Raw genomic sequence first — 134,952 nt, 5'->3', positions numbered from 1 at the left:
AAGCTGGATTAATGAAGATCCTAAAATTAAAATATTTAGGATTTTAGTGGCTGAGGCAGCCAGTCTTCACGAAGTCCTCAACAATTCCTGTCATTTCTTATATTTACATCTTATTACTATCTCCTCGTACAGTGAATACGGTTGACCTGTGTAGCTAATAGGATATTGTGGAAATGATGTGTGGCTCCCAAGACTAGCACATAAAAGATATAGCAGCTTCCACTTTACTTTCCTTTGAATCTCTCTCTCTGGAGGTCACTCAGGCAGCCCTATGAAGAGGTCCACATGGTGAAGAGCTGAGGTTGCTGGCCAGCAGTCAGCGTGCACTTTCTATGTGGAAGAGCATTTCTGTAGCAGACCATATCATTTCACTCAAACTCTTAGATGACTACAATCTCAGCCACTGTCTTGAATCCAACTTCCTGAAAAACCCTGAACCAGATCAATTAGCTAAGCTGTTCCCAAATTCTTGACTCACAGAAACTGAAATAGTAAAAGTTTATTTTTTTTGAGCCACTACTTTATGCAGTAACTTACTACACATTAATAGATAATATATGTAGAAATGTGTTGCTGCCATAACAAATCTGAAGAATATGGGAGAGGCACTGGAATTAGGCAGTGGCAGAAACCAAAGAACATCGAAGAGAGTGTTGGTGGCAGTTGAAAAGTCTTGAAAACACTGTTACCATAAGCCTGATGGTCTTTCAGGAGGTTGGTGATGAGAAAAATGTTAATGGAAACTTAAGGAAAGGAGGATCATTTTAATATAGTGACAGAAATTGAATAACATTCTCACCTGAAGTGATGTGGAGACTAGAAAATGTATCTAATGAAATAGATGATCTTATCAAGACATTTTCTGTCAGAGTGTTAAAGGTGCTGCTTGGTTTCTTCTTGGTGTTTATAGTAAAGTGTAAGAGGGAGGAAGAGTAGCTAAAGAACTAATTGTTAATCCAAAAGGAGCCAAGACTTGTGAGTCCTGAAAATTGATTGCCTCTCAAGATGGGGGGGGGGGGGGGGACACACGTTAAAACAAAGAAATGGCTTCTAGGCAAAGATCTAATCCAGACACTACCTGGTGACCATGACATAAAAATGAAGCTGAGAGCATGGTTGTAAAATCCTTTGCTAAAACCTTAGAAAGATCTAATGCTTTGACTCAGAAAGCCCTTCAGTCAGACACTAAGGCTTCTGGGAAGCTTTAGGGTACTGTCCTTCAGTAATCTCAGCAGAAACCCTAAGTAGCAAAAGGTTTATCTCAAACAGATTTGTAGGCGTGTCCTTTTCATAGTGTAGCAAACCCCAGTAAGATTTACAGTTAATCCACATACTTTTAAGAGTATTTAACTGTTAGAAACATTTGCAACGTGGACTGAAAAGAACGTAGATAGAACAAAATGGAAAGGGGCCTTTAGACCTGAAAATAGCTACAGGCAGGAACCACACCAAGAAAACTACAGGTTGCAAACCTACTTCTAGGCTAATTCTCATAAAAAAAAAATTGGTTGACTCAGAAGACAGAACCAAGAGCCTAAATGTAAGAGCTAAGACACATGGAAAATCATTCCCAAGAAGTAGCAGGAATAAGTTCTAGTGAAAGCACTTTCAATATTTACATAGCTGGATTATAGAATTACTGTAGACAGGTGACTCCTGTACTACTCTTGTCTTACACCCATTGAATAGGAATATCTATAATGGTTATTCTATTTTTACCCCACTATTGTATGTTTGGTATGGGAGTGAGAGGGCATATTATTGTATCTCTTTAGTTCACAGAGACTCTTTAGTCTTCAGCTCACAAAACTGTTCTAAGGAGCTGCAATCAAGAAACCACACCCCAAAAAATCTCATCCACATCTGAGCCTAATTGAGATGACAAAATTATAGGCTTTGAGATAATATTTTATAGAATGAGGCTTTTGGTGGCCTTAAAAAGATGAGTATACTTTACAAGTGAGAGAAATTACTTATAACTTCTCTCATTTAGGAATAGAGAATGTACTCTAGTACTGACCTCCAACGTTCCCTTAAATATCCCTGATTTCTGGAATTCACGTTCCTGTATAGTCTCTTCCCATGCTAGATAGGACTAACCTGTGTAACCAATAGCATTATAGTAGGGGAATGACAATGCTTGGTTTCCAAGACTAGGACACAAAAGATATTATGTCTTCTACCTTGCTCTCTCTTGGACCACTAATTCTAGGAGATGTCAGATTTCACGTCATGTTATAGGAATACTCAAGCAGCCTTCACAAATGTTCTATATGGTAAGGAACTGAGCCAGCATGAACCTGATGGCCATGTAAGTGAGCCTTCATAGAAACAGATTGTTCTGCCTGAGCCAAGCTTTTAGAGGACTATAGCCCTACTTGTGATTTAAAATTTTTTTTAAATTTATTCATTTTTAGAGAGGAGAGAGAGACAGAGAGAGAGAAGAGGGGAGGAGCTGGAAGCATCAACTCCCGTATGTGCCTTGACCAGGCAAGCCCAGGGCTTTGAACTGGCAACCTCAGCGTTTCCAGGTCGACGCTTTACCCACTGCGCCACCACAGGTCAGGCCCTACTTGTGATTTTAACTGTAACCTCATGAGCCACACTGAACTAAAATTACCCAGCTAAGCTGTTCTCGAACTTTTGAATCACAGAAATTGTATAAAATAATAAATGTTTGTTGTTTTCGGCCACTGTTTGGGGGGGGGGTAATTTTTTATGCAGCAACAGATAACTAATACAGTGAATTACAACTTAAGCATGAGGCAACAGTATGAAATGATTACTTAAAAGTGTTATGTGCTTTCGGACTGCGTCGTTGAATAAAGGTTCTATAAATATGGTAAAAGTCTACTTCTAAACATCAGTTTAAGATAGTGTATGTTGTGTGAGTCATATACTTTGAAAGACATTGGCAAAGACATTGAGAGCACTAAAGGACTATCAGGATAATGAAGTTCGACAAAATATAACAGGAAGAGTACATCAGAACAACTGGTGATGTTTAAGCTTGAGTAGACTTAGGGGTGATGTGGCATTTGTACATGTGTTTAAAGAACAGTGCAAGACAGATATAATAAATACATTCTGCATATCTTATGTTTCTTCAAAGGTGAGAAAAAGAACAAAAGGTGAATAAAATTATTAAAAGTATATATAATATAAGATTTAAAGTCAACTTGCATTATCACAAAGAAAAAAGAAGGTGAGCATAAATCATTTTCTCCACTGGAAATCATTTCCTTATCTATTGTTTGAGGTCAATCAAGAGGGTTCATTATGTTCCATAAATGTAAGTGCTAAGCTTTCAATCAGCCAAGCAAAGTCATATAATTCTTGATGACAAAGTTGGAAAAAGAACTGACAATTACTAACTCTTAATTCTCAAGGAATACTCATAATTTTGGGGTCTTTTAGAGATATATATATTTTTATAAATAATAAAGATAAAACTACATGGAAGATGAATTGATGTCCTTGTCCTCAAAAATAATTTAGGAATTATTGTTAGGATAGTATTTTGCAATTATAAAAACAATAATACATCTACAACGCCTTATTTATTAGAAAATTTTGTCTATGGAAATAATATTTCTTTAAATAGAAATAGAAAAAAACCATAGTCTTTTACAAATTGTCTCTGAAGTTATAAAATAATCTTTTCTCAGTTTTACCATCTATGAATTAATATTTATGTAAAGCACATATGAATGTTATACACACATTGATTTGTTATCTACTGTACTTTGAAAATTAAGCATAATCATATTTTTAAAATATTTTTACTTTTCAAATGAGGACAGTAATTATATTTTCACTAGAATAATGTATATTAAAATGCCAACCCTAAATCTGAAGTAAACAGGGTTTTTTTGACATTACACAGGTGTCTTCTGAGCTCTTCCCCAAGAATGCAAAACCATTCTTAAATTACTTTCTTAGAAAAATCTTATGTTTAAGAATCTTCCCTATCATTGCTCCTCTGGGCTAAGCCTCCCAAGTTATTTTTCTATCATCATTATTTTTATTTTATATTACCAATGTAGATTAAGTAGAAAAAAATATAAGGCAAAGTATTCATAAATACATCAACATTCAAACAAGGATACTTGCCTTTCAAAACCTTAGTTAACATGCAAAGATTTTCAGATTGTAGTTCAAAGTTCTTAAATTCATTGCTTTCTAACTAAGGAAGAATGTCTGCTTTTTTTCACATCTTACAAAATACAGTATGTTCCCGGCCTCTTGAGTCTCCAGCAGTCCCTGGGATCCACCAGGATTAACAGTTATAAACTGCAAACACACACACAAAAACAAGTGCCAAGGCTTTCCAAATAGGTATAAATTTGTTTTCCTTGTGGTGGTAAATAAGGCAACCTAATTATCATTCAGAGTAATGGAGAACACTCATTTTCAATGTATATTGCAATTAAATTCCATTTCTTTAAAAACTGAGTTGTTCTGGGTTTAGAACAACTGATTATGATGGAAGTACCCACATTTCACATTGGATGGCTATTTATGTGTGACAATGTTAAATATGTAAAAAACTGAAAAATTAATGTACCGTATTTCACTCCAGAAGACGCACCTGACCATAAGACACACTTAGTTTTAAGGAGGAAAATAAGAAAAAAGAATATTCTGAACCAAGTGGTGTGTTAAAATATTTTATAAAATATTGTATTTTTTGCTCCATAAGATATACGAGCATTTTCCCCTCCACTTTTGCGGGGGAAAAAAGTGCGTCTTATAGAGCGAAAAATATGGTATTTAGTTCCCTTATTAAAAAGGCTGAGGACCTGACCTGTGGTGGCACAGTGGATAAAAGCACCAACCTGGAACACTGAGGTCGCTGGTGTAAAGCCCTGGGCTTCCCTGGTCAAGGCACATATGGGAGTTGATGCTTCCTGCTCTTCCCCCCTTTTCTCTCTCTGTCTCTTTCCCTCCTCTTTCTAAAATGAATAAATAAAATCTTTAAAAATTTTAAAAATATAAAATTATATATAAAGAAAAAGGCTGAGGGTTTTTAATCCTAAAGCCACTGTTAAACTAACCATGTTTGAAGAGTTAGCTTTCAGGACATTATAGCATAAACCAAGTAAAAGATTGCCAGAATGACTTTTATTACTGAGTATAATTTTTATTGCCATGTACTTATTTTCTACAATGAGAGGTAACTATTGATACATATAATTTAAAAGAAAAATTACATTTTAAATGTAGAATGAATGAATTTCTATTTTCTCAACTGTCTCTATAAATTAAATGCCAGTACCAGAATATCTCGTTATTTGGTATGTAGAATATTTATGAAAATTCAATTTTCTTTTTAAGTCATAGTTTAACATGAGTTTTCACAGTGTTTGACCTCAAAAAACAATTAATCCATCATCATCTTTTGTAATTCTCAGTCCTAACATATTTCAGTTAGAGTTTTTCCTTGTAGCTCTGATATTTACACTTAAATTCATAGGATAGCATTTCAATGACACTAATAGTGCAACAAAGGATATATAGCTTCATATTTTAGAATATAATTTCATAGACACGTCGATACATTATTATGGTTTATAAAATATTATGGTTATAAGAACCCAAAACACTAATTCAAAAGAAGATATGCATCCCATGTTCAGTGCAGCATTGTTCACAATAGCCAAGATCTGGAAACAGCCCAAATGTCCGTCAGTGGAAAAAAAGCTGTGGTACATTTACTCAATGCAATACTATGGGGCCATAAAAGAAAAGAAATCTTACCTTTTGCAACATCATAGATGGACCTGGAGATTATTATGCTAAGTGAAATAAGCCAGGCAGAGAAAGACAAATACTATATGATCTCACTTATATGTGGGAATCTAATGAACAAAGTGAACTGAGGAACAAAATAGAAACAGAGGTAGGGTCACAGGTGTCAGAGGGAAAAGGGGAAGAAGGGATGGGATCACAGAAGGTGAAAGGATTAGCCAAATTATATATACATAACACATAGATACAGACAACAGGGTAGCCATTTCCAGAGGGAAAGGGACGATTATAGGTAGGAGGAGGAGGCAAAGGGGTGAAACAGGTGGAAAGACATTTCATGGGCATGGGGGTGGCACAATGCAGTGGGTAGAGGGTGTTAATATTGAGTGGGACACTTGAAACCATGTCAACACAATAAATTAAAAATAAAAATTTAAATATATATAAATACAAAAAAAAGACTGGTTAATTCAGCACATTATAACACTGTAGAAATATTTATATATACTATTTTAGTTGATGTAATAGGAAAGAAGAAAAATTCAATGTGGAATACCCCAACCATTACTAGGGATTCATAAATCACCTATGCTCTTTGTTTATTCTTAAGTGAAAACAAGATCAAAATAATTAATTCAATAGCACAAATATTCAGATTGCATTCTTCTGGGAAGTGTTGTAGGGAAACGAGTTTGAAGAATGCAGTTTGAAGAACATCTGGCCCATCTACATACAAATAAATAGTAATAAATACTTGACTTAGAGCTTCCAGAATTGACAATTTATATTTTAAACATGTATCATATATTGGAAGACTCTAAAACTTTTCTTAAACTCTGAGCTCCTATGATGGTTTCCCAGTGATTAAAAAAAAAAAAGAACTGTCATTTATTTCAGTCAAAGATTTGAGAAAGCTTTTTAAATACAGTTAAAAATATAAATGTAATTAAATTATTAGGGAACTTTTTATTTTAAAAATCACTAAATTATGAGTTAAAATAGGTCTTATTTTTATCTTTATATACTCAGACACTAACAGTATCAAGCATTAGGTAAAAATTTTTTGAATATGTATTGAATAAATTATTTCATAAAGAAAATAAAACTATCAATTAAAAATGTAGCATCGTTGGTATTATTAAATTTGAGATTAATTCAATGATAATGATACAAAGTTATTTTTGTCTTCAAAGGCCAAATCTATATCATTAAACATTAACATTTAAAAGGTGATCAACACAATACAATTAGGCACAATTGTATAAATATTATTTATTAATTCCATATTAATTTTTGCTTAAAAATATTTTTTGACTAGCCCTACTGGATATTTTGTTTGGTTAGAGCATCGTCATGAAACACGAAGGTTGCCGGTTTGATCCCTGGTCAGGGCACAGACAGGAACAGATCAGTATTTCTGTGTGTGTGTCTTTCTCCCTTGCTCTCTCTAAAAATCAATAAGTAAATAATTTAAAAAATATATATCTTTGGCTAAATCCCAAGTATTAAATATATCAAATAGAATCCAAATCTAAATGAATTGTTGAGATTAAGTCACCAAAAGCTAAAAACCAGAAATATATAGCAGAAATATAAATAGGTCTGAACATTTGTCACATATGTTACTAACTAGAATAAGTGTCTTCATTCAATTCAATCTGGAGTTTCTTTGCGTTTATATCACTTGGAATCTAGCGATTTGTTACTGTGACTGTTGTTGAACTTTTAATGGATGAGATGCTATGCCAGTAATTTCTTGTGGACAGTAATTTTTTGTTTAAAAGTACAAATGTGTGAAAATTACAATAAAATGAAAATGCTGATAGATGTTCAGCTTGAGTATTACTGTATAACCTTGGATTTAATCTATTTTGTGTTTTCAAGCTCTTTTTTCTTCTCAGATGCTTTAAAGAAAACCTATAAACAAACCTTGAAATGACAGTACATCTTCACTGAGATCTCTCTCATGAATTTTGCATATTTTAACTTTCAAATTATGTTAAATGTCCAGATGTAGTCTAGGACTACTAAACATACAGAGCTAAGTAAATAGTAATGTACCCAAAAGAATTGCTCCCTCTAGTGAATTCACAATATTACTTCACTTTTTGGTACTGCTGCACTGGGTAATTTAATAAATGATATAAATGATGATGACTATTAGGTTGATGATAGTGGTCTGGCCTACTATTGTGATATTACATTTGAATGTTTTCTGTGCTTGAATATAGGGAAATTTCACAATGATTGATTAGAGCCACTTGCTGGATATGTTAGAACACTACATTAAAAAAAAAAACTGCAATGAAAAAATAATCTATTTCTAAAACTCTTCACATTACTTTTGAGACCCATCTGGAGCAATCTGAGGGCTATGGTCATGTTGACATTAGCAAAACAAAGTGGGAGAATTAATGCAATTGTCCTAATAATTAAGTGGGAATAAATTTAGCTGGAAATCTAATACTAGATACAATGGCTGTCTTTGCTGTAGTTACCATACACCTCAGAAAAATTAGACATTATCAATCATGCTCCTCTTTCCTAGTCAGAAATGCTGTGCAACCAAAGATGCGGATATAAAAATATTTCAAATTCTATGGAGTTTTATTTAAATTTAAATTACTATACCTGAATATAAAGTAAAACACTGAGGCTGCTGTTAAAGGAAGACCATTATTTAGTTCAATTTGTTAATGCAGACCCGGCTTTACAATAATGTATTTCAAATCACAGAAAGAAGAAGTTAAAATTGAGAAGCTGCACCGGTGATTACAATGATACAACTGATTAAATCAAATATAGCAATAATAATGAGGCAAAACAAAACAAAATCAATCAGGAGACTCACTCTTCTTCAAAGCAGGATTTCATTTTCTGTGAAATTTAAATTACCTGGATAATTATTTTTATACTCAACCACAATGTAATCTTTTTACAATGTAATCTCAGTTAACATAGCAGATGGCCTGGGTTACCAATCCCATCAAGTTATTGTTTTTCTCTATCAATAATAATAGAGTAACTCCACCTTCCAAGTGCTCAGCAAATATTAATTCATGCACTCCTAGGAGGAGGTTGGAAATTTTAATAAATAAAATATAATAAAGTACAGTCTAGATTAATTTACTTGAAAGCACCTGTGAAAGACAAGCAGAGAAACTCAAAAAAATTAAATGACTATATTAATTATGTGAAAGAAGGTAGTTTCGTTTTATGAGTCTCTCTCCCTTGAAGTAATTTCAAGAGGAACTCATGGGAGTGAGGCGCCTGCCAAGGTTTTAAAATGTTTGTTTCCACTCTCTTTTCTCAAGGGAAGGAACAATTAGCAGTATTTCAATGGAGACGAGACCAAGTCCAGGAAAGGGACGAGCCTGGGGCAGGTCCCGGGCTGCCCGCCTCCCGGGCCCCTGGGCCCCGCCCCTGGCCGCCCCGAGGTCGGCGTCGCGGGGATCGCGGCGGGAGCCCGCCTGGGTCCCCGTCGGGGTCCTGTCACCTCTGCGCCTGTCCCGAGGTTTCCAACTTCCCCTCCAAGACGGTGCGCGCCGTCTGCGGAGCGGCCTGAAGCTCTGCTCTCAGCTCGGGGTCGCTCCGGCTCCCGGTCCTGACTTGGAGGGGGGCCGACCGGAGCGCGAGGCTGCGCCCGGCGGCGGGGGTGGTCCCTGCGGACGGCGGCGCCACCCGCCCGCGGCCGAGGGAAGAGCGGAGGCCAGCGTCGGGCTCCCGAGAACCGGGAAGGGGCTCCCACTGCGGGAGGGCCGGCCCCGTCTTTCCACGCCGTTCCGAATGCGGGAGCCTGATTGAAAGTGGGAGAGGACATGCGGAACTCCGTGCACTGCCTCTCTCACCCAGTGACTCGGGTCTTGCTCTGAGTCCCCAATTTGTGTCAGAGCTCTCAGCGACGCGCCCCGACTCTCTAGCACTTTCCTGTGGAGAAACAAACAAACAAACAAAATGTCTGCCCCAGGATGCTCAGAGGGCCTCCTCATTGTTCCTGCGGCCCGCGGGTCCTGTGAGCGTCGACTGTGCCACAGCAACAGAGCTGGCACTGGGCAGCCAGACGCCCCAGTAGCACCCCTGAATTTTATTTACAGGTAACATTGGTGAGAAAGGGCATTTTATTTATTCATCTTTAATTCCATTAATTCATTAGAAACCAAGGGTTTTAGATGAGTACATTGGAGTTCAGAGGAAGGAGAAACACATAAAGTAAGAAAATATTTATTTGGTATATTTCTAGCCTTTCTCTTGTCCTGTTGGAGAAAAGGACCCCTTTTGAAAAGATGCAACGAGATTCAGGTAAACTCACTGCTTCTCAAATGGAGGAGATATTTCTATTTTCCTCAAAGTATTTCTACTTTTGCTCATTTCTTACTCAGAGAGAGAGAAAAAAGCCAAAGTGAGAAGGACCTAGTTCAGCAAACCTGTCTGTCTTTATTGAGGTTTCTGTCAGTTGGTTTATTCCTTATAGTAAAATACACACCCCCTCCCCATGATTCAGATAATAGCACATTCTGTTGATAGCCTAACTCTGTCTACAAAGAATTTGAGGTGGTTTTAAAAACTACACATATAAAAAAATACAAATAGAATATAAGAATTAAGAACACTCAGCATGTATGAACTTACGCATAATTGCTAAAGTTGATTAGCAAATTTGGCTCTGAGCTTCCTCAGGTTCTTGGATGAAATGTACTTTCTGCTCAGAGCAAATACAGTCAAGAGCTACAGTTAAGGACAGGGATCTGTTCTGAGGAATGTATCGTTAGGCGATTTCATCATTGTGCAAGCATCACAGAGTGCATTTACATCACCTAGATGGTATAGCCCACTATACATTTAGGCTATATGATATAGCCTGTTGCTCCTAGGCTACAAATTGGTACAGAATATTACTGTACTGAATACTGTAGGCAATTGTAACACCATGGTAAGTACTTTTGTATCTAACATAGATATAGAAAAGGTACAATAAATATATGGTGTAGAAGATAAATGGTTCACCTGTATGGGACACTTTCCATGGACAGAAGTGAAATAGGACTAGAAATTGCTCTGGGTGAATCAATGAGTGATAAGTGCATGTGAAAACCTAAGACATTACTGTACACTACGGTACACTTTATAAACACTGTATACTTAGGCTACACTAAATTTATAAAAACAATGTGAGATTAAATCAAGCGCAAGAGAAAATGATGCAATAAAGAGACATGGTAAACAAGAGATATATGAGGCTACATAAATATGCATAACACTGCTTTACTGTTATACAGCAAGCTTTTATTTTTATAAGTGGAAAGAGTACACTCTAAAATAACAATAAAAAGTGTAGTAAATGAATGGTGGTTACCAGAGAGAAAGGGGGGGGGGAGGGTGAATTGGGTCAAGTGGGTCAAATATATTATACAGCAGGGGTCCCCAAACTACGGGCCTGCGGGCCACATGCGGCCCCCTGAGGCCATTTATCCGCCCCCGCCGCACTTCCGGAAGGGGCACCTCTTTCATTGGTGGTCAGTGAGAGGAGCATAGTTCCCATTGAAATACTGGTCAGTTTGTTGATTTAAATTTACTTGTTCTTTATTTTAAATATTGTATTTGTTCTTGTTTTGTTTTTTTACTTTAAAATAAGATATGTGCAGTGTGCATAGGGATTTGTTCATAGTTTTTTTTTTATAGTCCGGCCCTCCAACAGTCTGAGGGACAGTGAACTGGCCCTCTGTGTAAAAAGTTTGGGGACCCTTGTTATACAGGAAGGAAACTAAGCTTTGGTTGGTGAGCCACAATAGAGTAAACAAATGTCAAATTATAATCTTGTATACTTGAAAAGTATATTATTATTAACTGTATTTCCCCAATAAATTTAATTAACTTTTTTCTTTAAATGTAGTATAGTTAATATATAAACCTATAGATAGTCACTATCAAATATCATGTATGGCACATAATTGTATGTGCTATATTTTTATATGACGGGCAACACAGAAGGTTTGTTAACACCAGCATCATCACAAACTTGTGAGCAATGTGTTGCATTTAAGACAGCTCTGACATCATTAGGCAATAGGAACTATTTAGCTCCATTATAATCTTATGGGATCACCATTGTATACGCGGTCATTATGGGGTGCATGACCGTAGTAAAAATATAAAAGGCATTTTGGTTTCTGCAAGGCCACTTTGTAAAATCCTTAACCTGCCACTAGAGGCTGCTCTTAATACTTTATATGTGAGGACTAATCTAGTGAAAAGAGCTTTTTTCCAGTTAGTAAGGAACTGAAAATTACTTTGGAAATTGCTTTGCTTTGCTGTTCACATTTTGATATTTTTTCCCCTTCCATTAACAGTCCTTTCCGTTTTCAATTTTATTGAAAATTTTAAATTTCATTTATTTTTTAAATTTTTATTATTTTTTTGGTTCTTAGTTGTTTCATGTTTTGTTGATGGTATCTAAATAGAAAATGAAAGCACACTTTTCAACTTATACTTTTGTATTTCAGTACTGTAAGGCTGGGGTGTTTTGAGTTGTTGTTACTGAATTTCCTCTTTTTTTTTTTTTTTGCAATTAGAAAAAAAACCTTTTTTTGTTTATTAAGGAACAATTCATGACCCAAATGCATTGTTTATCATTTTTCTTATTAATCATTATAGTGAATTAAATATTCTTTTCTCTTATACTCTCTATATTTTTAATAAAATAAGGGATATTCAAAACACATTTTAATCAGGAAAGATAGAATTAAATTTCAAATAAGCAAATACTGAGTGAGTAAAGGGGGAAGCTGTGCTCTACCTCCTTGAAGGTATAGTATCTACATCAATTATAGGGGCTTCTACACAGGAGATTTTTGGAGTCATCTCATCTATTAATTTATTTAATCATGTATGTAGATCAGTGTGACTCATGGATATTTATTTTATACTTTGGGTTATAATTCAGTACTATTTCATTTACCAAAGTAGTCCAGCTTTGACCATTGGAGCTCTTTAAGTTGGCTCTTATGTCTCTCTGACTCACCTCCATAATTGTGAAGTTTTTGTTTTGGACTTGTTTTCAGCACTTCTTGCTCTCTGGTACTATAAGATGCTCATCTTGCATATTTCCAGCTCCAAGCCTTGAATCAGTCATTTCCCTGAGGATTCCTGGTTTAGTTTATTAGAGAATGGTTTTAGAAACCAAAATATGGGTGCTAAATGTGCTCAATGCTACTGGAATGTCATTCCTTCTAGTTTTTGTCAGTTGATAGAGCAAGGAAATAATGTGTGTATACTGATCTCTTCTATATACACATATCTATAAATATCTCTATATGTGACCATCTGTGACTATATTAAAATAAACATGAGTTCATACTGATGCCTCAAACTGTAATCTGTTACCACATGGATTATTTTAGCCTCCTCCCCTTGCTAATCTCTAACCTTCCATTCCATTAGTGAAAAACCTGGTTCCATCTGCCATTCATTTGCTTAACTGTTTGATTCTATTACATGTGTGTAGCAAAATTAGAATTGTTAACCAGAACTTTTTTGGGAAACAACTATATCAACTTAAGTACAGTGTTTATGCATTGTTTTTTCTGCCCTTCAACTTATAAACTCTACTAATTTTCACAGTTACAGAGGTCAGCTCCTTTTCCTCCACCACATTCAGTGAAGTTGTAAATAGATTTGTAATAAATTGTTTTAGTCACATTCTGGATTCTGGATCCTCTGACCACTTAAATGAAAAAAATTTTCACATATTAATATTTATTCTTTTTGCTGTAAAATGCTATGAGTTTTGACAAATGCAAAAGCTTGGACTTTAGATATAGAATTTGGATGTACCCCAATGTACAGGATAGTTAAAGTCATGCAGGTATGAAACCTTAGGGGTAGCAGGTGGAAAGAAAAACAGGAAGAAGGAGCATAAAATTCTGGCAAACATCAATATTTAAGCATCAGGTGAAGGAAGAGAAACCAGAAAGAGAGAATGAGAAAGTAGTCATAAATGTATGAGAGAGAGCTCTAAAGAAGCCATAGGAGGAAAATGTCTAGAAAGAGAGTGTTAAAGGTTGAATCATGTTCCCCCTCCCCAAGTTCATGTATTGAAGTCCTACCCCCACACCTCCATTTCTGAAATAGAGTCTTTTTTTTTTTTTTAACAGAGACAGAGAGAGAGAGAGTCAGAGAGAGAAATAGATGGGGACAGACAGAAACAGAGAGAGATGAGAAGCATCAATCATCAGTTTTTAGTTGTGACACCTTAGTTCATTGATTGCTTTCTCATATGTGCCTTGACCGTGGGCCTTCAGCAGACCGAGTAACCCCTTGCTCAAGCCAGAGACCTTGGGTCCAAGTTGGTGAGCTTTGCTCAAATCAGATGAGTCCACACTCAAGCTAGCGAGCTTGGGGTCTCGAACCTGGGCCTTCCTCATCCCAATCTGATGCTCTATCCACTGCACCACTGCCTGGTCAGGCTGGAGATAGATTACAGAGATAATCAAGTTACAGTGAGATCATTAGGGTAGGCCTGATCTAATGTGGCTAGCGTTCTCATAACAAGGAAAATTTGGACACAGAGATACAGGGAGAGTGTCATGTCAATATGAAGAAAGCTGTCTCCATCAGAGAATTGGAACAGACCTTTCTTCTTTAGCCCTCAGAAATAAACAACTCTGCAGATACTGCGATTTAGCTGTCTAACCTTCAGAACTGTGAGACAACACATTCCCATTGTGTAAGCCACTCAGTTTGTGATACTTTGTTAGGACAGTGTTAGCAAACTAATACAGAAGTAGTGGTCAGTTGTCCTCATAAATGATTGTAAAGTTAAGAGAAAAAATGAAAAATTGCCCATTGACTTAGTGATCAATAATAGGTCAATGATATTTTAGCAAGAATGTTTTCAGAAGCAAAAATCATATTGTGCTGAACTGAGTGAATACGAGGTGACCCAATGAAGACTAATTACATATTTTGCTTTAAGTAAAGTTGGTGGTGCTGAGAAGAAAGGCAGTTTATTTGGTTTCTCATCACTTGAGATTTCCTGCATAGTTGTACCTGCTCCTGTTGCTACTTTAGTCACTTTGCATTAAAAAATAAATAAAATTAGTATCTCTAAGTCTTTATTTTCAGTATATTATTTATCTATTCAAATATTTTAGTAGTTCTGTTACGACTCTGTTCAATGAACATTTGCTAAGTGGAGTATGGGTGCCAGATAGTGAGTTGCAGTTCAACAACACCAGAATTTCAGATAGAGCCAAAGTAAAACCAATGAACCACTGAAGGAGTAATTAGTAACAATTTATTGTGCGCACACTAAAAAGGTAGTTCATGGGAACACTCAAACCAAAACATGGAGTGAGGCTCAAGGGTATATTGTTATAAAGTCGTTTATATAGTGAGAAAGCAGTGTCTGTTTATTTATCTGAGTGATTGGTTATAGTATTAGAATTTTCTTATGTGATAGGGTATTGGTTAGTGGTTACACCATATCAACCTTTGGAAACACTTTGTTTAGTTTATGATTTCCAGAGGTATAAACAAGAAATGACCCAGGTCAAGTTAGTGTTGAAAACGAAGGTAAATTAAGTTTTGCTTATATGACTAACCTGGTTTTGTCTGCTCAGGGAATTTTCAAGGCTGGTTTCCTTTTTAAATTTTTTATTTTATTTTAACATATCTAATGTTTATTGTATGGTTGTTTCCCGTACATGCATCACTTACATGCATTTTTGCATTTAATTCTCACAACAACCCATTAGGGTAGTTATAATTTTATCCCCATTTTATAGACAAGGAAACTGAACAATTAAGAGGTGAAGGGCACTGGACTACCATGTAGCTGAAATTCAAATCCTGATCACTCTAATTTTAGTGTGTGTGTTTCTACTCTCATATAGTGGTTAAGAACACGGGTTCTGGTGATAATCTCCCTAGGTTCAAATGTTGGCTGGTGCCAGATCCTACTTTTATGGCTGGGGCAAGTTCTGTAACTTCTGTTAGTTTCTACATCTGTAAAATAGGGGTATTAACAGTACCACTTCATGGGTTTTTTGTAAAGTTTAAATATATATAAAATGTAATGCATGTGGAGTACTAGTGCTGAGAACAGTGCCTGGTAAATAAAAAGTACTTGCTATCATTATTATTATTGTTAGTTAGCAATGTTTTGGAAAGCTCCATCGGTAATTTTACTCCCCATTCTCTTGTTCCCTCCTTTTCCCTGGTCTCCTTTGAGAATAACTGTCCGAGATTTTTGTTCCCACCTCATATTTATCTGATTTTGGACTTATACTTCACCAGCATGAAGAAACTGTAGGAATTCTATTGCCTTCAACCCAGCTGTGTATCTCCACTTCCCAGACCTTCCTCTCCTGTTACATTTATATTCGTGTTTTATGATTTAAACTACTGGTTTAATTTATGAGAGTGCATAACAATGATCTGAAACACGGGAGTAAGCTGCCTAGAGGAAAGGCAGTAACTGGCCCTCCTCCTTCCTACGTGACATTTCTGATCATTTTTTTCCAGTTATATTTTTAAAGTTGATGGTTTTACTGTGGTTTAATTTTGGAAACAATACACTAATTTTTCTCTTGTGAAAACTGTGACCAAACCAAGTCAGTACAGTGGTAAGTTGTGCTTGGCACAGATCTATTTACTGGTCATCAACCTAATTTTAAAAGCCAGACACTGCTTTTTTTTTTTTTTTTTTTTTTTTTTTTACAGAGATAGAGAGTGAGTCAGAGAGAGGGATAGACAGGGACAGAAAGACAGGAACGGAGAGAGATGAGAAGCATCAATCATTAGTTTTTCATTGCGCGTTGCAACACCTTAGTTGTTCATTGATTGCTTTCTCATATGTGCCTGGACTGCGGGCCTTCAGCAGATTGAGTAACCCCTTGCTGGAGCCAGCAACCTTGGGTTCAAGCTGGTGGGCTTTTTGCTCAAACCAGATGAGCCCGTGCTCAAGCTGGCGACCTCGAGGTCTCGAACCTGGGTTCTCTGCATCCCAGTCTGATGCTCTATCCACTGCACCACCGCCTGGTCAGGCAAAAGCCAGACACTGTTTGAGAAAGGCCTGATGGGAGTAATTACAGCAAAGTGCGCACAGATCTTCTTCACATGGGCTAAAGAGAACTAACCAACTCATTCTTAATTTTAGTGCTTAAAACAGAATAAAACAGAATGACTTGTAGACAAGTTGAAATCTGTTTTACTTACCATCTTATATTATTTTATAAAAAATTCACATATTACATAAAGCAGAAGGATAAACCATCCTACTTCCTTCTTTGTATACTTGAAACAATACATAGACTTCAAGTGCTGGTTTTGATTATGGTTAATTTGAAGTTAGGGTGTAAATCCCCATGAGCATAGTGTAGTGTTCCTGGTGATTTATGGTGTCAATGTGCTTTTTCTTCTGAAGTAATTTAAAATAATATTTTTACAGTTTTGGCCTGGAAAATGCTTCTTTTAATCTTTTTATTTCTTCCAAGTCTACATTTGAATTTGTTAGTTTAGCTGTGTGGATTAGGAAAAGATCATTGAGAGATAGCAGTTAGAAAGTTTACAAAGTTAGAGAGAACTTGATTAGGGCACATTATTATGTAAATAAAGTCAAAAGCTAGGATTCTGATTGTTTTCATCTGCCTCAGTAACCATCCAGCCAATCTTAAATTATAACATACTTCTGAAGTTTTCAAATACATTTAGATTTTCTAGAGATAAAGATGGGAACATAGTAATTTACCATCTTTTCTCCTAAATTGTGGATCTACTAGGCATCAACCCATATTAAACATAACTGATGTCTTTAATCAAGTCATGAATATAAATTTGATGTGCGCTATTCTGTATGGATTAGGATAGGGGTTTATACATAAAAGTTACTATAAGAGGATACATCCTCAGATATGCAGAGTCATGCTGGAGACATCCATGTGTTCCCTCGTTTTCACACTTAGATTGTTAGGTTAGGCTGAAGCTAAATTCTAATGCCATTTAGTTTTATAGAATAATCAGGCTTTGCTTCTTCCTGACCAGTTTCCAATTATTTAGCCTTTTTCTTCTAAAATCCATGGAGCAGAGTTAAGCACTATCTTCCCTCTAATTTCATAGCATATTGGAGGGGGCTTTGCAGTGAATGGAACAAGTTAATAGAGTACCAAGCATGAAAAAGGCTCGGTTCTTGAATCATAGTTGCATTGTGCTTAATTGTTTAAGGGACACTGCACTTGTTATTTATTCAAGAGTCAAGTGACACTAAGAAACAATATATATTTTTAAGGTAATCATTCAGATTTATTTTTAAAAAGAAATGAGAGTTCTCGTGTTGATTTTATAAAAGCAGCCCTTTCTTTGGTTAATTCATGCAATCCTTGAGTAAAATTTAAGTCCAGTTACTTTGGTAGGATTAAAGGAATAAGACATATATGAATAAAATGATATTAGATCTATATAATTCTGAATAATAGCATAAAGATTAAGATGATAGTTTGGACCCTCAAGTACTAGTATTCAAACTTTAAATATCAATCAAGAGAAAAGATTACTGGTGTTTCTTTGGTGCTAAAATGTAAAGCTAAGACCAAATTGTTCTATGTTCACAGGTTTAAAATATAAAGAGTTATATTTAAAGACATTAAAGTGGCTATTAAATTTTTTTCAGTTTGTAATGAATCTCCTATAACGTACACTTAGATGAAATCCCTGAGTACATTAACTACCCTATTAGTATCTTCCTTCATAAACAGATGAACAATATTAAAGGTTTGTAAAACATCATAAACATAAAACGTAATAGTTAACAAGACAGTATCTCTCTCTGTATAAGGTTCCCTCCACAGTGCTTATTAGGTCATGAAATGCTTAATAGTAGAAACAACAGATTCACAAAATTAAAACATGATATTTGAGCACATTAACCATTCCTGGGTAAATCAGAAAACCATTCGCTTATACTCTGTCTGTTTTGTTTCAGCCATTCAATATTGTTTTTCACTGTTTCCAGCACTTGCTCCCGAGGTTTTTCTCCTGCTCCAGCCTCGGGATATTTTTTGAAAAAAGTCTCCATCTATAAAAGAGAGGGAAATGATTAAGAAAGTCACTTTAAGCCCAATTATTCTTCAAGAATTTCATTTACAAAACTGGATTTGTTAACTTCTTACCTAGAAACTCAGTATCCCTGCACAACATTGAGATACACCTTTTGGTCTATCATTTAGATTGATCCCATCTCTCAGGACAGCCATGAGCACTCATGGCTTTTGAACGCCTGGCAGCGTTTTAAGTCACAAGAGATGCTAACATATTTGGAAAGAGGGCAGCACACTAGCAGCTGTTTGTTCCTGCTTCTGCCGGTTGCTCTGTTTTCTGTGCGTGCCTCAGGGCAGTCCCTGGAACACTAGTGTGTAGAATGATGGCTTTGCTTAGTCTTTCATTTCAGGGTCAAGAGCGTTTTAATATACTTAGAGTTCACTTCTTAAGACCTCATAAATAAATCTTTGTTAAACTTCATTCTATCCTCTTAATTTCCTCCAAAACTCTCCCCCAAACTCAACCATAGTATTATTTGTTATTTACAAAAATCAGAATTATTTTGTTTCTTAACACACAGAAGAACGTTAATATTCCAATATCTACTACACAGATAATGAAAATCCATACAATGTGTCCAACATTAATCTATATTTTTCCCCTCTGGGAATTGAGATGTTTGGAACCTAAAATATTTGGGTTAAGTTTTGAAATTCCAAAACTATAAATTCTGAAAGGAGTCATATCTTGGTCAATTTATTTCAAGGTAACATTTATAAGCAAAGAAGAGACATACAGTTCATATGTTGGTAAGCTGAATGGTCTCATGCAGACTTCTAAAGCTCATTTTCTCAGATTTTAGTTTGTGTTTTTCTTGCTTATTTGATTTTTTCCTTCAGTTTAGAAAAATATAGGTGTACATTTAATTAGATATAAGAATTATTTCTTTCCTTGCCTTCTCTGATCTTAATAGAGAAAACATCATCTCTGTTTTTTGGAAAAGTTTGATTTTGTCCCTTCTAAGACAAGTATAGAAGAATTTGTCTCCATACCTCCCAGAGCTGCAGTTCAGTGTTGAATGACCCTGCTATGTTGACAATTCGGCCAAGGTTTCTGTCATTGAGTGTATATCTGAAGAGAAATTTAGGAGAGTAAAAGAGAATGTAACTTCACAGAATTTTAAGTCCTTTTTCTAGATGAAAACATTTCCTTTTTATTTTATGGTATTTTTTAAAAGTGCTTTTCAAAGTGAGCAAAACATTTAATTTAAAATAATTCTATTTGGGAGAAATTCTTGGTAAACTCTGTACTTCCTTTTGTAGACAGAGTCACACCAACTTTCGCAGAGGTGGTAGACTGCTTGTTGTATTACCCAGATCAGTTCTCCTTTTTTTCTGCACACCAGGGAAGCCAACTACAGACTATATTTTGCAGCTTCCCTCCTTGCAAGATGTAAACAGGTGACCCAATTCTTGTCAATGAAACATGAGAGAAGTGTCATGTTCAACTTTCGTCTCCTTGATTAAGTGAAAGAAATTGCTTGCTTTAGACTTCTTGTTTTTTCCTTCCCCTTTTCCATGTTTCAACCACACAGCTAGAATAAGGTCCGAGGCTTCAAAGAGCAAAACCATCCAACAACTTGGAATTGCTCACTTCTGGAGACGATGACTTATATCTTTCCAGGTGCTAAATTTCTATGTTTCTGTTACAGCAGAAAAAATTCTATTACCTTTATATTAACTAATACTCATCCATCTTCCAGAAGATACAGTAATTTGAAAATCGGCTTTTATTTTTTCTTTCAGAAAGCTTTATTAGCTACTTGCATATTTTGGTTATGATCTGTCTCAGCCTGGCTAAAGAAAGACACTTGAAGTTAAGCGCAAAAATAGAATATCATCTCTATTTTTGTACCTTTCATATTTTCTTTCTTAAAGAACAAGAATCAGATATCCTTACAGACCATAACACCAATGAGTGTGATACAGGTTAACATCTCATCACAACTAGTCACTGTGCAAGAAAAAAATCCCATAAAAATGCATTTAAAATTTTGAAATGTTGGGGAAGGATAAGATAAATTATGTAATAGATAAAGTATATAGCGGTAGGAGAAAATTTACATTTAAAAAATATTACACAGCAAAAGCAGAAGCCAAAAGATAAAAACTAATAGTTTGTTTCATACACATTGTTAAAAGTTTTATACTAAAAATGCTTAAAATCAAAATTTATTACTTTGTTGTAAAAAGAGCAAATATTTTCACTATATAAAGACCCTTAAATTAGCGAGAGGGAGAAACGTGCAGACATGTCATTAGCAAAAGAATGAATCAGTAGTTGCAGAAGAAATAGAAAAAGAAAATATACCAAAAAGATAAAAGGTTCTAATTATTAACCATGATCTTCAGTGTACTAAGTCCAATGTTGACTCCTATCACAGACACCACTGAATTTAAATCCACCATGTCTTTCATCTTTTGTCTTAGAAGTCTAAGGCAAGCAATTTCCCTTTACTTAACATAATTAGTCATTATCCAAAATCTAAGACCCCGAGGCATCTATTCCCAACACTGTCCCTAATAATGTGTGTACCTCCTTGCTTCTCTGACTTAGACTACTAGATTTCCAGTCTCTTCAACCCTTCAACCTATTTCTCTGGAACTATTTTTTTTTTTTTTACAAGAAACACCAGTTCTCATTTGGGGACTCTTTATTTTCCCACACCCTTTGTTACACCAAGTCAAAAATGGAATAGTTGTGCTGTGCTCCCTATTCCTGCTGCCAGACCGTTATTTCTCTAAAAAGCTATGTCTCTTAAGGTTATTTCTCTTCAAATCACTTATGGAACACTTTGGCACCTAACTCCAAGCCATTCTATTGTACTGAGTAATTTCAGGGTCCACATGAATAATCACTATAACATCTTAGCTCCTTAGCTTCTTGACCTCCATATTTCTAGTGACATTTTCCTCACTCTACTTGACCCACCAATTTGCATCATCATACATTGTGATCATCCATAAGTACTCTTCCTCGAAAATGACTTGTTTATGCACCCTCCATGACATAATTTACCTTTCAGTTTCCACTATGATTGTTTTTTTCCTTTACCTGCATTCCTGGCCCATTTGGCCATCCCTACCCCTCCTTTCTCCTGAACCATCACTACTTCTTTTTATTTTGCTTATTTCCTTATATAGTTTAAATTTCACAGTCTATCATTTTCAGTAACATTTCTACCTGTGTTCCCTTATAATTTACTTGTATCTAGCAAAACTCCAGCTTTGGATGACATCAACAGCCAATTACTCTGTATTTGCACCAAGTGGCCAAGTTTTATCAAGGGAGGCCGCTCAGTTTTCTCCATAATGTCTCACTATAAATTCATGGATATCTAGCTTAAATAAGTTCTCCACCTTGAGAATCCTCCTATATTGCCTTGGCCAACTCATTTTCTTCCTCTTTCAATTGCCTTTTTCAAATGTTTTTACTCTCTTCCAACCTCTAAACACTCCCCCTCTTTCTTTCCTTCCCTCAAAGATGGACTTGTGTCTATTTCACAGAGAAAATACATAGTAACTCCTATGCCATTCTATACCATTCAGCTTACAAATATACTTATTTTCCACCTATCAATTGTGCTGTAGTTTTTATCTTCCCCCACTTTTTTTCTTTCTATATTTTTTTGACAGAGACAGAGAGAGGGATAGATAGGGACAGAAAGACAAGAAGAAAGAGAGATGAGAAGCATCAATTCTTCGTTGCGGCACCTTAGTTGATCATTGATTGCTTTTTCATATGTGCCTTGACTGAGGGGTTACCGCAGACCTTGCTCAAGCCAGCGACCTTAGGCTCAAGCTGGTGAGCCTTGCTCAAACCAGATGAGCACATGCTCAAACTGGTGACCTTGGGGGTTTCAAACCTCAGTCTTCTGCGTCCCAGTCCTATGCTCTATCCACTGCGCTGCTTGGTCAGGCCCACTTTCTTAAAAACTATATTTTAAAAAATATTTGTTTCTGTCTTACAAAATTAAATCACTCATTCTTCACTGGATCTTATCAGCTTTTATATATATTAAACATACTAAAAGTACATTTCATCTAAAAAGCCCTTTCCCTTGAGCTAGTATCTCTCTCAATTTTCTTTATCTCACCTCCTTATTTGTAGTCAAACCTTTCAAGGTATTTTTCTACAGTTCTTGTTTCTACCTCTTTATCACTGACTCATTCATTTATTTTAGTTTGGGTTCTGCTCCTAACACTCCACTGGAAAGCTCTTTCTAGAGTTATAATAACTTTTATACCAATAAATCTAATGGGCATTTTTTAGTCTTCAGTTTACTCAAAACTTAAGTAGCATTTGATGAGGAATTATAATTTCCTCGAAACACTTTTCACTTTAGCATCTCAAAAGAGAATCAGAAACATCATATATAAAAAGCTGCACATATCAGTCTTCTGCAAATTTTATCTTTTCTCGAAATCTAGGCATTATCTTTGACACTGCGCCTTTGTCTTCCATTTCTTCCACCACCCAATTCTAAATGTTCTTTTGTTTTCATCTTCACCATTATATCCATAGTCAAATCTACCATTATCTTTTGCCAAAACTACTGCAATTTTTCTCTAACTGCTTTTCCTAAATTTACTCTGGCTTCATTCTAGGTCTGTACTTTACCTCAGCACCAGAACTTTCTTTTCAAAGTAAAATCGAACAATCCATTTTTTATTTATAATCTTTTAGTGACTTCTTGCTCTTAGAACAAAAGCCTATATTTTAACATGGCCCTGCAAAGCTTGGCCCTTATCTTTCCTTGTTTCTCATAGTAAGTATTCAGCCAACAGTGCTTCACCTCCTGTTCACCTAATTAACTTCTGCCCTTTCTTCAGAATTCAACACAATCGTCACTTCCTTAGAGAAACCCTTAACCTCTAATTTTTTTGATTTGACTGCTTTTCCCTTTATATTCTTTCAGTGTGCCCTAAACCTCTTCTGTTTGTTATTACAATTATAAATATATATGGTTGTTTTTTTTTGTATTTTTCTGAAGCTGGAAATGGGGACAGACGGTCAGACAGACTCCCGCATGCGCCCGACCAGGATCCACCCGGCACGCCCACCAGGGGTGATGCTCTGCCCCTCCGGGGCGTTGCTCTGCCGCGACCAGAGCCACTCTAGCGCCTGGGGCAGAGGCCAAGGAGCCATCCCCAGCGCCCGGGCCATCTTTGCTCCAATGGAGCCTTGGCTGCGGGAGGGGAAGAGAGAGACAGAGAGGAAGGAGGGGGTGGGGGTGGAGAAGCAAATGGGCGCTTCTCCTATGTGCCCTGGCCGTGAATCGAACCCGGGTCCCCCGCACGCCAGGCCGACGATCTACCGCTGAGCCAACCGGCCAGGGCAATATATATGTTTTTCTATGATTCTTTACGTAGTATTGGTCTCCATCACTAGATTCTAAGATCCATGAAAACAAGGAACTTATTTTTTTCTCTTTACCACTATATCTTCAATGCCAAGCACAGTGCCTAGAATATAGTTGATGCTAATAAAACTTACTGAATGAAAGAATTATAATTTAAAATGAGATATGAAGTTTCACCTATTCAGTTAGCAAGAATATTTAAAAATGGCAGAACTGGTTATTGGCAAGGGTTAGAAAAATAGGCAGAGTTATTAGTAAAATTTTTGTCTGGGTAACAATTCTGCTGCCTTCATCAGAAACCCTAAAAATGAACACATCCTTTAATACAGAAGTATTGCTTCTAGTATTATTTGTATCCTAAGGAAATTGTCAAGAACATTGAAAAAGAATAAAGAAATTTAGTTTTTCAAAGATGTTTATGAATACATTATTTATATACCGGAAAGTTTAGGACAAGCCTATTATCCAACAGATGGAGACTACCTAAATAAACTAATGTGTATCTACACATTAAAATACAATTGAACATTAAAAATAACAATATAGGATGATGTGAAAAAGTTTAAAAAACTTTATGTAGTATAATGTGATTTCATTTCTGTAAATAAATAAACAGCCATAAAAAATGACAGGAAAAACAATAATGTGACAATGGGTGCTATTTCTAGGTGGTGGAATTATGGGCGATTTTTATGTCCTTATTTTTGCTTATTTTTATTTTGTGCAAAACAACACATGCTAATATTGTAATAAGAAAATGGAGATTTAAGAAAGGAAACCACACTAAGTTACTATCATGATATTCTATATATTAAAAGAAAGTCTGCTATATTTTTTATCAGTAACCTTCTATAATTTCTGTAATATTTCTTTTCTGTTTTGTGTCTTAAAGGATATATATGGAAACTAACAATGAACAGATTGAAAAAAAACTACAATGACCTGTATAAATATTAAAAGTATAAGAACTAAAACCAGTGTCACATAAATTTGGCACTTAAGAAGAAATATGCAATATATTGATTATATTGATTACTTTTAAAACTAAAATAAACATTTAACTATATCTTAAATATTTTGAAATTTAATTATATGAAAATAATCTTTTTGGACTTAATAGTTATAAAAGTATTATTATGTTTCCTAAAAACAAGTGATTTTGATGCACACAAAAGTTTTGTTTATTAAATTATTTGGTTTATGAATAGTGTTTAAATGATTTTAATTATATTGTATTGATTTAATTTTTCAGTTATAGTCACAAATTAAAACCAAACTGTATCATACCACACTATTAATTTACTGGGTTCATACAACTTCACAGTTTCATCTAAGAGTTTAGAGGAGTAAATAAAAGCAAAGAATCAATTCTGAAGTGCGGTATCTTTGGAACTTCATGGTTAAGTCTGAAACTAGAAAGAACGTTAGTGGTGTGGCCATCAGTTGTTGTAAAAGTCACATGACAAAAACTTTATTAAAAAGCATTTACTTATTTAAAAATGACAATAAATTCCTCAGAAATGGAGATAGTAAAACCATTAATTTTGAAGTCTGGAAAATGTTCAAAAATTTGGAAATATTTGGATAAAGCTTGGTTCGTTTCTGTTTAATTTGTCTTATCCAATTTTAATGGGAAAATTCTATTTATTCAAACTAGCCATAATTAATATTAGGCAGTTTGTGTGTGTCTGACATATGGTTATTACATAACTTTATGTTTGAGATTATTTGAAATCATACCTCATGAGAATTAAATCACTAGATTTTGAAGAAATATTAAAAGCCTTGGGTGAGGATTTTGGAACCAACAATGTAAATGGTTTCTCAATTTATTATTTTTTGAAAAAAATTCAGTATTATGTCTGATAGATTTATTTTAAGGCCAGATTTTTTTTACTTTTATGACAAGGTACTACCTGTTTGTTTGTTTTTTTATTTCTTAATTTTTTAAAAAAAGAATAACAATGAACTAATTTTTAAAAATAAAAAATGTATTATTTTAAATATATTATGCCAGAGCTTTTTAAATAGATCTTGAGAAATATTCTATTTAATAAACAATTTGAAAAATGAACATTTTAATTATCTTTTCATAATAATTCAAAAGTAAGCATTGTTTTTCATCTACATAAGTTTCTTGAAGCATATACCAATATAAGTTTTATAGTTTTTCAATTAAAACAAAATAGACAGTAATTGTCATGAGGCATGTATCTTTCAACATGGAAGGTATTATCTTGCATAATATAAACTATTACCTCAAGATAATAAAATGTTCTGAGTAGGTAGATTTATAACTTCTAAACCAAGCATTTTACTGAAACAATTACAAACAGATGGACAAAGCATCACATGCACATGGGCACATTATCAGTCAACCTTCATAAAGATGGATGAGCAATTACAACCAATCATTGCAAGAATAGAAAAGGCAAACATTTATCACAAACACGCAAAAAGCAAAGGAGGATATCTTGGTTGAGAGCTAGAGATTGTATCTGGATCTCAGAAGGATGAGAAATGTGAATCAACATAATGGCACCCTGATGAACAGTAGGGTAGAAAAAATAATAGAAATAAAAGTTATCATAGTTAATGTTTTTTTTTTGTTTTGTTTTGTTTTTTAAAGTAGGAAGCGGGAAGGCAGAGAGACAGACTCCCATATGTGCCCAGACTGGGATCCAGCTGACAAGCCCTCTACTGGGGGATGCTCTGCCCATTTGGAGGCGTTGCTCCGTTGCTCAGCAACTGAGCTATTTTAGCACCTGAGGTGAGACCATAGAGCCATCCTCAGCACCTGGGACCAACCTGCTCCAACTGAGCCATGGCTGCAGGAGAGGAAGAGAGAACTAGAGAGAGGGGGGGAGGGGTGAAAAAGCAGATGGTTGCTTCTCCTGGGTGCTCTGACTGGGAATCAAACCCAGGGTGTCCATACACTGGGACGATGTTCTACCACTGAGCCAACTGGTCAAGGCCCATAGTTAATATTTTTGATAAGGCAGTCAATTAGACAGTGCTGATGGGAAGACAGAAGAGATTGATGACAGAGGTTATTTCCTGGTGTGGAGATTACAGATGGCAAAGTGCTTTTAGTCAATGTTTTCACATTTTTTTGGAATATATAATCTATGTTCTATTTTATACTCTGTCAGAGAAATATCTTTTTAATGGAAATAAGCATTGCCATTTAGAGGATGAGGACCAAGAACAGCAATATTTCCTTTGTATAGGACTGAAGAAATAAACCATTTGGGAAAGCATTTTTTTAGTTAATTTGCTATTTTCCACTTTAAAGCTATTATTGCCTGGGAAGTACAGTTTCTTTTTTTTTTTTTAATTTATTTTTATTTTATTTATTCATTTTAGAGAGGAGAGAGAGAGAGAGACAGAGAGAGAGGAGAGAGAGACAGGGGGGAGGAGCTGGAAACATCAACTCCCATATGTGCCTTGACCAGGCAAGCCCAGGGTTTTGAACCGGCGACCTCAGCATTTCCAGGTCGACGCTTTATCCACTGTGCCACCACAGGTCAGGCAAGTACAGTTTCTTTTTAAGGACTTTTCAAAATACCCAAAGTTTAATTATCTAGTCAAAGGAAATAAAATTTATCATTCATATAAGATCAGTAAGTTCAGGGCTCTAATTTGAATCCATGTCCAGGAATTCTCACTTAGTTTTCATTAAATAATTAGAGAGCTAAATATGTGTCTGGCATTATACTAAGTGCTGTCACAACAGTAAGAATTATATTAACTTGTTATGACCAAACTAAAACTAATGTGATTTAGGCATCTCTCTAGATCTCAGAATTCTATAGATCAGATAGAAACAATACTTACTTCCCCCAAAATTATGATGACAATTAATTAGTGTATTGCTTCTCTAGAAAGAAAACACCATAATCCTTTGCCTCTGATAAATTGCCATTTCAGATATTGTATATATGTCAGAGAAAGTACAGTAAAGATGAAAAGAAAGAATTGTAGATAGTATCCAATCAAGAGAACAAACCATTGTCTGGTCATCCCACCTGTTGACTAGATATTCCCAGTTGAGCTGTATCCAATTCCAGGCCATCCTTTTCCCATAGCTATTGTATGAGATATATCGTATGACTGTAAATACATCCTGAGTTTTAATAAGGTTTGAGTCCTTGAGCAAATCCAAATACCTAAGAGAAGCCAAAAGTTCAAAATGAACTTTAATGTTCACCCTTAACTAAATTCCAATAGAACATAGTTTCATTTCTATAATCCAATTCCTGAGGCAACAACCAAACAAGTTAAGTAAATATGACAAATAATAAAACACAATAAAAAATTTTAACTCTTTTTTAAAAACAATCTATGATTTTGAGGACTAGTGAATTATAAAGTACAGAAACACTAAAACTCAAATTATTTTGAAAGTACTAAAAACAGTTTTTAAAACAATTTTAACTATTAATTATTTGTGACAACATGGTTGGATCTTGAGAATATCATGCTAAGTGAAATAAATCAGACAGAAAAAGTCGAGAACCATATGATTTCACTTATATGTGAAATATAAAACTGAAAGCAACAAATAAAATGACAAAAACCCCAAAAACTCATAGACATAGACAATAGCATAGTAGTTACCATAGGGATGGGGGCTGGGGTAAGGGGATCAAATATATGGCAAGGGAAGAAGATTTGACTCTGGGTGGTGGGAACAGAATTCAATAGATCATGTATCATAGAATTGTACACTTGAAACCTATATAATTTATTAATCAATGTCACCTCAATAAATAAAGAACAAAAAATTTTTTTAATTGTGTCTATTAAATAAACCATTCAGCCCACTTGCTTATTATCTCACTGAACTATAAAAAAGGAGCCAGTAAGTTAAGAAAAAGTATTTATATTCTAATTTTCTGTGGGATAACAGTTAAGTCTTATTTGTTCTTTCACAGATTGTAAGAAACAACATCCTAATGTAACTTATGTGGTAAGATTAGTTGGCTATAATCATAGTATTATTTCAAAGTCAAAATCAATAGATTAAGTAACCAAACCAATAAATTATTATTAAATTTATGCTATGGCTGTATCTAGAGGGAATATTTCAACATGCTCTAGACCAGTGGTCCCCAACCCCCGGGCTGTGGACTAGTACCAGTCCGTGGGCCATTTGGTACCGGTCCACAGAGAAAGAATAAATAACTTACATTATTTCCGTTTTATTTATATTTAAGTCTGAACGATGTTTTATTTTTTAAAAATGACCAGATTCCCTCTGTTACATCTGTCTAAGACTCACTCTTGACTCTTGTCTCGGTCATGTGATACATTTATCCGTCCCACCCTAAAGGCTGGTTCGTGAAAATATTTTCTGACATTAAACCAGTCCATGGCCCATAAAAGGTTGGGGACCACTGCTCTAGACCACTGAACTTCCAGAAATTGCATTAGGATGATGGGCCTCTGAATTTCTGTGTAATTTATATTTTACCCTGTTGTTCACAATAGTCTTAGTAAGACATCTGACTCCTTGAATTTTCTCATCAGATACATTCAGCACAATGCCATCATCCAAGTAATGGGTCACCGTGATATTCTGTGAACTATCAAGATGATCAATTTCTTGGTAGACTATCTTAGAGTAGTGAGCAGCAGAATTGACATATAGCCTTGAGGCAAGATGGTAAAGATTTATTGTTGGTCCTGCCAGGTAAAAACAGTTTCTGGTAGTCTTTGCAAATTGGTTATTGCACGGTAATTTATAATTTACTTTCGGCTTTTCCCATTCACTCCTGTTTCTCAAGGGTAGATATCAAGTCTTATTCATTTTTAGTCCCACATCTATAAAGCTATATGTGGAAAGGAGATAATAATATTTGGCTAAATGAATAAAGTATATAAATCAGAAACTAAAAGCAAAAAAAATGAATTACAGCATAAGTTAGTTTGACTTGTGGCATAGTGTGGAATAGGAGAAAATTATGATAATAGATGAGCTTCAGGAAGTCCGCACCTTTTGAGTGAAATGTAAATAAATTTTATTTGTATGTGTATGTATATTTTGACAGATATTCCTCCTTTGCTTACAGAAACGAGTTTTGTTCTGGGCTTGAATCAAAGTGTCCTTGATCCTAGGAAAGCTAGTGCTCCTATCCCAGACCCAGAGTATCGTGAGTGACCCAAATCAGTCAAAGGAATTCAAGTTCATCTTAGTCCTTAAATGATCATGTGGTATGACCTAGAATGATCAAGGGTGATTAGGATGGCAGGCCACTGAATCACAGTTGAACTGTGGGAAGACTAAATTCATAACCCAGGTCTGGATTATGAAGGGAAGTGGCAATAACTGAACTCTTAACATAAAATATCCTTGTGAGGAGGGGTTCTTTTGCTCCCGTCCTTCTGCCATTGAACGTATATGTATAAAGACAAAATGTTTGGAACTCTGGAAGTCACGAGACACGCAGCATGTGGAGGATGACAAAACAGAAAGAGAAAGAACCTAGGTCCTGCATGAAAATATTGAACCACTGCACACAGCTAAAACTGTCTACCTCTAGAATTTTTTCATATGAGATTACATTTTCTTGATTGTTTAAGCCACTATTACAGTGTTAGTTTGTTTTTGGACTAGAAAATAATTTTTAATAAATTTTCTTAGAAAGATGGTATACTTTATTAATATCTATAGGAGATTGTGACACTGAAACCATCAAATACCATTCATAGAAGTAGGAAAAAAAAAGCTCAAACCTACCGTGACAAAAGAGTAACATCCTTCACTGATGCTAATGCATACAACAGTTTTTCTTTTTCTTGAGCTAATGAAGTTTTCTGGTATTGAGCAAGAGTGTAGTTCCATGAAGCCTCATTGCCAGAGTTCTGCATTCCATACCGATAGACCAGAAGCCTGAGATTTGCAGGAATCCTAGAACAATAAACAGTGTCTCAGCGATTTTAATTTTTTGTGTTGCAGTTTAAAGTCTTCTAGAAATGCAAACAAATGGAACAGTCACCTTACAGTACCAGTCAGCCACTGCTGAAATAGCTGGGAAGCATTGTTCAAGGCCTCTTTGTCTCCCATCTTGCAGGCAAGCCCTAGCACAGAGGCACGGAGTAACCTTAGAAAGCAAACACACACAGAGCTGGACTTTAAGCACTTTTAAACTGATTTTAAAACACACAAACAGATGTTAAATAGATATTAGTTTTAAAAATGCAAAAAAATAACTTTGTAAGGTGGTTTCCATTATCACTCCATGTCAGAATATCTGCAGTCGGCTTCACTTGATCTTGGAAGTATTCCTGAAATAAAAGCACCAGGTACAATTAGTAATGATTCATCATTTCAATTATTCAGTCTTTCAATTATTATATTATACAGTCTCCCAGTTGTAACCTTTTTTCCTACTAGTTCAGAGAACTTTGTGTCTATCATTAGAAAAGGGATGTATTCAGTGCTTATCACATTGCAATATTGCTTCAATCCTAAAGATAAGAACATCCTGAACATTCTCTAATGTTTTATAAAATATTGGGTAAGAAATAAAATAATATCTTTTTTGAGAGGAGGGGAAATAGTGAGATAGACTGCTGCATGCACTCCAACCAGGATCCACCTGGAGTCACTCATCTGGGACCAATGCTTGAGTACCGAGCTATTTTTAGTGCCTGAGGCTGACCTCCTCAAAGTAACCAAGCTATTCTCAGCACCTGGGGCTACACTCAAACCAATTGAGCCACTGGCTGCCAGAAGAGAAGAGGGAGTTCTAGAAGCAAATGGTCTCTTGTGTGCCCTGACCAGAATCGAACCTGAGATGTCCATACACAAGGCCAACACTCTTATCTACAGAGACAACCGGCTAGGGCTAGACTAACACTTGACATACTTGCTGCACTAAAAATAATACTATTATTTCAATATTTGTATATTGCCTTTGGATTTACAAAGGATGTTTATATTATATAATCTTAACTATCCATTACCATAAGCCACCAAGTGCTGACAATCTTATTGTACAAAGGAAATTAAGACTTACAAATAGAATTAAACTATTTGTACAAGTTTTTTCATTTACTAAGTGAAAAAGTCAGAGATTTGAATCCAGAATTTGCTTATACTACAAGTGTTTTGCCAAAGTACCATAGAAATCACAGAGCAAATTATTTAGAATGACTATCTTATAATAAAATCTCATGTGGAAATAACAGCAGTAAGAATAAAGAAATATGATGTTATATTTTGAGAAGAATAAATTCATTTTGATGAAATGAATCCATTAAAAATGAGATCTAGTTAGTATCTATGATTTCAAATGTTGCCTATTTTAAATAAAATATTAATTATAAAATATAGCTTTAAGTGGTATACTGAACCAAAAATATTGATACATTTCAAGTTGAAAAAATAAATAGCATTTCTGCTTTGACTAGTCAAGTCACTGTACTTTCCTTTGATTTCACTTGGCAAATGAGACACGTTTTTGTCTTCCAGAAGCTCATTCTCTCAGAAATTTTCCCATTCTGCTAATGACTAAATATTTACTTTCATAAAATATGTCAATAACATCACCTCAATCATTGGGTATAGCTCTTTATCATCTTCAAACATGTCAATGATATAGGTTACAGCTGAAATGACTCTCTGCCATGGTAAAAAGTCCTTTTCCATTTTGAGATACTTGGTCAAGTTCAGAGCCACCTTATAATCTAGAAGTTGAGCTCTAAGAAACGAAAAACAAATCACAATTAATTAAAACGATAAATTAGTTTCCATTTAACTGAAAGAACTAATATGAGGATTATAGAATTCAATGTTAATGAGATTCAATGTTAATGTTGTATTATACAATTAAGAAAATGCATGTATTGTTGAAACTTAATTAAAGTTATGTTCACAATGGTATATTATGTTTTTAAAAATTAAATTGTAAAGGGAATTACAGGCCACTAAGAAGTACATTTGAAAAATCCCTGTGGCAAAATTTTAGATACAACAAAAACCATTTAGCTATGTGTTTAATATTGATGAATAGAAACTTTTAAATTTTAAGTTCATAAGTTAATTGAAATAGACAAATACACCATTATAAATGTATCTTATTGAAATTTGCATTTAGAATAAAGAGAAAGCAAAAATAACATAGCTCACAAATCATGAATGCCTGAAACATTCCAACTGAACTAATATTTCTCATAAAACATCTTTTTGTACATTTCCCAATAGCATGCTAAATAAAAATAGATTTTTTTCCTCCAGAAAATTTAAAGTTACTATTGACCATTTCAAAGTTTATAAGATCCAGTTTCTTCCCCATTAGAAGGGATTCTAGAACCTTTTGAAATTGTGTTCTTAGAAATCTGTCATGCTTCAACTTTTAGCCTATCTTTCTGCTTTTGGAAATAATTTTATGGGAATCTTATTTTTCCAAATTACATTTTGAAAGTTTAAATTAAAGAATACATTTTAAATTATTGAATTGCCAATATTGAGGCATTGAGATTAATTATGTTCAATGTCATTTTGTGAATAAAGAATAGTGTAATTGTATCTTGGCTTCTCTCTAAAAATTTGATTAGAGGACAAACTAGTATTGGAGAGATAAATAAGAATAAAAATTTTTGGCATTGTGTGATTTTACTAATGAGCTATGATACAGAGTTTTCTTTTCAGTTCAAAGAGCTGATTTCTCTTATTTTCTCAGTGCCTGATCTGATTTAGAAAAGTTATATTTTGGAGAATTCAGCCTCCCTTAGTAAAAGTAAAAATGATGAGCTCTAAGAAAGGAAAATGGAGTGATGAGCTCTAAAAAAGGAAAATTGAGAAATGGAATGTTTTATTGAGAATGTTTTTTGTTAAGTAAAAAAATATGGAGCATTGGGTTGATATTTGAAACTTTATAATTTTCTAATTTAAATGATTCTCTATTTTCCTGGGAGGATGAAACAATTATGTCCTATCAGTGCTTTTTGAAAATATTTCAGAAGAACAGTGTTGCTTTGAGGATTAAATTAGCAAAGATGTTTTAAAAAATTTTAGGAAAAAATGACAGATAATTTGGTTAGAAATCAAGTAGACTGCACATTTCTGGCAGGTGAAAAGATTAGAAGGGTCTTGGTTACAAGGACCAGAAGAATTGACTAATTATGTGCCATAAATAGAAAGAGGAAATGTGATGATCCAAAGGTTAGAGGCCCCAACTAAGTACTATGTATTTAAAAGTTAAAAAGTCAATTATCTTGTCTTAGCATCTTATTTTTCCAGAACACTTGATAGTTATGCAATAGTTACACATTGGTATCACTGCTTTCTTTAGGCCTGTGTCATATGGTCAGAATATTGGACTGGGAATAAATTTTTGATGTTTGATACCATAGAAGACAATATTTTGAGAATTAAGATGATACAGTTTTCAGGCCCTAGCCTAGTTGCTCAGTGGCTGGTATTGATCTGGAGTGCCAGAGGTCATGGGTTTGACCCCCAGGTCAGGGTACATATGAGAAGCAATGAGTGCACAACTAAAAGGAACAAAGAAGTGAAACGAGTGATTCTTCTCTCTCTCTCTCTCTCTCTCTCTCTCTCTGTCTCCCTTCTACCCCCTTTCTCTCTCTTCCTGTCTCTGTCTCTCTCTCTCTCTCAAATCAATAGGAAAAAAAAATGATGTACTTTTCATTGCCTACAAATCATGTTACTCCGCAGCTCCATCCATGGACTTGGTGGTATTTGATACTTCAGAGGAAAAGCAATACCATTTACAACCACGATTCTCAAATTTGAGCTATATTAGCAACACTGGAAAGTTGGTTAAATAACACATTCTTGGGCCCCACTCCCAGAATTTCTGATTCCATGGGTCTGGAGCAGGGCCTAAGTATATATTTGCATTGCTCTCAAGTTGCTAGGCAATGCTGATATTGCTGGGACTACATGTGAAGAACTGTTTTTTTGGAACAAAGACATCTAGAATGCCACACCCAGATTTCTTTACAGTGCTGTGTTAGCTCACAGCTACCACCTTCTTCAGGCAATAGCCTTTGGCCAAATACATCTATCTTGCCTAAGAGGTTATAAAACCCTTACTCCTGACCGTTAATCACTTATCTGATTCAGGAATGCAACAAGCCAGCCTGGGTCCCTCTCGTTGGTCCCATTCTGTGGTAGAGTTCATAGCTTTCTAGTAGAAGCTGGTTAAACAAGACTCCTAATGAGACTAAATCTTTGCTAATTTTCTCCCTTACCCCATCCTGCTTCTTGCACTGTCTGCTTTGAGAGTACTCTGTCAATAACCACAGGCACAACCAAAGTAGTTCGCCCACATAGTCCATAAGTACGATGCTAACAGCATAAGCAGAAACACTCATGTCTCATTTTTTTAAAGTTTTTATGGGAGTGAGCATTGTAAACTCGAAATGTCATATGTTGAGACTGTCGTAATCCATGGACCTTTGTATACAGTAAGGCTCCAGCCTGAAACATTCAAATCAATTTTTCTATAATTCATAGTTTAAAGAGAATGGAGGCTATAACTTCACATTCTCATCAAACATGATGGAGACGAAGAGAACAGAAAGGCCCTCTAAGGGAATTAATTCTTGTTCTTTCTTGGCCTGAGGCATGCAGGAAGTTTGGAGATTCTTTTGTTTCTGCTTCTCTGGGTGTGACCTGGAAAGCCTGCACAGTCCTCTCAGAGAAGCCAGGTTAAGCATATTGTCTCGTTCCTTAGACACGGCTCTTGAATGGGACAGTAAACAATTGAGAGGTGCCTAGGTGGATGGAACTGATCCCACATACTCAAGTTCAGCAAAACTTTCAGACAGTGGCCTGACCTGTGGTCACACAGTGGATACAGCATCAACCCCAGAATGCTGAGGTCGCCAGTTTGAAACCCCAGGTTTGCCCAGTCAAGGCACATATAAGAAGTAACTACTACAAGTTGATACTTACTTCTTCCTGCTTTTCTCTCTCTCTCTCTCTCTCTCTCTCTCTCTCTCCTCTCTCTAAAACCAATAAATAAAATCTTGAAAAAGAAAAAAAGCCTTCAGGTGGTGTGGAGACTTTTAGAAAGTTCCTATGTATCTGGTCTCTCAACATTAACTTGTCTGTTAAATTCAGATTTCTGACTTAAAACAGCCTCTTTGCCATCAATTAGGCCTCTTTTTCTCTTTCCCCATTGTCCTAATTCTCCCTTAATAAAATTGTCTACGGGGAGGTAGGAAAGTCATTTATCTAGTTCTATGTTGTCCTCTGGTAAAACTGGTCATCTTGGCATGGCCAGTGTTTACCTGGCAGTCTTTGTTTGCTAACCTGGCCCTCACCTTGCATATCACTGGAGCTACTGGTACTTAAAACCAGGCTGGAATTCCGTTTGTATCATTAGCTTAGGTGATCTTTCAAATTATCCTCTGTGCCATTCTTCCTTCATCCAGAAACTCCTGTTCTCACACAGGTAGCTAGTTCTCTGCTTTCCTTTATGTTAGTCTTTACCCCCTCTCCTGGCTTTAGCACACAGTGGGCTGCAGAGCACAACATAAGCTATTAGAAAGGATGATACCTACTGTGACAGATTTACAACAAAGAATTGTTTCTGCCTCAGTTCTGTCAATGCCCCGAAACTAGGCCCTTTGGCCTACACTCCAAAGTAAGACGGGGGCCCACCAAATCGGAGCTAACACGACCAGGAACAGGTTTTGTGACCCTTAGCTAATAACCGACCACTGTCCTAATAAAGAGGTTGGAGGAGATAATCTTAGAAGAGGGCTTTTGGGAGTGCTGTCAGTGTACTGTGAGATTGTCCCTTAAATCAAGCCTAGGAAAGGATCCTTTGATGGGACCCTGTGAAGAATTTTACATGTGTATCCTGGAGTTTGGAGGCATAGCCTCTGGTGTTTGAAACACTGAGAAATCTAAAGGATAAGAGGCCATGAGCTAGAGCTCTGAACTCAAAGTGAAGAGATGGGGCTGCATGGAGTGGCCTGTCCTTTGAGACATTTTTGGGGGCAAAGGATACATAAATACTTGCTATGGACCAGAAGTGGGTCAGAGGTGTTCACTTGCCCCTCAAGGGAAGTGCAGGAGAAACACTCTTGGCCATGAAATGAGTGTGAGCAGAAAAAACAAAAAACAAAAAAAAAACCCACCATGAAAACACCTCACAAGGAGAAAAGTCAATGTTAAATAACTTCAAAGTTTGGAGACAACACAAGTAAACAGCATGCTGGGGGTTTTTCTCCCTCCACCTTCTCTCCTTGCTTTAATGCTGGAGGGACCAGAGGCAGTGTAACACACGAGAAGTACAAGTTCCACGCAGGGAAATGGAGAGCAAATAAAACGTGTTGTTCCCAATGCAGGTTTCTAACCTGAGCTATTCTGAGTTGGGGGCTGGGAGAAACTTTACACGAAGTTGAAAACTTTGATGGTTTCACTGGACAGGGAATATAATCAAACTATCTGTTTGGGAGACTCTGAATGACTGGATGAAGTTTCACTCTATATCTTGACAAATGTGTCTAGCTGCATTGTCCACCCAGAGCAGGAAGAGCACTACCTCTTCAAATTTGGGGACAGGGGAATCAAAAATACAGTTATTTTAGGTGCCCCCTTTTAATCTTGCTTTGAAACATGATGGTTACATTTCTTCTTGAACACCTGAGTAGAACTGCATAAATTCTATTCCTTCCACAAGCACTTACCTATTTAACTCTACATTTCTCCTTTTTTTGCTCCTAAAGTTTCAGGTCTAGACTCCTCTATCACTGACACTGGTGGAGTTTGTTCCTCTGAGTGAGTCTTCTTTGCTCATTTGTTGCAGAAGGAAATTGGATGAAGCTCAATATCTCAGGTTATATCTCAGGTATTTTCTGGATTAGTTGCTGTGTGATTCTTTATATTTTTTTGGTTTTCAAATTTGTTTCACTTTCTTTCTTTCTCTAGTTCTTCACAGTTTTATGGGGCTATGGCTAAGGAGCTGGGCAAATGTGAGAGAGTTTTTCACTTCTGGGAGCTATTGGCTTTATACACAGTTCTTCAGACAGAACTGTTCAAGTGGCTTTCACGTCTTAAAGCAAAAGGGATTGTGTGCATCATGTTATGATGAGAATAAAGTTATAAAGGTATTACAGTTCTTTGCCATTTCTAACAGCAAAGATGCTAAGCTTTGGAAAGGGTCGTTATGTATGCACAGGAGAGTTTTCTTGAAAAAAAAAGTTCTAAGTAATTCTGTTTTAAAATATTGATCATCTTTTTTCACCATTTAATTTCCCAGGTCCATGCAGTGCCTAGTACAGAGTAGGTACTCAATAAATATTTACTAAATAAGTAACTAACATACTCTAATATAATAAATATACAATATAGTTCCCCTTTTTCCATAGGGAATATGTTCCAAGATTCCCCAGTGGATACCTGAAATTGTGGAGAGTATCAAACCCTACATATACTATGTTTTTTCCTATACATACATACCTGTGATAAAGTTTAATTTAGAAATTAGGCACAGTAAGAGATTAATGACAATAACTAATAATAAAATAGACCAATTATAACAACATGCTGTAATAAAAGTTATGTGTCAGATTTTAGTTGACCATAACCGGAAGCAACTGAAACTGAAAAGCAAAACCATGAATAAGGGGCAACCACTATAATTAATTTATTACATAGCCAGGAGATTAAACTTGGAAATTCACTAAAGGGGATCATAATGTCTATTACTTACAAAAGGAACCTATATTACAAATTTAGAAGAGCTTTTCTAAGTGCTTCTTTGTTGCTACTAATCAATGGGGACGCATTTTTACAATTTATTGAGCACTTGTTTCAGGCCAGCAGTGTTCTAGGTGCTTTATGTACATTACCTCACTTATTATTCAAGAGTCCTATATGGTCATCTCCACCTCACTAATAAGGAAATTGATCCAGACAGAGGTTAAGAAACTTACTCTAGGTTATACAAAACCGAGATTTTAATCTGGTTTAAGAACCTGTCCTTTAAATCTTTAATTTTCCTTCTTAAAAAATGTCAAGAATGTTTTCTGACTTCCAATAGTTTACTTAGAAAGTCTGTGTAAAATAGTTCTCCTAGTGTTTAGTGTTATTATGCTATTATTCCAGACATTGTAGTCAGCTCATATTTAATGAGCATTTACTATGGCCAGTCAGCAGTCAGGAGAGGGGGATAAAATGATTAGGACCATAATCTGGGTGCTTAATAAAATAATACCCACAGTTTGGTGGGCAAGATAGACAGTTAATAAGCAATGGCAATATAATATTGTGTGCAATACAATGTAGGGGCCCATCAAAGGGACACCCAGTCCCAACCAAGGGCCATTGGAGGCTTTCTTAGGAAGTATGTAACATGAGATCACTACATAGCCAGCAAAACAACTCAGCTGTGCCTATAGCTCCTACAAAAGGACTACAAATTCAACAAATATCTGTTGAATTACTGGTGTTAGACTATCTGGAAACAAAAACACAAACCAACCCTCAGAGTTACTATGCCCCTAAACTATGTTGATTTTTTTTAAGTGTAGAATACTCTCAGATCATGAAGAAAGAGGGCAAATTTTCTAATGGTATCTTAATTCTGATCAATCTCAGAGCACAATGTCTCATTTTTCTTACCCTATTAACTTGAACAAGATTTGATGATTCTACCTATAAAAATCTTGCAATAGGCTTTGGCTCACAGAATTGAGTTGATGAATACATTATTTGTCCTTTTACTAAATCAAATTATGAAAGTGCACTGTTAAGCATTTGCAAGTTTCATTTCTAATTAGCTCAAGGACTCTAACATAGACAATCCCTGCTCAAAGTTAACAGGGTAAGTAATTGTGTGTGTGTTAAGAGCTAATATCAATATTTTGGCTATAATGTTCAGATGAACTTAGAAAAAAAAAGAGTTAAAGAAAACAATAATGTTATAAATAGTAGCTTTGAATTTTTAACTAAAATTAATTCTTAAATTTTGTTGTAATTGATTTTTTAAATTATAATAAAATCCATGATATTTTTAATGATCTAAGTCTCATTCCAAAACCCACCTTGCCAAGGCAAAAGCATCATCAATAAGGCTTGCACGATCAGCAGAAGAAAAGTACTGGGGAGAGGAAAAAAAGGAGGTAAGAAATATGATTACTGAAGCAAAGTGTTAACTTGATGCTCTTAGAACTGAAGTAAAACAATTCATAGTCATTGCTACTCTTACCATGTGGTTGGAGGAAAGATTGGTAGCTATCAAGTCCCAAGTTTGTACTTCATAATTTACACGATAAAACCCAATATGATCTGGGTTTATTTTGAGAAAAACATTTCCACCAGGATTAGACGGGTTCAAAGTGATTCCTGTGGTAGTAAATAAACACTAATGAGAAACATATTTGAATATAATGTAAACACAGAAATTAGTCCCAAAGGGTAAAGAGAAAAAAATATATTAGCTCTAAGAGTTGAAGTTGAGTTGAGTCCCAAACCCCAAATCCTAATTCTTATTCAGCTGCCCAACTTTAGAATGTTACTATAGTGTGTGAGCTGAAAAAACAAAAATAAAGTAAATAAATGCCCTAAAATTTATAACGTATCCCTTTTACTGGCATAAGCTTGACAAATGGGTAATATATCATAATTTTATACTTATCAATCCTTCAATAAAAGAAAACAATGCCTAAAAACAGAAAAGTTCTGATGGATTAATTATACAAATAATATTCACTGGAATAGCTTGGAGAGTTGACAAAAATGTGAACATTAAAAAGAATAGTTTGTTTATTAAAATCAACATTCAAATTGATGAAAATGACTATTGTTAAGCAGAATAATGATTTGAAAATCAGTAATTCTTTTAAAATGTCAAGAAGGCTTGAAATAGAACTGATCCAAACATGACATTCTTAATTTTATAATCCATTTTATAGTTGCTCTTCTAATTTTATTTATCTTTGTAAAGTCTTCTACTTCCTTATTTCAGTTGATTACATCAATGCTTTTTCATCAATGGATTTTCTGAATTAACTTTCTAAAGAAACATCCAATATTTACATAAGGCTCTAGTAAATAGATTTTAGAAACTCAACATTGAAGGAATAGAGACTTATGTTTTAGGTAAAATATACCCCTAAAATAATAGCTATGATCTGCATGAGCAGATTCATTAGGATTACTCATATACTTTTTATCATATTCATATTTGTTTGTATGGACAATGTATAATTTAAATAATGGTGTGGGGATACTTAGTATATTTGAGGAATTACAAAGAGTTTGATGTAGTGACAGAGTAGAATATAATATTGGAAAATAGAAGATAAGACTGGAAATAAGGGCTGGACCTTCAGTGTGAAACCATATTAAGGAATCCATCTTGTGAGGATGGTAAGATGGTAAATTTTTAGCAGGAAAAAAACAAACTTAAGTCTGTTTTTTAGAAAAATAATTTTGATAGTAGTATCAGAGACATGTTGGAATGAGATTCTAGAGTCCATTGTAATAATCTAGGGTAATAGAGAATGAAGGTGTACACTAAGGTAGAGATGGTGAAAATAGAAAGGAGGTGATGTATCCAAGAAACACACTACAGGAAAAGTAACACAATTCTTTTTCTGACTTGATGTAGATAGTTAGTGGGGGGGGGGGGGGGGAGGGAGAATGGCTTGCATGATTGGATGAATAATGATGTCGCCATTAGAGAATAGAGGAAAATAAGTCAGCTTGGGACAAAAGATGATTTAAATTTTGGAATTGTTTGCAACGTTTGGAAGATATCCAGGACACAGAAATTTTTCCTAATGTATTTTGTACCCTCTTCAACAAGACAATAAGTTTCTTTAGGATCTCTCAGAGTAGGCACTTAAAAAATTATAAACTTTTACATCAGTCAAGTAGTATTTATCTTTCTTTGTCATTCTCCCATAGACAACTTGCTAAAAGGAAGCTAATCTCTTGGCAACCATACACTTTGAATGTTTGTTTCAGGAGGAGAGCCTCTTGTTAAGCACAGAGCCATGTTACAGGAAAAAGAGCATGGACTTTTGAGTCTGACAGGACAAGGATAAAATCCTTGCTCTGTGACTTACTAGCTGTTTGATCTTGGCCAATCACTTGACTTCTTTGTATCCTAGTTCACCATGAAGCAAATAGGGATAGAATTCCCTCACAGGGTTGTTGTGAAGATTAAATAAGATAACATAGTAAAGTGCAGGTCATATAGTTATGCGTCCAACAGATGGTAGCTATTCCCTTATTATGAAAGGGGATATGCCACCAGTTCTATAAATAGCGAAGCAAATATAAATAACATTGAGAAGTGCCAGGCAATCCATCTAAATGCTGCAGTATTTTAGTGTGCTTTATATATACCTAGTTAAGCCTGTCTAACATTACTGTGATTTTTCTCACTTTATAGATGAGGAAGCTGAGATCTAGGAAATTAGTAGTTAGAGCCTTTCCAAGTTCACGCTACTTTCAGAACAGTTGTCAACCAAAAAATACTGTTGGGCTGTTTAGTTACATAACAAAGGAATTAGCACTAAAATACCGTTGCTTATTTCAGATGGTTTAAAGAAGTAACATTGTATTTTTAATCTTTGTGCGTGTCTGTGTTCTTGCGCACATGTTGTTTATCTTCTACTTGCATATACATACAAACACACAATACACATAATGAAATGTTGCTGTTTTTATGATTAGTAATCTTTTCATTTGAAATTATATTATACACATCTGAAATTTTGTTTTATATATATGAAAATATAAATTTAATAGTCATAATACTCTAGCACTTTTGTTAATTATTTTGTTTTGTTTCTTGCTAACTTTATGCACAAAGTATTGAATGTTGAATGGATTAATTCTCAGTAGGTGTTCTTTCTAGAAAATTGTTATATTTTACTCCTATTATTTTTCTAGATGGTATAAAACACAAATAATTACTTTCTCAAAATTTTATGCAGAGGCTGTTTAATTTCAACCCAAATAGATCTCAGTAACAGATAACACATAACGGTTCTTTAATGTACTATTTTATATGAATAATTATATCAAACTGTAGACCACTAGACAGCTTGTGATAACCAAAGATTCCTAAGAAAAGAAACATTTTTTTGGTGATAAAAATGCTATACTGAATTAACCCTTATATAAATTATTTTTCAGTGTAAAACAACAGCATATATCTTATCAAATTTTATGTATCACTATAGTAAAACATCTGAAAGATACAAAGGGCAGTACTTTTTACTAATGACATACAAATTGTACTGGAGAGCTAAAAATTTCAAATCGGATGCACTATCAGGATTTGGGATCAAGATGAAAATTTCAAGTTCTGGAACTAAGACTAACATAAAACATTATTATATCAATTGCTTATTCATTTGTGGTAATGTTTTCAACAAGTTACTTATTCAGGAATTATTAATGGTTGTGTTTTTCTCAATCTCAGCATATGATCTAGAGTATCTCTCACAAAAAAAGGTATGGCATTAACATGTAATATATAATAACAGGAATTTGGAAAAATGCAATCTGACTATCATGATTAAGGATTACCATTGACAGTGATTTTGGTGATAGGAAGACATAATTGCAAAGAAGAGTTGGATAATGAAGATTTGTCAGTGTGTTTACAATCTGCCCAGGGAAGCAGGTGTCCAAGTGAGCTATATATACTCCAGATCTTTTGACATATCTTTCCTTATAAAGAATGATGTATGTGCCAGAAACCTGTTAGTTATTTAGTACACTGTTCCTATTTGCTTCTGGATACACAGCTATACTATATTATTAGCCTCCTTTGCAGTTAGGTGGAAATATATGATAGAAAACTGGCTATAAATGAAAAGTGGGCAAAAATAATAAATGCTTTTCTAGGTCTGGTCCCTCCATCATCTTCCTCTGTCATCTGATCAAATGCAAAATATCCAGCAGGAGATTCCAAGATCGGAGTGGAGGGATGAAAGTGAAGTCATAAGAAGAAAGAAAACAGAATTTCTGAGCCATTATTTCGCAGAACGCCACCCAGGAGAGATGGCAGGTTAAGAACACTTTTATTGGAAGAATGAATAAAATATTATTTACTTATTTATTTATTTTTGTATTTTTCTGAAGTTGGAAACGGGGAGGCAGTCAGACAGACTCCTGCATGCACCCGACCGGGATCCACCTGGCATGCCCACCAGGGGGCGATGCTCTGCCCATCTGGGGCATTGCTCTATTGCAACCAGGGCCATTCTAGAGCTTGAGGCAGAGGTCATGGAGCCATCCTCAGCACCCGGGCCAACTTTGCTCCAATGGAGCCTTGGCTGTGGGAGGGGAAGAGAGAGACAAAGAGGAAGGAGAGGGGAGGGGTGGAGAAGCAGATGGGCGCTTCTCTTGTGTGCCCTGGCTGGGAATCGGACCCAGGACTCCTGCACGCCAGGCCGACGCTCTACCACTGAGCCAACTGGCCAGGGCTGAATAAGAAATTTTTATTGCATGAAGTCACTACTGATAGCCTTTAAATGCAAAAATTAGTCTCTCCTAGTTAATGGAATATACAAGGTTATCACAACTTGATGACTTCTCTAAAATAATTGGTCCACCTTGGTTCTCTCTTTACCTTTATTAAGTAAACTTTCCTCCTGGGAAGTGAATTCTGGTTCACCTTGGCCAGTATATTTTTATTTGTGTAAATTAACAAATTAGCAATCTCATATGTTTGACTTATGCAAATAAATTGTTCAAGATTTGGTTGACCAAGGCTGAATTGATAAAACAGATTCTGAACCTGCAAAACTATATCATTAAGGATTAATCAAAATTCAAATATTCCATGAGGCTCAACTTGGAGAGAATGAAGGTAGTCTTTTGCTCTTTCTGTTATTAAATTTAAAACTATATTCTCATCATTATTTTTATATAAAATATTTAAATATAACTACTATCAAATTTTAGTAATATCTTATTTATATGATAGTCAGAATGGATTTTTAAAATTAAAAGAATTATAAAAACAGTATTCACAAAATCATGATAAAATATTATGCCCTTGATGTTCTCCTAGACCCTATGTGTTTAGAAATGCCTATTTAAAAATATTACATTTTAAGCAAAATTGGTTATCTGATATCATGTGATATCATTCAACTCCTCTAAATGTTAGAAAGCAGCTGATTAGAAACAAAAAAGGTGTCATACTGCTAAATGTAGATGCACTGACAATAGCCAAAATAGTAGCTAATGTTAAAAATAGAGGCATAAAGTATACACAGGTCATCTCTAAAAGCACAGCAGTGTGGGGCAAACAAGGCTTCATAAAGCAATAGTTTGCTAAACTCTTAGTGTTAGGATGTGTACAGCACCTTCTTGGGAATAGGGTGGGCAGGGGATGGACTAGGAGTATGATGCATAGTTTATATCTTCAAGGATCTTATAATTTACTTAAAAAATAAAAGACAGAGCATATAAAACTTAAGCAACAATGATGCTGTTTAAAATATAATGTGATAATACTAGGAATAAGGGTTAATAAAACTGACAGTGTATAATACATTATAGAAGGCAAGAAGAGAGATTTTTCAGGGCAAGTTAGAATAGCCAGAGAAGCTTCTGTGATAGAAGTTCTTTTCTTTTGTTACATATTTAATTTTTTTAATATTTAAAATGTTATATAAAACACAAATATAAATAAAAGACCTTGGGAGAAGTCCCATCATTGCCTAGGAAATTTCTAACAAATGAATCATCAAGAAAACCAAGAGGGAGGTCAGGCTGGTAATCTGAGCTGACTGCCCAGTCAGTACACCCAGGACTTGATGTCATCTGTGATCTGAGCTGAGAGCTGAAGATGTCCCCAAACAGGAAACAGGAATTTAGTGCATAGCTTAAGAATGGAGCGGGCACTTTGAAGTAAGAAGAGATGTCTAGTTTGCTTCTGGCTAAGTGACCAGTCATGATTCTGAAGTTTCAGATAAAAATAGGTCTTGTCATCAAAGCTTTATTAATTCGTCCATTGACTCACTGATTCATTCATTCATCCATTCATTTAATACACAATTACTAGGTACCTGCAGGAGATATAGAACCACCACCACAACAAAAAATAAGCTCCATTTCTTCAAAAAGAATTCTACGGAAGGAGAGAGGCAGATAACTGAATAGCTATAGCAGAAAAAAAAAGTGTTAACTGTACTGACAGAAGGATAGAGAGTTGCTGTGAGAGCCCTCTGCTCTCTCACTTTAATATTAGCATTCACCATTTTGAGCAAAATTTCTGTCTACACTTGGTCAATATTATCAGCCATTTAAATGCTACATGTAAGACCCCTAACTCTAAGCCTAGATGTCTTTTTCTTTAGTAATCTTTTCTGAACCTCCAAATCTGGACCAGTGTTTCTCTAGTGAGCACCCTTGGCTAATACTACATGAGACACTTACAACACAGTATTATATTTGCCTGCTGACCTGTCCACACCCTCCCTAAACAGTAAGTACCACAGGATTAGGATTGTACTTTATTCCCCCTCAGTGTTGTCTCCATGTCTATCGCTGTGTCTGGCACATGTTAGTCCTCAATAAACAGTTGTTTTTTGAACTAACAAATTATTTAATTAATTAAAGATGAAATTCATTATTCAAATATTCTGTCTAATATGTATATAATACATATAAAAATGTTTATTTGCTTATTCCTGAAATTTATTTTTATTTATTTATTTATTATTTGTGTTTTTTTTATTTTTTTATTTTTCTGAAGCTGGAAACGGGGAGAGACAGTCAGATAGACTCCTGCATGCGCCCGACCAGGATCCACCTGGCACGCCCACCAGGGGCGGTGCTCTGCCCACCAGGGGGCGATGCTCTGCCCCTCTGGGGGGTCGCTCTGCCGTGACCAGAGCCACTCTAGTGCCTGGGGCAGAGGCCAAGGAGCCATCCCCAGCACCCGGGCCATCTTTGCTCCAATGGAGCCTCGGCTGCGGGAGGGGAAGAGAGAGACAGAGAGGAAGGAGGGGGTGGGGGTGGAGAAGCAAATGGGCGCTTCTCCTATGTGCCCTGGCCGGGAATCGAACCCGGGTCCCCCGCACACCAGGCCAACGCTCTACCGCTGAGCCAACCGGCCAGGGCCCTGAAATTTATTTTATGAAGCACTTGAGTAAGCTTTAGGTATTGGGAAAAATCACGTATGTGAAAACCTCATTCCATAAAAATGATGGACACATAAAAAAATATGTCAGTGTAGATGAATTGTTCATGCTTTGAGATTTTTAAACATCAAATCAAGCAGCTACCAGGACATTTCACCAACCCTCATTTAACCAATGGTGACCAATGGGGAAAAGATGTAGTAATAGTTAAGCCAAATTCACTGAAAACCTCTCAATTGAATCCTAACCTCATCACACTTTTAATCAGTGCTATTACACCTTTTTAAAGGTGGTCCCCCCCCATTCTCTATTTTCCTTTGGCAAATGTGTTTATGAGTAAGAAAATGTTTAGAGAAAACAGAGCTTGGTACTCAAACACAGCATAATCATAAAATTCCAAGACAAAATGGCATTGATCTGGGAATTCTGGAAAAATTCAGAAGAATTGCTGACCAACAACAATTAAAGTAATTGTTCACATAAATAACCAAGAGAAAGTTTTGTTGTAAAAGTAACAGACAGGGGTCTTAGCTCAAAAATTGCAAAGCTGGTACAGATTATAGTAACAGTAAAAATCACAATAGAATTTATAATAAAAGTAAAAGAAAAAAGTGAAATAACCAACTATATCCACACAAAAACTTGTATCCAAGCGTTTATAGCAGCATTATCCATAATAGCCCCAAAGTAGAAACAATCCAAATGCCCATGAGCTGATGTATATAAAGGATATATTGATAAGACATAAATATAATTTGGCAATAAAATGGAATGAAATACTAATACTTGCTATGAGACGAATGGACCTTGGAAACATTATGCTAAGTGAGAGATCAATCATAAAATACTCTTTCCTTTCATATGAAATTTCCAAAATAGGCTAAAAAGGCCAGGTGTATGGAAGGATAGAGGGGTTAACAGCAAAAAAGTATGGAGTTTCTTTTTGAGGTGATCAAAATGTTCTAAAATTGACTGTGGTGATGGTTACATATATATATATGAATATAATAAACACCATCAGACTATATACTCTAAATGTATGAATTGCATAGCATGTGAATCATGTCTCAATAAAGCTGTTTTTATGAATAATATACTGGAAATGGGATAAAATTTTACTTGCCAAGAGAAGTAATACCTAATTAATATTTTTAAATACTTTGCAGGAGCAAATAGGCATATACAAATAAAGGATAGGTGGTCTACTTTTATTCTTAAGAAGCCACAGGTGAAATTTCATGCTAAATGTTATTCTGAAACCAAAACGTAGTGAGATGGGGTAAAAAAGAGTCTCATTTGCTTTAGATAAATAATTAAACAAAAACAAGTACAATGGTAAAAATATAAAAAGCAGGATTTGGGGGATGAGTGCTAAAACCGGCCTTATTTATTATCTTTTTTCAGCAATAATGTCTCCTTGTTTTTACATAACTAAAAATTTTCAAGAAAAAAAAGGCAAATCAATGGATGCAGAAATATATTTCAATTTATATAATCCAAATTAATTTAAGTGAGCATGACATTCACAACTGAATTTTAACACAGGAAAGTGCCAAATAATTCATTTAGGGAGATAGATGGATGAATGATGGACAAATGAGGTTGGATGAATGAATGGACAAATGAATGTATAAAATAGATATATAAAGTACCTTGAGCTATTGATGACAATTTACAGCTCAAAAAAGATAATCTAAAGTAATTAGAGATTCTAATATGTTGATTTGGGGAAATGATAGGTCTAATTTAATGACAGCACTTTATTTTATTATTTATTTATTTATTTTGTGACAGATACAGAGAGAGAGAGAGACAGGGACAGATAAGGACAGACAGGCAGAAAGGGAAAGAGATGAAGGGCATCAATTCTTCACTGTGGCACCTTAGTTCATTGATTGCTTTCTCATATGTGCCTTGATGCAGGGGTTACAGTAGAGCAAGTGATCCCTTGCTCAAGCCAGCGACCTTGAACTTCAAGCCAGTGACCTTTGCTCTCAAGCCAGCGACAATTGGGTCATTTCTATAATCCCATGCTTAAGCCAGTGACCCTGCACTCAAGCTGGATGAGCCCATACTCAAGCTGGTACCTCGGGGTTTCAAATCTGGGTCGTCTGCATCCCAGTTCAATGCTCTACCCACTGTGTAACCGCCTTGTCAGGCTAATGACAACATTTTAATAACCAATCTCATCACATAACAGTTTCAAAAATTTAATGGCTTACTAAACTGATATAAAGAAAAATAATGAAAGAAATAAAAAAGGAAGGAAGAGAGAGAGAGAGAAAAGAAACAGAGAAAATTTATAGATTGATCTTCAAATTGTTAGATGAAAAAAATCTAAACAAAATAATAGCAAATTGAATACAATAATACATGAAAAAATAATACATCACGATCAAGTAGGATTTCTTCCAGGAGCATAAGGATGGTTCAACATACATAAATTGATCAGTGTAATACATAATATCAACAACAGAAAAAGCCATATGAATCTATCTAGTAGATGCAGAAAAGGCATTTGTTAAGATACAACATCCATTTATGTTTAAAACATTCAATAAAATGTGTATAGAAGGAAAGTACCTCAACATAATAAAGGCCAGATATGATAAATCCTCAGCCAATACATCCTAAATGATGAAAACTGAAGGCTTTTCCTCTGAAATCAGGAACAAGATAAGGCTGCCCACTCTCTATACTCTTATTCAACATAGTACTGGAAGTTTTAGCTAGAGCAATTAAACAAGAGAAAGAAAAGAAGGTATCTATTTCAGAAAAGCAAAAGTAAAAATATCACTTTTTGCAGATAACATGATCCTGTATGTTGAAAATCCCAAGACTCCACCAAAAGTCTATTAGAAACAATAAACAAATACAGTAAAGTCACAGGATACAAAATTAATATACAAAAGTCTTTTGCTTACCTATGTACAATGAAACTTTAGAAAATGAACTGCAAAAATACAATTACTTTTACAATTGCAACAACAAAAAATATACCTAAGAATAAACTTAACAAAGATGTGAAGGACTTATATACTGAAAACTACAAAGCATTACTGAAAGAAAATGAAAAAAACATCAACATAGTTAAAAATTGAAAAAAAAAACCAACATAGTTAAAATGGCCACATTATCTAAAGCAATATACAAATTTAAAGAAATTCCCATTAAAATCCCAATGTCATTTAAAAAAGAAATAGGACACAAAAATCACCAGATTTGTATGGAAACAGAAAAAAACTGAATAGCCAAAGCAATCCTGAAAAAAAAAGAATGAAGTCAGAGATATCACACTTCCTGACTTCAAATTATACTACAGAGCCATGATAATCAAAACAGCATAGTATTGGCAGAAATACAGACATACAGACTAATGGAGCAGAATCAAGAGCCCAGAAATAAAACCAATATATATGGACAAATCATCTTTGACAAAGGAGCCAAAAACATGCAATGGAGAAAAGAAAACCTCTTCAATAAATGGTGCTGGGAATATTGTAAAGCCACATACAAAAGAATGAAACTTGACTACACCTTGTCTCCTTGCAGAAAAATTAATCCAAAGTGGGTGAAAGACCTAAATATAAGATTTGAAACAATAAACTACATAGAAGAAAACATATTAAACCTATGGACCTTGGTCATAGAGATCATTTTATGAATTTGATTCCAAAGGCAAAAGAAGTAAAGGCAAAAATAAATAAATGGGACTAAAAAAACTAAAAAGCTTCAGCACAGCAAAAAACAAAAACAAAAAAACAAACTACCTACAACGAAACAAAGAGGCAGCCAATCAAATGGGAGTTGATATTGACAAACAACAGCTCTGATAAGGAGTTAATAGCCAAAATATTTAAAGAACTCACAAAGCTCAGCAACAAACAAACAAACAATCCAATTTAAAAAATAAGGAGAGGACCTGAACTTCTCCTATGAAGACATATAAACAACAAATATATATATGCAAAAAATGTGCCTCTTTGCTAGCTATTAAAGAAATGCAAATCAAAAATGACAATGAGATACCACGTCACACCTGTTAGATTGGCTGTCATCAGCATAACAGGTAATATCAAGTGCTGGAGAGGCTGTGGAGAAAAAGGAACCCTCATTCACTGCTGGTGGGAATATAAATTAGTACAACTATTATGGAAGCAAAGTATGGTGGTTCCACAAAAATTAAGAATAGAACTACCATATCATCCAACAATTCCTTTACTGGGTATCTACCCCCAAAACTCAAAAACACTGGTATATAAAGAAACATACACCGTCATGTTCCTTGCAGCATTATTCACAGTGGCCAAGACATGGAAACAACTCTTATTGATCAATGTCACTCGTTAAGTTTAATTTACAAATTTTAGAAAATGTTGAGCATGTGACCCTTCCCCTTTGGATATGGGTATTTATTATTGTGTCAGTCATGGTAAATCATTAAAAAGAATGTCTCAAATTAGAAAAGTTCTCATTGTTGTAGATAAGAATTTGTACTCATCAATAAATTATTTAATAGATCTCATTTAGCTGAAATTTGCATCATAAGTTCCAGTTTTACTTTTATTTTTAAAATATTTATATTACTTTAATGTGGCTTATTAATCCAAACAAAAAATAATATTTAATATAATCAATCGATAATATTTACCTCCTGTTTTGGACCTATTGTAGAATGTAATTCTTGACACATCATCTTTAGTCCATTTAACTGGAATATTCCATGTGTAACTAGAATTTTTCAAAAAGAAAGATTTAACTTTTATTATAAAAACATCCAAAATAAATATAATTAAAAAGAAATAGACAAGCATATTTTACTCAAAAGTGATCATCCAGTATATAGAATATAGAATACAATTAATATTATTAATACAACACTCTTCAGTGATGAAGATAGGCTACATAATTGCTTTCAATTTCTATAAATATCTAAAATTTGGAATGCTGGATTAAAAAAATAGCTGAAGACGAAGATCATTTCAATAAAATGTCTGAGGCTTTAAAAAATATTGCAAAATATAATACATAATATAATAATATTGAGCATTCATACACATACTTGCACAACTCTAATACGCTGTAGTTTCTGTCATAGGACACAAAACATTTTTAGAATTGAAAAGATAATCTTAAAGAGCTGTAAAGAAAATCACACATTTTAGAAACTACATTGAAATTATACAACCACCATCATCTCTTAAAATTTCTTGTTTTAAATATATCCTATTTAGAATCATGTGAATCAGTGCACTGCAAAAAGAAATATCATCAGGTAAGCATGTTTCAGTTTTTCCTTAGCTACTTAGTATTTTCTCATAGTTCAGGGGGAGGATGTTAGCTTTGTATTTTGATACAATATATATTTAACATGTTAGTCTTGAAAACTCATAAAATGAGATCTTAAATGATGTATGCATCCTTATGTTCATTGCAACATTATTTACAATAGCCAAGATATGAAAGCAACCCATCAATAGATGTGAAGATAAAAACGCTGTGGTATATTTACACAATAGAATATTACTTAGCCATAAAAAGGATTAAAATCTTATCTTTTGCAACAGCATGGATGGACCTACAGAGTATTATGCTAAGTGAAATAAACCAGTCAGACAAAGATAAATAGCATTTGAGTTCACTTACATTTGTAATCTAAAGAACAAAATAAACGAACAGAATAGAAACAGACTCATAGAGAACAGACTGACAGTTGTCAAGGGGAGGGGAGTTTGGGGGCCAAATATAAAAATAAAAGAGATTAAGCAGAACAAATTGGTAGTTATAGAATGGTCACTGAGATGTAAATTACAGCATAGGTAGGGAATATAGTCAATAATACCATGATAACTATGTATGGGGTCATGTGGGTACTTGAAGTATGGAGTGTGGGGTAGAGAACCACCCTAAAGTCCATGATTTTCTAACCACTTTGCTGTACATCTGAAACTAATACAAAATAATATTCAATGTTAACTGTAATTGAAAAATAAAGTAAATAAAAATAAAAGAAATGAGATCTTAAATGTCCTTTGGATAATTTGTTTTCATATCATTTCCTATCAGTCAGAAAATACAGGAAATTTAGAGAGAAGAATTTGTGTTTGTGTTTGGATTTCAGCTCAAAGTTGGCCTTGGTTTTCTTCATCTGTTTAAACCCCTCATTCAGAATGGATTTCCCATTTTCAATATATAACAAAATTTATGTAATTCAAGGTGAATATATCTTGCTATCTACTTGAAAGAAATTATCTTTTGTTTCATAACTATTCAAATGTTTTATAGGATTGAGTTTTTACTAGCTCTCTTAGAGGATTTTATTGCAATGAATGTTTTTGGTCATGAGTTTCATAGAACCAATTTATAACTTGTTTCTTGGGTCCTGCAGAAGACCTTGTCTGTGCTTCACTCCTATCCCCTTGAGTCTCTTTGTCATTTTTGTGGACCTTTGCCAACAGCCAGCACCTGGGTCTCTCTGTCAGAGGACTGACCTCTGGCTGCCTGAGCAAGGAAAGCCAGAAGTTCCAGGGAATTTGCATTCTCAGATGCAGCCCTTAGCTACTTGAGAATGGTCCTTGCCTCACCTGTCAAGACCAGTCTGAAGCACTGTCTCCAGACACCTTTGGAAGACCTGCTTCATAGTGTACCTTTTCCTGCTTTATCTCCCTCTTCCAGTCCCCTACCCCTCTTTTCTAGAAATACTTCTTAATGAGTGACTTTCACTTGAATGATCGCCTCAGGGTCTGCTTTTTGGCAAGCCAACCTAAGAATGATTGATTCCCTGTAGCTTCTGAATAGATAGACAAAGAAGCATTTTAAAAAGTCACATCCTACCTACACATTTCACTCTTTCTTCGCTCTGCTGACTTGGTGCTACATGTGAACAACTAACATTCCATTCCTCATGCCATTCGCTAATGACGACCTGATTGAAACAACAGAGCATACAGTGTCTGGATGCCCCATGTGCACACTTAGAATCTCCCATTCCAACCATTCCCTCTAAAACATGGTGTCTGGACCACACTGTGCCTAAAAGTGAGCATAAATTATACTACTAAAGTCATGTTAAAAAAGGTCTGTAAAAGTATCATTAAGACAAAAAAAATAGAGAGTTGAGGTTATTTAATTTTATAGTTTTAGAATCACTCACAAGATCTAATCTAATTGAAGCTGAGTAAAATAATAAATGTCAAGCAATAGAAATTACATAAATGAAATAATGGAGTTGCCTATATGTTACCTAAAATTCAGTAGCATCAGATTTCATTTTTAAAAGGAATAATTCATTTTGTCTTTATATCTAACCATGTAACAGGCTCTGGCAGTATTAAATATGACCAATTTAATTTTCACTAAGGAAACTGACTTTATTTGACTTAAGGAAACACACCTACTCTCATCTTTTCACATTGAGTTGACTGTCAAAAGCATGAGTTTTCCCAATGAAGAATTCCCCTGATGTAGGCATGAAACTGGCCCATTTCTCCTTCCTTCCTTCCTTCCTTCCTTCCTTCCTTCCTTCCTTCTTTCCTTCCTTCCTTCCTTCCTTCCTTCCTTCCTTCCTTCCTTCCTTCCTTCCTTCCTTCCTTCCTTCCTTCCTCCCTCCCTCCCTCCCTCCCTCCCTCCCTTCCTTATTTTTTTTTTGTTTAAAGATTTTATTTATTGATTTTGGAGAGAGGAGAGAGAGAGAGAGAGCGAGAAATGTGGGGGGTGCAGAGCAGGGAGCATCAACTCATAGCTGTTTTGCATATGTACCTTGACTGGGCAAGCCTGGGGTTTTCAACTGGCAACCTCAGCATTCCAGGTCAATAATTTATCCAATGTGCCAATACAGGTCAGGCAAAACTGTCCCATTTCTAAGAGATGGTTGAGACCATGGTGTTAAAACCATAACTGACACATGTATGGGCCATCTGGATTATAAAACGTCTCTGGTAAGTAAGAGTTCTTTAATCTCAGTTTATTTAAGCAGTGAGAAAAAGGATGATGCCATTCAGTTTATAGTACAACCTAACTGCCCATTTTGTCTACCAGACATAAATATAGCTGAACAGAGAGCAAGTAGACACCAGTTGGAGAAAGAATTCATCACCTTCTGGGAGTATGAAAAAATATATTACAATCCAAGTTTTCAATCAAATGGAAATAAGGAAGACTGACTTTTGATATGTCTTTTTCTCACTTATATGCTCATGAGCTACTATTGATGTTTTCAATGGGGAATTATCTGTTTTCTAGATTTGTTTTTCTATGCATATATAACTTTATGTTTTTTAAAAATGAAACAAGTGGGTTAACTGTTGGGCAAACAAGTATGTTAAGCTTGACTGCTTGCACATTGCCTGATTGGTGCATGAGCACAAGGCAGCCCTCATGAGTATAGTTTATGTAAGGCTGCAGGTGCTTGCCCTCAAGGTGGCAGACTGTAGATTGTGGATTGCGAGCCGCCATTGGGATGGGCCATTTGTTGCTATTTTTTGCCTGAGAAGGTTTTTTTTCCCCCCCCCTGGTCTGTTTGCTCATTAGCTGAGAGAGAGAGAGAGAGAGAGAGAGAGAGAGAAAAGCCGTTTGCCCTGCCTGCTTGCTTGTCTGCAGTTGTGAGACTCTAATAAATGGAATGGCCCACCATTCTCTAGCTCCACAGTTCCTTTACCATCTGCTTGAATCCAATATAAACCTGCATGGCCAAGGCCATCAGCCTTACAGTTGACTTTATGATAAATGGTCACTAAAAGTCATGCATATATGAATCTAAATAAAATATAAACAGTATCTAAACATAGATACTAAAATATTTTAAAAAGTATAAAATGTTAATAACGTAGTTTTATGTTCTAAACCTTGAATGCAATTTAAAGATTTATTATGACTTAAAAAAGTAATTTTAGACCTGATGTTACATTTAGTTCACTTGGAAATAATTTTTTTGTTTGTGTGGAGAGGAATCCATAACTACAGAACAGTTTTTTTTAAAAAAAAATCCAATTCCCTTTGTTCAAAAATAGTGCTGACATGTCTTTGGCTCAAGGAATCAAAACAGAGCAATTACTGTGATGCTCTCCCACTAGAAGTTTGTTTCTCAAGAGAGAAATATATATATTTTAATGTTAATATCCAAAGGCTATTAAATAATAGTGTTAAGCATGGCAATCTAATGTGCTAGGACATAAAACAGTAAGTATAAAATAAACAGTTTATATTTAACAGGATAATCACAGATTTTATTATGTTGATTTTTGTCACTGAATTATCACCTGATAACAAGTCACCTCTATATTTCATTTCATTCATATTTATGAAGACGGATGAGTGAAAAGAGAAGACTTTGCCATTATAATTTTTGCTTTCCAAAATAAATAAAAGATAAAGAGGTATATACAGACACTCCCTGTTGGATCTCATTTGGTCTAGAAACTCAAATTTCCCTTTGTTTTGACAATAGCTATTCATTTTCAGGACCTGGATTATATAGTAAGATACCTAGTTTCTCTGAATTTCCTTTTCTCTGAGAGAGATGACTGAGATTTCCAGGAGGAGCAGCAGGGAACGGGCCTCCACAGCCGAGCACCACTGGCTTTCTCACTGTTTCTCCAGTTCAGGGGCCAACCAGTACCTTGGAAGTAGCTAATTTAATAATTCTCAATGCTCTTCATCCTCTGAGGCCTTGAATAGATAGTATTTTGGCAATTTGAATGTTTTAAAATACTTGTTCTATATATTTTTAAGTTTTATTTTTTGTTTTAATTAATTTTAGAGATAGAGAGAAAGAGAGGGAGACACGGAAACATCCATCTATTGCTATCTGTGCCCTGATTGGGGATCAAACCAGCAACTTTTGCATATAGGGATGATGCTCTAACCAACTGAGTTGTCAGGCCAAGGAAGGTAATTTGAATTTCAGTAAATACCTGAGTGAGCTGTTAGTGTAACTGAATTCCCAAAGCTCTGAATTGGAAGCCTGAACACAGGTTCTATTACTTACCACTTAGAGCACATCTCACAAAGTGGGTCTAGAAAGATCTTTCATTTCTCTAGAAGTATGGCTATGAACACTATAGAACAGTGTTCTAAAAGGGGATTTTTCTTTGAAAATTCATCTGAATCAATTCCCTGAGCATTGTTCACTCTTTAATTAGGAATTTTAGCTCAGCCTAATCTTTGGAACATCAGCCACACCCCTCCAGATATGGCCACCTGCCAGTGTGGCCGATCATTCCATTGTCTCCCCATCTCCCTACAGTAATTTCCTAACCGATCTCCTTATCCCACTCTGGCTCCTCTGATCTGCCCTCCACAGTGCAGTCAGAGGGGAACTTGGCAAAATGCAAATGTGATCTGCCAATTCTCTCCTTAAAGTCCTTGAATTTGCACATAGTTGTTCAAAATGTTTATCATTGCCTGCATGCCAGGCATCAACCTTCCTCTCTGGCTTCATCTCCCACCGCTTTCCCCAGCCTCTCTGCTGCCCAGTTTCTTGGAGCCAGACGACTTGCATTCAAATCAAGGCTCTCTAACTTATATGCTATATAACCTTGCATAAATTATTTAATCATTTTCTGTTATAATAAAGTGTTCACAATAGTGCCAGCTACTTAGGAAATCCTCAGTGAGTGTAGCATATTTTATGTATAGTGCTCATTTATAACTTCAGAGTCTTCCTACATATAGTTTCTGTTTTAAACATCCTAGGTTAAATATCACTTCCTCAAGAAAGAAAGTCCTCTGCTGCCCTCATCTCACCCCACCGCAGTACTGACCGCCCATTCAGGCTCAGCCTATCAGTGAATACACACGACAGGAGAGAATAACTACTGTGAAACTTCTAAATGGAAGCTTGTTCACAAGAGAGAAATACTTTTAAATTTTAATATCTAAAAACTCCAGCAGTTTAAATTTGGCCAATCTAATTTGCTACAACATAAAACTGCAACTATAAAGAATGTTATAGTTATTAAATGACACATTTTCTGAGACATCTTCTTTACATCCTATAATTCTCTTTCCTCATGTAATCCTAACTGATACTGAATAATTGATCTGTGCTGATTTATATATGTGATTATAAAATAAGGCCAATAACCCTATTTAAAATAGAAATAAAGGGGTGAAAGTTTCTTTCACTGGAAACCAAGCAGTGGAGATTAAAGGCTGCCTGCATGGGGGTTGATGCAAAATTCTTTCTACCCAAACTGTGTTAAAAAGTTGAAAGATGGGACCGTGAAAATTAGTGTGGATAAAAATGGAATAATGTTCAAGGGGACAAGTGCCACAATATGTTGTTCTCATGTAGCCAGTATCCAGTCTAGGAAGAAGCTCAGCTGGGCAGTAGTGTTCTAGAGTGAGCACCCCAAAGGGTCCACCTAGGGGGTGGAGCCCTGAGCTCCTGATTCTGTTCTCTTCAGCTGGGAGTGATTGGCACTCCAGAAATGTATATGAAAATAACCACTCAGTTCTACAGAAATAGACATAATATTAAAACTTTTGTGCAAGTAGCATTTATACGAACATGATAAATTTTGAAAATCATCAGCTGTGTTGCACACTGCTGTGGCAGCTTAAGCATATTTGAAAAAAATTTAATCTGGTAAATTGGAGGAAATGACATATTGATTTGAAATTTTAACTGAAATTCTTAGACTACCTTAATTCAGTCATGTTTGTCTAGAAATATCAACTTTTGTAGTGAAAGGTTTGTTTCTCAATATATTAAAAATGCCTGGCCCTGGCTGGGTGGCACAGTGCATGGAATGTCATCCTGGTGCACCAAGGTTGTGGGGAGGATGATCCGGTCGGGGCACATATGAGAAACAGCCAATGAGTGCACAAGTAAATGGAACAACTAAGTGGAACAAGTTGATGCTTCTCTCTCTGTCTCCCTCGCTACTTTTTTCTTCTTTATCTCTCAAATCAATGAAAAATATTTTTTTTTAAGAAAAAAAAGGGGGATTCCAAGTTGGTGATGGAGTAGGTGGACATTGCAACTGCCTCCTCCCAGGACCAAAGTGGATTACAACTAAACCTAAGAACAGTCATTTTGAAAACCCAACATTGGACCAAATGAAGAGGAGTTCATAACCAAAGATCACAGAAGAAGCCACGCCAAGACTGATAGGAAAGTAAGAGACATGGAAAGGGCTGCCCTGTTCCCAGGAGCAAGCCGTGGCAGAGGGTCTGGATAGACTTCTACTGTCAGGAGGGTCACATTGAGAGGTGAGGGTCTCAGCCTAGAGCCCCAGAGCCTAGAAGAGGCACCCACAGAATTTGGTGGTGAAAATAACTGAGGTTTCTGTTTGCGAGAAAGAGAGGGGAGTTCTTGGAGACGCAGACACAACCTTAAAGGGCCAGCACAGAATATCTCATTCATAGCCACTTACCAGGGGCTCCGGTGGGGGAGGGCTGAGAGGACTAGAGTCATATGAGGACAGTGTGGATTTGGTGGCCTTGAAAAGAGACACTCAACATATGTAAAACGGTTAACATAATACACCATATCAACAAAACAAAGAACAAAAACCACATGATCTTATCAATAGATGCAGAAAAGGCTTTCGATAAAATACAACACAATTTTATGTTTAAGACTCTCAACAAAATGGGTATAGAAGGAAAATATCTCAACATAATAAAGGCCATATATGATAAACCATCAGCCAACATCATATTAAATGGCGTAAAACTGAGGACTTTCCACCTTAAATCAGGAACACGACAGGGGTGTCCACTCTCTCCACTCTTATTTAACGTGATGCTAGAAGTTCTGGCCAGAGCAACCAGACAAGACAAAGAAATAAAAGGCATCCATATCGGAAAAGAAGAAGTAAAGGTATCACTTTTTGCTGATGATATGATCCTATACATCGAAAACCCAAAGGACTCCACAAAAAGATTACTAGAAACAATAAACCAATACAGTAAGGTCGCAGGATACAAAATTAACATACAGAAGTCCATAGCCTTTCTATATGCCAACAATGAAACACGAGAAAACGAACTCAAAAAAATAATCCCCTTCACGATTGCAACCAAAAAAATAAAATACCTAGGAATAAACATAACAAAGAATGTAAAGGACCTATATAACGAAAACTACAAGGCATTGTTAAGAGAAATAGAAAAAGACACAATGAGATGGAAAAATATTTCTTGTTCTTGGATAGGAAGAATAAATATAATTAAAATGGCCATATTACCCAAAGCAATATATAAATTTAATGCAATTCCCATCAAAATTCCTATGAGATTTTTTAAAGAAATGGAACAAAAAATCATCAGATTTATATGGAACTATAAAAAACCCCGAATAGCCAAAGCAATCCTAAGGAAAAAGAATGAAGCTGGGGGCATTACAATACCTGACTTTAAACTATATTATAGGGCCACGATAATCAAAACAGCATGGTATTGGCAGAAAAATAGACACTCAGACCAATGGAACAGAATAGAAAGCCCAGAAATAAAACCACATATATATGGTCAAATAATCTTTGATAAAGGGGCCAACAACACACAATGGAGAAAAGAAAGCCTCTTCAACAAATGGTGTTGGGAAAACTGGAAAGCCACATGCAAAAGAATGAAACTCGACTACAGCCTGTCCCCGTGTACTAAAATTAATTCAAAATGGATCAAAGACCTAAATATAAGACCTGAAACAATAAAGTACATAGAAGAAGACATAGGTACTAAACTCATGGACCTGGGTTTTAAAGAACATTTTATGAACCTGACTCCAATGGCAAGAGAAGTGAAGGCAAAGATAAATGAATGGGACTACATCAGAATAAAAAGTTTTTGCTCAGCAAGAGAAACTGATATCAAAATAAACAGACAGCCAACTAAATGGGAAATGATATTTTCAAACAACAGCTCAGATAAGGGCCTAATATCCAAAATTTACAAAGAACTCATAAAACTCAACAAACAAACAAACAAACAAACAATCCAATAAAAAAATGGGAAGAGGACATGAATAGACACTTCTCCCAGGAAGAAATACAAATGACCAACAGATATATGAAAAGATGCTCAGCTTCATTAGTTATTAGAGAAATGCAATCAAAACTACAATGAGATACCACCTCATCCCTGTTAGATTAGCTTATCAACAAGACGGGTAATAGCAAATGTTGGAGAGACTGCGGAGAAAAGGGAACTCTCATCCACTGTTGGTGGAACTGTAAAGTAGTACAACCATTATGGAGGAAAGTATGGTGGTTCCTCAAAAAACTGCAAATAGAACTACCTTATGACCCAGCAATCCCTCTACTGGGTATATACCCCAAAACCTCACAAACATTAATACGTAAAGACACATGTAGCCCCATGTTCATTGCAGCACTGTTCACAGTGGCCAAGACATGGAAACAACCAAAAAGCCCTTCAATAGAAGACTGGATAAAGAAGATGTGGCACATATACACTATGGAATACTACTCAGCCATAAGAAATGATGACATCGGATCATTTACAACAAAATGGTGGGATCTTGATAACATTATACAGAGTGAAATAAGTAAATCAGAAAAAAACAAGAATTACATGATTCCATACATTGGTGGAACATAAAAATGAGACTAAGAGACATGGACAAGAGTGTGGTGGTTACCAGGGGTGGGGGGAGGGAGGACGCGGGAGGGAGGGAGGGAGAGAGTTAGGGGGAGGGGGAGGGGCACAGAGAAAACTAGATAGAGGATGACGGAGGACAATCTGTCTCTGGGCGAGGGGTATGCAACATAATTTAATGACAAGATAACCTGGACATGTTTTCTTTGAATATATGTACCCTGATTTATTAATGTCATCCCATTAACATTAATAAAAATTTATTTAAAAAAAAAAGAATAAAAAGAAAAGAGACACTGTGGGGGACACCCACAAGAACCCCTGAGCTGAGTCCTTCTCCAATACTGAGGTTGCCATCTTCTTGGGTGGAGCAATCCCCTCCATGCGGCATGAGCCTGGGGAAAAGCAACTGCCCCAGCCTCAGGAATCCCTCCTGCTCTACTCTACAGAGACTGAGCCTTTCTGAGAAGTAAGCCAAGAAGTAAGGGGCACATCAGTGACTCACTTTTCTGGCACTGAGGCTGAAGCTTCTTCCCCACTCTCACCTCCCCACACTCTCCTGAGACTACAACTGGGGCTTCTGCCTCACAAGAAATTCAACAGAAACTGTCCAAAGTCCAGACAGACCACACCTCTGGGTCTCAGAGGCCACACCCACCAGACTCCAGGGGGCCACACCCTACTGAGGTCTATGAACAAGTCAGGACAGACTGACACCTGAAGCTGAGGGGAGGGAGCCACACCCACCACCTTTCCTAATCCCTGAATTTCCCCAGGCTTAGATGCTACCAGAGATTTTTTCAGTGGCCAAGCCCAACAAGCAGCCAGCAGACAGAGGTTGTAGGAACCTTGGGCCTTTTGCTGACTCTCCCCACCCCATGCCAGTGTGGGTAAGAGCCAGATGAGGAGTGCAGCTTGGTATTCCCATGTACACCTGGGCCCAGCAGAAGCAGGCACAAACTCTGGATTGCTTGTATATTAAAGAAGGTTGCTAAGGGATAGACAAAGGCAGTGTCCTCCACTGGTCTGTGCTGGGTTCCCTCCAGGGAGGCACAAGGTCAGCCCATCCAGATGCTAGCTGCAGAGAACATTGGTTCAGGACCTAATAACCCTTGCTGGCGGCATGTCCTAAGAGAAGTCTCATTGGACACTGGGCCCAGCTGAGGTGAGCTCCACTTTCTGTGGTCAGTACCTGCACACTGGCTTACACACATATTGGACAAGGTGGAGTCTCACAGTCAATCAGACCAAGTCTTAGATATTTTGCCCTGCTGGGCTAGATTCCACAGGAGGAAGGGAGAGAGGCTTGGAGCACAGACATTCAAGGTGTGGGTTCCCTGGAACCTATTGTTGGGGCCAGTGGAGGGATTTAGCCACATTCTGGGAGGGGGTCACAATCAACCCCAGGACAGGACACTCTCATTCTTTCCCCCTGCGACCAGGGGCTCCCCAGCTGGAAGAACTTCTGCAGAGGAAATTGTCAGCCTCACCCAGTCTGAACCTGCTGCTCACCTTTCTGGGGAGAAATAGAATTGGAGTATCCAGCAGTATTTGAGAGATAAGGCTCTAAAATAAGGGCCAATTTTCCCATACTGAGCTCCTGACCAAGAGACCCCTGAAGTAGGGGGTCCCACTAACATTGTCATCCCAACCTCAGCTGACAAATCAGCCTTTAAAACAAAGGCTATACTAAAAGGAAAATAAAGTCACTACATAATAATAAATGGAACAATCCAACAAGAGGATAAAACCATTGTAAATATTTACGCACCCAATATAGGAGCACCTAAATATATAAAGCATATTTTGACAAACATTTAGGGCAAGATCAACAGCAATACCATAAGAGTAGGGGATTTAATACCCTATTAACATCAATGGATAGATCCTCCAGACAGAAAATTAACAAAGAAACAGTAGCCTTATGTGACACACTAGATCAACTAGATTTAATTGATATCTTCAAAAAATTTCACCCCCAAACAGCAGAATATATGTTCTTTTCAAGTGCTCATGTTACATTTTCTAAGATAGACCACATGTTAAAACACAAAACAAGTCTCAGTAAATTTAAGAAGATTGAAGTCATATCAAACATCTTCTCTGACCATTATGGCATGAAACTAGAAATCACCTACAATAGAAAAACTAAAAAACATTCAATGCTTGGAAGCTAAATAGCATGTTATTAAATAAGAAATGGATAAACAATGAGATCAAAGAAGAAATAAAAAATTGTCTCAAAACAAATGAAAATGAACATACAACAACCCCAAATCTATGGAACACAGTGAAAGCTGTTTTAAGAGGGAAGTTCATAGCATTACAAGCATACCTTAAGATAAAGAAAAAGCTCAAATAAACAATCTAATCCTTCACCTAAAAGAAATAGAAAAATAACAATAAATAAATCCCAGAGGAATTATAAAAAAGGAAATAATAAAGATCAGAGTGGAAATAAATGACACAGAGCCTAAAAAAACAATATAAAAGGTCAATGAAACCCAAAGCTGGTCATTTGAAAAGGTAAAAATATTGTGAACCTTTAACAAAACTCATAAGAAAAAAAAGAGAGAGAACCCAAATAAATAAAATTAGAAATAAAAGAGAAGTAAAAACTGATATCACAGAAATACAAAGAATTGTAAGAAAATACTACGAAGATCTATATGCCAAAAAATTGTACAAGCTTAGTGAAATGGATAAATTCCTAGAAATATAAAATCTTCCAAAACTGAATCTGAAAGAATCAGAAAACCTAAGCAGACCAATTAAAACAAATGAAATGAAAACAGTTATCAAAATACTCCTAGCAAACAAAAGTCCTGGGATGGCTTCACAGGGAATTTTACCACACATTCAAAGAAGAACTAACACTTATCCTTTTCAAGCTATTCCAAAAAATTCAAGAGGAGGAAAGACTTCCAAGCTTATTTTATGAGACAAACATTATCTTAAATCCAAAACCAGATAAAGACACTATAAAGAAAGAAAACTATATAGACAATATCCCTGATGAACAGAGATGCTAAAATTCTCAAAAAAAAAATCTTTAAAAACAGGATACATTAATACATTAAAAACATCATACATTATGATCAAGTGGGATTTATTCCAGGGAGGCAAGGCTGGTACAATATTCACAAATCAATGAGATTCATGACATAAACAGAGAAGAATAAAAATTTTCATGATCATATCAATAAATTCAGAAAAAGCATTTGATAAAATCCAGCACCCATTTATGATCAAAACACTCAGCAAAGTGGGAATAAAGACAGTCTTGTCAATAAATGATGTTGGGAAAATTGGACAGGTACACCCCCCCAAAATGAAACTAGACCACCAACTTACATCATTCACAAAAGCAAACTCAAAATGGGTAAAAGACTTAAATGTAAGTCACAAAACCATAAAAATTTTGAATGAGAACATAGGCAATACACTCTCTAATATCTTGTAGCAATATTTTTGCCAATTTATCTCCACAGGCAAGTGAAATAAAGGACAAAACAAATAGGAATATATCAAACTAAAAATCTGTCTTTGCACAGCAGAAGACACCATTAACAAAATTAAAAATAACCCACTCAATGAAAGAGCATATTCACTGATACGTCTAATGAGGGGTTAATAACCAAAATTTATAAAGGACTTCTAAAACTCAACACTAGAAAGGTAAATAATCCAATTAAAAATAGGCAAAGGGCCTGAATAGACACTTTTCCAAAGAAGATATACAGATGGCCAATAGGCATATGAAAAAATGTTCAACATTACTAATCATTAGAGAAATGCAAATTAAAACCACAATGAGATGCCATCTCACACCTGTCACAATGGTTCTCATTAACAAAACAACATACATCAAGTGCTGGCCAGGGTGTGGAGAAAAGGGAACCCTCCTGCACTGTTGATGGGAATGAAGACTTCTGTAGCCACTGTAGAAAATAGTATAGTGTTTCCTCAAAAAATTAAAAATGGAACTGCCTTATGACCCAGCTATCCCACTTTTAGGGATATATTCGAACAATCCCAAAGCACTAACTCAAAAGAAGATATACACCCCCATGTTTATTGCAGCATTGTTTACAATAGCCAAGATATGAAAAAAAACTCATGTGCCCGACATTGGACAAATAGATTTTAAAAAGCTGTGGTACATATACACAATGGAATACTATGCAGCCATGAAAAAGAAGGAAAATTTTACCTTCTGCAATGACATGGATGGACCTGGAGATTATTATGCTAAGTGAAATAAGACAGGCAGAAAAAGAGAAATATCATATGATCTCACTTAAATGTGCAATCTGTTGAATACAATAAACTGTGCAACAAAATAGAAACAGAGGCAGGGTCACAAAGAACAGAAGGACAGATGTCAGAGGGAAGGGGTATGAGAGTTCAGGATCAAAGCAGGTGAAGGGATTAGCCAAATTATATATGTGTTAATATAGATACAGATAACAGGGCAGCTAGTCACAGAGGGGAAGTGGGGATGGAGGCAGGGGGAGTGGGAGTAAGGGGGGTGAAGTGGGAATGGAAAGAGACTTTACATGGGACATGGTGGGCACAATGCAAGGGGTTGAGTGTGTTATATTGAGTGGGACACTTGAAATCATGTTAACACAATAAATTAATTTTAAAAAAGAAATTAATTAATTAATATAAAGAAAATGTCCAAGAAATTTGATATACTATACTTATAAATATCAATTTGTTAAATTCATAAATATGTATAAGAAGGTTTTCTAAAAATTAAATTTATAAGTCTGTGTCTTTAGGTGTTTGTGTGTGGAATTATAAATATAATTTAATAAACTTTTAAATTGTGAGGCTCAAAAGCTTCTTATAAATGATATATGCAAAAGAGTTTGAATGAGTTTGTAATTACTGTTTAAATACTCAGGAATATTTCATTTGTGCAAATAGTAAGTAAAAACAACCTTAATAAAAAACTAGAAAAAGTGCTGTTGAAAAGCCACATTCTCTTCACCGTTCCTCCCCATGGGCCAGTGCCTCTCAGAAGCAGCCCCTTGTAAAAGCTTCCGGTTTTAGTCCACATCTAGCCCTATAGTTCTTGATATCCTCCCCCCTTTTTTTAGTGAGAGAGAGAGTGAGATAGAGAAAGGAAGGGAGAGAGATTAGAAGAATCAACTCGTAGTTGCATCACTTTGGTTGTTCATTGACTGCTTCTTTTATGCACTTCAGGGAGCTCCATCCAAAGCAGTGACCCCTTGCTCAAGCCAGTGAACATGAGATCATGTCTATGATTCCACACTCAAGCTGGCAACCCCAACACTCAAGTTGATGAGCCTGTGCTCAAGCTGGTGACCTTGGGGTTTCAAACCTAGGACCTCAACATTTCAGGTCAATGCTCTATCCACTGCTCCACCACCGGTCAGGCATTGATACCTCTTTTATTTTTTTATATAGTATTTATTAACTCACCCACAAAAAAGAGTGATTTAGTTATTTATATTGCTTTCTTTTCCATTCTCCTTTTAACAGTCAATATCTAATAAAGTAAAATTATTATTATTAGACTTTCTGTAGGTTATATTTGTTCCCTTAAATAATATACTCATTCTGCTATTTTTGTTTCATAAATGTGTTGATACTCTCTCCTAACTGTAAAAGGATGTCTTGTGAAGTGCAAGTAATTAACTGGCTTGGGTGAGGGGAGGGTATTGTATTTGCTGATTTTCATTAACTCACATTATGACCTATTATTTCAAGCTACCAGCATGATGTTACCAGCTCACCACATGACTGAGTTAATATTCCAACACTTTCTTCCATCTTTCTCCCTCTTCCAGCTCCTTCCTATGTCAGCAATTTTTTTCTTATTCAATGTTACCTATTTATATTTACAATCTACTCTGCCACCATAACAAAATTTCTATATTTGTTATCCATTTGTTGATTATAAAAATTGAAAGCCAATAAATATCATTTATAAGATTCTACTGTTATACATATTATTGGAGTGCAGCCTTAGTAACTTTTTGAGAAGTGCTGTACGGAAAGCACTTTCGGGGGTTGCATGTCTAAAAATGTCTTTACCGTGCTTTTGCATTTGGTTCAGTTTCAGTGTGTAGAGAACGAGAAGATGAAAATATTTTCTGTTTCATCAGTTTAAATGATTGCTCCCTTTTCTTCTGGCATTCAGGGTTGCAGTGAAGAAGACTAATGTTACACTAATCCATGTATTCTTATTTCCTAGCTAGGTGTATTCAGTGGGACCTTTAGATCATAATCCTTGTGTCCTTTATTATTTCTTTTATATAATTTGCTCCTCAAGTTTCTGTTTTCGTTTTTGTGAGACTTCTATTAGTTGGGTGCTAGACTTTCCATGTTTGTCTTCTCTTTCCTATTTCAATGTGTTTTGCTTAGTATTTTTAGAGAATTTATCATATTCATTTCTTTTTAAAATATCTATTTTATAGATTTCAGCAGAGAGGAAGGAAAAGAGAGAGAGACAGAGAGAGAGGAACATCAATCTGCTCTTGTATGTGTTCTGACTGGGGGTTGAACCAGCAACTCTGTGCTTTGGGACAATGCTCCAATCAACTGAGCCACCCAATCAGAGCCTTAAATTTATTTCTAGTAGATCTATTAATTATTTTTTTACAACTAAAAATTTAATCTTCCAGAGACCTTTGGTGTTCCCAGTTTGTCCATTCAAAGACATTCTGCTCTTAATTAATGGGTATAATAATAATTTATTTCATCTCTTACTCTATTCCATAAATTTATTTTTTATTTCCTCAATTATGTTTCTTATAGAGATAGATATTTTGTTTGTTCATTGGGATTTTACCTTTTATGCTTTCAGAGTTTTTTATGTGTTTTTGATCCTTTTTTTTGTGTGTGACAGAGACAGAAAGAGAGACAGAGAAAAGGACAGATAGGGGCAGACAGGCAGGGAGAGAGATGAGAAGCATCAGTTCTTCGTTGCAGCTTCTTAGTTGTTCATTGATTGCTTTCTCATATGTGCCTTGACCAGGAGACTACAGCAGAGCTAGTGACCTCTTGCTCAAGCCAGCAACCTTGGGCTCAAGCCAGTGACCTTGGGCTCAAGCCAGTGACCTTGGGCTTCAAACCAGTGACCTTTGGGCTCAAGCCGGCGACCTTGGGGCTTTGAACCGGGGTCCTCTGCATCCCAGTCTGATGCTCTATCCACTGTACCACTGCCTGGTCAGGCTTTGATTCTTGATTGTCCATTCATATTTAAGAAAGAAAGACTAAAATGATTATTTTTTGTGTCTTGTATATAATCTCTCTACTGTTGAGAAAGGAGTTATATTTTTGAAACACTCTTCTTCACTGAACAGAAAGTGTGACTGGGAGCCCTGTGTGTGAATGAGGGGAGTTGGTACCTCCATCCATCCATCCATCGTGTAAATGGTTTCTGGGAAGAATAGAACTTGGATGCATTTTGAACCTGGAGACCACTGAACTATTTTTAAATGCCTTTGCTTCCTTAAAGACACCAGCTTTTATATTGTCACCAATCAATCATGTGCTGAAGAGCAAGATCTAAGCAAATGATCATTATTTTCATCAAATTTGCTTTCCTCTTAAAATGCATTATAGGTCCTTACCCAAGATCTGAAGGTGGTTGAGAAGGATCAGCTCTTGAGTCCAATAGAAAGCGCTTCTGTATGATGTTATTCATGCCTCTCACATTAAGTACAGGATAACCCATCTGTGTGGTCCATGTGTCCATTACTTCTTTCACTGGCTGATTACTTGCCTAAGATTTAAAAAACATGGAGAGTAACAAGCAAGGGGAAAATAAAAGGATAAATAATCAGATAAATAAATGATTGATAAATCATTTAATAAAACAAGGAAATATTTGGTGTTATACTCATCCATACCTCTTCAAGTGCTCTCCAAAAATCTGAAGTTTTTGCATTCTTAAATTTGTATTTTTCCAAATAAATCTGTATGTGAAATATGACAAGTATGTTAGGAGTCAATGTTTGCTTTTCTCATACTTCCACGACATGAGCAAACCCCTAGCTATATTTCACTCAAATGTATAATACAGCAAGTGTACCTAAAATTAAAATAAAATTTTGTAACCCATAAAAACACTGTCCAAAGAATAACTTATTTGTAAAGCATAAGGAATATTTTTTTATTGATGAAATAGTTTTTTTGTTTGTTTTTTAGTTTAATGGAATTACGAACAAGAGAGAGAAAGAGTTTCATTTTACAGGACAAGCAATATAAGATACTTAAGGAGAGTCAAGTGTCAGCAGTCAACAGTCTATAACATTTCTGATCCATTACCAAGAGAGACAAGTAATTCTGTGATCTTTATTTAGTGGTCTTAACCTGTCCACTATGGGTTACATCCCCTAACTCCCTTTATAGTGGTGTTTTCTCATCTCAGACACTATATGACTCCAGTACACATACCAGTGATTGAAGTGATATGCAAACATCTATCCCCTGTAAGGTAGGGCTCTACAAACCTTTTCTGTAAAAATCTATATAGTAAAGATTTAAGCTTTGTGAGCCAAAAAAATCTCTGTTGCAACTACTCAACTCTGCCTTCGTAGCAGAAAAGCAGTCATAAATAACATGTAAATGAATGAACTGTTTTCCAATAAAACCGTATTTATTCACACTGATATTGGAGCTCCATATAACATTCATGTATAATGAAACAATCTCCTTTAGATTTTTTTCAGCCATTTAAAAATTTAGAAAGAATTTTGTTTGTGGACCTTACAAAAATGAGTGGTAGACCGAATTTTGACCACAAGCAATAGTTGGCAGACCCCTACTCTAAAGAAATGAGTATACAACCTTTTAAATAATGATAATGATGATGATGGTGATAGTGGTGGTGGATAAATTGGGGAAATTATTCACCTTAAAGAATAAGTCTTGGCCCTGGCCAGCTGGCTCAGTGGTAGAGTGTAGACCTGGCATGTGAAAGTCCTGAATTTGATTCCTGGTCAGGGGCACACAAGAGAAGGGACCATCTGCTTCTCCTCCCCTCACTCTCACCATTCTCTCTCTCTCTTTCTTCCCCTCCCACAGCCACGGCTCAATTGGTTCAAGTGCATTGGACCTGGGTGCTGAGGGTGGCTCTGTGGAGTCTCCACCTCAGGTGCTAACAATAGCTCGGTTGCAAGCATTTGATCCAAGTCTAGGGTTGCGGGTAGATCCCATTTAGGGTAAATGCAGGAGTCTATCTCTCTAACTTCCTTGCACTCGCTTAAAAAAAAAAAAAAAGGAATAATTCACTTTTAAAACATTTTAAAAGTACAACATTTTAACTAGCGGACTTCTCCCTTTGGCAATTCTATTCATACAATATCTCTCTTTATGAGTTTTCAGATATAGAGTGACATGTCCTTAGAGAAAATTCCCAGTCCTCTCTTAATCTCATAATTGGGCACCACTGATGGTTCTTCAGGAAACCTTGAAAAGCTCTCACTGCATCACTCCTCTGTTGCTCCCTGGAGTTGATCCATTTAAAATGTGGAAGTCTTTGATAAAAAAGAAACTTCTTAAGTATTCTTTGAATCTTAAAAAAAAAAAGTAGTGGTTGACTTTGCACATAATTTTCACTCTAAGTAGCTATAATTTTCAGGAGTTGCTGCACTTAAGTCACATTATCTTTTAAGTTCCCCTTCTTTTCAGGCACAGAGAAATGAAACAGTATTAGCAGAAGTGCTCCACAGAGCCTGAAAGGGAGGCCACTTTGGAGTGCTGGCTATAGATTTTTGTTCTGGTTAGTTTACCAGTCAGCACTGCCACCAGAGGGCAGGCAAAGGAAGGGAGATGAAATGACAGACGGTACTCTGTGTCAGTTTCAGGTACTGATTCCAGAGTTTGTACAAATCATTCACTGTATCTTAATAAAATAATTGAACACTTGAAATAGTAATAATTATAACCATAAATACCTGGTAATAACAAGATCTAGTGAATAGTAGATTCTTAAAATTTAGAGGAATTTATTAATATTTTCACAATGTCTTGAGCTTAGAAATGAGTAATCTTGGAATTGGAAGAGACCTTAAATATTATTTAATACAGGTACCACATTTATGGAGAGGATAAGTAAACTGGTGCTTAAAGAGATGAAGAGATTTGCCTTAGATTACCTTGAAAAGCATTATAAATCCTGAACCCATTTGTGGGTTTTTTGTCACTATAGTTGTTAGTTTTTAAATTTTTTTTTTCTTCCTTCTACTGAGCAAGAGCCTAAATGGACATTTATTCAAACATATATCAAAAGGTACTCATTTTGGACATATAGATTGCCAATAGACATGTGAAAAGATGCTCATGTCACTAATCATCAGAAAAATGCAAATTAAAACCACAAGAAGATATCACCTCATTTCTGTTAGAATGGTTATCATAAATAGGTCAACAAACAACAAGTGTTTGTGAGAATGTAAAGAAAAGGGAACCCTAGAGTACTGTAGGTGGGAATGCAGATTGGTGCAACCACTATGGAAAACAATATGGATGTTCCTCAAAAAGTTAGAAATTGAACTGCCTTATGACCCAGCAATTCCACTTTTGGGCATATATCTGAAGAAACTCAAAACATTAATTTGAAAGAATATATGCACCTTTATGATCATCACAGCATTCTTTACAACAGTCAAGATATGGAAGCAACTCAAGTATCTATTGATAGCTGAATGGATAAAAAAAACTGTGATATACATATACAATACAATATTACTTGGCCATAAAAAATAAAATCTTACCATTTGTAAGAGTATGAATGGACCTAGAGGGTATTATGTAAAATGAAATAAATCAGACAGAGAAAGACAAATATCATATAATTTCACTTATATGTAGAATCTAAAGAACAAAATGAATGAATGAACAAAATTGAAACGACTCATAGGTACAGAGAACTGACTGATGATTGCCAGAGGGGAAGGGATTGGAGGGCTGGGCAATAAAGCGAAGGGATTAACAAGTAAAAATTAGTAGTCACAGAGATGTAAAGTACAGCATAGGTAATATAGTCAATAATATTGTAATAACTGTATATGGTGCCAGGTGGGTATTGAAACTATCAGAAGGGACACTTTGTAAAGTATATGATTATCTAACCACTATAAGGTACATCTGAAACTAATACGATACAAAATATTAGATGTAAAAAAAAAGTTATTTTATTTTGTCTAGATTGTACTTCTGAATATTTAATATTAAGGAATTTTCTTCTTCATCTTAAAAAAAAAATCACAAATCCATTCAAAGCTTCATGATGACCTAGGTCAATCAACAATAGTTCCTCACTAATTGGTACTGGTAAGCACAAAAGGAAAGGAACAATGTTTCTATGACAGGAAGAGAAAGAATATTTTCTGGCTTAGTCATTTCTGTCTTATCAGGGATACTACTGATAACTAGGAGAAAAAGAAGGGATAGGTATATTTCTCAGCTTCTATTTCATGACCATAGATTGTTATGAATGGCTCATTATCTATTATGCTTGTTTTATGTATGAACACAGCCTTAAAGATTTTCTATTTGATGATTTTGCTCTCATTTCCCCTCACTCTGTACCTGCTTTGTTAATTTCAGCTTGGGGAAAGGTCATAACATGAAAGAGAGCACACAGTTTACCATCCCCAGATTTAGTGCCGTACCTGCTTAGCTAATAAAGAGTCACTTTGGACATAAAGTTAGTATTTGCAAGGCAAAGATCTTGAGCAATGTCACGGATTGTGATGATAACTCAATGAGGGTTTCTGTTTGGATTCTTGACTTGTGTGAAAGAATGTTCCAATTGGTTTTTGAGCTTATTGAGGCTTAGTGAATGTGGCCTATATAGATTATACATTATTTTCAGATATTAATTAGTGTTTGAAGATGGAAGGAAATGAGTTTTTTGTGTTTTTTTATTTTGCAAATTCACTACAGAGCACTGTAACAGTGAAATATTAATATCTATTCTTTCTAGTTCAGCTTCTAGAGCATCTATAATCACAGTTGAAGTGAAGAAAGACAGTTTTAACTTAAAAAATATTAGTTTGAGACTGGACTGAGTTTTTAATTAATTATGTCACAGATACTGGGCTAAAGAAAATGCAACAGAATTATTGAATTATTAGAATAATTACTCATTTTTAAAGACTCTTTTGGTAATTCTCTAAAAAAAGTTAATATGGAAAGGTACTTAATTATAAAGCCAGCTATGAAGAGTCCAAGAATGTGTTATTCATTAGTTTAACTTAGAATGAAAACTATAGAAATGGAATCTTAATTTTTTTTAAAAAAAGTTGTCAGTTTATTTCTATATTTTATATTATTTTAGACCATTCTTTCATTCAAGAAACATCATTTGGGATCTCCTAACATGTAATGCATTCTACTAAGCACTGGAGAATATGCAAAGATACGGATGACAGAGTTGCTCACTAAAGGTGTTTACTGTGAGAGGAGAGAGATATAATGAAATTTGAGTTTGAAGCTGATGGAAAACTTACAAGATGTTCTAATGTACATATAAAAACAAGCACATAGCTTCTCCCTTTCCACCTAATGTCCATACACAATACTTTATTAATGGACAAAAGGAGGAAAAGGTGCTAATGTAATCCTTGAATTTTTCCTAAATCCTGGTTTTACTTTTTACTTTAATAGTCACCTGGGAATTTTAGCATTGGGTAAAAGGGGAATATTTCCTTTTGAGGTAGCACAGAAATTACTAAATGCCACATAAGTAGACTTTGTGGTAGTGAGAATTATAGTAATGGTGGACAGATATTGTCCTGGGAAATCACTGTACTGATGTTCTTCGGGAAGGCTAGCAGGACCACTGCTCTGACCTGTGTTCTACTTTATGGGCTGGATGCCCTCAGCACTGTTCTAACTAACTACCTAGGATGTCAGAGTAGGAAGGATGAAGATGGAAAGCAAATATTAGGTAGACAGTTCTAGGCTGCACTGGGGCCAACCTGCAGACAGGATTAGGGATACGATGTAGATACTTTGGTAATACAAGATCCCAAGAGAATTGGCTTAGAATCTGAACAAAATGAAAGTGAAACATCTAGTGGAAATAATAAATTTATGTGAGATATGCAAAATGCTTTAGAAGTTTATTGTCATTTCCATTTCCAAAATGAACCAAGCTTTTTTTTATTATGATTCCATAGTAATAAAGTTATAGTAACCATTTTTGAATCCAGTAATAGGAAAAAGTCTTTCTAAAAACTGTAAGAGAAGACTTTAATAGATAGGTTTATATTTTATATTATGCTGCTATGGACTAAATTGCCTTCCTCAGAAATTCATGCATTGAAACCCTAATCCTCAGTGTCAATGTAACAGTACTTGGAGATGAAGTCTTTGGGAGGCATTTAGCTTTAGATGGAATCAGTGTCCTTATAAGAAGATATATAAAACCTCTCTCTCTCTCTCTCTCTCTCTCTCTCTCTCTTTCACTGCCATGTGAGGATATAGTGAGAAGGTGGCATTGGCATTTGCAAGCCAGGATGACAACCATCACCAAAATCTGAATGTGCCAGCATCTTCATCTTTGACCCCTCATTCTACAGAACTGTGAGAAAATAAGTATCTTGTTTAAGCCACACAGTTTGTGGTGCAGTATTTTGTTATGGCAACCCCAGAAGACTCAGACATATATAAAGGATATTAAAACAAACAAACAAACAAACAAACAGAAAACAGACTAATTTGTTTAAAATCTCCATGAAACTTCTGCCAAATGGTAATCACTGATACAATATAAGATATGAAATCACTTTTTTCTTTATTATAATTTTTTTAATTGATTGGTTTTAGAGAGGGAGAAAGGGAGAGAGAGAAACGGAAATATCAATCTGTTCCTATATGTGCCCTGACCAGTGATCAGGATGACACTAACCAACCAAACCATCTGGCCAGGGCAATGTGAAATCACTTTTTAATGTTTTGTTATATTATCTATCCCTGGATAAGGAAAATAAAAGTAAAAAGTAAGTTGCCCTTAATTAATCACATATCTTAACATTCATCAGCCACAGAACAGTGTAGTTTACTTTTAATATCATTAAAAATAATAAATCGCACCTGACATCCTCTTTGAAATTTCTCTGGTGTTATCCAGTCTTCAAGCATTCTCAGAATGGAAGCTCCCTAGGATGGAAAAGAATGGAAAATTAAACTAATAAAATATATGTAAAGGACAAATATCAGTCATCACTATTGTGACTAATATTTCATGATCATATTTGTGAGGTCTTTTGAAGATTATTCTACTAAATTACATAGTTACATTGTAATTTTAGGTAAAAATACTGTTTAGCACACCCTCTGTATGTGTGTTTCTGAAATAACTTAAAGGTGAAGAGAAATGGATAAAATGGCCAGCATTTCAGTGACTTGAAGTTCAAGTAATTATTGCACTTCACCAAATAAACCAGTAGAGGGGGCTTTCCTAATGAAAGAGAAGGAGAGAAAATTTTAGAAAAATTGTGTTCTTTCATGAATAAAGAAAGCAGTTTCAGGACAAAATTTTGGTTAGTTATATTCTACATTTAAATAATTAAGAAATTATACTTAACACAGAGAAGTAGATATTCGAGAAGTTTTTTGTCAAATAGTTTAATATAGATATATAATTGAGGCAATAAAATTCTTCCTGTCCAAAATGGTGTATCTCACTAGGTTTTCTTTAGTGTGAAGAATCTGATGAACAACCCTGCTGTCTATAGTCTTTTCACATTATAATATTAGTTCTAAAATATTCTATTAATAGACTTTTCAATCAGTTTTCAAGTAACTGATCAGAAAAACATTTGTAAGTAATTTTAATATAATTTACTGAGTGCTATAAATTCTTTCTACACATAGTAGAAGGACTAGAAATATTTATTTATTTCTGGCCTACTGTCTTAAACCCATGGAGTATCCAGGACTTGGGAAAAAATTGATTCAATAATATCAATTTCTCCTTGTGAGTTATTAGAACATATTACAGATTGGAAACTTTTGTTTTAACACACAAAAGTAAAAAAGAATCACTGACAATGTAAAAGAAAAATAAATGAAGGCAGGGCAAACAATGCATAGGAATAATAGGGGAGAAAAAGGCAAAAAAGATAATGCTATACATTATACATTTCAAATACTAGTATACAAAAAGCTTTTTCACTTGTTATTTTTTAAATATTCACTTTAGTAGTTATATTTTGTCTTATATAAAACTTTAGGTATCACTCAGAGTATCACAGTGTGTTAGTTTTCAGTGGCTTCTGAGCAACCTAACACAGTGGGTAAACTCAGAAAGGCTGAGGTAGAAATAACAAAATTATGCTGCTTTCAAGTATGAATATGTTTAAAGAGGAGAATATAGAAAATATTGTGGAAGAAAATGGGTAATGTAAAACTTTAGATCACTATAGAGTTTAAGCAACTTTTCTGTAAAATTACAATGGATCAAAATGCCCCATTTACAATATGTTAGCAAATTCATCATTGAATCTTATATAAAAATGGATAAAAGTAATTCCTTCAAACTAAGATGGATTTAAATACTTATTAGAAGCACTGAAAGATTCTACTAGAAAAGATGTTCATATATATGGCATTTCTAGTTGACCACATGGGCAGTAAAAGATTTACTGTCTTTTAAAAACATCAAATAAAAAATTTAAAACTTGATATTTAAAGTTTAAATGTTCAATTATTAGAATAAGAGATGTTATAAACAAAAGTATGTTCCTGTGTCTCTCTCCCTGCCTCCCTCAAAAAGAAAAAAAGTAGAAAGAAAAAATTTTAAAAATCAGATTCAAAATCCTGAGACAATGATCAGCATTGTTCATTTTTAATGAAAAGCATTAGTTATTGAATTCAGCACTCAGAATAAGTTCTACACTGTTTCTAAACCCATTAACCTAGTCTAACCATCTCACCATCAATTTTAGGCATTTACTAAAAGAAAAGTCACTAAGCAAGAAGATTTTAAAAACAATACCATATTTTCCCCACCTTGCTATAGGATATTCCATCAAAAGCAGATGTTATTTCATCAGGATTTGTCACAGTGACAACAATTGGGTGTGAAGACATCAAGGAATCATCCTCTTGTACAGGTAGTACATCCTCAAGTAACATCTGGTCCCGCTAAAATGACAGAATGAAATACAGTACTTCATACTGGTTCAAATTGTAACATACCATGTACATAATACTAATTGGGGGATATAAATATAAATGACTTAAATTATTTAAAACAAACATTAGGTGTTCAAATTAATCGTTTTTACTAGTTTGTTTATACTGATTCTATTACTTTCTCCTATTTATAACTCCTTTGACCTCACCTCTAAATTACAGGCCAAGAAGACACAAGCATCTGTGAATTCTGTTTCTGTTACTTCTGTGTGACTTTTAGACACGTGCCAAACTTTTCAAGCCCTGCTTCGATATCTGTGCAGTGGGAATGATATTACCTCATGGATTTGTTCCGAGAATTAAGTGAGGAAGCACGTTGACTCACCAAAAACAGATGTTTGGTTTTTTTCTTTCTTTTAAAAAAAAAAAAATTGTCAACAATATGTATCATTTGAATGATACATAATTAATTGAAGAAACATTATTATTATTATTATTATTTTTGCTTTAGGTCTAATTAATAGTCATCTTATTATTCCAGTCCTATTTTCTCAGCAAAATTGAGTGGTGAGCATTGTAGCCCTGTAGTGCTTCCCTAGTTCAAAGCTCAGTTGTTCCATTTTCTCAACACGTAAGTTTAAACAAGTTTCCTTACCTGTTAAATAGGGTGATGATGGCATTTACTTTTAAGAATTGTGCAGAAAATTCAATGAACTAATTTCTGGTAAGCAGTTGGTACAGTACTTGGCCTAGAGGAAAAACCTAACACAGCTGCTATTATTATTTTGATTCTTAATCAATTAGATTCTAAAAAATAACTCTGCTAATTCACTACTAATAAAAAAAATCAAAAGCTTTATTGGTCTGACTGAATTAAATATAAGTTCATACTTCTTGATTTTGTGATTTGCTTTTATAATAGGCAAGTTGTTATTTTCAATCAAAGTAAACTGTGAAGAATTAAGAGAATAAAGTTTTCTACTAAAGATTTAGAATTACAGAGTTCCAAGTACATAAAAATATATTTCTATCCAAGTTTACAGAATATTAGAACGATGACTGCCAAGTAATGACTGCCAATCATAGTAATTTTGACTTGGACTTTAGTTTCTTCTGTCCCTATAAAACATTTAGGTAAGTAGACAATCCTGTAAGAAAATTTGACTCTAGTCTTAGTTGTTCTACCATCTGTGGGACAATGGAAAGTTATATTACCTTCCTAGGCATCAGATTTTCACCTGTGAAATGAGGATCTATCATTGTAGTACTTACCAAGCTCTCCTGTGACGCATCTTTATTTATCTGTCCCTCCACCCAAAAGACACTAATTTGAGAACTCCTTAAGGGCAAAAATGTTTTATTTAGTTTGGGTCCTATACAGTGTTTATTGAATAAGGAATGCATAAATGAATGAAAAATGAATAAGTTGAATCATGTGATTAAATTGCATTTTAGAACTGCATACTAAATTATTCTGAAATTTAACTGGTGGTTTTTAAACATTGAAATTGGAATGTTAAAATATTATGGATTACATATAACAATATTGAAATGTTATAATTTCTTATAATATCTTGATATAAGAAGGGCATCAAATTACTTTATAGAAAATAAAAGAAAATATTTTTATTTACATGGATTAAGTCCAATAAATTATGAAATCAGAAATTTTTGGCATAAATGAGTGTTTTTATCTAGGATATTACATTTTGGTTCTCCAGGAGACATATGAAAATATGGGAAGACATTTTTGGTTTCACAACTGGAATGACAATATTACTGGCATCTAGTAGAAATAGGCCCAATATGCTGCTAAATATTCTACAAGACATAGGACAATGGCCCACGATGAAGAATTATCTGGCCAAAAATATCAATAGTTTCATGGTTGAAAACCTTGGTGCAGATTAAATTTGTAAAAATAACAATTGTTACAAATTAATTTTTTCACTTTTTAAAGTAGATTGTGGAAACTTGAAGGGCTTCAAGCATTTCACATTTTTTATTCTGTCCAGTAGAGGGCAGTAGTCTACACAGCACACAACTAATTTTCTAGTTTCACACATCTACACCCTTACAATTTCATATATACAAACAGATAAGAATACTTTCACTATCTAAATATGAATATAAACAGATATAACTTTTTGGAAAGAAATATCTGCAGAGTTCATAGAAGCCTCTGTTCCAGGTTCCCCAGTATACCAAGTGTGGTAAGAGTCATTATGTATATATTTGGGAAGCTATTTAATTTATAAGATAAAGAACAATGTTTTCTCATAAAAGCAAAAACTGACTCAGAGAAAATATGTAGCCTGACCTGTGGTGGTGCAGTGGATAAACCATCAACCTGGAATGCTGAGGCCACCAGTTCAAAATGCCAGGCTTGCCCAGTCAGGGCACATATGGGAGTTGATAATTTCTTGCTCCTCCCCCCTTCTCTCTCTCTCTCTCTCTCTCTCTCCCTCTTTCTCTCTCTCTCCCCTCTCTAAAATGAATAAAGTCTTTTTAAAAAAGAGAGAGAATATGTAACTTGCTCAAGATCATATTCCCTGTAAAGCATCTAAGAAACAATGCATCCAAGATTTGAACTTGAGTTTAACTGGTAAGTTGATGCTTTTATCTCTTTACTACACTATTTCAGTAACCCGTGTAAGGTAAGCCATCTATAAAATTAAGCTTAGACATTTTTCAAAGGGTTAGCACTACAGATATTTTCTTGAACCAAAGTTAGCATTGTCTAAGCTAGCTGTTTGTTTATTTCCCCCTGCCTGCACACATGTTCTTGAGTGAATCCATCAAGGACATCTTCAGATTCTGCTGCTCAGTTGCCCTCTTGGTCCTGAGCATAAGCTCTAAGCACTATATAGTTCAGTAAAGACCGTCCGGCTCCCTGCCATTCTTACAGTGGAATTCCCAGTTCATGACTTCACTTGGCCCTGGGCCCAAGGTCATAGTCCAAATATTTCAATATGCTTTACATGAGAAAAACAGAGACTTGGAGCTTATGTTTTTAGCACTCACCATTTGCCAATCTTTTTCTGCATGGTTTACTCCCAGGAACTCAAAGAAGGAAGCAAAGCCTTCATTTAGCCACAAGTCTTCCCACCAGTCCATGGTCACAGTATTTCCAAACCACTGAAAGTATAAACAATAAAGTGATAATTAAATTCTTATGCCTTTGGTGGAGAAACCTAGAACATTTCAATACATTCATTTATATTTATGTAAATTTTGTCATTTGACACAGTAGTGACCGGCATTCTTAATATTTATTTTCCAGTTTTAAAATGATCTGAAAATTTTCTTAGTTTCTTGACTTTATTTAGGCATTACATACTGGTTGTGTTTAAAGTTATAGAAAGGCCTATATATTTATTAAAGGCAAAATTATGTATCTTAAAAGTTTCTCTATGGTAAAATGTTTATCAGGACTAAGAAAGACTTTCAAGCAGAACTTTTTGAGTTGGCTATTTTTAATTTACTAGGTTATAATTCATTTCATTATTCTGTGTCTTAAAACGAGTTAATTTGATTATGTTTTTTTAAATTGTTTTACTTTTTTTTAAGATTTTTATTTATTGATTTTAGAGAGACGAGAGAGAAAAAAGCAGGGTGGGGAGTAATGGGAAGCATTGACTCATAGTTGCTTCTCATATGTGCCTTGACGAAGCAAGTCCAGGGTTTTGAACCAGTGACCTCAGCATTCCAGGTCAAAGCTTCCACTGTGCCACTATAGGCCAAGCTGATGCTAAGATTCTGTACCTGATGCACAAGTTCATGGGCAACCACACTGGCCACCCTCTGTTGGTTTGATGAGGCTGATTCCTGGGGGTCATAAAGCAGGTTTGTTTCTCTGTATGTGATGAGTCCCCAGTTCTCCATAGCACCGGTACCAAAGTCTGGAATAGCAATTTTATCTATGGAAAAAGGAAGAGTCCAGTGAGAAATAAATTCTTTCTCTTTGTGCATAATATTTCTTACTAACTTAAGTTCTTTGGGTGAATGTATTTTAAAAAGTCTAAAAATAATTTTTAGAGTGAAAAACAATGATCTATTTGTGCAAACTTTTTAGTCTTCATGAACTCAAAACTTTCATAGACTTTGCCTTCTTGGCTCCAGATATCAATGTGTCTTGTTATTTAATAGCATTTTTACTAAGTACACAATTTTACAAATGGCAATGCTCTTTTCAAGTTCTCTATAATTGTGTATCTTTTGTTCCTCTTTGTATTTAATTTTTATTAGATTTTTATCATTTTATCATTTTTGCTTAGATAACACAGAGTATTTGTTTGGGGGATAAGCTATAAAAAATTAAGGGAATAAAATTTTCAAATGAAGACTTAGAATTTTAGAGCTTCCAAGTGCATAAAATATATTTCTATTGAAGGTTACAGATTTTTATAAAATAAAATTTCTACTTTTTCTAACTCTGAATAATTTGAGGTTGACCTGATTCCTTACGAATTGAGTAACACCATCTACTTGCAGATATTACATGAGCTAGATCAATATGAAATTGAATATATTCTCTCTAAATTCCCTCCTCTGTCTAAAATGTTGAATTCTATCATAACTTTTTATTCCTTATTTTTGCGGGGGCCAATAATCATAGTCATACTCTCTGACAGGAAGAGGCAGTGTTGATCAGTTCTATGATAAATCCTCAAACAGAAAACATTCAGTTTGATTACTGAATGAATTTAGCTTTACCTATTAATAAACTATAATAAGAATATAATTTATTTATTATTACATAGAATTTAAATGAGGCACATAAATAAAAATTAGTTAAAATTTCATCTAACATATAAAAAAGGCTTATAAAAATTTTCTGGTTAATATAAAGATTCTCAAGGATTCTTATAAAATAATGAAAATGGATAGATCTTAAATGAAGGTCAAGATTATAGCTGTAGTTTTTTCTTCATGTTTTCCTCATTCTTATGTTTGTTTGTTTGTTTTTTTTCTCACAAGAATACCATTTTAAAAGGTGGAAAAATGTTCCCTACGAGAACCAATATTTTCTATAATATTATGGAGTGTAATTTGCACCTACTGTTTGAAAAAAGAAATTTTTTGTAATCTAGTTTCCTTACTGAGATTTGACATAATTAATTCCAATGAATTTAATTTTGAGGGGTATAATAAATACAAAAGTCATTTCTAGGGAAAGTCTAAGATAGAGTCAATTCTGAAAGTTTTTAAATGCATATAGAAATAAGAAGAAGGGGAGGAGGAAAACGAGGAAAAATGTTGTACTATTAGTTGTAGGAATAGTTTTAGTAGTTGTGGTAGCAATTGTTATTTATAGTAGTAGTTGTTATTGTAGTAATTATAGTAGTAATAATAGTTGCAGTACCAGTAGTCGTTGTAGAGTCATAGTAGTATAAGTAGTGGTGGTGGTAGTGGTAGTCAGAGTAGTGTTAGTTTTTCTAGTAGCTGTAGTAGTAGCCATCATTGTCATCATAGTAGTTGTAGTAGGAGAAGGAGAGGAGGAGCAGTAGTGACAGTAATAGTGGTGGTAGCAATAGTAGTAGAGAGGAAGGAACAAAGGAAGAAGACTGAAATTTATGAGATTTTCACTTCCCAGGTTACCTTGAGTAGTACAATTGAGATAAAGAGAAGAAAAAATTTTAAATTAATGTGTATAACATTTTATTAAACATTATTCTGATTTTGGTAAAAAGTTGTTTCTCTTCCTGTCTCTTTCTCTATTAATAATAGTTGCTAAGCAATTAAAAAAAATGGAGCCACTGCTATTGAAAAGAAAATGGAGCATCTAGAAACTTGCTTAGAGCCACAACCATTCTTTTGTAGAAAGTTAGAAATCCCTACTGCTTTGCATCAGAAATTATGTCAAAATAAGGGCAAAAGCAGAAGTAGAGAGGCCAATTTTTGGTTGGTTTGTTTTCTTGTTGCTTCTATTTTATCCCTACAGACATCCATATGGATGTTTCATTTAAAGTCTTTGCTAATACTTCCCTGGCCAGTTGGCTCAGGGGTAGAGTGTCAGCCAGGCATGTGGATGTCCCAGGTAAATTACCAGTCAGGGCACATCAGAGAAGCAACCATCTGCTTTACTCCCTTCCTTCTCTTCCTTCTCTCTCTCTTTCTTCCCCTCCCACAGCTGTGGCTTCATTGGAGCAAGTTGGCCTGAGCGCTGAAGATGGCAGCATGGCCTCACCTTAGGTGCTAAAATGGCTCTGGTTGCAACAGAGCAATGGCTCCAGCTGGGCAGAACATCATCCCCTAGCGGGTATGCCAGGTTGATCCCAGTCGGGTTCATGCAGGAGTCTGTCTCTCTGCTTTCCTGCTTCTCACTTAAAAGAAAAATACAAAAAAAAAAAAAAAAAGGCTTTGCTAATACCACTCAAGCTTACTAATAAAGAATTTCTGCTATTGATAAAAGTGTGATATTGATACCATTTTGATTATAGATTTATTTTTATTTTAAAAATAAAACAGTCCCCCCCATTAAAAATATTTATGGAAGGAGTACCATTGTTTTATTTTAACTGCTGGAGAATCTAGAATTAGTCTTTTACAACAATACAAAGACTGGAGGCACGTGAGACTTCACCAACATCATTTATTTCTCTTTTTTTCATCATTTATTTTCCAACTCATTGATGGTAGAGAAATAATGTAAGCTATTAAGATGGGTACTAATTTTGAAATCAACTGATCTAGACTGCTGCTTTTGGCTCCATCATTATCAACATTTGAAGTTTTGTGCCCATACAGTACTGTAATCTTTATTGGGAAATAAAAGACCATATATTTATCAGGTAAGAGCAGAGTATAGACAGTATTCTTGGAGGAGTCTGAAATGCACCTTTCCATATATACTAAGTATTAGATACATATTGTAGGCATACAATAGAAAAACTATAAAATAAGTGTTAACTAAGAATAGTACAACTATAGGAAGTGAGTTAACTTAGGTGAAAAGAAAAGCAATATTAAAAATAAGAAAATTAAAAAAATGATTCTCACCTAATTTAGGAAGAGCATATCTCATAGCAAAGTATTCTTCATAATAATCAAAAACACTTTTAGTTATGTCTGCAGCATATTCAGCTGTATGCTTTTGCTCTGGCTGGACGTATACAGTGAGCTATTAAACAAAACACAAAAACACAGTGAAAATCATTCTTCATTTGATAAAACACATGTAGTAGTGGAAAGAATGTGGAATTAAGAGCCCAATATTTCTAATTTGAATCTCAGTTCTGCATGGACAAATCACTTCACATCTTGGAGACTCATGTGTAAAGTGAAATAATACTACATAGCTCACTGAGTGATTTTAATTACTAGAAATAATTTAAGACAAGGTTCTCATACTCTGCAATGTTAGTACTCTTTTTCTATTTAGAGCATAATATTTTCTTTTTAATGTCAATGTGTTTACCTATGGATCTATCTATCATTTATCTATCATCTCTGTGTAGTTTGTCTTTGAGGAAGTCAATCATGTGATTTTTTTCTCATCTAAAGAATTCTTAGATATATGTTTACCACTTGCTCAATTCTATTCATTGCAACCTAAATGACCATTTTAATATTTTAACTGTTCTACTCCAAGAATATAAAATACAATGATTCAAATTTTCCTGAGAGGAGGTATCTTTTTTTTTAATTTTTTATTTATTCATTTTTATAGAGGAGAGAGAGAGAGAGAGTCAGAGAGGGAGAAAGAGGAGAGAGAGAGAGAGAAGGGGGGAGGAGCTGGAAGCATCAACTCCCATATGTACCTTGACCAGGCAAGCCCAAAGTTTCGAACCGGCGACCTCAGTATTTCCAGGTTGATGCTTTATCCACTGTGCCACCACAGGTCAGGCAAGAGAGGAGGTATCTTGATAAGCTGCATCACTCTATAAGTCTCTAGGTATTATTTTATGACATCATTTATAAATCAAACCAAGTATAGATTCCTCCACAACTAATTCTAAACATGTATGACCTACAATAGCCAGCACAATGTTGAAAGAGGAAAAATAAAGTTGGAGGACTGATACTACCTGATTCCAAGATTTACTATAAAGCTCCAGTAATCAAGACAGTGAAGTATTAGCAAAAGAAAACACATATAGATCAGTATAACATAACAGAAAGCCAAGAAATAGACTTATGTAAATACTATCAATTGATCTTTGAAAAAAGAGCAAAGGCAATTCAAAGGAACAAGAGAGTACTTCTAACACGTGGTGCTAGAACAACTAAACATGCAAAAAATAAATAAATCTAGACACAGACCCTGACCTTTTTACAAAATTCAACTCCAAATGGATCATAGATCAAAATGTAAAATATAAAGCTATAAAACTTGTAGAAGATAACATAGGACAAAACCTAGAATGACTTTGGATGTAAAGACGACTTCTTAGATGCAATACCAAAGGCATGATTCATAAAATAAATAGTTGATAATCTAGGCTTTATTAAAAACTTCTGCCCTGTGAAAGATAATGTTAAGAGAATGAGAAAACAAGCCAATAGACTAAAAGCAAATATTTTCAAAAGAAACATCTGATGAAGGTATGTTATCCAACATATTCAAAGAACTCTAAAAGCTCAACAAAAAAAGAAAAAAATTTAAATGTACCAAAGATCTTAACAGATGCTTCACCAAAGAAGATGTACAGATGACAAGTACTGTATAAAAAGATGTTCTACACCATGTGTTATCAGATATGCAAATTAAAACAATGAGATACCACTACATACCTACAAGAATTCCAAAATCTGGAACACTGACATTACCAAATAAATCCTGGTGAGGATAAGGAGTGATAGGAATTTTCATACAATGCTATTGGGAATATAAAATTGACAGCCACTTTGGAAGACAGTTGGCAGTCCTTACAAAACATACTTTTATCGTATGATCCAGCCATCATGCTCCTTGGAATTTACCCAAAGGAGTTTAAAATATATCCACACAAATATCTGCACATGAATGTTTATAGCAGCTTTATTCATAATTTTTAAAACTTGGAAGCAACCAAGTTGTCCTTTAGTAGGTGAATGGATAAACTGTGGTACATCCAGACAATAGAAAATTATTTCGTTCTAAAAGGAATGAGCTAGAGAACTATGAAAAGATAGGGAGAAAACTTAAATGCACATTACTAAAAGAAGCCATCTAAAGTGGCTACATCCTGAATAACTCCAATTATGTGACATTTTGTAAGAGGCAAAACTATAGAGACAATAAATAGATCAGTAATTGCCTTGAGTGAGTAGGGGGAAAGAGAAAGAGATGAGTAGGTGTAGCACACAGAATTTTTAGGACAGTGAAAACACCCTGTATGATTTATAACTATATAATTGCACATTTGTTGAGATCCATAGAATGTACAGCCAAGAGTTAACCTTAAGGTAAACTATGGACTTTGGGTATTATAATGCGTAAGTACAGGTTCACCCTTGGTTAAAAAAAAGTACTATTTGGGAGCTATAGATAATGAGAGAGGCTATATATGTGAGGGAGAAGGAGGTATATATGAAATCTTTGTATCTTCCCTTAATTTTTTTTAAATAAATTTTTATTAATTTTAATGGGGTGACATCAATAAATCAGGGTACATATATTCAAAGAAAACATGTCAGGTTATCTTGTCATTCAATTCTGTTGCATACCCATCACCCAAAGAGAGACTGTCCTCCATCACCTTCTATCTAGTTTTCTTTGTACCCCTCCCCCTTAATTTAGCTGTAAACTAAACTTAAAATCTGTTCTAAAATGTGTTTTTTTCTTAAAGTTTGTGAATAAAATATATCTGCTGAATTTAAGAAATGATTCTAAACCCTCAAGTAAAGCAAAGAATGCAGTCATCTGGTAAGTTTAGCCCATACACCTGACCAGAAGAGGTGACTCATCATTACAAAGAAGAAAGAAAAAAAAATTATTCCTACTTTATTTTATTATTATTTAAAATTGTGGGTCAAATAAGTTTGCAAATATGATGTATATGTTTGCTCGCTTATAGTTTGCATTGGATGTGGGGGACAGGCTGTAAGCAGGCAGGGTCTTTATAGCCTAAGGCTTAGTTTTAAGACTAAGCCTTTCCCACTCTTTTAATACTAAGATCTTCTCAACACTAAGCTTTTCCCTACACCCTTGACTGTTGCACTCTTATGAGGAATCCCATTTATGCCTTAGATAAGTGGCTTTGTATCAAAGACTTCCTTATTTGTATACTGGTTTAAAGGCTTTAATTTCTACACTATAAGATAAGGGATTCCCTCTCTCTCTCTCTCTCTCTCTCTCTCTCTCTCTCTCTCTCTCTCTCTCTCTGTTCCTGAAATTAGCATTGCAGATGAGAAGCAGCCAAGATGGTGGAGTGCTGAAGGAGAAGCCAGTTTATGCAGAGTTTGTGCAGAAAAGGAGATGGGGAACAGAGGTGAATAAGGCTGGTGAGGTAGAAACCTTTGATTCTAGGAATACTCGGATAAATCAGTGGCTTTGGGAGCCCTGAATGGAAAGCGAAGTCTTTTCCCACTGTGTGTATTTCTTGTCTGCCAGGTGCAAGCTAGGATAAAGATGATGGTCCACCAGTTCTTGGCTCCATTGTTTCATTATCGTCCGTCCGAATCAAATGCGAACCTGCATGGGCCAGGCAGCTGTGTTGGTGGCCACGGCTACTGGCTTTACACAAATGTATGGCTAATTTTGGCTTTCACTTAGGCACACATCTGATCCATCTCTTCTTAGAAGCAAGGACAATGGAAAGATCAGTAATTTAAAGGACAAGTTCTAAAAGGGCATCCCTTAGATTGCCAGTGCTAGCTAACTATTCTCACTTCCACTGGGTAAAACTGACATTCTTGTTTTATTTGGAAAAGTAAAGATGTGATCATATTTATCTCCAAAGGCAACACAACTTACTCAATTATCATCCCAACATTATTTGAGATTTTTGTTTTTTATTTATTTTATTTTTAATCTGTCATACGTGGTGGTACCTTTCCTCTCTGCCCTCCTGTCCTCCTACAATGTCATGGATTTTCCAAAAGGTTAGAATTTCCAAAACTAATAATCCAGCTGGTGGCTACTGAAAAGAGCAAACGTAATTGCCCCATAGGAAGTTTAAACCATTACATTCATACAAGATTATCATGTTGTAAATGGAGCTTCTCAAAATTTTTCATCTGTGAGCTAATGTGTCAAAACTCCCTCAGGGTTTCTACCACATCTGTTCCCTGCAATTAAAAACTTCAGGAAGGCAGCTTCTCTTGACTCACTCCATTGTTGTCTACACACTCTGTACTTCAGTGTTGCGCATAATGTATAGAGAGTGAGAGGGTTGAAAAAGAGGAAGAGCCTGACCTGTGGTGGCGCAGTGGATAAAACGTCAACCTGGAAATGCTGAGGTCGCCGGTTTGAAACCCTGGGCTTGCCTGGTCAAGGCACATATGGGAGTTGATGCTTCCAGCTCCTCCCCCCTTCTCTCTCTCTCTGTCTCTCTCTCTCTCTCCCTCTCTCTGTCCTCTCTAAAAATGAATGAATAAATAAAAAATTAAAAAAAAAAAAAGAAAAAGAGGAAGAGGAAATAACAGTGAGGCCTCCCACCCCACATAGAGCAATGAGCAAGAGAAAGACAATGAGCTTTTTTCATCAAAATCTTCTCACTTTCTATGACAGAGGCAATATAATCCAGTATCTCTTATTCTCTGTATTTCTGTTGTTGGCAGCAACAGTAGTGCAGAGTCCTTTAACAGGATTGATATTAAGGTGAATTCAATCAGGATAAAAATGATCTCTTTCTCTTTTGTTTCTGAGATACACAATTCCCCTTCTAGAAGTATGTTCTGACTTTACAGTCTGGCCAGTTTACATATCACCTGTGAGCTATGACTCTTACATTGAAGGATCAAAAACCATATTTTATGACCATTGCTTTTTATCAACTGAGCTGAACAATCACAGAAAAGTAACCTCATAACATAATTAGCTAAAGTATATCTATGAATGTGTCCTATCTGCCTTACATCACATTTTTATTTTTAAGATGTTGCCAGCATGCCAGTATTGTCTGTTATTTCAAGTTTCAAAATACTTCATGTGGCATTAGTTTAACAGCAGAACACCTGTGATGTTTATATTTGGTGATTTTAAAAAGCCTTCTCCTCTCTGCTGGCACCTTCATTTATCCTCAGTTCACCCTTTGAGCTCTCTGACCTCATCTTCAGCCCAGGCTCCATCTGTGTCCCCTCCCCTTTCTGTGGGCTTTATAGAGGGGACAAACACCCCTCCATCAACTGTTAAGCCTCAGAACTTCTGTCCACAACAAAGATCAGGTAATTACCCTTGAACTGTCATCATTTTTAGTAATAATTGTTGTCTTTCAAATTTACGTGCTTGCTTTAACTGAGATGACTTTTTAAAAAAGACATGACTACCAGAAGGATGGGGATGTGAGGGAGGGGTGAAGGGAAAAGAATAAAGAGGGACAAATATATGGTGGTGGGAAATGATTTGACTTTGGGTGATGGGTCAACAACATAATCAACAGTTCAAATGTTAAAGAAATGTTTACCTGAAACTCATGTACTCTTATTGATCAATGTCACCCTGTTAAAATTAATTTTCTAAATAAACTTTTTTTAAAAAAGAGAAAATATAAATAAAAACAAAAATGTTTTCTAAATAAAATTTAAAAAAGAAAAGAAAAGAACAATAAAAAGGATATGATTGTCCACATTAAAATGATTTAGAGTGAGGAAGTAGAAATGTATGTATAGTTTTTTTGCTTCTTACCTCTTAAAAGAGTCATATATGTTTTTATTATTCAAGAACTCTATTAAAGGTTAAAAATAAAGTTTATACATAAGATTTATAACTTTGTGAATTAACTTTATATATAAATACGAAGTTTGTAAGACTTCAAGGATCTAACTTATATGCATATATTTAGGGTTTTTGTTTTTTTTGTTTTTTTTTTTTTTTTACAGAGACAGAGAGAGAGTTAGGGAGAGGGATAGACAGGGACAGACAGACAGGAATCGAGAGAGATTAGAAACATCAATCATCAGTTTTTCATTGAGACACCTTAGTTGTTCATTGATTGCTTTCTCATATGTGCCTTGACCGTGGGGCTACAGCAGACTAAGTAACCCCTTGCTGGAGCCAGCGACCCTGGGTCCAAGCTGGTGAGTTCTGCTCAAACCAGATGAGCCCACACTCAAGCTGGCAACCTCAGGGTCTCGAACCTGGGTCCTCCACATCCCATTTGACACTCAATCCACTGCACCACTGCCTGGTCAGGCCATATATTTAGTTTTAAAAAGAGTAAATTTCCTAAGCAAACTGAATTATTGAGATACACCACAGATAAATACCATCAGTCATATCTCAAAACACTACTGTCAGTTGTAAAAATTTGGTGCTTTCTAAAGCCCATATTCAACTGATTATTCTTCTGGGAGATAGATGTGTTACTTCGCTTTATCATTGTTGTTGTTGCTACTTGTCTCTTATCATATTGGAATCTACTGTAAAGAATGGTTTTAGAATTCTTAATATTCTCCTTTCCATTCAAGTATGTCCAGGACTTTGAGAAATTAGATTTAAGTTCTTTCTGATTGATGATTTGGTCACTGTCACTCCCTTTATGTGTCCCTCTGACAATGATGATTAGACTCACTAGATCTCCTTCGCTTATGAAGCCACGTACTTCCATAAGTCCAATGATTATTAGGTCTCTAAAACCAAAACCAAGTAGAAAGCCCAGCAGTGTAATCATTATGATTAGTTATTAGCCTTACTGTGTACTTAAAATTTTTTCCAGGCAATATAGGCTCTTTCATATAATGTCTCACTCTACACATCAATTCTGTGAATTTGACATTAGTAATAATAATAATAAAATACAATATTTTCATCCTGATAACTTTACTGCAATCCTTTCACTAGTCCAACTTCCACATTTATAAAATTGAAAGAGCTATGAAAATCAAATGACCTTTTATATGTTCAAAATTAACCAATTTGGCAGTATCATCTAACCTGAACTGACAAGAGTTTTTTTTCCTTCTGTCTTTGAAAATACTGCTGCAGAAATATTACTGTTTGATTAGAAAGCACTGCCCTAGATCCCATAGTAGTTAATAATACAGAGTATTTTTTCTATATTACTTTGCACAAATCTGAATTCCAACATTCAGCTAGCCACAAGGGTTTTAAATAAGATTGTAGACCTCTAATTAAAATTTTAATTTGAAGATTTTTTAAAATAAACGTCCTCATTGTATACATGAGAAAAATAAAGTCTAAGGCAGAGCTGACATTAGAATTCAGTACAAAGTTTGTTTTCACTATATTATACTGCCTCTCCTCTGTTTCTACCACTGCAGCCTGACTTTCTTTAGCTACAAATAGGATCGCAATTGTACTTATCTCACAGAATTCTTGTGAGCATTAACTAAGCTAATGCCTAAGCAGTGCTTGACACGGAAGAATTCCATGTGTCCCATCAAGAGTATTGGTATCATTAGAGATAATACGTAGAATTATTCATCTCTATGATTTTCTCTGTCTGTACTGCCACATATGTTAGTAATCTCCACATTGCAGTATCCACATTATCACTAGAAACATTAGGAGAATGCAGGAGAAAAAAAGGAAAAGTTAAATTTTGACTTCCAAAATATGCTTTTTATGCCCACACAATAAATTTGAAAACCAAAACGATTTGATTTGCAAGAGCCTGTTTGGAAAGGCTTTTTTAGCAATGAAAACGGAAAGCCAAGAAAAAAACAAACCACACAGTGTATGATGTAAAGATAGATTGGAAAGGGTAGTCTAGATGGCTTTGTCTCAAAAAACTAGATGAAAGTCACCTGGGCCAGGAGGGGGTAACAAGGTAGATGGGGCAAGAATCTGGAAGGATGTGTTAGGGCCTGAAGCAAAGGTGGATTAAGGTCGATTGAGGCCCCAGGCGTAGAATAAAATATTGGGCCCCTTGTCATTAGAAAAAAGGGTGAAGTTGGGGTTTTGCAGGACCTTTCAGAAGTCAAGGCCCAAGGCGCCTGCTGGGTGAGCCCGCCATTGAATTCAGACCTCTAGTCTTAAGTAAAGATGGGGTTGAACATGAAAAGACCATGTGCACAGAAATGCATCAGCTAGCAGAGACTGCCAGCCACCACTGTCACTATCACCCTGGTCAGAAGCTGGCCAGTGCCTGCAGGATTCCCACCATCACTGAAGGTCAGCTGTACTTGTCTGCTGAGCATTGATAAAGGTGACCACCGTCCAGGTTTTTCTAAGAATGTCCCAAGTCTGTTGCTTATCTGTTTATACCTCTTGTCATAATTAATAAGTAATAACACCTCATTATTTATATTTTATAGATTATAAAATGTATAGTCACTTTACCTATCAACAACAGCCTGCCTTTCTACTGCTCATCACCTAGCAGAATTAGCACCTGTTCATCTGTTGAAGTTTCACAGAATCTCATCAGAATTGTTCAAAGAGTCACATCCCTCTAAATGGCCTAGGGCAGGGGTTGGGAACATTATTGGCTGAGAGAGCCATAAACACCACATATTTTAAAGTGTAATTCTGTAAGAGCCTGTGTACATTACGCATTATCCAATAAAAATTTGGTGTTGTCCCGGAGGACAGCTGTAATTGGCTCCAGCCACCTGCAACCAAGAACATGAGCGGTAGGAAATGAATGGATTGTAATACATGAGAATGTTTTATATTTTTAACGCTATTATTTTTTTATTAAAGATTTGTCTGTGAGCCAGATGCAGCCATCAAAAGAGCCACATCTGGCTCACGAGCCATAGGTTCCCGACCCCTGGCCTAGGGTGTTGCAGGACCCCTAAAGCTAAAGGTAAGGGCTTAGATTTGGCATTCAAAAGGATGGTATGAGCAGAAAAAATCTGAGAACCTACTTGGGTGACATTAAACAGTGGAGACCACCTTTGTTTCATATCTCTATTGAGTACAGATATCTTAGCATATTTCACTCCCTTCAGGGCTTAGCATCTTCCTTCTGCACATAGTAGGTGCTCAGTAAAGACCTATAAAACAATATGATTGAAGGAACCATCTGTTTCATTATCAATGCTGAAGTAGCAGGATGGGAAATAGAAAATTTTGTATTGTTTTTAATTCTATACATGTATATTTAAGGTACATAATTGATATTAATGAATATATCAATATTTTTAATTTTACAAGTTTATGTTCTTTGAAATATTTTTTCAGCAGTGGGAAGAAAGTTGAAGGAGAGTAATACTTGGTAGAGAGAAATAGTAATACATTATATTTTCAAGTTTTGTTTGTGACTGCCTTATCACAGGATTGTGATATATTTTTTCCAAATTTTAATTTTCCCCTGACCCATAGACAAATTACAAATATGCACAGCCTTGTTTTGATGTTTGGGTGAATAAAACCTTTTTTTGTTGTAACTATGAATATTGAAAACATGTTCAAAACTTCGAGTTCAGAACTCAGCAGATACGAAGAGCTGTTTGTGAAGAGACCAGCATGTTACTTAGGATATACAAAGCTTTTTTTTTTTGGCAGCTTACTTTCTCTTTAAGTCAAATTTGTCTGATGCTTGATGAGTATCATTACTCCAGGAGAAGTTTTTAAAAAACAAAAATATAAACATTTAAGAAATCTAACTTACCTCATAAAACTTTATACTATTTTTTTTTTTTTTTGTATTTTTCTGAAGCTGGAAACTGGGAGAGACAGTCAGACAGACTCCCGCATGCGCCCGACTGGGATCCACCCGGCACGCCCACCAGGGGCGACGCTCTGCCCACCAGGGGGCGATGCTCTGCCCCTCCAGGGCGTCGCTCCGCCGCGACCAGCCTGGGGCAGAGGCCAAGGAGCCATCCCCAGCGCCCGGGGCATCTTTGCTCCAATGGAGCCTTGGCTGCGGGAGGGGAAGAGAGAGACAGAGAGGAAGGAGGGGGCGGGGGTGGAGAAGCAAATGGGCTCTTCTCCTATGTGCCCTGGCCGGGAATCGAACCCGGGTCCCCCACACGCCAGGCCGACGCTCTACCGCTGAGCCAACCGGCCAGGGCTATACTATTTTTATTAATATTTTGTTTTCATTTAAAAAATTTAAATAAATATCATTAGCAATCTTTTTTTTCTTTTTTTTTTTTTTTTCTTCATTTTTCTCAAGCTGGAAACGGGGAGAGACAGTCAGACAGACTCCCGCATGTGCCCGACCAGGATCCACCCGGCACGCCCACCAGGGGCGACGTTCTGCCCACCAGGGGGCGATGCTCTGCCCATCCTGGGCGTCGCCATATTGCGACCAGAGCCACTCTAGCGCCTGAGGCAGAGGCCACAGAGCCATCCCCAGCGCCCGGGCCATCTTTGCTCCAATGGAGCCTTGGCTGCGGGAGGGGAAGAGAGAGACAGAGAGGAAAGCGCGGAGGGGTGGAGAAGCAAATGGGCGCTTCTCCTGTGTGCCCTGGCCGGGAATCATTAGCAATCTTTTATGGCTTCCTAAATTAAATATTTTCTGGAGAAAATTAGAGCCCTTAATTTAGAATAACTCTTCCAGTAAACAACAAAAAATTTAAAAACTCATAGAAAATGTTATGAAAATAAAAATCATTCAGAGCTTGACCAGGCGGTGGTGCAGTGGATAGAGCGTCAGACTGGGATGCCGAGGACCCAGGTTCGAGACCCTGAGGTCGCCAGCTTGAGCACAGGCTCATCTGGTTTGAGCAAAAAAAAAACCTCATCAGCCTGGACCCAAGGTCACTGGCTCAAGCAAGGAGTCACTCTGTCTGCTGAAGGCCCGTGGTCAAGGCACATATGAGAAAGCAATCAATGAACAACTAAGTTGTCGCAATGCGCAATGAAAAATTAATGATTGATGCTTCTCATCTCTCCATTCCTGTCTGTCCCTGTCTATCCCTCTCTCTGACTCTCTCTCTGTCTCTGTAAAAAAAAAAAAAATCATTCAGAAAACTTAGCAAATACACACCAAAAATGTCTTTCTAAAATAATAAGATAAGGCCCTGGCCGGTTGGCTCAGTGGTAGAGTGTCAGCCTGGGGTGCAGGAGTCCCGGGTTCGATTCCTGGCCAGGGCACACAGGAAAGGCATCCATCTGCTTCTCCACCCCTCCCCCTCTCTCCTTCCTCTCTGTCTCTCTTCCCCTCCTGCAGCCGAGGCTCCATTGGAGCAAAGATGGCCCGGGCGCTGAGGATGGCTCTGTGGCCTCTGCCTCAGGCGCTAGGATGGCTCTGGATGCAACAGAGCGACACCCCAGAGGGGCAGAGCACCGCTCCCTGGTGGGCATGCCGGGTAGATCCCGGTCGGGCGCATACGGGAGTCTGTTTGTCTCCCCGTTAACAGCTTTGGAAAGATGCCAAAAAATAATAATAATAATAATAAGATAAGCCTATGTTAGAATAGCTCTGAGAGTAGAAAATTGCTATTAGAACATGACAAGAGTTGTTGCAGGCAAGATCCACTGATGAATGTGACAATGACAGGTCAAAACTTTAAGGAGAAATAGGATATTTACATAGCTGTTAATATCACTTTCCATGTATTTATTGATTACTGAGGTGACTGTAACATATTCATAAATTCTTTGATAGTCTTCCCTCCAGAAAGTGGAGCTTAATTCCCTTCCTCTTGGGTGTGTGCTGTACTTAATGATAGCTTCTAACAAGTAGAGCCAGGAAAAGAAAAATAGTAATTTACAATGAAGAACCTTGCAGATATCACCTTAACCAAGTGATCAAAATTAGCATGACAAGTATTAAGTCATTTTAATAGCATGCGTCCCTATATGATATGAGAAGAAGGGTACTTTACTTCTGCAATACTTTTCCCAAATTCAAAACCCCAGTATAATCACGAGAAAACATCAGACAAACCCAAATTGAGGGACACTCTACAAAATGTCTGACCAGTACTGTTCAAAAGTGTCAAGATCATTCAAAACACAAGGGAAGAGTGAGAAAAGCTCACAGATTGGAAGAAATTAAGGAGACATAATGATTAAGTACAACGTGGTATCGTCTATTGAATCCAAACAGAAAAAGAACATTAGCTAGAAAAACTGGTGAAATCCAAATAAAGTAGTTAATAGTTTTGAACATATTATATTAATTTCTTAGTTGTGATGAGTGATTGATAAAAGGTTATGTAAGACTTTAACATTGAGGGAATCTGGATGAACATTATTAAAAAACCCTGTTGTATCTTTGCAACTCTTCTGTAAATCTAAAGTTATTTCAAAATAAGAACTTTAAAAATATATCTGAGTACTAAAATATTATTTTTTTCTAATAAGACTATTTTCACATAAAAGATGCATAAATTTAAAAACTTAAAATAATCCTAAAAAATAAAGTGTATATATAAATCTAGGACACGTGAATTTTCTGCCCTTGACCAAATTTTCCAATTCAGACAAACAATGAACTAAGACAGAAGCAAATAAAAAAACATAGGCAAGTAGGAAGGATTCATTCATAGGTATAATTCTAGGTGCAACCATTCAGAAATCATTTTATAAGCCCTTTTGGGAGAATGCACAATATAATCTCTTTCACTGAGTTATGAAAATTAATATGGTTATAGTATAAATCTAATTAAATGGATACTTTCAATCAACATTTTCTTAGCGAACAATTTTTACCAACTTCCTCTTCTCATGAAAGCCAAAAGTTGAAGTAATTTCCCACAAGGTAACTGCTCCCTTTAGCACATTCTTATTTACAGAAGATATAAAGTTTTCTACAATCAAATGCCCCTCCCCCAATTCAAGACTTAAATAGAACTTAACTGTTTTTCAGGACAGCATCACCTTGCTGTTTAACTTGTCTTGAATTTGGCTCTTAGGAGACTAGCGCAAAGTTAAAAATTCTAGCAAAGTTACTGAGGATGTAGTTCAAATGTACCTCAGATAGCATCAGAAAACTAACAATTTAAAATAATTTTACATATGGTAATATGGGTACTCTTCCCTTTTCTTATTTGCTTTATTCCTTCTAAATTTTTATAATGTATGTGTATTAAACTTATAATATAAAAAACCTAAAAATGTATTAATAACTCACATTGTTCTGGATTTGAAAATAGATTGCAGTGAAGCCCAATGGGAGATTTTGAGCTGAACTGTCTAGTTATTAACATGCCAACTGGGAATATTGTTTTCCAATCTAACTCCTGAAAGAGCGAAAGAGCACATTTTTTTTTTTTTTTTTCTGAAGCTGGAAACGGGGAGAGACAGTCAGACAGACTCCCGCATGCGCCCGACCGGGATCCACCCGGCACGCCCACCAGGGGCGACGCTCTGCCCACCAGGGGGCGATGCTCTGCCCCTCCGGGGCGTCGCTCTGCCGCGACCAGAGCCACTCTAGCGCCTGGGGCAGAGGCCAAGGAGCCATCCCCAGCGCCCGGGCCATCTTTGCTCCAATGGAGCCTTGGCTGCGGGAGGGGAAGAGAGAGACAGAGAGGAAGGAGGGGGCGGGGGTGGAGAAGCAAATGGGCGCTTCTCCTATGTGCCCTGGCCGGGAATTGAACCCGGGTCCCCCGCACGCCAGGCCGACGCTCTACCGCTGAGCCAACCGGCCAGGGCGAAAGAGCACATTTTAACTCGAGTTAATTCACATAATCTCTCTACATTGTGTACACTTCAGAGTATTTTGATTTGTTTTTTTTTTTGGGGGGGGGGTAGTAGAAGTCAATGATTTTATTTATTTTAAAACACTTAACCAATCAATTAAACCTGAAAAAGGGTATTAGGTGTAGATTCCCTGTCAATAGAGCTGTAAAAAAAAATCTGTCAATTGCTGGCCTCAACTGTTGTTAAATTACTGTTGGTTGCTCTTCGGGTTACTGTTTTTTTTCCAGGATTTAATCAAAATGTAATACAACTAATATTCAAAAAAAGAAATATGCAAAGTTAAAAGTGTTCTGAGCTACTTTCCAAACTCGCTTACCTTTTTTCTTAACAATTTTTTAAGACTGGGTCCTCAAATCTAATTTTTCTCATGAGCAACAAGGATATTTTAATATAATGAATAGTCCAACTATTAATATCGGATATACTCTCTCCAAGTAAACAAGAAGAACAAAGGGATTAATTCTGTATTTATTAATGTAAAGAACTCTAGCCAGAAGGATGAACATACACAAGAAAGTTTAATCAGAGTATTATAGATTCTCGGATTGCACAGTATAATCTTATTATGAATAGTTGGTGATTAATACTGTCAGAAGCAGAGTAAATAAGAATGGTCTTTTGATTCACATAATTTCTACTAAAAATGTTGTATTACACTATAGCTACCTAATTTCTTTTTTGTTTTTAACTGGCAAAGTAATATAGAAACTTTGGGTCAAGATGGTGTAATAAATGGAAGCTTTGAGGTACCCTCACTGCAACTAACATACAAAATAACAGATGCAATTTAAAAAAAAATTGAAAACCCATGAGAATACAGGGGAACCTTGGGTTACAACAGTCTTGACATAGGATGTTTCGAATTTACAATGCTTACTCCCATAAAAACTTAAAAGTTTCGGCTTAAGTCGTTAATGTCGTACTTACGGACTACATAGGCAAACTAGGTTGGTTGTGCCCGGGGAAGAATATGCAGTAACCTGGCATATGAGTGAGGGCGTTGGTGTCCTCCAGTACGCTTACTGACGCCATTCTGGACTATTAAAAGTATAAGCATTTCTGGAAAGCCACATGCAAAAGAATGAAACTCGACTACAGTTTGTCCCCTTGTACTAAAATTAATTCAAAGTGGATCAAAGACCTAAATATAAGACCTGAAACAATAAAGTACATAGAAGAAGACATAGATTCTAAACTCATGGACCTTGGTTTTAAAGAGCATTTTATGAATTTGACTCCAAAGGCAAGAGAAGTGAAGGCAAAAATAAATGAATGGGACTATATCAGACTAAGAAGTTTTTGCTCAGCAAGAGAAACTGACAACAAAATAAACAAACAGCCAACTAAATGGGAAATGATATTTTCAAACAACAGCTCAGATAAGGACCTAATATCCAAAATATACAAAGAACTCATAAAACTCAACAACAAACAAACAAACAATCCAATAAAAAAATGGGAAGAGGACATGAACAGACACTTCTCCCAGGACGAAATACAAATGGCCAACAGATAAATGAAAACATGCTCATCTTCATTAGTTATTAGAGAAATGCAAATCAAAACTACAATAAGATACCACCTCACACTTGTTAGATTAGCTATTATCAATAAGAGAGGTAATAGCAAGTGTTGGAAAGGCTGTGGAGAAAAAGGAATCCTCATCCACTGTTGGTGGGAATGTAAAGTAGTACAACCATTATGGAAGAAAGTATGGTTGTTCCTCAAAAAACTGAAAATGGAACTACCTTATGACCCAGCAATCCCTCTACTGGATATATACCCCCAAAACTCAGAAACATTGATACATAAAGACACATGTAGCCCCATGTTCATTGCAGCATTGTTTACAGTGGCCAAGACATGGAAACAATCAAAAAGCCCTTCAATAGAAGACTGGATAAAGAAGATGTGGCACATATACACTATGGAATACTACTCAGCCATAAGAAATGATGACATCGGATCATTTACAACAAAATGGTGGGATCTTGATAGCATTATACGGAGTGAAATAAGTAAATCAGAAAAAAACCCAAGAACTGCATTATTCCATATGTAGGTGGGACATAAAAACGAAACAAAGAGACATTGACAAGAGTGTGGTGGTTACTGGGGGGGAGGAGGGAGAGGGGAAAGGGGAGGGGGAGGGGCACAAAGAAAACTAGATAGAAGGTGACGGAGGACAATCTCACTTTCGGTGTTGAGTATGCAACATAATTGATCGACAAGATAACCTGAACATGTTTTCTTTGAACATATGTACCCTGATTTATTGATGTCACCCTAGTAAAATTTAAAAAAAAAGTGTAAGTGTTTCATTTAGGTTAAGTTAGGGTGTGTTTCATTCTACACCGAAATTTGGGTTACGTCACTGTCGTAGGAATAGAACTGTGTCCTAACCCAAGGACCCCCTGTATAGGCATCTTCATGGAGTTGATAAAATACAAAGCAGTGGGCAGGAATTGAAGTAGAGGCTTATTAGGCTGTAGTTTTAGAAGGAATTAGAAACAGGTTCTAAGGGGTCTGAACAAGGTCATGCTTTGTAAATCATGTTTTTAAACTTTGAGTACTAGTTTTGATTGTTTTCTTATAGCTTCTTTTATTTTATTGTGACCATATCTTCTTGAATCTCTGACTGCAATAACTAAAAGTTGTGTGTGTAAATGTTTAATTTTGTATGATGTTCTTTGGAATTATCTTTTGTTTTCTCAATTATCACCATTTATCCCCACTGTGTCTTGAATTCCCCCCCCCCCCCCCGTTTTCTACATATACCTGCTTGTCTTAGGCTATCTGTTCAGCTCTAAAAATACGGGACTGTGAGTCTGGTATGGGTTCTGCTGATATTACATTAAAGTAGGTTTAAGGAGACTGTGAGTCTGGTATGGGTTCTGCTGATATTACATTAAAGTAGGTTTAAGGAGTTTTTTTTGTTTTGTTTTGTTTTTGTATTTTTCCCAAGTGAGAAGCGAGGAGGCAGTCAGGGAGACTCCCGCATGCACGCCACTGGGATCCACCCAGCATGCCCACCAGGGGGCAATGCTCGACCTCTCTGGGGCATTGCTCTGCTGCAGCTGGAGCCATTCTAGTGGCTGAGGTGGAGGCCATGGAGCCATCCTTATTGCCCGGGCCAACTTTGCTCTAATGGAGCCTTGGCTACAGGAGGGGAAGAGAGAGAGAGGAAGGAGAGGGGGAGGGGTGGAGAAGCAGATGGGTATTTCTCCTGTGTGGTCTGACTGGGAATTGAACCAGGGACTTCCACATGTCCAGCTGACACTCTACTGCTGAGCCAACCAGCCAGGGCCTTTTGTTTTGTTTTTTAATCTCTCTGGAGTTACAGATTATACTGGGAGCATTTGTGCTTGGGTGTTAACTACAGGATTTCAATTTAGATTGAGAAGGGAGGGAACTTCCTATGGGAAAGAAGTGGAATTTATGTAAATTTCCATTTACACTAAATGCCTTAAAGTTCTAACTTAAGGTTCTGTTCAACTTTTGAGGCAAAGAGCCCCAGAGGTTTAAACAGGAGGGAAAACTCTGGCTACCTGTCTTCTACAGATGGGGCGGAAAGAGGGGCACCTGTTTGGCTCAGCTCCAAATCTCACTTTCACTGAGTTCTCCTGAGACAGTCTCTGGTGAGTATCTAAAGAGAGTTTGACTTTCTGTTCCTCCCTTATCAAACAAATGTTCAGAAGATAATATATTATGACAGTATTATCTTCACCCCACTCAAAAAAAAGGAAAACTGTGATTTAAGACTGAGTACTATGCACTCAGCTTTGATAGAAGAACCATTTAAGAAATATTTACCACTTAAAGGATATTTGAGGATCTTTGCCAAACTATATTTTCCATTACCTCATTCCAAATCCCCTATATACTAACATCCATCATTAGAGCTCAGCTAACTAACTTCCACAGGCTCTAATGATTCACTTAGAATAGCTACACAGCAATATCTCTTAGCCAATGGTAGTGCTCTTTACCACATCTGAAAATCATATCAAAGCAACATATGTGATGAAGAAAAGACTACAGTTGGATGTGTCACGATGGTGTACAACCCCTTTGTCTTTCAAATTCTCTTTGAAAAATGAGCATTAATTAATTTGCTATAATTTGGATATGCTATAAGCAGCATTATGAAAACCCAGGCTTAGGATATCTTCATAGCAACCCCTTCTATACCAATATTAAGGTAAATTTCCCTGGGAGATAGTTTCACAGGAAATAGAGAAATCCTTTTTTTCCCTCGAGTGATTGGTGAGGAAATAAAGATATTTTCAAAATATAACATTTCAGAAGGCATTGCCTACTGAGTGATCTTGAACAAATTACAAAAAGTCATTAAATTTTAGTTATCTATTCTTCAAAATGGAGGTAATGACTTCTTTCTTACAAAATTATATCAAAAAGATTATGATATATATATGTATATATATATATATATATATAGAGAGAGAGAGAGAGAGAGAGAGAGAGTAACACAAGGTGGAATTATGACTAAGGAAGTATGTAAGACATAAGCAAATAGAGGCCTCCAAAATGAGAAAAATGATTAGGTATAAAATATTTGTTTTTTTAAAAGAAAATTATTTCATTAGTCATTCTCAGTGCTTAGTCATTCAAAGGGTATTAATATATCTTTGGTTTCCTCCCACCTCTCTAGACTATATGGGACCCCACCCAAACACATACACTCAACCACTTTACTAAATAGCAGTGCACAAGAATTTGAAACTACTCATTTCTATGTCTGTTGTGTTTATTTTTCACCTGCGTCTTTTTAATTTACATTTTTCTGTGTTGTTCAGTGTACCATCGAGCTCACAGACCTGGGTAACTAAGAGGATTTTCTAGTCTGTTGTATGAAAAAAATTCAGAAAGTAGAAAATGAAACACAAATTCATAAGTAATGTTTTTTTAAAAATATAATGTGACTCACAGGTATTCCATTCTTTGACTGTCTCTTTATGGGGTGAAACTGATGCACAGCAAAGCACACCAGGTAAGTGCTCATAGGGACAGACTTCATGAAAGTTGTTCGATTCCATTTATCATCCAACGACTCCTCTTTCTATTGGAAAAAAAAAAAGAGATAATCTTTTATTTATCAAGAGACCAATCATGTACAAATAATTCCTCCAAGCCTGACTTTTTACTCAGAAGTCTTTTGTCAAAGCTAAGGGATAAAAAAATTTTAACCTCTAAATGGTGATGTTGAGAATACTAAAGGAAAGTTTATTTTATTTTTAGTACTGTGAAAAAGTGATTGAACTACATAAAGTTTCTCAGGAAGAAACATAATTTTGACTCTGATATCAGTTGGACAGGAGTTTAGTTATCTTTCTACATGAAACACACAACCCTGACCATAATATTTGAGGAGATACTGTGATTCCTTAATGAAGACTAGGTTCAAAGCCTTGCACACAAGAAAAATTAAGTAGGTATTTGCTGATTTGAGTATGTACAGGAGAGCAGTAACTGTACCAAGAATAGCAGAATGTTGGGTTCACTTTTCCATCTCTGGTTGTCTACATCAAAGACCCAAGGTATGGTAACTGAAGTCACTGCCCTGATTATAATAGAGAGAGAGAAGGATTTCATTGCTTGGTGCAGCTATGGACCCAATCTCTATGGTTTTATGTCCATGCCAGCTTTGCTCTCTTCACTGCCAATCACCAATTCTAAGACTTCATCTATAATAATTGCCCAACTCTTGCTACTCATTGTTTAAATATTACCACATGCCTTGCAGCAGCACAGAAAGTCACACCACAGTGAGAAGCTTTAAAAAGGGATTAGGTGCGGGAGGCTGAACTAGAATCGATGCGTGGTTGACAAGGCAAGCATGTGTACACATGTGCTTGTATGAGTGTTAAGAGCTCCAGCAAAGTAAGGTGCTCTGCAATATAAACCTACTGGTATTAGTTTTGGTCTCCTAGTGATCCAGAATATTCTCTTTTTTCCAGGACTTCCAAAATTGTACTCTGCAAAAGTTAAAGGTCACATTGGGAAGGTCTTAAACAGAAGTTAGTAGAGTTTGCATTCTTTCTCTCCCCACCTTCCCTTTCCCCCTTCCATGCCAAGATATTCTAATGACATTTTACTCTGATCTAGTCTTCTGGGGTGATCTCTCATACTTTAAGTTTATCCTTTCCTTTCTTCTCCAATCAAAACTCAGTTGCTCAAGTGCCTGACACCAGAAGAAAACAAGTTGATGAACTAATTCACACCAAGGCATAGATAGCTGGTGGCAGTTTACTTTTTAATCCTATTAAGATTTCGTTTAAGAAAAAAGATTTTGTTTTATTTTTTTTATTGTTTTTTTTGAGGAATATTTATAATAAAAAAGGAAGAATTTCAGTGATAATATTTCAGATAGTAGATCATAAAGATGGGAGATATAATTTTGACAGGGTGTCCTTGTGATACTAAGTAGGTAAGAATTAAATCTATGGACAAGAATGACCCTTTTACACATCAAACGTGTAAGGCAGGGTCCCCAAACTACGGCCCCGTGGGCCGCATGTGGCCCCCTAAGGCCATTAATCCGGCCCCCATCGCACTTCCGGAAGGGGCACCTCTTTCATTGGTGGTCAGTGAGAGGAACATGGTTCCCATTGAAATACTGGTCAGTTTGTTGATTTAAATTTACTTGTTCTTTATTTTAAATATTGTATTTGTTCCTGTTTTGTTTTTTTACTTTAAAATGAGATATGTGCAGTGTGTATAAGGATTTGTTCAGTTTTTTTTTATAGTCCAGCCCTCCAACGGTCTGAGGGACAGTGAACCGACCCCCTGTGTAAAAAGTTTGGGGACCCCTGGTGTAAGGTATAATATACCTCAACGTTGAGATAATAAGACTTTATTGAACTACATTACCCATATGTGGATGAGGAGCAGTAACAGAGAAAAGAGTTGTATGTTAATAATTGTACAAGCAGAACTTATTGTAATCTATTTTTTTGTTAACATTTAATGAGCATATCTAATTCACCAGAAAATCTATGGGTATACTATTCCCTGGAATTGGCTTCTGTACTCCAATATTAAAGAGATGATATTTTTGTAGTGTCTCTATGTTAAAAACTAAATTTACATTCAAATACAAATCAAGAATAGTGACTAGGCCCTTGAATATTTTTCAGTTTGTAATTCCTTTTCTTTGTCATTAATTTGTTTTTCAGTTAAGCAGAGCAAAGCTGGTAAATGTCTACTGTATCCTCTCGTGCTTGGAAAACCCAGCATGGCTTTTTGACTGAACTGTGATCTCTTAGGTTAAAGACTTACAGGAATCAAAGAAAAGAGATTGCCGAATTGTATTTTGAAAACTCTAATGAAGCTATTAGAGTACATTTAATTGTAGAATTCAGTAGGGTTCTTTCATAACAAATTGGGTAACTTATATGATATTTTAAACAGACTATCTTCATAAAAAATTTTAAATACTCACCACCACAGGCATATTTGAAAGTGCGTTATAGTCTTTGGGGTGGATGATAGATATTGTATAAGTTGCCTTTTTGTTGGGTTCATCAAAACAAGGGAAGGATTTCCTGGCATCTGTTGGTTCATGATCAGTGGCTGCTATGCTCCTTAGAAACAAACACACAAGCAAACAAAATACATGTTGTCTCTCTGAGAGCCCTTATGTTTCTATTTCTATAGAAAAATAATCAACTATACAACTATAACCATTACATTTTTAAAATGAGTTTCCATCCAGAATGATCAAATAGTTGTCAAAGTCTTTCTTGGAATTTTTAGTTTAACAAATAAATTCAAGTTCAGAGACAACTTCAGATATTTTCTATAAATATTTAGATATTTTGGGGCCATAATTAAAAATATGTGAACTCTAGGTGCACAAAAATAAATCTAGTTATGAGCTGTCACTCTCTTCACAACAAAGTTGTTGAACAACAAGTAAGTAAACACAAAGCCAACTTAAGGTCTTGTTTCAAGCTAACTTTATGAGAGTGAGCATCTGTGTTCTATCACAGAGTAGAAAGGCAGATTTCAGAGTCCAGCTCATGTCCCTAATGGCACATTCTTTCTTATTTATGTTACACCAAGAATAAAACTTAGTTTCATTTCCATGCAGAGACAGTATTCCAAGTAATCTCTCAGGTGAAGCAACCTTTGGTCAGTTTTAAAGCCCATTTTTGAGAAGAGAACATTATTTATAGCTCTAACTTGGCATCTGCTTAGGGAAGCAAAAATGTTAATGCTTAATGTTTCCATCATTTCAAAGTGGACACACTTTTTCTGAGTAATTGCTCAAAAACCCAAAGAATAAATACTTTTTATGCATTGTCATATCAAAGTAAGATAGTATTATTTATTACTCATCAGAAGGGTAAGCAAAGTAAAAAATATAAAACAAATTAAAAAATGTTGACTTATATTCATTAATAATTTGTGTAAGGAAAAAAATGTCCTTCAAGATCTTCAAAAACTAAGAAAGGTATATTATAAAGATTACCAAGCTAAATTATTTAATCAATCATCTATTCAACAAATATTTATTGAACTCCTTCCTTCTGTACCCATACACACATTCTTTCATATACACACACATTTGCTAGGCATTATTCTAGGGACTGAGAGATAATAATCACAAGATAAATAAATAGATATATAAATAGATTTTAAATTCCCTGGGAAGTTGCCTCAGTAGTAGAGCATCAATGAGTGTGTGGAAGTACCTGGGTCAATTCCCAGTCAGGGCACACAGGAGAAGTGACCATTTGCTTCTCTTTCCCACCCCTCACCCTTTTTTCTCTCTCTCTTCCCTTCTCACAGTCATGGCTCAATTGATTCAAGCACATCGGCCACTGAAGATGGCTCCATGGAGCCTCTGCCTCAGGCACTAAAAATAGCTTGGTTGCCAGCATGAGCCCCAGATGAGCAGAGTTTTGGCCCTAGATCAGGACCGGTCAGAGCACATGTGTGAGTCTGTCTCACTATCTCCCCTCCTGTCACTAAAAAAGATAAAAAAATAAATAATAAATAGATTTTAAAAATAAATAAAAGAATAAGTAAATAAATAAATAAGGTTCATGATGGGAGCACTATACAAAATAAAACAAACAAATTAAAAAATAACCTTAAAAAACCCAATCCAATTAAAAAATGGACAAAGACCTAAATATATACTTTTCTAAAGAGGATATACAAATGGCCAATAGACATATGAAAAGATGCTCAACATCTGCCTGACCAGGTGGTGGAAGAGTGGATAGAGTGCTGGACTGGGACCCAGAGGACCCAGATTCGAAACCCCAAGTCACTGGCTTGAGTCAAAGGTTGCTGTCTTGAGCAAGTGGTCACTCACTCTGCTGTAACTCCCCTTTCCCTCGTCAAGGCACGTATGAGAAGCAATCAATGAGCAACTAAGGTGGCGCAATGAAGAATTGATGCTTCTCATCTCTCTCCCTTCCTGTCTGTCTGTCTCTATCTGTCCCTCTCTCTGATTCTCTCTCTCTCTGTTTCTGTCAAGAAAATACAAAACAAAATAAAACAAAAGATACTCAACATCACTAATCATCAGAGAAATTCAAATTAAAACCACAATGAAATATCACCCTACACTAGGCAGAATGGCTATCATCAGTAAGTCAACAAACAATAAGTTCTGGCAAGGGTGTGGAGAAAAAGGAACCCAATTTTAAATTTCCTGATTTTAATAACTGCCTTGTGGTTGTTAGAGAGTGTTCATGTTCTTAAGAAATATATACTGAGTGTTGAGTGGTAAAGGGAAATAATGTTTCAATATACTTAAAGTTAAAGTTAGGAAGAGAAACAGAGACAGAAAGACAAGAGACATTGAAGAGAGAAGAGAGAGGAAATAGGACAAAGTATAAACAAATAAAATGTTTCTAGGAGTTTCTTGTTTTATTCATGTAACTTTTCTGGAAGTTTGAAATTATTTTAAAATAAAAAGTTACCAAAAAAAAAAAAAATCTCAGCCAAGAATTTATCCTTCAATAAAGTAATTACTGATGAGTTTTTGTGATGATAACAATTTTACTAGTGAACTGAAGTTTCTAATATCGTGCAGATTGCAGCGAATTGCAAATACATTAGAATATTAAGAAACCTGTACACTTTCCTGGGGTACCAAGGTTTTCTAGTAAGCTGCATTAAGATCCCATCCCATGCTTTGTCAGCTGCCTTTTTCTTCTGAATTCTTCTGGCTTCTGATTTCTTCCAGAGACAGAAAAAAAGAGACAGTCACTCTGGAAGAATGCTATAGCTTAGTCACACGTCAGAAACAAGCCAACGAACTAATTTGGGAATATAAGCGTGTGTGTGTGTGTTTGCACCTTTGTATGTGGGAGGTGAGGGTGAGGAGGGAGTAGAAGTATACGTTCCTAAGCAATAGCTATGGAATAGGTTTTCAAATACTCTTCCAGTCTCTGCTCTATGCCTCAACACCCCAAAGAGAAGAATTTTCAATTTTATCATCTTCTCTCTTTAAAAGAGGGTGTGCCTGGTCCTGGCAGGTTTGCTCAATGGTAGAGCATCGGCCTGTGTATGGAAGTCCCAGTTCAATTCCTGGCCAGGGCACACAGGAGAAGTGCCCATCTGCTCCTCCATCCTTCCTCATCTCCTTTCTCTCTATCTCTCTCCTCCCCTCCCACAGCACAGGTTCCATTGGAGCAAAGTTGGCCCCGGCACTGAGGATGTCTCCATGGCCTCCACCTCAGGCACTACTAGAACCGCTTGGTTTGCAACGGAGCAACGCCATAGATGGGCGGAGCATCGCCCCCTAGTGGGCATGCCAGGTGGATCCTGGTCAGGTCCATGTGGGAGCCTGTCTCTCTGCCTCCCCACTTCTCACTTCAGAAAAATACAAAAATACAAAAAAAAAAAAAAGAAAAGAAAAAAAAGAGTATGCCTGAAAGCTCAGTTACTTTGGAAATGGAACATAATATGTTAGCAATGTTTCTTTCTGTGTGGTGTATTTTCTGTCAATGAATATTAATCATGGCAAACTCAATCACAGTGATCAGGATGTATGTTCTTGTTAAGTGGTATTCGTTAACAAGAAGGGTGACCAAATGGGCAAGTTTTTTTGTTTGTTTTTTGTTTTTATTGAAAAGCCAATATGGTTTTATGGGGAAAATCCTCTTCTAAGAGTAAAACTTTCTAGATTCTATATAATTCTATCTCAGCCCCTTAAATGTTAAACGTTATCTTGCACAGATGTCAAAACCTACAATTCTTAGTGCCCTCATCTATAAAACTTGGTTATCAAAGCACATCTGGCCTCTTCACTGGGGGTTTAGGGGAGAGAGGAGGAAAAGATAACATATAATAATATATTTGAAATTTTATTGAAATTTACATAATGGGGTTAGGATACATCTCATTCTATTTTCTTAAATTCTAGAGGGCTAACTATGCTACTTTTTGCAACCCCACAGAGCATATACAACTTTAATCAACAACAAAAAAGTCTCAGCCCTGGCCTGTTGGCTCAGTGGTAGAGCGTCGGCCTGGTGTGCAGGAGTCCCGGGTTTGATTCCTGGCCAGGGCACACAGGAGAAGCGCCCATCTGCTTCTCCACCCCTCCCCCTCTCCTTCCTCTCTGTCTCTCTCTTCCCCTCCCACAGCCAAGGCTCCACTGGAGCAAAGTTTCCCCGGGCGCTGAGGATGGCTCTGTGGCCTCTGCTTCAGGCACTAGAATGGTTCTGATTGCGGCAGAGCGACACCCCAAGATGGGCAGAGCATCGCCCTCTGGTGGGCATGCCGGGTGGATCCCGGTTGGGCGCATGCGGGGGTCTGTCTGACTGCCTCTCCGTTTCCAGCTTCAGAAAAATACAAAAAAAAAAAGTCCCAAATGTACAAGTAAAAAAATCCAAAATGTTGCCACAGGTTTAAATAATGTCAGCTACTTTTACATACAACTGTATAAAATCAAAAATGCTATCCTGTATGTATATACAAAACTTGTTTATATACAGGTCTGTACATAAGATGTATGCATTTATTTCCTTAGAACCCTTAGATGCCACCTCTTGGTGAAGGCACCAATACTTCATTCACACACATTATAAAAAAGAAAGACTATTTCCAGGATTGACAGCATTGTGAATCCTGTGCTCAGACCATGTAAGCTCCACTTGATTAGTTAAGATTCTTCCATCCAGCCTGACTGGTTGTGGCACAGTGAATAAAGCATCGACCTGGGATACTGAGGTCCCAGGTTCAAACTCTGAGGTCACCAGCTTGAGCACAGGATCGCTGGCTTAAGCGTGGAATCATAGACATACTCCCATGGTCACTGGTGTAAAGCCCAACGTCGCTGGCTTGAGCAAGAGGTCACTGGCTTGGCTGGAGACTCCTGGTCAAGGCACATATGAGAAGCAACCAATGAATGACTAAAAGTGTCACAACTATAAGTTGATGACTCTCATCACTTTCACTTCTTGTCTGTCAGTCTTTCTCTCTGTCTCTCTCTTGCTAAGAAAAAAAATCTCTGCAGACCACACCAAATGTCTTGGCTCCCTAAGCAGCTATGCACAGATTGCTCCAAAGTAAAAGCCTCTACAACAACCCAAAATGAGGAAACAGAGTCTTAATCAGGGTGCCACCATAGTCCAGACTTAGGTGAGCCTGGCTAACGATGCTTTCTGATGTAGCACCTTCCACAACCAATAACCTTCAAAATTCATTCGTTAGACAGAAATACCTGTACTGGAACAAAATTAGTTTTATAAAAATGTGTGTGTAAATACTATAGGCCAGGGGCCAGGAACCTATGGCTTGCAAGCCAGATGTGGCTCTTTTGATGGCTGCATCTGGCTCGCAGACAAATCTTTAATAAAAATAATAATAATGTTAAAAATATAAAACATTCTCATGTATTACAATCCATTCATTTCCTACCGCTCATGTTCATGGTTGCAGGTGGCTGGAGCCAATCATAGCTGTCCTCCCGGACAACACCAAAGTTTTTGGATAATGTGTATTGTACACTGGTCGTTGTATGGCTCTCACAGAATTACATTTTAAAATATGTGGCATTCATGGCTCTCTCAGCCAAAAATGTTCCTGACCCCTGCTATAGGCAGTGTAATTATTTTTTAAAACAACTTATTTTTTTAAATTTTATTTAGACAATTAATATTAATGGAGTGACATTGATCAATTAGAGTACATAGATTCAGCGAAAACATCTCCAGATCATTTTGACATTTGATTATGTTGTATACCCATCACACAAAGTCAAATTGTCTTCTGTCACCTTCTATCTGGTTTTCTTTGTGCCCCTCCCATTCCCCCGCCTCCACCCTCTCCTACCTTCCCCTCCCCCTGGTAACTACCACACTCTGGTCCATGTCCATGAGTCTCAATTTAAACAACTTATTTTTTTCATAAACTTCTGTAAAACTCAAAAGCTTTTATTTAAATATCCTAAATTCCATCCAAAGTTACTTAAGTTTTGCAAATATATGCAAATTTAAAAACAAGGTATATGAGATAGCAGTATAAAACAATTTTAGACAACAATGTCTTTGGGGAGGTTTTATTTAGTGATAAAACATTTTCTTTTTAAAATCAACTGAATTGTGTTGTAAATTAATGGGAAAAGCCTGGTTAATGGCACAATATATTCAGGAGTGACTGCTGGGTATGTCCTGAATAATTACAATGCCAGGCAAACATACTGAGGTAAACCACTTTTCTGTGAGGGCCTCTCTGTGCTCTGTTAATAAGTTACTTTCGAGGACCAGCACATTTAAAGAAATAATTCCATGTCGTGCCTGATCAGGTGGTGATGCAGTAGACTGGGATGCAGAGGACCCAGGTTCAAGACCCTGAGGTCGCCAGCTTGAACGTGGGCTCATCTGGCTTGAGCAAAAAGCTCACCAGCTTGGACCCAAGGTCGCTGGCTTGAGCAAGGGGTTACTCAGTCTGCTGAAGGCCCGTGGTCAAGGCACATATGAGAAAGCAATCAATGAACAACTAAAGTGTTGCAACAGAAAACTGATGATTGATGCTTCTCATCTCTCTCTGTTCCTGTCTGTCCCTATCTATCCCCCTCTTTGACTCTCTCTGTCTCTGAAAAAAAAAAAAGAAACAGACAAACAAACAAAAAATAATTCCATGTCACTTATAACTCTATAAAAGGGAAAAACACTGCTCTGACTTCTCTGAGTACGTCACATCAAGGTGACTTTAGAGAATGCTGAAGGGAGAAGAGGTGATGCAAGTCACAGGCCAGTTCACTTTTAATCAACTTAAAAAAAAATAAAGAAACCAAACTACTTGATTATCTAATAAATCATCTGGCATAGTATTTTCAGTGAAGTCTCTCAGGCTGCATTTAGCAATTTACTAACTTAATCCCACAAAATAAATAGCAAGGTCTGGGTGACAAGCTTAAGCGAAAGGCTCTGGGGTGAGGAGGCAGCCATAACTGCAAGTGTTCCAGATTCAAGCAGGGAAGCTGATCAGTGCACATCAACTCATCTAGTTTATTCAGATTCCAACACCTTTTGCTGGTTTGAATAAACTCATTAATCATTTAACTTTGCTTTCCAATTATTTTTTCCCTATGGAGAAGACATATTAAGTCAAGTAAATAAATTTTGTTTCTTTGCTTCTAAAATAAAGAAAATTACTAAGTGTATGGCCAACAGTCATGGACATCGCCATTCAAATGCACATTGGATTCAGACAGATGGTAAAAAATCAGTGGAGCCAGAAAATGGTGGGCCATTCCTTTATTAAAGTCTTGCATCGGCCGATGAGCAAACACAGGAAAAACACTTCCCTCTGGTTCCACAACCAGGAGAATCTTCTCTGGTTTCTCCTAGAATCAAAAGCCCCACCAGTCGCAGTGGAGCTTGCAAAGCCCCTCAGCTCTGGTTCCCCATCCGCACACCTTCTCTCTCCCTGCCAACATGGCTTCTTTTTCAGCACTCTGCATTCTCTCTGCTCTCTCTGCAAACATGGCTTCTTACTCTTCTCTGCCTCTTCTTCTTCTCTTTCTTTTCAAAACATTTTGGTGTGAAAAACCTCTCCTCCAGCAAACATTAGCAAGACAGTGGCTCTTCCCAAGCAGGAAGGTCTGCAATTTCACAGACCACATATACCTGGCACTGCCCAGCCCCCAATGCAAACTATCATATAAGTGAGAAAACATAAAAATCATATTTTACAAACTTATTTGACCAACACTAAGCCTCTTTAATAAGTGAACAAGACCAAAAACAATACTCTATATTGATAAGGGGTATACTGATAACTTGACATATTAATCTAAGAAGATAATAAATAACTGACATACAACTAAAATTTTCAAGATCAAAACTACAGATGAGTATACATGTTTATGCATGTGAGACTATACTACACACACTTAACTAAGACCATCTTTCTAATTTTTCTTACCATATTTCCACTTAACTTCTAAATCTTTATCACAGGACTTACCTTTGTGCTTCAGACTTATTAATTCAAATTCCTACTAGACATCTCTTCCTAGATGTCTGACAGGCATTCAACATGTCTGACACTGAACTTATGAACTTTTCTTCTAAACCTGGATCTTCTCTTTTATTTCCAATCAACTAGTAAGCCATTACTCAGATCAGGTATCTGGACCATTCTAAGCCCATGACTTTACCCTAACCCTCTGCATAGTCAAACAGTTTGCAAATCTTGACTCCCTTATCTCCAGACTGTCTTCTCTGCTGTATCATTTTCTGTCTGTCTTAAAAATACTGTCCTATCTCATCTTCATCTTCTCTCTTCTGGGTCATTGCAGTATCTCCCACAGACCAAAGTATGGATTCCGCTCTTTCCTTCACCATCTACATCTAAATAGTCACCAATTAATTTCCTTTATTGTGCCTGTCATTAACTGTCTTCCTTTTTTATGGGTTTTCCAGGGTTATCTCTAGCTAGCCTCTTAATATAAGCCTCTCTCATAAATTACATTTTGTCCCCACTCTGTTTTCTGATTTGGTGTCTTTCCTTTTTGACCTGTCTTTATCTTTTCCTTTGTTTATTAAAATCCCACTATAATATCAAAACTCAGTGTCAATCCTACCAATGCTATAAAAAACACCCAGAAAACTCAAACTCGAAACTATTCGTCCCCTTTTTAGAGTCTTATAATTTTCATCAATTTCAATATTCTCCGTCTTTAAAGCATAAGGACTGTGTTCGTAAATCAAAAAAAAAAAGATTTACCAACTCTGCACTTCCCTTTAACAAGATGAGCAGAAAAGAAATCAAGGGAAGTTTCCGACTCTGAATAGGAAGGTAAAGATATCATTGGTGGAAGCTGTACTCCTTCATGGGAAAGGAGAAGTAGCAATGTGTCTTATGCCAGCTTGTGCCTGAGGACATTAAGAGTGTAAAGGCCTATATAAAAATGTTTCTACATATTCATTCAATAACATTTGAGAGTTCACTATGTGCTAGGCAGTGAACAATAAAGATCAGCTTACTCTCAGGGACCCACAGAAGAGTCCACAGTCACAGAAGGTTGGAAAGTTGCAACTACGGCAGTCCCTGGAAATTCATAGTGAAAACTATCATATGAAATTCTGCGAAAAGTCCCACCATTAAAAAACAAAAAGTCATTGTATTTAGTATTACTGCCCAAACTAATTTAGCCACAGAATCCCTTCCCTGCTTTTCTTCTGGCAAAAACCTATTAATATCCCACGCAACTAGAGCTCTGAGTAATATACTTTGGGAAATGCTGTGTAAGAGCAATCAAAACACTGAGAAGGAAATGCTGAACCTGGGAGAGAAAATAATATTGTCATAAATTTTGGAGCTTTGAGTCAAGGGGAAAAGAACTGAAAAGAGTGCAGAGGATTGAGCAGGAAAACATTTCAAAGCTTCCACTTCTTTTAATTGTTGTCCTCAGGCCTTAAGGAACAGAACAGAGTGTAGAAAAAGTGACTTTTAAGTGTTTCAAATCTTTTCCTCCTAAGCCTCACTACAAGTCTGTCCCCTGCAAGATGACGTGGACACTACTGCTAGGGAATCTAAGCTGGCTCCCTCTTCTTCTACAGTGCTCCTTTATCTCAGAATTCTGAGGGATAGAAGCTCAGATAGTTGTCTCCCTTCTATGATGTTCAAGTCCTAGTTATATCTGCAGAAATTAAATAATTTTGGTTACGACTGAGTGAAGTCATGTTTAGTTTGCATTATGATTGCAACAGTAATATTCCCAAACTGCTAAGACTCAATGCTGGAGTTAAATTTTACATTAAAGCAAAAAAGTCAGAGAATATAATTTTGATTGTATACTTAAAATGTATTATTATAATGGTATTTTAACTTGCATGAGCATCACCCTGCCTGGTGGTGGCGCAGTGAATAAGATGTCGACCTGGGACGCTGAGGTCCAGGTTCAAAGCCCTGAGGTGGCTGGTTTGAATGCAGGCTCACCAACCTGAGTGCGGAGTCACCAGCTTGAATGTGGAATCATCAACATAATCCCAACATGACAGCTGACTTGAATGAGGGGTCACTGGCTCAGCTGGAGCCCCCTCACCCCCCGTCAAGGCACATACAAGAAGCAATCAATGAACAACTAAAATGCTGCAACTAAGAATTGATGCTTCTCATCTCTATCCCTTCTTGTTTTCTCTCCGACTCACAAATAAATAAATAAATAAATAAGCATTGAGTATTATGAAGCTCACTCTATAAATGTGAAAGAATGCTCCAGTGAATTCACTCTTGAAATCCTTATATGGACATTGTGGATGGGAACCCCTAGAGGCCTCCATTGTCCAAAAGCTTGAAAAAAAAATTCATTTTTCTCTTATGTTTGAAATTATTTCATAACAAGCAAAACCAAAAGTATTCCATTTAGCCTAAATGAAGTTATTGAGTACATTCTAGAAGTATTCCAAAGCGTGTGTGCAGTGCGGAACTGGTAGCATCTGTGTAATGTGAGAGCCCGAAAGCTACCAGTGAAAACAAACTCAGAAGGAGCAATCTCTCCTCGAGAACCTGACTGAGCACAGGCCTTCCTGCCAGTCCTGCTCTCGCATAGTGTTTTCTGACCAACAAGTAAAACAGCTGAGTTTCAAAATGTCAGCTCTCACACATATATTTTATGGTAAAATTAACTGGTGCAGTAAAAGAATCAGTGAATAATATTTATTTCAGTATATAGTACTTTTTAAAATTTATAAAGCAAGTAACAGATATTAATAGAACCTTTCTTTCATGTCTTTTGGCATTTCTGTACTGATTAGCATTTTTATAAAATATTTTGATGGCTTTACTTAAATAATATTTCTGTTATTTTCACAGCCTAAACAGCAGTTTTAAAGTCTTAGAAATAATCATTTAGAAGTTTTGACTCATCTTCACTTTACACTAATGAATTTTTCAAATCTCTTAAAGAAGGATATTCTTCAGAATTGTATGCCTTTTTCTCCATCGAAGTGCAAACACTTTAAAAAATCATTTTATTGGGGCCAGTTGGCTCAGCGATAGAGCATCGGACTGGCGTCCGGGCGACCCGGGTTCGATTCCCGGCCAGGGCACATAGGAGAAGCGCCCATTTGCTTCTCCACCCCCCCTCCTTCCTCTCTGTCTCTCTCTTCCCCTCCCGCAGCCAAGGCTCCATTGGAGCAAAGATGGCCCAGGCGCTGGGGATGGCTCCTTGGCCTCTGCCCCAGGCGCTAGAGTGGCTCTGGTCGAGGCAGAGCGACGCCCCGGAGGGGCAGAGCATGGCCCCCTGGTGGGCAGAGCGTTGCCCCTGGTGGGCGTGCCGGGTGGATCCCAGTCAGGCGCATGCGGGAGTCTGTCTGACTGTCTCTCCCCGTTAACAGCTTCAGAAAAATACAAAAAAAAAATCATTTTATTGTTAGTGCAGCTCAAAGAAATTGATATTTTCATTCATTGTTGGTAGAAATGTAATTTGAGACATATTTTTTGAAAGTCAGTTTGGAGACAAACACATGTGCATGCATATGTTATATATATGTACATGTGTATAATATATATGTATCCATACATATGTAGCTTTTATCATTTTCATAAAAAGCATTAAAAATGTTATAGTTTATTATAGAGATGCTCATTACATTTTCATAGATGTTTATAGGCAAAAAAAGTAGGAGCAACCTCAATAGCCAAGTTTAATGGAAGAGTTTAATAAATTACATTATATTCACACAATAAGTTATCATGTATCTATTAAATTATTTATAGAAGAATACCAAATGACTTGTTTAAGTGTTGATATATCCTAAAAGCATGTTACACCATACTACATACAACATATTAATGCCATGTTTCCCTGTCTCCAGAAAAAAATACTAGAAGAAAACCATAATTTAAATTTAGTGTAACAGCATTTTAAAGGTTCAGTTAAAAATCATTGCCAAGGAACTCAGGAATATCACCAGTGAAATTTATCAAATACATGTATTTTAAAAATCTGAGTTAGTTTATACTAAATATTAAGGCTAGAGTTCAATACATTATGATTTTTTCCTAATGGAATAAAAGACACTGATTTTTTTTTTTCACTCTGTGCAGCTCACTCAATACTTTCAAGTTTTATTATGGGCACTGAAAACAACAGGGCAAGAATATTTTTCCCCCATGAACAGGCAGAATTGACACCAAGTATAGATAAGATCAGGCCACAAAATAATTAAAAGGCGGAGAGTGAAAAGGACAGAAAAAGATATGGAAAGCAAATACGTGAGTTTAGGGAAAATAGAGCAAAAAATAATATTTACTTGATTTGTCCTTTCTCCATGTACGTCGTTCTGTAAAACCCCACCAGGGAGCCATTCAGCCAGCCTGCGAAGTTCATGGTCAGGAGGTAGGGGCCCTGGTCCCCGCTGGGTGGGAGCTCTTCCTCTGCCTCCACTACCACGTACTCCTGCTTTGCGTACTGGAAACACCGCTGGATTTTCACCTGAGCACCTGAGGGCCGCTGCAGCGCCGGGAGCAGGGTGATCCTGGTCTCCCGGAGATGCAGCCACAGGTACCTGGTGGGCGCGCTCACGTTGATGGCGATGGTCACACTGCCTGTGTACGTGTCCTCCTCCATCACAGGCTTCATCTCCAAATCGTAGTGCACGGGGTTGATGAAGTCCGGCAGCCTGAAATTTTTCCAGCCTCCACTTTCATCGTCACTGGCAGGGCAGACCCCTTGGTCCTGGGGAGGGCTCTCCGTGGGAGGACGGTGGGAAGGGGCATCTTCATTGAGGTCACACGACCTGGTCAAGCCCACAGCAAGTCCTACTATCAATCCTACACCCACCACCACCGCACAGATAATAGCCACATGTTTTGTTTTAATGCAGTATCTCTTAGAGTCTTCTCTCTCTGCAAAGTTCATTCTTGTTTCCAAAGTCGAATGTTACACATGAAAGAGTGTTAAATATAACTAACGTTAGCAGACTTCCTTTTTAAATTGCAAGGAATGTCCAGGTCTGGCAGCCTGTTTTCGCTTTTCCCACCCCTCTTCTGGCTTCTTTCGTCTTTTCCTCTCCCTGCACGTCCCCACCAGCCTCTGGAGGATGAATGCGAGACGCGGTTGGGTGGAAGAGGAGCCGAGCGGGAGGAACAGGACTGAAGAGAAAATTGTCACAGCTCCCATATAAACAGCGCACCCCCCCCCCCCACACACACACACCCCTGGGGCGCTTGACAGAGTTAAATATAAAACAGGGCTTAGCTTATCAGCCAAGAGGAGGACGATCCTTTGCCAAAGCCCTGTCAGCAGCTTTCAGAAAGGGAACGTTTGGGAAGGAGGTGTGCTTGCGACAGAAAAACTCAACCTTTGTCACTGGGTTTCTGGCTCCTTCCTGCTGTGCTCACAATCTCTCCTTTAACCAAAAGGCTTCTTGACTTTCAGCTATTTTAACAGGTAGCTTGCCAAAGAAGCTAAGTGTTTTCTTTTCCTTCTTTTTTCCTATTATATAAACATTCAGATCCTGCCTTTTGCCAAAGTCATATCCTGGAATTTGATGCTCACAGTGATACATAAATTTAAGGACCACTTAGGTATTCAGGAAGTATTTGTTGAACTAGTGGCTTAGTAAAGCATAGCCAGGAAACCCTAAATGAGTAGAGTGGATAAAAGAAAAGGGGAATCATGAAGAAATTAGCCAAAGCAGTACTGGACCTGAAAAACCTAAGACGAAAAGAGAGAGAAGGAAAAAGGATTAAAATATAAACTATAAGGAAGGTAAATTTGTTAGATAATCTTGTTAGGTTGGATAACTGAACTGGATTAGATAAATTTATCTGTGTAATATGCCTCTGAGATTTTCTTTATACAGTCTACTCATCTGCAACAGAGTCTGATGAGAAAAAAAGGCCTGTTGGGAGATTCATTACCTGTACAAGCCTATTGCTGCTGAATGACAAGGTTATGTGGGAATCATAAAAACAAGTTCCTTGTTTACAAGTAGCATAAATGTACACACCTGAGCCATCTCTAACAGTAGCAATACAATAATAATTATTAAAAAATTTGGGGGACATTTCAACATGCCAGGCACTATGTTAAACACTTTATAGAAGTTATTTAAATCTTCCCAACAACCCTATAAAAATGGTACTATTATGATGCCCATTTTAGAAATGCAAAGACTGAGATTTAAAGAGGTTAAGTCATTTTCTCAAGGTCACACAACTGGTAAACTGCAGAATTAAGGTTTGAACCCAGATTGTTTGAGTCTCAAGTCCATATTCTAACTCACTGCCTCTATTCTCTGAAGAGAAAAAAATGTTGAAAGGTTAAGTAACTATATAAAACTCGGTCAATATTTCCCAAAATACAATCCATGGATATTAATAGATATTCTTACAGAGCAGGCAATGCTGGGTTAGAAAAAGTTAAGAAGTTCTTTCACTACTTTCTATTCTTCCAGAGCCTCCAGATTGTGAATAACTCACATTATAAATATCCCAGATAGGATGTACTATTGAATGATTCCTACATTTAGGAGAAACATTTGTCAATGTTTTTTTTCATATCTATTGATATGGTTGTATAATTTTTATTCTTTATTTTGATAATGTGGTATATCACAATAATTGATTTGCAGATATTGTACCAAATTTGCATCCCAGGAATAAAATCCATTTGATCATTGTATCAGATTTTTAAAATGTGTTGCTGAATTTGGCTAACATTTTGCTGAGAATTTTTGCATTTATGTTCATCAGGAATATTGGCTCATAATTTTATTTATTTTTTGGAGGGTCTTTTTCTGGTTTTGGTATCTGGTAATGCTAATCTCATAAAATAAGTTTGGTAACTTCTTCAATTTTTTGGAATAATTTGAGAAGTATGGGTATTAATTGTATTAATTGTTCTTGGAATGTTTGGTAAAATTTACCTATGAAGCTATCAGGTCCACAGCTTTTGTTCATTGGGAGTTTTTTTGATTACCAACTCAGTTTCATTATAGTTATAAGTCTATTTTGGTTTTCTGTTTTTTCCTAATTCAGCCTTGGAAGATTCTATGTTTCTAGGATTTATCTATTTCTTCCAAGTTGTCCAATTTGTTGAAATATAGCTGTTTGTATTGTAGTATTTCTTTATAATCCTTTGTATTTTTTTGGTGCCGGTTGTTATATCTCCTCTTTTATTTATGATTTTATTTATTTGGGCTCTCTATTTTTTTTTTGATGAGTCTACATATAGGTTTATCATTTTGTTTATTTAAAGAACCAGCTATTGGTTTCATTATCTTTTCCTTTTTAAAACTATTTTATTTTCACTCTGATATTTATATTGCCTTTCTTCTACTCAGTTTAGATTCTGTCTGTTCTTCTTTTTCTAATTTAATTAGGTATGAGTTTAGAATATTTACCTAAGATTTTTCTTGACTCCTGCAGTAGGCTGATATTGTTGTGAATCTCTTTATTAGAACTGCTCTAGCTGTGTCCCATTGCGTTTGGGTCGTTGTGTGCTGTCATTTGTCTCAAGGTATTCTTTGATTTCTTTCTTGATCTTGTTGCTAACTCATTGTTTAGTAGCATGTTATTTAGTTTCCATGTGTTTGCATTTTTCAGTTTTCTTGTAATTGATTTTTACTATAGTTTCATGCAATTGTGATGAGAAAAGATGTTTGATATGATTTCAATCTTCTTAAATTTATTGAGACTTATTTTGTGGTCTCATCTGTAGTTCATCCTTGAAAATTTTTCATGGGCGCTTAAAAAAATGTATACTCTCCTACTTTTGGGTGACATATCCTAAAATAACAATTAAGTTCCTGTGGCCTAAAGTGTCATTTAAGACCCTTGTTGTCTTGTTGATTTTCTGTCTATTCTATCCATTGATGTCAATGAGGTGTCAAAGTCCCTTACTGTAACTCCATTATTGTTGTTCTCTCCCGTTGTATTCTTCATAATTTGCTTTATATATTTAGATGCTCTTCTGTTGGGTGCAGAGATGTTTATGATAGTTATAGCCTCTTGGTTAATTTATTATTTTGTCGTTTAAAAATGTCCTTCTTGGCCTGACCTGGTGGTGGCGCAGTGGATAGAGCGTCGGACTGGGATGCGGAAGGACCCAGGTTCAAGACCCCGAGGTCGCCAGCTTCCGTGCGGGCTCATCTGGTTTGAGCAAAAAGCTCACCAGCTTGGACCCAAGGTCGCTGGCTCCAGCAAGGGGTTGCTAGGTCTGCTGAAGGCCCACGGTTAAGGCACATGTGAGCAAGCAATCAATGAACAACTAAGGTGTTTCAACGCGCAATGAAAAACTAATGATTGATGCTTCTCATCTCTCTCTGTTCCTGTCTGTCTGTCCCTGTTTATCCCTCTCTCTGACTCACTCTCTGTCTCTGTAAAAAATATATAAATAAATAAAATTAAAAAAAAAAATGTCCTTCTTTGTCTCTTGTCACAGCCCTTGTTTTAAAGTTTATTTTGTTTAAAATAAGAATTGCTATACCAGCTTTTTTTATCCTTTTGATTTGCATGAAATATCTTTTTCAAACCCTTTATTTCAGTCTGTGTATCTTTTGATCTGAAGTTCGTTTCTTGTAGGCAATAGATGTGTGTCTTGTTTTTGTTTTTCTTAATCCATTCAGTGATTTTATTAATTATTTTATAATTGTTTTTATAGTTTTTTGTTGTGCCTTTCTTATTATCTTGCTCTTTTCTCTAGTATGTTGATGACTTTCTATAGTTTTGTGTTTGGATCTTTTCTCTTAATTTCTTTTATAGCTTTAGTAGATTTTGGTGTTTTGTTATCTTGTGCTTCCTATACACCAAGCTATATTTATAGCAGTTTATATTATGTTAGTAGTCACTTAAGTTTGAAAACATTCTAAAATAACTACAGTCTTACCCCATCTACATTTATGTTATTGTTATATTTTTTACTCCTTTTCTTTGTGTGTGTTGGTGTGTATCCCTTCATTTATTGTTGTAATTACACATGATTTTACTTTTGCCTTTTAACTTTTTTAGCACACCTTTATAGTTGGTTGATCCACAGCTTATATTATGTGTTTGCCTTTGTCAATGAGAATATTTTTTTACTACATTTTCCTATTTATTTTTTTCATCCTTTCTTCTTAATCAGGTTTCCTTAATGTAAAGCCAGTGGGCATGGCCTCCATCACAGCCACCCAGCCCATGCAGGTTCACATTGGATTTGGACAGAAGGTAATGAAACAACAGAGCCACAAACTGGTGGGCCATTATCTTTAATCCTAGCTTGCACCTGCAGGCAAGTAAAAACACACACTGGGCTCCAAAACCCACTCATTCAGTGCTCACAAAGCTACTGACTTATCCGAGTTTCCTAGAATCAAAGGTTTCTAGCTCAGCAGTCTTATTCACCTCTGTTCCCCATCTCCTTCCTTCTCCCTGGACAAACTCTGCACTAACTGGCTTTTCTTTCAGCACTCCGCCATCTTGGCTGCTTCTCCTGGCCTCCTCCATGTGGCCTTTCTCTGCTCTTCTCTGTAGAGCCAGTAATCAGGGCCAGGGCCACTATCACAGCAGCCCGGCCCTTGCAGGTTCGCATTGGATTCGGACAGTCGGTAAAGAAACCATGGAGCCAAAAACTGGTGGGCCATAGCCTTTAATCCTACCTTGCACCCGGCGGGCAAGTAAAAATACACACTGGGCTCCAAAACCCAGTCACACTCAGTGCTCACAAAGCCACTGACTTATCCGAGTTTCCTAGAATCAAAGGTTTCTAGCTCACCAACCTTATTCTCCTCAGTTCCCCATTTTCTTCCTTATCCCAGATACAAACTCTACACAGACTGGCATCTCACTCAGTACTCCGCCATCTTGGCTGCTTCTCCTGGCCTACTCCACGTGGCCTCCTTCCGCTGCTGGCTCTACTTTCTCTGCTCTCTCATGCTAACCTCAGGAACCAAGAGCCAAGTCCCGTTCTGCCTCCATTTTATAGTGTAGAAATCCAAACCCTTAATCCAATATACATAATAGGGAAGTCTCTAATACAAAGTCACCCTCTGAGGCATGATAGGATTGTACCGCCCTACATCAAAAAGGGTAGGAAAGGCTTAATCCCAAAACCAAGCCCCAGGCTACAAGGATTCCGCCTGCCTTTAGCCCACCCCAACACACATTAATATCACCTGGGCGACGGCTTCCTAGTGTTATCTTTAACAAAGTGAGCATAATACATTTTATCTGCCCAACATTCTCTCTACTTTCTACTCCAGGGGTCCCTAAACTTTCTACACAGGGGACCAGTTCACTATCCCTGAGACCATTGGAGGGCCGGACTATAAAAAAAAACTATGAACAAATCCCTATGCACACTGCACAAATCTTATTTTAAAGTAAAAAAACAAAACGGGACAAATACAATATTTAAAATAAAGAACAAATAAATTTAAATCAACAAACTGACCAGTATTTCAATGGGAACTATGAGCCTGCTTTTGGCTAATGAGATGGTCAATGTGCTCCTCTCACTGACCACCAATGAAAGAGGTGCCTCTTCCAGAAGTGCTGTGGGGGGCCGGATAAATGGCCTCAGGGGGCCACATGCGGCCCATGGGCCGTAGTTTGGGGACCCCTGCTCTACTCTAATGCTAATCTCAAGAACCGAGATCCAGTATACAAAATAAGGAAGTCTCTAATACAAAGTCACTTATCTGAGGCATGATGGGATTGCACCACCCCACATCAAAAAGGGTGGGAAAGGCTTAGTCCTAAAACCAAGCCCCAGGCTATAAGGATCCTGTCTGCCCACAACCTGCCTCCAACACACATTAATATAATTACGCCCATTCAAAGCATAGGGACAACTAATATCGTCACCTGGTAAATGGGCTTCCACGTGGGCAGTACCATCTTTAACAAAGTGAGCATAATATATTTTATCTTCCCAACACTTAACGTTTATTGTAGTACTAGTTTAACATTGATGAACTCCCTTAGTGTTTTTCCTGTTTGGAAAAGTATCTCTCCTATTGTAAGTAATAACTTTATAGGGTAGAGTAATCTTGGTTGTAGGCCCTTGCTTTTTAATCACTTTGAATATTCCACTCCCTTTTGACTTGCAAAGTTTCTATTGAAAAATCAGCTGACAGTGTTATAGGAGCTATCTTTTAGGTAAATAACTGCCTTTCTCTTATCACTGTTCAGATTTTCCCTTTGTCTTTAACCTTTGGCACTTTAATTATGATGTGTCTTGGCATAAGCCTCTTTGGGTTCATTTTGTTTGAGACCCTCTGCCTCCTGGATTTGTATGACTATTTTCCTTGTCAAGATGAGGAAGTCTTCCATTATTACTTCTTCCAATAGATTTTCAATCACTTGTTTCTCTCTTCTCCTAGTTCCCTTATGGTGCAAATGTTGGTATGGTTGATGTTGCCCCAGAGGTTCTTTAAACTATCCTTATTTTTAAGATTTTTTTCTTTCTTTTCTTTCTTTTATTTTATTTTATTTATTGATTTTAATTTATTGTGTTTACATAGATTCTAGTGTAGCCCCAAGTGCATCCCCCCTCCCCCATATTCCTCTCAACATCTCCCATTTTGTTGTTCTGATTGGATGTTTTCTGTAACATTTTCAATAAGATTGCTGATTTGATCCTATGCTTCATCAAATCTGTTGTTGATCCCCTCCAATATATTCATCATTTCAGTTATTGTATTCTCCTTGATTGATTATTTTTTGTTTTCTAACCCATTTTTTTATGTCTTCTATCTCTTGTTTTTTTTTTGTTTGTTTGTTTGTTTTGTATTTTTCTGAAGTTGGAAATGGGGATGCAGTCAGACAGACTTCCGCATGCGCCCGACCGGGATCCACCTGGCACGCCCACCAGGGGGCGATGTTCTGCCCATCTGGGGCGTTGCTCTGTTGCGATCAGAGCCATTCTAGCACCTGAGGCAGAGGCCATGGAGCCATCCTCAGCACCTGGGCCAACTTTGCACCAATGGAGCCTCAGCTGCAGGAGGGGAAGAGAGAGACAGAGAGAAAGGAGAGGGGGAGGAGTGGAGAAACAGATGGACACTTCTCCTGTGTGCCCTGGCCGGGAATCAAACCCGGACTCCTGCACTCCAGGCCGACGCTCTTCCACTGAGCTTCTATCTCTTGTTAAAGGCACTGCATTCATTTTTCTTCCCCTAATTTCATTGAGTATCCTTATAATCAGTGTTTTAAACTCTGCCTCTGGTATATTGCTTGACTCCATTTCATTTAGTTTGTTTTTTTCTTTGACCTATTATTTTATTTGTGCCATCTTTATTTATCTTTTCAATTTGGCTGACTTCATATGATTGTTTTTATGTATTAGGTAGTCCTATTTACCATGACTGTTGGTCTTGGCAAAGTGGCCTTATGTAGTAGGTGTCCTGTGGGGTCAATTGGTGCAATCACCTAAGCCAGGTGGCACAGGGGTGTTCCTTGTAGGGATCATATGTGCCCTCATGTTGTAGTTGAGTTTTGATTGTTGTTGATATGTCAGTTGGTAGGTCAGACCCTCAGGCTGACTGGCTGTAAAAAATGACTTTGACTCCAGCGGACATGTTTTTTTTACAAGAGCTGACTCTGAAAAACCAGATTTACTTTAACAGGTTTCTGGTGCCTGCTGAGTCTGCCCTTTGGGTGCTTTATTTGTGGAGCTAGTTAGCTTGTGCACTGGTGTGATCCGAAGCTGGCCACTATGGGTGTTGGTCTGGGGCCTTTTGGGAGTGTCTCTGATGCACATTGTCTATGTGTATCCTGGAGCCATCTAGTAGGAACTATAAAGTGATGTGTGGTTGGTTTCTAGCTGTTTGGGCTTAGAGCTTCCTGGGAGAACTTATGCTGTCAGCTGAAGTTGGCTGCCACTGGTGTCAGGTTTGGTGCTTCTTAACAAGTAGTATGAAGCACATTTAGGCTATCTGCTGCTTGTTTAGAATTTTTGGACTATTGAGAGGTTTTAGGAAAATATGGAGCTTGAGCTGATGAAGATCACTGGAATGGAAAAACCACTGCAATTGTTTCAGGTTAGGTGTGAGAGTTAGGTGGGGCAGGGTCTCAGGGAATCACCAGGGTTCATTGAATAGTGTTAGCCAAGTTAATGGAGAGATCAGATTTAGTGTCTACCTGAGCCTACTGGTTGCCTGTAGGCACTTCTGTCCCTGGAGGGAGATGTCCTAGCCTTTATTTTCCAGCCCTTATCCTAAATATAATCAATTCAGTTTCTTCCTAGATATCCCTGCTGTTTTTTGAACTGTTACTCCAGCATTGGAGCTCAGAGTTAGTGAGTTTGTGTGTGAGTGAGGTTGTACTTGGACTTTCTAATACTTGTAACACCTTGGTATCCAATAACCTTTTATCTCACTCAGATACAATCTGCTGGTTTTCACAGCCAATGTTATGAGGACCTTTCCCTAGCACTGGGGCTTCAGGCTGGGCACACTGGTGTTGAGTTGGTACCCTAATTTCTCAAGGGGAAACTTCTTCAGTCAAGACATTTCAGCCTGACCAGGTGGAGGCACAATAGGTAGAGCATCAGACTGGGATATAGAGAACCCAGGTTTGAAGCCCTGAGGTCACCAGCTTGAGTGCGGGCTTATCCGGCTTGAGCATGGGTCCACCAGCTTGAGCCTAAAGGATGCTGGCTTGAAGCTCAAGGTTGCTGGCTTGAGCTCAAGGTCACTGGCTTGAGCAAGAGGTCACTCGCTCTGCTGTAGCCACTCCCCCTCCCCCGTTAAAGCACATATGAGAAAATAATCAATGAACAACTAAGGTAGCACAACAAAGAATTGATGCTTCTCATCTCTCTCCCTTCCTGTCTGTCTGTCCCTCTTTCTGACTCTCCCTCTGTCTCTATCAAAAATAAGAATAAAAATAAAAAAGACATTTTTCCTATTTCTTAATCACCACACCATGAGTGCAGAACCTGTCTACTCCCATCTCTATCCTTCCTATTAGTCTCCATATAGCTTCTTCTTTATATCCTTAATTGTAGGAATTTTGTTCAGCTAGTCTTCTTTATATCTTTAGTTATAAGAATTCAGTTATAGGTGGTTCTCAGTGATGGTTGTTCTGTAATTTAGTTGTAATTTTGGTATAGTTGTAGAAGGAAGAGAGCACAGTATTTACTTACTCTGCCATCTTGACCAGAAGCTTAATATTTACTTGTTAACATATATGTACTGGACAAAAAAAATTATAAAATAAACTAAAATGTGGAAATTAAAGGAAGCGTTAGTAAATATTCTTACAGGCATGTATGTAAACCCTTTCTTTGCTCTTAGAATGTAGAGGTTTTTATATATTTAGAAAAGCAAGAAAAATAAAATTGAAAAGATTTATTATTCCTATCACTCTCACCTTTTCTATTGGGTTCCTAATATGCAATAATACATTGGGAGATATTGGCATTATAGAGAAACAGCAGGAGAAAAATAATAGTGATAATATAGTCTAGATTTCCTAAAAATTTTCTAAAATGCTTAATTCACTCAACATTTATTTTCAGCCTTTGTAGTATCAAAATTCTTGAGAGTATTTTTTCTCTGTTTTCTCATCTGCAGAAGTCTTCAGATATAATGTTGGTGTGGGGAAAATACCTCACCCAGTGTTCTTTTATCCCATAAAGTATCCAAGCAAATTATAGTAGCAGTAATGATTTTGGATCATGTTTCCCACAAAAATCCTAACATATGCATTCTTCACCTTAAGTAATACAATTTATTTCAGAGAAAAGGCCTATAAGTTTTCAATTTTTATTTATCAGCACTGGCTGTTTTATTTGAAAATTGCTTTATTACCACATTAATTTCACCAAATAAAGTTGTTTTTAGTTTTTGTTTTCTTTAGTAATAAAGATATTAACTTTAGTAAGATGATAAAAGGCATCTCTTTGAGTAAGAAGAATGTTATTTCTACTGTTGAAGTACTTTTTTTTTTGACATCTTTTCCATTTTTCATTTATCACTTTTTAGTATACTTTTGTTTTAATGCAAAAATGGTCCCCCTAAAGATATTTACATCTTAATGCCTAGAACCTGTAAACATTACCTTACATGTTTTTTTTTTAAGTCTTTGCAGACATGATTAAATTAAAGATCTTGAAATAAGATTTTCTTGGAATTATCTGAAATCAAAGTGGGTTCTAAACACTATCTCATGTGTTGTTATAAAATGATAGCAGAGAAAGGCCATGTGAAGACAGAACAGAATTTGACGGTGGCCATCGTAAAGATTACTGGAGTGATGCATCCGCAAACCTAGGAATGCTTGCTGCTACCAGAAAGTGGAAGAAGCAAGGAACAGATTCTCCCCTACAGTTTCTCCAAGAAAAGCAAAACAAAACTGTGACCCTGCTGTCACCTTGATTTTGGCCCAGTAATACTAATTTTGGACTTCTGGACTTCAGAAATGTGATAGAATACATTTCTGTAATTTTAATCCATGAAGCTTGTGGTAATTTGTTATAGCGGCCACAGAAAACTTTATACACTAATGTTTAGATATTCATTCAACAAACCTTTATCAAGAACCACATTTTGCCAGGTATTCATCTAATGGAAAAGCACTAACTGAAAAGTCTCGGAACAGAATAGTTTTTCTCAAGAAGAAAGAGGGTCAGAATCAGATAGAAAATTGGCTTTTTGCACAATAGTGTACTCTTCTTTCAATCACTTCTGATACACTTCAGAACAACTCTTTTGTTGTTTAGGAAATGTATTATACTCAAGGTTTTAAAGGGTTTTTATGCAGTTATTTTCAAAATCATTTTATTATGGGATATTTGTTAATAAGATTGATAAATTATTTCTGCAGTGAATAGAATGAATTTCTATATAAACATGATTCCCACTGAATTTATTTATATCATATATTTAATTCATGCCTGGAGAAAAATTTATATTCAGTCCTTATTTGGAAGCTTTAATTCTTAGTGCTTTTTTTGTCAATGATGTTACAAATCTTGGGCATAATAATACTATTTGTTCAGGATAAAGTCACTTCTTTCTATCTTCTGAATGCTTTGCTTCATTTATTTCTACTCTTGTCATTGATGGTACCCTGGTGAATCATTTGACTTCTACTTTTAAGCATTTTTCCTTGAAGACTTGATTTCTATTAACTTTTAAAGGGTTTTCAAGTGACTGTTGGATTATAGGTTTGTCTGATATCTATTTAGCCTTACAATAGTTATATGCATATCTTAGCTTTAGTGCTTAAAATCTCTTCTTCAGGATTCAGACCTGTTTCATGTGTGAAATCATCAGGTGCAGGTTACCATGGGTTGGAGCATTTGAAAAATTTTGATGCTTTTTTAAAAATTTTTTATTTACAGAGATAGAGAGAGAGTCAGAGAGAGGGATATATATGGACAGACAGACAGGAATGGAGAGAGATGAGAAGCATCAATCATTAGTTTTTCGTTGCAACACCTTAGTTGTTCATTGATTGCTTTCTCATATGTGCCTTGACCGTGGGCCTTCAGCAGACTGAGTAACCCCTTGCTCAAGCCAGCGTCCTTGGGTCAAAGCTGGAGAGCTCTGCTCAAACCAGATGAGCCCTGCGCTCAAGCTGGTGACCTTGGGGTCTCGAACCTGGGTCCTCCGCATCCCAGTCGGACGCTCTCTCCACTGCGCCACTGCCTGGTCAGGCTGATGCTTTTTGAGAAAGGATTTACTTTGAAAATTATGAGTCAGAGATGTTTTTAGTTTCAAGGAAAGAAAAATTAGCTAACTATGGCTTAATCTATAAAGATGTCTAGTTATCTCTCAGAACAACAAATCTGTAGGTAGGGAATATCCTCATGATTTGGCCACTCAATAATGTCATCAAATAAAGTTCAGCATAGAGAATATTGTCAATAATGTTATAATAATTATGTATGGTGCCAGGTGGGTACTTGAGTTATAAAGATCACTTTGTAAATTATGGAATCACTGAACCATTATGCTGTACATCTGAAACTAATATAAAATAATATTGAACATTGAGAAAAAAATTTGAAGAAATTTAAGAAAAAAGAAACTAGTATATGCTTATCCATCCATTCCACCATTTATTGTATGACCTCAAGCTGGGTGGCACAGCTCCAGCTATGACAATCACTTTCAAAAGAAAGAAGGAACAAGTGTGAGGAAGAGTAAAAATTTTCCTTAAGATTCTTTCCTTTTATCAGTAACAAAAGAATTTCCCAGATACTCTCAGCAGGTTTCCCTGATGTTTCATTCAGCAGGCCTGACTCACACAGTTCTGTTGTAGCTCCACCTGGTAAAGAGGGATATGATAAAAATCTTTGACTTAAAACAACTCCATCTCTTCTCTAGAACAGCACATATGACTGCCACTAACAAGCTCAGATATGTTAGCAAATAGGAGAGGGGGAAAGACTGTTGGGTAGATAACGAAGACTGTGGCACAATATCAAGGAACACAAGCCTGGCCTGCACACATCCTATCCATGGAGAGAACAGATCTGAGAGCAGCAGAGGCTGTGCCCCATATTGTGTTCTACCTGCTGCCCCATCCTCCCCAACACCTTATCTGTCTTCTCACTTCGTCTTAAAATCATCTTTTATGTTGCCATTGCATTATGTTAAAATGTCCAGTAAATCTTGTTCACCAATTGAATCAGGTTCTTAGAATGGTAGTCAAAGCTCCACTTCATTCTCTTCAGAAGGTTCCTTTTTTTAAATCCCTTTTTAGTGAGAGTAGTAGGAGATAAACGGAGACAGACTCCCGCATGCACCTTGACCAGGATCCACCCGGCAACCCCTTCCTCCCAGGGCTGATGCTCTGCGCATCTGGGACCATGCCTGCAATGGAGCTATTTTTTTTAGCACCTGAGGTGGAAGCTCCAGGGAGCCATCCTCAGCGTGGGGGCCAAAATGCTTGAATCAATTGAGCTATGGTTGTGGCAATGAAAGAGAGAGAGAGAGAGAGAGAGAGAGAAGGGGAAGGGGGTGGTCAGAGATGCAAATGGTCACTTCTCCTGTGTGTCTTGACCTGGAATCTAACCGGAACTTCCACATGCTGGGTCGAAGTTTTACCACTGAGTCAACCGACCAGGGCCTTCAGAAGGTTCTTAACTTCTCAAAATCACTTTACCACCAAGCCAAAATAGTCCACTGATTGTATTGCAAACATACATTGCACAGTGCTATCACAACATTTTGCTTGTGCTGATGCCCCTACCTCTCTTCTCTTTTTCACTCATTGTCAGGACCCAGCTTACCTCTTTTCTCAAGTAAACCTTCACTGATCCAAACAGACCACAATGTTTAATCCTTCTCTAAGCTTCTGTAAACATTTATACATGATACTATTCATTTGTCATTTATCATCAGACCAGTCCCAATCTAGCCAATTATGCTGTGTATTAGGGTATTCTTACAGTCCAAACAAGCAAATATATCTGTTATATTATTTCTCACTCAGGCCACATCTAAAGTAAATATGTTCATTAAAGAACTTTCCTAGATAGCTCTCCTCCAAGCAGTGACTCAGGGATTTAGACTCCTTCCAGCTTGTGGTGCTGCCCCCTTCAACATATGGCTCCATGGTTGCCTCAGAAAGAGAAGAAAGCATAAGGAACTAACACTGGTTTTTTAATCACCTTGGCTTAGAAGTCACTCACATTACTTTCACTCAAAATCATTGTCCAGAACTAACTATATGGAGTCCTCTTAAAAGCAAAGGTGCTGAGACACGGAGGCCACAACTCTGCTGTGTCTCTGCCAGTAAGTGAGCCATGTCCACCCAGACTGACTTCCCCTCATTTTAGGATTTACTTTGCTGGTGTAGTGCAGTGACTCAGAAGAAGGTCATAAGGAGAAAAATGAATGTTGTTCCAGTTGCTGTTAAAACTTTTATAGAGGCCAAAGGTTATATATCCAAGGAAAAGTGCTGTTTCTCTTTACACATGCATGAAACTATTCAGCTACGTGATCAGTATACTAATGCTTGTTTCCCGTCATGGCTGCTCTAAAATTTTATTTTGACTTGATTTTTCCCTGAATAAATGTGTCATACTGCAAGGGTGATACACACAAAGTGATTTACTCCAGAACCCACACTGCTGTTGAAAATGCCCTGGGTACAACAACTTTCTATTTTATTTTGAAAAAAAAAATTATTGTGTTTGCTCTTCAGCATGTCATAGAAACAACTGTAAATAAAGGTAATTGAATTGAGGAGGAAAAAAATGGAATGATCCAGAACCAAACTTCATGGGCATACTTGGTGCCAGATGTCTCCTATTTGCTTTTTTATTTTGATGCATCCAGAGATGCTCTGAGTTAGTTATTAAGAGCTTCAGTTGCTACTGAAATACATCTTTCTGCCTTCAAATCTAATAGAAGGAATTTAGTACATTAATGAGCTAGTCCAGACTTCTCCATGAATAATTTTGTAATTTAGTTACATTATGAGTTTAGTAGATCTTCTCATCTAGCCTACGCAACAAATCACACTTATCATCATTTCCAAGAAAAAATATGCTACAGATCCAAATATAATTGTCTATCTGATCAGCAGTCCTCTCTGTACCATAAAAGAATGGCCTTTTTAACATCTTCCGAGCTAGGGTGGCTACTGCATTACTCTTTGCCCTCCAGAGTTGGTGTTTGTTTCTGTTAGCTTAGGGTGTTTAGAAACAGGTCTTGTATTCTAAGCAATATAAATATTGCCTAGCTTACTAGGTAAATGCTGACAAATATTCAAATAGTGAAAGAACAAAAAAAGTAAGAACAAGAACAATAACTCACTAGTGCTCTTTAAAAAACTGTTATTTTTAAAATAAGTCATAAATTTGAGAAACCATTCAGATGATTTTAATGAAAGCTATTTCATTTTTTTGATGATTGATGTTTTGTGTGTCTCAACTACAACATCACAGACATCCACATTCAAAGAACCAGCCATGTCCTTCTCCTGAGGTAACACGGGCAGCACATTCCGAACCAATCTGTGATTGCAGTCATAACCACTTAACATTCTGTTCTGCATCTCTCTGAAGGCCAGCATTGTTCATTTCCCCCAACTGCTTATAAAGTTATTTGCATAATGGGTATGTGTCTTTCAGCATAGAATTCCTTCTTCATTTTGTTGCCTTTCTTTAGCAACTGAAACTCAATACTGCCGTCTCTAAAGCACCAGAGTCTGCACAGGGCAATAAGATACGTGGAGATCCATCTATCAGTGTTATCAGTTTGACTCAGGTACACATTCAAATCTGATAATTAAGGTCAAAGTCACCAGTTTGAGGTCCAAGGTAACTGCTGGTTTCCCGGCAGTGACTGGTTAATTGCTCATGAAGCACATTTCTCTTTTCTCCTGGACTCACAGCTGGGCAATGTTTTTCAGCCTACTTCACAGTGGAAATGCAATTCTATTTTGGCTCATAGAATGTGAAAAGAAGTGATATATTCTCTTCAGAACTTGTCTGCAAAAACCACCTGTGTGAACCTATGCTCTCCCTGCCTTTGCCTGCCAGCTAGATGTTGACACCCAGGGAAACTTGGAAAGCCACATAAGATGGAAAAGATGACAGGAGTCTGGGCTTCCGATGACTACATCCCTTCCCTAACTCCACACCACAAATGGATTCTTATGTGAGCAAAATAAAGTCTATTTATTAAGTTACCAAAAGCTGGAGGAATTATCCTCCATGACTAGCATGACTTCAATATTGTTTACCATACATATTAGTTTTATTTCATTGTTGAATTTTTACTTCCAGTCAGTAGTTGTCAACCAGGACAATTTTGCCTCTCCTCAGGGCACATCTGGCAATTTTTGGCTACATCTTTGATTGTAAGGACTCAGGGAACAGAAGACGAAGGAGTTGCTATTGGCATCTAGT

The 134,952-nt window shown here is 36.4% G+C and overlaps 1 protein-coding gene and 1 non-coding gene across 2 annotated transcripts; one reads left to right on the top strand and one right to left on the bottom strand.

Annotated features, from left to right (window-relative positions):
• Positions 1 to 18,022: 18,022 nt before the first annotated feature.
• Positions 18,023 to 119,274, bottom strand: ENPEP (glutamyl aminopeptidase). Its single transcript, XM_066386942.1, has 20 exons — positions 118,409 to 119,274; positions 106,117 to 106,258; positions 103,603 to 103,734; positions 85,010 to 85,130; positions 81,773 to 81,927; positions 81,032 to 81,145; positions 77,882 to 78,016; positions 75,962 to 76,027; positions 69,766 to 69,831; positions 69,487 to 69,638; positions 51,963 to 52,042; positions 40,402 to 40,538; positions 40,238 to 40,293; positions 32,763 to 32,913; positions 31,422 to 31,495; positions 31,207 to 31,311; positions 30,948 to 31,118; positions 28,234 to 28,374; positions 19,836 to 19,914; positions 18,023 to 18,820 (listed from the first exon to the last, which is right to left on the bottom strand). Exons 1-20 carry the CDS (start codon positions 119,014 to 119,016, stop codon positions 18,668 to 18,670), a joined length of 2,838 nt encoding a protein of 945 aa, XP_066243039.1. The 5' UTR covers positions 119,017 to 119,274; the 3' UTR covers positions 18,023 to 18,667.
• On the top strand, positions 96,026 to 96,101 carry TRNAP-GGG (transfer RNA proline (anticodon GGG)). The gene has a single exon. It is a non-coding gene; the product is annotated as a tRNA-Pro (tRNA).
• Positions 119,275 to 134,952: the final 15,678 nt, after the last annotated feature.

Source organism: Saccopteryx leptura, chromosome 5 (genome assembly GCF_036850995.1).
Source record: "Saccopteryx leptura isolate mSacLep1 chromosome 5, mSacLep1_pri_phased_curated, whole genome shotgun sequence".
Lineage (NCBI taxonomy): Eukaryota > Metazoa > Chordata > Mammalia > Chiroptera > Emballonuridae > Saccopteryx > Saccopteryx leptura.
This window is presented reverse-complemented; position numbering and strand designations above follow the sequence as displayed.

Coding starts and splice junctions, on each gene's coding strand:
- ENPEP (XM_066386942.1), bottom strand. CDS start 119,016: ATGAACTTTGCAGAGAGAGAAGACTCTAAGAGATACTGCATTAAAACA. Junction 103,735..106,116: donor TTTCAAATATGCCTGTGGTG/GTGAGTATTTAA, acceptor TTTTTCCAATAG/AAAGAGGAGTCGTTGGATGA. Junction 76,028..77,881: donor ATGGAATATCCTATAGCAAG/GTGGGGAAAATA, acceptor TTTCCATCCTAG/GGAGCTTCCATTCTGAGAAT.